This window comes from Sapajus apella, unplaced genomic scaffold, assembly GCF_009761245.1.
Source record: "Sapajus apella isolate SASKATOON/1434 unplaced genomic scaffold, GSC_monkey_1.0 scaffold97, whole genome shotgun sequence".
NCBI classification, from domain to species: Eukaryota; Metazoa; Chordata; class Mammalia; order Primates; family Cebidae; genus Sapajus; species Sapajus apella.
Genome location: NW_022437037.1, coordinates 4,809,216 through 4,952,146, shown reverse-complemented (window position 1 = coordinate 4,952,146; position 142,931 = coordinate 4,809,216). Strand labels below are relative to the sequence as shown.

The 142,931-nt window shown below is 49.6% G+C and overlaps 2 protein-coding genes and 1 non-coding gene across 7 annotated transcripts in view; all 3 read right to left on the bottom strand.

Annotated features, from left to right (window-relative positions):
* The window catches only part of NCS1 (neuronal calcium sensor 1), a 62,690-nt gene extending 34,385 nt beyond the window's left edge, over positions 1-28,305 (bottom strand). Inside the window, exon 1 of the mRNA XM_032257600.1 lies at positions 28,039-28,305. Within this exon, the coding sequence (XP_032113491.1) occupies positions 28,039-28,102 (64 nt within the window). The 5' untranslated portion in view covers positions 28,103-28,305. The remainder of the gene's footprint in view (positions 1-28,038) is intronic.
* A 27,611-nt stretch (positions 28,306-55,916) lies between these two features.
* Positions 55,917-139,162, bottom strand: GPR107 (G protein-coupled receptor 107). 5 transcript variants are annotated; one of them, XM_032257598.1, is made up of 20 exons: positions 138,508-139,162; positions 118,697-118,810; positions 118,290-118,340; positions 117,753-117,832; positions 116,106-116,245; positions 112,196-112,233; positions 108,755-108,811; positions 104,333-104,440; positions 103,048-103,181; positions 98,172-98,247; positions 97,353-97,426; positions 96,867-96,984; positions 92,984-93,114; positions 89,488-89,531; positions 87,094-87,150; positions 82,182-82,274; positions 71,714-71,763; positions 68,408-68,491; positions 66,917-67,038; positions 55,917-60,974 (listed from the first exon to the last, which is right to left on the bottom strand). In XM_032257598.1, the coding sequence occupies exons 1-20, from the start codon at positions 138,646-138,648 to the stop codon at positions 60,878-60,880; spliced, it is 1,809 nt and encodes a 602-aa protein (XP_032113489.1). In that variant the 5' UTR covers positions 138,649-139,162; the 3' UTR covers positions 55,917-60,877. The 5 variants fall into 5 exon arrangements, with proteins under 5 accessions (XP_032113489.1, XP_032113485.1, XP_032113486.1 ...); XM_032257594.1 differs by lacking the exon at positions 82,182-82,274 and having other exon boundaries at positions 87,094-87,153; XM_032257595.1 differs by lacking the exon at positions 82,182-82,274.
* Positions 95,842-95,904, bottom strand: LOC116536052. Its single transcript, XR_004262454.1, has one exon. It is a non-coding gene; the product is annotated as a U7 small nuclear RNA (small nuclear RNA).
* Positions 139,163-142,931: the final 3,769 nt, after the last annotated feature.

Here is a 142,931-nt window from a genome sequence, read left to right as displayed (position 1 = left end):
GGAAGGAAGGAAGGACGGAAGGAAGGACGGACGGACAGACGGAAGGAAGGAAGGAAGGAAGGAGGGAAGGAAGAAAGGAAGGAAGGAAGGACGGAAGGAAGGAGGGAAGGAGGGAAGGAAGGAAGGAAGGAGGGAGGGAAGGAAGGAAGGAAGGACGGAAGGAAGGAGGGAAGGAAGGAAGGAAGGAGGGAAGGAAGGAAGGAAGGAAGGAAGGAAGGAAGGAAGGAGGGAAGGAAGGAGGGAAGGAAGGAGGGAAGGAAGGAAGGAAGGAAGGAGGGAAGGAAGGAAGGAAGGAGGGAAGGAAGGAAGGAAGGAAGGAAGGAGGGAAGGAAGGAAGGAAGGAAGGAAGGAAGGAAGGAAGGAAGGAAGGAAGGAAGGAAGGAAGGAAGGAAGGAGGGAAGGAGGGAAGGAAGGAAGGAAGGAGGGAAGGAGGGAAGGAAGGAAGGAAGGAGGGAAGGAAGGAAGGAAGGAGGGAAGGAAGGAAGGAGGGAAGGAAGGAAGGAAGGAGGGAAGGAAGGAAGGAAGGAAGGAGGGAAGGAGGGAAGGAAGGAAGGAAGGAAGGAAGGAAGGAAGGAAGGAAGGAAGGAAGGAAGGAAAGAGGGAAAGAAGGAGGGAAGGGACGAACAGACTGGAAAGGGATATCATGTACAGGTCAGATGAGTAAAGGAACTGGAATCTATTCCCAGGGAAGTGGGAAGGAAGCCCAAAAAGGTGTCTGTGAATTGTTTGTGCCTGACCAGACTTGAGGAAGCCACTTTTCAAAAACCACTCAAAGCAAGCTCGCAGCGGCTGCCAAACACCAAGAGTCCACTGTAAGCCCGACTCTGCGCCCAGGGCGGCCTCTGTGCTTCGGCGCAGCTGCTCTTAGGACAGCATGGAGGGAGGATGGCGCAACTCTGCCCCGGCTCCGGATGTGGAAACTAAGGCACGAAGAGATCAGGAAGTGGCAAGGCAAGGGTCTGACCTCAGGTCTGCGGCTCAGAGTCCGGCGGCCGGATTCCGGGGCAGGCTAGCAGCCTCCACCCCCGCGCTGGTTAGCGCTCTCCTCCCACAGGCCCAAGTGGGAGCAAGAGACCTGTCTGCAAGCAGGCCTCGGATAAAGACAGCAGGCAGGGCGCGCGGCGGCTCACGCCTGTAATCCCGGCACTTTGGGAGGCCGAGGCGGGTAGATCATGAGGTCAAGAGATTGAGACCAGCCTGGCTAACATGGTGAAACCCCGTCTCTACTAAAAATACAAAAAATTAGCTGGGTGTGGTGGTGCGTGCCTATAGTTCCAGCTACTCAGGAGGCTGAGGCAGGAGAATGGCTTCAACCTGGGAGGCGGAGGTTGCAGTGAGCCGAGACTGCACCGCTGCACTCCAGCCTGGGAGCAAGACTCCGTCTCAAAAAAAAAAAAAAAAAAAAGAGAGAGAGGAGGCAACAGTGGGAGCCGCCAATTACCCAGAAACGCCGGGCCTGGAGTCAAAGAAAGCAATTTTCTGAGATAAAGTTTTGGCAAAGGGTATGGGGCAGGAAGGGGTTCAGGGTTTGGCGTAGGGGTGGAGAAGAAAGGTATCCTTGGTCTGATCCCGCCTGGCTGCCTGGGCCTGCCCCCATGATGGCAGCCGGGGCTATGGGGCGGATGCCAAAAGCCCAAACCTGGAGACGCAGGCGACGCATCATGGTACCAGCAGGAGTTCAGGGCCACAGGTGCTAAAGCCAGACCAGACTGCCTAGGTTCAAATCCAGACCCACAGGGCACTGTGCATCCTTGGGCAAATTGCTTCCCCTGTCTGAGCCTCAATTTTCTCATCTTCGAAATGGGATTGCTGGGAAAATTGAAGTGCTTGCCACCCCTTAGCTTCATAGAAACCCCACAGGGAGATGTGACCCCGTTTTCCCACTGAGGGATTGAGGTTCCGACGGGTCCGCTTATTTGTCTGGTATCACCTGAGGTCCCTTTGCCAGGAAACAGCAGAGCCAGGACTTCGCCCCCGGAGATCAGGACGGGTACACCCCCTTGAGTCTGCATGACCTTGTATGACCTTGGCAAGGTGTTGCAGCATTCAACATAAACAGCAGGAGCTGGTGGCATGGCCACTGCTGACCTTAGGCAGGCCTCACAGTGTCAGAGCGGGGCTTCCCCGGACCGCCAGCTCAGAAGGCCCGCTCTGCCTTGACCCCCGCTCCATGTCTCCCAGCAGCCCTCCCCCAGGGCTCTCTGCCTCTGCCTCAGCCTCCAAGTCCTTCCTCACCCCCACTACACCCCCAGGATGCAGCAGAGCGGCAGGAGGAGACTCCATGACTAGGGTTCTCCCCATTAGAAAGGCCCCCCACAGAGCCCCAGGGGATCAGCAGGGGGCCAAGCCCCAGGGAACTGGAGTTCAGGTGGGGAGATAAGCCCGGCCCATGCTTTAAGCAGTGAATTGACCTTTAGGAAGCAGTTGATGCCAGCAGGTGTCCCCTGGTGCCCAGCCAGGAGCCAGCAATCCTAACTGCTTCACTGCCTGGGACCTTGGACGGTCTTTTTTTTTTTTTTTTTTTTTGGGTCAAAATTTGCCCCTTTTCCCCCAGGCTGGAGTGCAATGGCGCCATCTCAGCTCACTGCAACCTCTGCCTCCCAGGTCCAGGTGATCCTCATGTCTCAGCCTCCCAAGCAACTGGAACTACAGGCATGAACCATCACGCCCAGCTAATTTTTTTTTAGTAGAGATGGGGTTTCACATGTTGGCCAGGCTGATCTCAAACTTCTGACCTCAAGTGATCCACCCGCCTCAGACTCCCACAGTGCTGGGATTACAGGTGTGAGCCAGCGAGCCTGGCCTTGGAAGGTCTTGAAGACAACAGGCAGAGGAAATCTCTGGGGTCCTGGCCACCTGCTCCCAGTCCTCCCGCCAGCCAGGGAGCTCTGGCATGGGTCAGGCTGTCCTTTGTCCCAATTCCAGCCCCCTGCTGAGCAGCTGCCACCCCAACCTGGAGAGGAAGCTGAGCTGGGGGGAGGCGACTGAAGGAACGTGCCACAGTCTCAGCCTCAGCTGGGTTTGCCCATCACCAAGGCCTGTGTTCTCAACCACTCTATCTGGGCCTCCAGAAGCTCAACTCTTCCTAGATCACCTTCGAGACCCTTCTCTGTCCAGCTGTCGTGATTCACTCAGGATTTTTCTTGAAATCATCTCAATTTGCTTTTACTTACCTGCCTAATCAAGCTTCAGCCTAAGCAAAAATATCCATAAGTTACCAGTGACTCTGCTGGTGGTATCTTTTCTACTACACAATAAAAAATATAACAAATAGGCTGGGTGCAGTGGCGCACGCCTATAATCCCAGTTCTTTGGGAGGCCGAAGCAGGCGGATCATGAGGTCAGGAGTTCAAGACCAGCCTGGCCAACATGGTGAAACCCCATCTCTACTAAAAATACAAAAATGAGCTGAGTGTGGTGGCGAGTGCCTATAGTCCCAGTACTCAGGAGGCTGAGGTGGGAGAATGGCTTGAATCCAGGAGGTGGGGGTTGCAGTGAACCGAGATCACACCACTGCATGCCAGCCTGGCGACAGAGCAAGACTCCATCTCAAAATAAATATATATATATAATATATTTTAATATATAATATATTATCTATAATATATATGATATATATCTCTATATATTATATAATTATATATTATAATTATATATTTTTAAATATATATATAATATATATAGTTAATTTAATATAATTAAATATATATATAATTATATATAATATATAATATATAGAGATATATATATTATATATTATAGATAATATATCATACATCAAATAATATATTATAATATATATAATATATACTAATATATATTATATATTAATATATATATTATATATTAATTGTGTGTGTATATATATAATATATATAACTAATTAAAATAAAAGCCACCATCCTTAATCAAACCTGCCCTGCCTTCAACCATGAAACAACTCAACATCATGTACCCGTTAACTGATGCAGTGGAAGGATGCATTATCCATGGAGGTCTCCTGCCCAAAAATAATTAACCTGAGTCTAACCACGAGGACGTAATCAGACAAATCCCAGGCTTCAGGACATTCTACAAGACAACTGACCAGGACACTTCAAGTTGGGGCCAGGAAAGGCAAAGGAAGTGAGAGGATTGTTCCGGAAAAGAGTCTACACAGACGAGAAAACCAAATCTAACTCCAGATGCCCGGATCGGGTCCAGATCAGGGGGGAAAAACAGTTGCCGTGGCTGTCACTAGGCCAGCTGGGAAGCCGCACTGTGGACTGGCAATGAGGTGCTGCCATAGGGATGAGGTAAGGTGGTAACAGCACTGACGCTAATGCCCTTTTTCTTTCTTTCTTTCTTTCTTTGAGAAGGAGTCTTGCTCTGTTGCCCAGGCTGGAGTGCAATGGCATGATCTCGGCTCACTGCACCCTCCACCTCCCAGGTTCAACTGATTCTCCTGCCTCAGCCTTCAAGTAGCTGGGATTATAGGCACCTGCTACCACACTTGGCTAATTTTTGTAGTTTTGGTAGAGATGGAGATTCACCATGTTGGCCAGGCTGGTCTCAAACTCCTGACCTCAAGTGATCCATCTGCCTCAGCCTCCCAAAGTGCTGGGATTACAGGCATGAGACATTGCCCACTGATGTGCCCTGAGCCACTGGAGTGAGGGTCAGGACGCCTGCAGCCTCATGACATGGTTTAGAAATATACACACTCGGCCAGGTATGTATCTCACACCTGAAATCCCAGCACTTTAGGAGGTTGAGGCGGGCAGATCTTGAGATCAGGAGTTTTAGACCAGACTGACCAACATGGTGAAACCCCACCTCTACTAAAAATACAAAAATTAGCTGGGTGTGGTGGCAGGCACCTGTAATCCCAGCTACTCAGGAGGCTGGGGCAGGAGAATCACTTGAACCTGGGAGGCAGAGGTTGCAGTGAGCCGAGATCGTGCCACTACACTCCAGCCTGGGCAACAGAGTGAGACTCCATCTCAAAAAATAGAAAAGAAAAAAAAGAAATATACACACTTACATATGTAGAAAGAGGGGGAGCAGATACAGCAGAGCCAGGGGCTCGAGGACACGCAGGCAGCCCTGCACCGCCACGTCGATGTTCCTCCTGATTCTTCAAAATAAAAAGTTGAGGGAAATGTGTGTCTTCTGCACCCCACAACCCGTGTGCCTGCCTCCTCTTCCCACTGCACAACACCAAGAGGGCTGAAGGGTCCTGCCCCAGGTCCTGTGTCCCCAGCAGTTCTGACCAAGACAGGCACTGGGAGGGAGGGAGACAGGGGACCATTTGGAGGTTCAGCTTCCCTTTGCTTCAGCCTCTACCCAATGCCAGAGCAACCTTCCCAGGCTCCAGCTCCTGGCCTCCTCCCAGAGCCTTCAATCACATGTGAAACTAACAGGGCCTCCACCTCCGCCTCCCTCAGTAGGTCCGGCCTCCAGGCTCTGGGCTCTGGGCTTAGGGCTCAGGGCAGGGTCGGAACAGAGGCCGCCCTTGCACAGCTGATTCCCTGGGTCCCTGGCCTGCATCCTGACCAGTGACCTCAATGGAGGTTCCTCTGACTGCTCTAGACTCCAGGCATTCATACTCTGCCCAGAACATTTCCTCACCTCACCTCTTCTGCCCAGGGAACCCCTACCCATCTTTCAACACCCGGCTGGGGCTGAGCATGGTGGCTCGCACCTGTAATCCCAGCCGCTGGGGAGGCTGAAACATGAGAACCGCTGGAAGCCAAGAGGCAGCTGCAGTGAGCTGAGATCACAGCACTGCACTCCAGCCTGGGTGACAGAGCAAGACTGTTAAAAAAAAAAAAAAAAAAAAAGCACAAAGCTCAAAGCCCAGCCGGGATATCCCGGGGGGCAGTGGTGAGTACAGAGATCCAGAGAGGGCCGTGATCAGCCCAGGGAGTCTGCAGGCCGGGACTCCCTCTGATCTGTGGCCTCACATCTCTGAGCCTTAGTTTGCTCATCTGTGAAATGGGACTCGGGCATCTGGCAGGAACAGGAGGGACTTGAAGTGCTGTTCAGCACTTGGCAAGTGGGAGGCAGAGGCGCTTTCCCCTCACCTTCCCAGCTGGACGCTCAGCCTGCAGTGTCGCTTCTCCTCGCCCCTCCTGGCATCACCCTCAGAGCCCGGCCCAGCACCCTGCACACGGGGGCAAAGAATAGCCCCTGCCGATTCCTCCATCGTCATCCAGACACTGGGCTGGTTTAACCGCACGTCCTCAGATGTGTTTCTCACGTGCTCTTCACAGTTGCGTCTGGCTTTGGCCAATTTTTAAAACGAACTGTCCTTCTCCATCACACTCAGCCTCCAGGCCTGCAGGCCCAGGCTCGTACCAAAACCAAGATTTAAAACTGGCCGTGGGCCACGCTCTGCACGTGACCTGATGGTGGGAAGCCCTGGGGTGTCATCCTGTCGGGGCCACTTGAAGGCTGGGTCATTCCGAACAAGTTACTTAACCTCTCTGAACCTCCAAGTCCTCACCTGTAGGATGGGATATAAACTCCTACCAGGCAGAACCATTGTAAGGGGTGTCGAGGAGTCGGTGGAGAAGTCAGAGCCCACACAGGGCCCGGGGAGGCGGGGGCTGGGTGTCTACTCTACTCACCTTCACTGGCCCCCCAGAGAGCCAGGGCTGCAGAGGGGGAGGGTAGCTACAGGGTCAGAGTAGAGAGGGGACCCTTCACCCCACCCCCTCGCTCACAGACTCCAGGCCCACAGCCAGGAAGCATCCTCAGTGCCCACAGCCTCCTCTCCACCCCCGCAGCGCTCCTGAGGCCCCCAGCTCCCCCACTCCGGCTCCTCCTCCTTCCACACAGCTCTGTCTGCCAGGAACGCACACAGGAGCCAGTCCCAGGAGCCCAGAAAGATGCTGAGTCTGATTTTGATTTCCCTAAAGCAAAACGCCTCTCCTGCTTCAAGCTCAGCTCAAACATGGTAGGAGCAAAAGGCAGGGGCTGGCAGGCCCCTCCCGGTGCCGGCTGCAGCCAGAGGCATGGAGGGCAGACCAGCCAATCCAGCCTCTCCCACCAGCCCTCCTGGGGCAGACCTGGCCCTGGACCCATCTCCAGGGACAAAGCCTGCCCGCGTGTCTCTGTACCAGGCCCCAGACCTCTACTACAGCTGCAGGAAAACCGCATCAGCAAGGGGGCCTCTGGGTTTGAGCAGCACAAAAGAAGAAAGCGGGGCCACGAGTGACCCGTCTTACTAAATCGAACAGTCCCCTCGGTCCTGACACCTTTGATCACTAACTGTCCTCCTTCCAGAAGCGCTGCTGGCCTCGGAAGCTCCTCCCAGGCCCACGCCTCTCCTGTGCTCCGCCTTCCAGCGTCAGGACCCCTACAAGTGCCCAGCTCACACGCTCTCTGGAGGCGGCTCTGCTCCTTGCACCCCTCACTCCCTGTCTCCTCCCCAGCTGGCCCCTCCTTCAGCTCACACCTCCATCCCCTGCCCTGACCAAGCTCCTCGCTGATGGCCCAGGGACCCCTCAGGCCCCATGTGGCCCAAAGGGATCCCCTGGGCCTCCTCCCAGGTTCCCATCCTGAGAACCCCCTCCTCCTGCCCTACAGGCAGTCCTATGCCAACTACAGAAAAGTCCCACCCATCCTGGCTGCCTCAAAAACATGAGAACACCCCTGCTGTCCAGGGCTGACTGGACGTAGCCCCCACACCATCCCAGCCGCTGCGCCAGCCTCTTCTCAGCACCGCCCCATCCCCTTCTCCCATCCAGTCCCCACCCCGAAGCTGCCAACATCCCTGACGTGGTCACATCCCTCCCCACCCAGAACCCTCCTCCAGAGCCTCCAGTGCGTCTCCAGCCTCTTCAGCCTCCCCCTGCTCCTCTTCACAGTGCCCTGCAGCTGTGTTCTCCCCACAGCACCTGAGAAACCCCCTCAGTACCATCTTCAGAGGATGGGGGCTCTCCCCCAAGCCCTCCCTGGGCAGCAACAGCAAAGCTAAGTCAGCGAGCGGAGGGAATGCACCTCTGGCTAGCCAAATGCACCCTCCTGACCCCACGCTGGGCCCGCCCCTGGGGAGGGGCAGTTCCTCATAGCAAAGGCAGTGGTGGTCTCTAGCGGGACCCGAACTCCGGGGATCTGCCACTCTCCTGCTGTGTGACCGGTTCCTTCCCCAGTTTGGCCCTCAGTTTCCCCATCTGTGAAAGGGGACATTACTGGCTGTGCCAACCATGGAGTGCCACACACTGGAAGGTGGAGAGGGCAGAAAAGGGAGTGAAACACCTCCGGGGTTCCCACCCGGCGTCCTGCCACTCTCAAGGGCTGGGGAGCAGCCACCTGCATGCTCTAATCCCCCAGGTGCCCCGATTTTGCCCCGAGCACCCAAGGTCCCAGATCACTCCCCCACCCCCTGCAGCACTGGCCCCGGGGGGTCACAGCACCACCCTGGAGTCACATGGCAGCGCCGGGTGGTTCCTGAAGGCCCCAAGGAAATTCGCTGGTGTTCCTGGGATGGGCAGGGAGCCCCTTTGCTCCTGACACAATGCGTAAACTTGGCCGCACACCCTTCCCTCTCTGTCCCGGGAAAGAGCTCAGCTCCTGAGACCTCCAGGCCCCCCAGCTCCCACGCTCCACAAAGTGACCTTCAGGCAACAAGTAAAAGAGGGGCCGGAATGATGCATGTCCCACGAACAACAGGCCCCGTGTCCCAGGAAGAGCAGCCCCGGAGAGGGCCGGAGTGAGGACAGGAAGATGGGCACGGGCTCCGGGCCAGACAATGTGGCCGGGCCCCAGACCCATTAACCCTCGACCTTGGACAAGGTGCAGCCTCTTCTCTAAAGCAGAGCGCTCGCTGGTGCTGCCTGCAAGCTCAGAGTAACGTGACAGCAGGTGCAGGAGCCGCCTGCACGAGGCAGTCAGCATGATCATCGCTGCCGCTGTACTTAGGATCTGATGCCCCTGCCAGGGTGAGAGCAGAGACCACTCCCCCATCCCACGCGTGTTTGCCACCACTGCCCGGCTAAGGGGCAGCTACGCCCCAGCACCAGGCCTGAGCTGCCCCAGAAAGGGGGGCCTGGCCTGCTGCCCAGAGCTCCCGGGCACTCCCGGCCAAGCAGAACCACTGCAGGAGCCCCTCGCCCTGACCCAGAAGCTGCGCATTCCCCAGACCTTCCGCCCTCCCCTCTGGGCTCCAGCCCCGCACCACATGTTCCCACTGTGGGAGCAGTGACCCAGCCTCCTTGGCAGTCACTGTCTCCACCCTGGTTCGCCAAGTGCCAGCCAGGACTGGTCCAGCACCGGGCTGGGGCACACGGCAGCCGGCAGGAAAGGCGGGCGGGCCCTGTCTGCTCTGCTCACACACTGCCCCTTCCAAGCAGGCCACACACTGCCCCTTCCAAGCAGGCCACCCGCCGGGGCCATCAGACTGCCATGCGCAGCTGTGAGCCACTGTGATGGCCACTGTCGCCATCGGGTGCTTACTGTGGTCTCCCCTGCACCCGCATTTCATTAGAACCTCACACAGGCCACGGGTTGTCACTGTGTCTGTCTCAGGATGAGGCACCTGGGCTCATCAGGGGAGTCCCAGGCCCACGGCCACACAGCTGACCAGGCTCTGACCACCCCCCACCGGCCCCCACCTCCCTTCCTTATACCCCCATGGCAGCCTCACCTCCACGTAAGAGAGGCCAGAGCCTCCAGGTAAGAGAGGCAGGAGGAAGCCTGCGCACTCGAGTTGGGGATGCTTCACCTGTCGGGGGATCATCCGGCCCACAAGGCCTGTCTTCAGGAATGGCAAGTTCATGGTGGGTCCCTGGCCCCGGAGGGCAGACTCTAGCCAGGGCCAGGTGAGCTTCAGCCGCAGCTCCTGGGAGCTGCTCTTCGCCGCTCTGCACCCGGGCCTGGCTGCCCTGCCTGAGGCTCCCTAAAGCCAGGCTCTCGGCTTGGGACACACAGTCCAGCCGGGATGACCCAGAGCCTTCGTACGGATGGGTCTACCTTCTCTCCAGTTGCTATGTGGCCTGGGTGCAGCGTGCTCCCTGTCCCACTGTCAGGGGCCAGCGAGAGGATACAGGTCACAAGCACCGAGCCCAGCACATGGTGAGCACCCTGGAGATGCTGTGCTGATGAGGAGTTGTGGGGCTTGAATAAATAGAGGGCCAGGCCTTGGCGTGGACACCAAAATGGGAAGCTGCTGTCACCACCGCAGGAAGAGGAGCCAGGCGCGAGGCTGCTTAGGGCAGCTCAGATTCAAAACCAAAGCCCTGCTTCCCTCTCAGTCCCTCAGAATCCTCCCCGAGCCCCAGGTGGCTGGGACAGCTGAGCCCTCGTGCTGCACCAGGCCCTGTGCTGAGAGCCAGGGGTCCCCACCAGCCCACTTCAAAGAAACGGAGGTTTCACAGACAGGCAAGGTGCTGGGCCAAGATCACGCAGTCAGGGGTGGAGGAGCGGAGGTGGAGGCCAGGTTCACAGACTCCAGAGCCCGGGCTTAGGAAGGCTTTAGCGAGGAGATGTCATCCCAAGGAGGGGCTGCCCACCGAGGCCCCCAGGCCATGGCAAGCACTTGTTAAGCACCTGCTGTGTGCCTGGCACTGGGGTGGATGAGGCTGGGGCACAGAGTCCAGTGGGAGCACGCAACTCCTGCCCACCAAAGTGCCCCTTCATGGCGACCCCTGGGAGAGCCAAGCCCTGTCTCCATCTTTCTCCTGGGCGCTCTGACACTTTCCACTTTCAGATTTACCAAAATAAAGCCAGAATCTCCGTGATTCACTTTCCCACTGCAAGCCTCAACGTTCTCATCTGATCAATGGGGTAAGAATGTTCACTCCAACTAGATCACAAGTAGGTGAACGTGCTTTGTCCCTGAAACAGGGCCCTGCGCTCAAGAGGGTCCAAGGACTCCCCAAAGGTGCCCTCCACAAAGCCCCCGAGGGGAGAGGGCTGGTACCCCCCCCCAGGAGTGGGGACAGATTCCCAGAAAGCCAGCAAAGGCCAGGTTTAGTTCAAATCCTGCATTCTAGCTCACATATTTCTACAAAGTTGCATTCTGCCTCATCATATGTGAGTGTTTCTTTACTGTAAAGTTGTAAAATACATTGATTTTCATCTCTCTGTAGGGTAAATAACTCCCTTCCCCCACAACAAAACTCTCAAGTAAAATTGCAGGACGATGCGTTTCATCCTGTGACCTCCGGGAATAATGAGAAGAAAAAGCTGCCAATCATTAGCTGCTTGCTATGTGCTGGTCCAGGCTAAGCATTTTGCCTGCATTAATCTCATTGAATGACCAAATGACGCTATGAGGCAAGGACTCTGATGATCACTACCCAGATTAGGAAACAGAGGCTTCCAGAGGCGAAGCCACCTGCCCAGAGCTCCAGAACTAGTTTTTGGGGTTTTTTTCTTTTATTCAAACACAGTCTTACTCTGACTCTGTTGCCCAGGCTGGAGTACAGCGGCGCGATCTCGGTTCACTGCAACCTCCACCTCCCAGGTTGAAGCAATTCTGCTTCAGCCTCCTGAGTAGTTGGGATTACAGGTGTGCGCCATCATACCCAGCTAATTTTTGTATTATTAGTAGAGGTGGGTTTCACCATGTTGGCCAGGCTGATCTCGAAGTGATCCGTCCACTTCAACCTCTCAAAGTGCTGGGATTACAGGCGTGAGCCACCGAGCCCGGCCAAGACCTTGGGGAAATCTGTGTGTGTGGAGTTTTCTCAAGGCTCCTGGTGGAGACCCTCTTAAACGTTTCAGAGCCAAGCCCGGCACTCAGGGATTCAGATCAGTCCCATTCCACAAGAATTTTCCAAACTGCCAAGGTCAGACACTGTGGAAGGCATGGAGGAAGGGTCTTTGTCTAAACTGACTCATTAGCCCCTGTGTGACCTTGGGCAGCTAAATTCACCTCTCTGAGCCTCAGTTTCCTTAGCTGTAAAATGAGAATAGTGGTGGTCACATTACCTTTCTTGCAGGGTGGCTAAAGGAACAAACAGGATTTTCACCCCTTCCTTCATCCGGCAATTAATTCCTGGGCAACCCCAATGGGTCAGAACCTGAGCTGGGCTCCAGGGACACAGCAATGACCCAGACACAGGTTCCCGTCCTCCAAGTCCCTGATATAACACAGGAGACACCCTATTAGCACACACCCACACAGCTGTCTGTCTGTCATAATAAATGAAGGTTCGGCAGGGCCCAGTGGCACACGCCTGTAATCTCAGCACTTTGGGTGACCAAGGAGGGTGGATCACCAGAGGTCAGGAGTTTGAGACCAGTCTGGGCAACATGGCAAAACCCCATGTCTAATTACAAATACAAAAATAAGCTAGGCATGGTGGCAGGTGCCTGCAATCCCTCCATACTTTCTGTGCTATGATTATGCAAATCTGTAAGTTCCTTTTTTTTTCTTTTTGAGACAAAGTCTCCCTCTGTCAACACCCAGGCTGGAGTACAGTGGTGTAATCAAGGCTCACTGCAGGCCAGGCGTGGTGGCTCACATCTGTAATCCCAGTACTTTGGGAGGCCAAAGGAAGCAGGCCACTTGAGGTCAGGAGATTGAGACCTGCCTGGCCAACATGGAGAAACACCGTCTCTACTAAAAATACAAAAAATTAACCAGGTGTGGTGGTGGGCACCTGTAATCTCAGCTACTCAGGAGGCTGAGGCAGGAGAATCGCTTGAATCCAGGAGGTGGGGTTGCAGTGAGCCAAGATCGTACCACTGCACTCCAGCCTGGGTGACAAAGAGAGACCCCGTCTCAAAAAAAAAAGGAAAGTTCAGGGTTAATGAAAATGTGAAGCAGGAACCCTCCCATCCTAGGGGTCAGGCTCGCTCCCTGAGGAAAGGGCTGATGAGCAGGCCTTAGCCAGGCAAAGGGGAAGCAGCAGCCCTTTCCAGGGGAGGCTGCAGGTCCAGAGCTCAGAGGCCATCCAGAACCCAGTGAGTTCAAGGGACCGCAAGCAGCCACACCTCATGAGAACAGAGCCTTTTCCAGAGGCAGTGTGGCATGGTCCAGGCGGAGAGGACACAGCGAGTGTCCCAAAATATTAACAATTGCCACCATTATTAATATAGGAGTCACAGCGCCTAAAGACTAGGCCAGTTGGCCAGGGCCAGTAACAGGGGCATCCAGGAGGAGCAGGGACTGCAAGAAGCCGAACAGGCGTCACCTCCATCCCCCCACTTTGGATCATGGGGCATCTGCCTCCCCCACCCTAGTCCCCACATTCCTGCTTCAGTCCTCACCCTCCAGGGCCCCCCACACCAGCTCCAGGAAAGGGTGGGAGACACACAGCTGGTCTCCATCACAGCTCAGGCAGAAGCCAAATTGGTCACAGAAGGCACACGGTCACACCTAATGTCACGGCCAGCAGAGGAGGGAACGCTTTGAATGGAAGCGCTGAGAGGCTCCCAGGATGGAGCAGAGATGAGAGGTGAAGAGAGACCCCAGTGAAGGTGCAAGGCCCCCCACACAGGGAGAAGCAGAGAGAGCAGTGGCAGGGACGCAGAGACTGAGCAAGGGCGGCACCCGGGGTGGAACCAGTGTCAGCTGCCGCCAGCACGTCCCCTCCCAGAATGCTGCGGATCTGCTCCTAAAGCATGGAGGTCTGGCCCCTGAGCCACACAGGGGCAGAACAGCTCCTGCAGGGACCACGGGAGGTTCCGGGACATGCCTTCTAGGGCAACAGGCAGAGGGTTGGCGAGGGCTGCTGCTGGCACCCAGGCAGCCCTGGCCACCAGCAGGCAGTGGCTCTGGCTCTGGCCCTTTAAGAGCAGAGGGTGGAGGCTCAGCCCTGACCTGCCCTCCTGGAGGAGGCACGGAGTGACTCATCAGGGTCCTTGTCATGGTGTTCAGAGAGCTGGAGGACCCAGGGATGGCGGCGATGGGGCACAGAAAGGCACAGGCACAGACCCCTCAGCCTGGCCGAAGCTCACTGGAGGCCGGACCGTGACCTTGACTAGGATGCCTGCGGGTGCCTCCCTGGGCAAGGCCCGTCTCCCGGGTGTGCCCTGCGGCCTCACATTCACTCTCCTGCTTTCCAAGACGCCCCTCCTAGCGGGGCCTCTGCCCTGCTGGGTCAGCCAACAACTCTGAGGGGCCAACCCACTGCCCCCCCAAGCCACCTCTCCAGGGACCTCCCGAAGCAGGGGCCACCAGCACCCCACTCATAAGGAAGCCACAGCTCAGAGAGGCTGAGGGACTTCCGTGGATCTGCTTCTGGCCACATGAGCTCATCTCTGAGCTGCTCAATTGCTCATCAGTGCCCTGCACGCCTGGAGCCGGGTGGAGGGGGCACAGCACGAGCCCTCCCGCCACCAGTGCCCTCGCGGTCGCAGACCCTCTATGTGCAGTCACTGAGCAATTTCAGGTCCCTGGAGTTGCCAAACCTTAACACCTCCTTGGAAGGCGCTTCCATTCAGATGGTTCCCTGCTCTACTTGCTGTGACACAGGCGTGGCTGTGTGGCTTCTGTGACCAATCTGGCTAGTGCCTGAGCTGTGTGTCTCTCACCCCTTCCTGGGGCTGGGGGTTGGAGGGCCCTGGAAGGTGAGGACTGACCAGGAACAAGTACTCTCACCGTGCCCAACGCAAACCCTCCCCACAAACTTCTTTCTCCCTCAAGTAGCACTGTCAAATTCAACAAACAAAAATGCAGATACCCTGTTAAGTTCAAATATCAGATAAACAGCAAATCATTTTTTAGTACATCTGGTAACCCCAGCCCCGGGTCTCAACTGCAATATTACCTCTTCCAGGAAGCCCTCCCAGATGCACCCCAGACCAGGGAGATTCCCAGTGCATTGTGCAAAGCCCTGTCTTGACGCTTATCCTGGCCCGACATCTGCCTCCCCGCCAAACTGTGAATACCAGCAGGGCCAGAAATCCAGCCAGCCAGCCTGCCCTGTGTCCCCAGCATCCGAAGGGCCTGGCACAGGGCAATTGTTCCATAAACAGTCTGAATCAAGGAGTCAGGGCTGGCAAGGTGGCCCAGGAACCCCTTTGGCCAGACACACACCCCCACAGGTCCCAGGGCCTCCCCTCTGCTCCCTGCTGGCTGGGCCTCCTTCCCTGAGAGGCACCTAGATCCCTCTCAAGGCCATCCCCAACCCCTCGGAGCCTGAGTTGGGGAATCATTTTGACAGCTGCTCTTCATTTTAATTGACATCATGTTCCGCTCGGGCGCAGCAAGGGCCGCATCACAGGAAGCCTGAAGACACTAATGGCCCGGCAAGGCCGAGTGGGCTGCTGGGCACGCAGGGGGCGGAGGGGCCACGGGCCAAGGAGCAGGAACCCGGCCAGCACAGGCTTTGAATGCCCAAGCTCCTCCTCTGCCCAGCACACACACCATATATTTTTGAACAGAAGGAAAGCATTGGCTGTTTCCCCCACAGTGCCAAAAATAGCCCCAGCTCCTGCCTTTGAACAGGAATCTTTTGGTTCCTACAAAGAGGCAGGAGCAGGGCCGGGAGGAGGGGCTTGCTGGCTGGTGGCTTGGACCCATCCTCAGCTCCCCAGCCCCAGAAGGTGAGAGGGGTCTGGGGTCCTCACGAGGTCTGGCCAGCTGGGGCCCAGCCTCCCTACATCCCCACCTCTCAGGATCCCCTCGCCACGGAGGAAACCCCCCTCCCCCAGCCCAGGAGGTAGGAGGGGGCTGGACAGAAACAGAAAGCAAAGCCCAAGATGGATAAGAAGGAACTTCGTTCATTCATTGGCTTGCTCATTTATGTACTTGTTTTCTCATTCATTCCAACAATACGCGCAGGCTCTGTTCTGTTCTGGGAGCCTCGCAATGAGATGCAGTCAGTCCTCATGGCTCCCAGCTGAAGCAGGGGGCAGGGAAGCATGTCGTCACCACCAGGACTGAGGAGGAGGCCAACCCCAGAGACACCTCCCCTGGAAGTAGCCGTTGGGCTCTGGTGCAAGCGTGGATGAAGATGGGTCCCACCCGTGGCCAGTGGGAGGAGGCAGAGGGCTGGGTCTGATGAAGAGGTGCCTCTGGGCCGCCCCAGCACCCTGCATAGCTCCCTCATCCAACCTGGCAAAACGCCTACAAGAGGCATTGTCTTCCTGTTTCGCAGGTGAAGACGCCGGGACCAGGACGCAGCGGAGGAATAAAAAGCCTGGGATGCGCCGTGCCAGGCCCCATCACCAATGTTTTCCCATGAATCCCACTCACAGTCCTGAGAGGCATCTGCCCATTTCACAGATGGAATCTGAGAGCTCGCTGGGAAAGGCCAGGCCAAGGTCCCAGAGCTAACGAGTAGAGAAGCTGGGATTTGAATCCAGGTCTGCAGGTCCTGAGAGGAGCCCCAGACACCAGGCCACCAGGAAAGCCATCTCAGCCCAGCATCCCTTTCCCAATTCTGCACAGATCCAGGGAAGGAAGTGGTCACAGGGCTAGAAGTGGAGATCCGAGGATTAACGCAGCTCTGTTTAGTTCCAAGTCCACGGCTTTTTCTGTTCCCCATAGCAGAAGAAAGAAAGAAAGGAAAGAAGGAAGAGAGGAAGGGAGGGAGGGAGGGAATGGGGGGCAAAAGAAAGAAAGGCCATTTTCCATCCCCAAAGGCCAGGGCTGTGGGGGAGCCAGGGTGCCTGTGGCCCCACAGCTGGGGAGAGGAAAGCACACTGAACCCACTTCCCTGCTGAAAACTCGAGCCTGAAATAAAAAGGCAGAGTGCTATTTCTGCCTTGGGTTAAACATTCCTCAAAGCCACATTCCTCCCGCCCTCCCCCTGCTCCCCTGCCAGGGGATTCAGAGCACCGTGGCCTGGATGCCTCACCAGCTTCCTGGGCCCCCCTCGGTGGCTCAGAAGTGCAGCTACCCTGCACCTCCTCCTGGGCAAGGAGCACCTCCACCCACTGCACGGTCAGGGCACACGGAGCTGAGAAATGGTGACACCACATCTCATAAAGAGTGGAATGGATGGGGAGACAGCAGCCCTAAGAGCGGCAGCCAGAGGCCATAGCAGGCCAGGCTGGAGCCAGGACCCAACTCTGAACTCCCTGGCTGTCCCCCTTCCCCGAAAGATTGCAGGTCAGGAGCACTGGCAGGTCCTGTCCTGGTCACCAGGGAGAGCAGACCACAGCACTGCATGGAAGAACTCTTCAGAAGGATTCCAGCCTTTTGCAGGGGCAAAGATGCCCCGGGCCACGCACCCCACAGACACCAAAGACCACAAGATGTGGCCCCACATCTTGTGCTTAAAGTCACGGGGGTCCCCTCGGCTACCATGCCCCCAAGCCCACACTGCACCTATGAAGACTTGGTCTCTTTCTCCATCAGACAGATACCTCTGAAGGCACCCAGGCTGAGCCAGGCACAGGGCAGGGCAGGATGGCCAGGGGCACTCAGTTCTCACCACTTTGTCCAGGACAGGGCTTCCCAGGAGAAGGGGTGGTACAGCACATAAAATGGGGTACACTGTGCCAGGCACGGTCTCTCATGCCTGTAATCCCAGCACTTTGGGAAGCCAAGGTGGGTGGATCACGAGGTCAGGAGTTCGAGACCATCCTCGCCAACATGGTGAAACCCTGTCTCTACTAAAATACAAAATTTAGCTGGGTGCGGTGGTGGCATGCACCTGTAGTCTCAGCTACTTGGGAGGCTGAGGCAGGAGAATCGTGTGAACCCGGAAGGCAGAGGTTACAGTGAGCCGAAACAGCGCCACTGCACTTCAGCCTGGAGACAGAGCCAGATCTGACTCAAAAAAAAAAAAAGATGGGATACATTGCTCCTGAGTTCCCAGGGCGGGAGGATCACCATTGAGATCAGCCCAGCGCCTAAGCCTCCACTAGGATGGGTGGAGGCTGAAGATGCCGCTGAGGCCAGGGCACAGCTGCGGCCCACACTCTCATCAGCGCTCCTCCTCCTGCTGCCTTTCCACGAGGCCTCAGCTCTGCCTCCTTCCTGGCGGAGGCTGCCCCATATCCCCAGCAGAAGGCAGAGCCTCTGGAACCAGCAAGAAGGATCCTACCCACCACCAACCTCACACCCAGCGCAGGAATCCGGGACACCTGGCCAGTGTCTGAGGCTCCAGCAGTGGCTTGGATGCTCCCTGGGATGGGGAGCTCCCTACCCTTGGCAGGCAGCTCTAAGGTTTTGAGGCTCACAGAGATGGTGGGAGGCGGGTGCCTAGTGGGAAGGGCGTGGCTCTAGCAACACAAAGAGCTGAGCCTGAGCTGCTCAACTTGCCTGGGCCTCCCTTTCTTCATCTGTAAAATGGGTATGAGAGTCCCTACTCCCAGGGCTTTGGGGAGAGGGCAGCACTCAGCATTCCTGGCCCTGAGTGTCCACTGGGTAACAGTGGTCATCATTGCTGTCACCTCCCCGAGACCATGATACTCCCCCACTGTCTCGGGGAGTGGCAGTTTGTCACCCAGTCCCAGAGTGGCAGCTGAGCTCCCAGCCTTTGGCGCGGTTCCCAGCCTGTCTGTGCCTCTCTCCCCAGCATCCCCCACCCCCAGGCACACCGACATTTACAACCTGCACAGCACTGCCCTCACCCACCGCCACACGCGTGCGCACAGGCGTGCCGGCTCACCCACTCCTGACACACGCCGTGACCCCGTCACTCACGCTCGGAGCGTGCCCATGTGAATCGGGACTTGCCCACGTGCCCTGAAGCACCCACCCTGCCTGCAACACCCACGCCAGGCACCCAGGCCTGCTCACGCTCACCTGCACACCGCCGTGGCAGCTCCCTGGCACCTCCACTAACAAGGGCCCCTCACCGTGTCCCAGCAGTTCAGTGTATGGGCTCCAGGCTGAGAGGGGACAGGGGTCAGACCCCAGCGGCACCACTCGCCAGCCGTGGGACCATCAGCCAGCTCTTGTCCACTCTGAGCCTCCATTTCCTCATCTGTAAAACAGGGACCCCGCAGGGCTCCTGGGTGGAGTTGGTGACGAACACACGTGAACACCACGGACAGGCCTGGGCTACACGGAACGTGCCTAATACCAGACTCTCACCACAGCGACAGCCCCTGACCGTCCCGCACTGTGGCCGGCAGATCCTCCACCACCACTGGTGAGCAGAGGGAGTACCGACATGAGGCACCAAGTTCAGCGTCTGTTACTCCAAACCCCACACACAGCTCTGCATTGTAGAAGTCCCTTATCCCCAACTCACAGATACAAAAACTGAGGCGTCAAGAGGCTACAAACCACGCCTGAGGCTGAGAAGATCCAAGGGCCCGGGTCGTGAACACCAGAGCCCAAGCACGCTCCGTCCCTGGGGCCCTGGCATACCTTCCCACCCAGTCTCACTGTCTGGCAATTTGAACATTGCACAGAAAGGGAAACTGAGTCCCAGAGGGAACTAGTGACTCCAAAGCCACTGTCCAGGCCATGATGGTTCTGGGACTGAAGTCCAGGGAGGCTGCTGTCTGCCCTGAGCCCCTGGGCAGCCCGAGCCTAAAACCCGCCTGCCACAGCCACCTCTCCCTCTCCAACACACCAAGCCAGGAGCTGGATACAGAACAATCCGGCCACCAACCCAGCCAGGCCACCACAGAGGCTCTCCACATTTGCCACTCACTCCCAATTCAGCCGAGAGCCTGTGACACCTCACTCTGTGACTGCCCAGGGAGTGGCCAAGAACAGCTATCCCTGACACGGCCGGTCCAGCCGCCTCCTTCCTGGGAGAGCATTTACTGAGCACCTACTATGTGCAGATCCCTGTGCGTCCATCCCTGTCTCATGCACAAGGGACCTGGGAGCTCAGAGACGTAAGGAGCTGGCCAGGATCGCCCAGCCAGAAAACAGCAGAACTGAACTTCAAGGCCTCAGCACCTGCTGTCCTGCCCTCGGTCAAACTATGGCCCCAATCTCAAGTTACCTGGAAATGCTGCAAAGTAAGCCGTGACGCTCCCTGCCCTGGTAAATAGTTCACACACAGAATATGAAAACTGATTCATCTTGTTACGACCGTAATGATGATGTGCTTTTTAACTTACATCGGCTTTTTCCTTACCAGGGTGCTAGAGATATTTGGGGCAAGATGAACCCCAGCAGAAGAACCCCGGGAGCGGGGGCTCACGTCTGTAATCCCAACACTTTGGAAGGCCAAGGTGGGCGGATCACTTGAGGTCAGGCGTTTGAGACCAACCAGGCCAACCTGGCGAAACCTCATCTCTACTGAAAATACAAAAATTAGGCAAGGTACGGTGGCTCACACCTCTAATCCCAGCACTTTGGGAGGCCAAGGTGGGCAGATCACAAGGTCAGGAGTTCAAGACCAGCCTGACCAATATGGTGAAACCCTGCTTCTACTAAAAAATACAAAAATCACCTGAGTGTGGTGGTGCATGCCTATAGTCCTAGCTACTCGGGAGGCTGAGGCAGGAGAACTGCTTGAACCTGGGAGGCGGAGGTTGTAGTGAGCCGAGATTATGCCACTGCACTCCAGCCTAGGCGACAGAGCAAGACTTGGTCTCAAAAAAAAAAAAAAATTAGCCAGGTGTGGTGCTGCACACTTGTAATCCCAGCTACCTGGGAGGCTGAGGCAGAAGAGCAGCTTGAACCTGGGAGGTGGAAGTTGCAGTGAGCTGAGATCCCACCACTGCATTCTAGCCTGGGTGACGCAGTGAGCTGCCATCTCGATCAATCGATCGATAGATGATAGATAGATAGATAGACAGACAGACAGACAGACAGAAAGCAAGACATCCCTATCTGAATCCCAGCAGACAACCCACCTCGGCACAGTGGGTGCTGCCCTGACAGGAAGGAATCGGTTCTTGCCACGAATTTGCTGTGTGACCTTGAGGAAAACCCTTCACCTTTCTGGCACTTAATTTGCCTACTTGTAAAATGAGGGCATTGAACTACTTGGCCCCAAGAGTATCCTCCAGCTGAAAGATTCTAGGATTCTGTTTCACAGTAATCAAAGAAATAAACATTAAGACAGTGAGCCACCTCTTTTCCTCCCCATAAAATTGGCAAGAATGAGGAAAAACAGTAATACCCAGTGCTGGCAAGAATGCAGAGAAACAGGCACTCTCTCATTCACTTTGGCTGAAAATGTAAATTGGAGCATCCTTTCCGGAGAGCAATTCAACAATTTTTAATCAAAAGCCTTTCAAAACGTCCCCAGCCTTTTAACTCCATAACCCCATGTTGGGCTATTTATCTTCAAGAAAAGATAAGTGCAGAGATTTAGTACAGCGACATTCGTGCAACGATTTACTGAAGATGCTCATCACGGCATTTTTAACATGGGAGGAAGCGCCTAACTGTCCAATGACAGGATTAAATATGTTCTGTTCGGACGATGCACCATGAAAAAAAATCATGCTTTAAAAGCGTAGTTTATGACACAGGCAAACACTCAGAACTGTCAGGTTTTTTTAAGTTAGAAAATAAAAAGTAGATAATCCCCAATTTACACAGTAATAAAAACTATGAGGCTGGGCGCGGTGGCTCATACGTGTAATCCCAGCACTTTGAGTGGCCAAGGCGGGTAGATCACCTGAGGTCAGGAGTTCGGGACCAGCCTGACCAATATGGTGAAACCTCATCTCTACTAAAAATACAAAAATAGCCAGGTGTGGTGGCAAGCGCCTCTAATCCCAACTATTTGATAGGCTGAGGCAGGAGAATTGCTTGAACCTGGGAGGTGGAGGTTGCGGTGAGCCGAGATCTCACCTCTATACTCCAGCCTTGGCGACAGAGTGAGACTCTGTCTCAAAAAAAAAGAAAGAAAAGAAAATTACGTATGAAGCCCTACTGAGTCTTCCTCCTAAATATATCTGGAATCTGTCTTTCATGTCATCCCCACCAATACCCCAGTTCATCTCCATGATCATCTCCAGTCCCCATTACCCCCCCTCTTCCCCCCAGTCCATTCTGTGGCCCACAGCCAACAGCAATCTTTCTAAACCCAAATCTAGTGTCTCCACACCTCCCTTTCACGGCTCCCTATGCAGCCCAGACAATGTCCAAATTCCTTCCTGTGACCTCCCAGCAGGTGACACAGACCCGGCCCACTCGACAGGACACCCCCGCCCCACTACCCACGCCTTGCCCCAAAGGGGCTTAAGACAGTCCTTGGGAGCAGGGGGAGCTAGGTCTGATCCCAAGGCCTCTGTCAGGTTCGGAAAGGGCTTTCCCCTGACACACGGAGATGGGAAAACCCTGTGGGATGGCGAAGGGACAGGAGAAGCTGGGTCCCATTTAACCTGGAGCCCGAGGAGGCAGAAAGGGCAGGAAGAGGTTGTGAGGAGGTGGCTGCACTCTAGGGCCCAGGTGAGTCCCTGCCATTCACCAGCCACCCGTTCCCTCTCTGCAGAAGGGGGCAGCCCCAGGCCCCCTTGGCCCTCCTGCCCTGGACACGGAAGACTTGCACCTCTAGGACCAGCTGCTGCCAGGAGAGCTTTGAAAGGTTCCCCTCATAGCCAGGCGCAGTGGCTTATGCCTGTAATACAACACTTTGGGGGACCAAGATGGGAGGAGATCGCTTGAGGCCAGAAGTTCAAGACTAGCCCTGCCAACATAACGAGACCCCATATCTATAAAAATAAAAATATAAGCTGGGCACAGTGCAGGTGGTGGCTGACGCCTGTAATCCCAGCACTTTGGGAAGCTGAGGCAGGAGGATCATGAGGTCAGGGGTTCGAGACCAGCCTGACCAACACGGTGAAACCCTCTCTACTAAAAATATAAAAATTAGCCGGGTGTGGTGGTACACACCTGTAATCCCAGCCACTTGGGAGGCTGAGGCAGGAGAGTCGCTTGAACCTGGGAGGCGGAGGTTACGGTGAGCAGAGAGCGTGCCATTGCACTCCAGTCTGGGTGAGACTCCGCCTCAAAAAAAAATTAATTAATTAAATATAAATAAAGGTTCCCCACAGAACCAGGTATCAGGCTAAACCCTTCCTATTCCCAGAATCCTGCCCAGCGCTGAGGCCTTCCATAAGCACGCATTTTCCAGAGGAGGGAAGTGAAGCCCGTGAGACGGCGCTTGCCCAAGGAAGAGGCCAGAACTGCAGAACTGGCCCCTGAGCCCTCCTTCCCCCACAGGACTCTGCTGCCAAACAGCCCCTTTCCCTTTCTGGCCTGCTCCCCGGACTGCAAAGCTTCTCCTGTTTAGATCCCTGGAGGCGGCATGTCTGATGGATGAGCAAACTGGTGCTCAGAGACGCCGAGGGACTTGCCCAAGGTCCCCAAGCCCGAGCGAGGACCCAGCCCCACACCCCAGGGGATCGAGGCCCCTCCTAATAATGCAGGTGATGTCTCCTGACCAGATGCCCACCCTGATGCTGAGAGTCCGCCTCAGTCCCTCCCGCTGCTGCTCGGCTCGACTCTCAGAGAAAGCAAAGACCTACTGGGTTCACTCCCACGCACACGGGACGCATGGGGACTGCAGGAGCTGCTCCCTTGCATAGGTCCTTTCCTCTCCTTGAGGCTCACCCTGTGCCTGGCTCTGGGGCCCCCGTGTCACCATGCAGCCATCACGCAACCCCCATATTTGTCCCACCAAGATGGGCTCCAGTGACTGCCTCCCAAAGGCAGCGGCTTGCCCCGCCTGGTTGAGCAGAGTCGGGTGGGGAGTGATGATCAGAGCATATTCCTTGCCCTAGAGGAAGGGACCCTCATGGGCCCCAGAATAGTCCACGACCAGAGAGACCCAAGAGCCCAACTGCTGATCCCAACCTGGAGCCCGGGAACCATCCTCTGCTCTGGGTCACAGAGGCGTCAGCCGCGGGCTCCTGCCCTCCACAAGCTCCTGCGTACCAGGCACCATTCTGGGCATCAGGGAAAAGGCAGAAGAGAGTCAAGGTTGGCAGCCAAGGTCAAGGCAGAGCCTGGGCTGAGCAAGAGCGACAAGGAGGAAATGGCCACCCCTGAGTCCTGGACCGAGGGTCCCAGGAAGTGCCTGCAAACATCCAGAGGAGAAGGAGAAGGAGCAGGAAGGAGGGTAGGGGTTCTGCCTCTGGGGCCTGGCTGGCTTGGGCCTGCCGTGGCCTCAGAAGCCTTTACGTGGATGCAGCTCAGACCACCACAAGTGGCTTGCACCCCATGCTCGAGTGTTCAGGCACCCTGACTGGTTTCCTCCTGAGGGCAGGAATTCCGTCTCTCTCGGTCACTCCTCCGTCTCTGTGCCTGGCACAGTGAGCACTTGAGGAACAGGCCAGGGCGGCTTCACGATTCACCAGTGGGGCTGGGGAGGCCGCCGCACATCAGAGCAGCCCCTGCTGGGATTCGGGCACAGCTGTCACAGAGGTCCTCTTCCGTGTGCCAGGCACAGAGACCGGGGTCATAGGAAGATTCCTCTATGGAGAGAAGAAATTCGCCCACAAAACACAGAAAAGCCCAGTTCGAGATGAAGCTGTATTGTATGGTCAAAACTGTATTAAGGCTGCACACGGGGCTCAGGCCTGTGATCCCAGAACTTTAGGAGGCCAAGGCGGGAGGATTGCTTGAGCCAAGAGTTTGAGACCAGCCTAGGCAACAGGACAAGACCCCAACTCTACAAAAAAAAAAAAAAAAAGTTTAATTAGCCAGGTGTGGCATTGCACACCCATGATCCCAGCTACTAGGGAGGCTGGGGCAGGAGGATCGCTTAAGCCCAAGAGGTCAAGGTTTAAGTGAGCCATGGTTGCGCCACTGCACTCCAGCCTGGGTGGCAGGGCCAGTCCCTGTGTCCAAAAATAAAGAACAAATAAACATTACTAACAATCTGTGGCATTTACTGACCACATATCCCACGCCGCACAGCAGGCCCCATGCTGCACGTGAGTTACCCGCTGACTCCTCACGTCCCCTTGGTCAGGTACCATGAGCACACCTATTTTGCAGATGAGGAAACAGAGGCTCAGGTAGGTGAGGGGACTGGCCCGTCCCACAGCCAGGCACACAAGGATGCCAGCAGCCTCACCAGCAGGTTGGAAAAGTGTGGGCCAGACCTCAAAGAAACTGGGCCGCCTGCAACGCTGACCGCCACCGTCTAAGTCTTCGCTGCAGGGCGACCCCATCCACCTCTCCCTAGTCTGTTGCTGGTGGAAGGCTGAGGATCGGGTTAGGGCTGGAGCCAGGCAGAATCCCGGCGTGTCCAGTGAGGACCACACTCCTGGAGCCTTTAGAACATTCCTTCTTCTGCACACACACAGACTACCACAGACAGAGCCAGAGTCACCCACCAAGGACACTGCCCAGTGCAGTGACGTGGACCCGTGGCTCCCCTGTGGGCCTCCAGGGCACTGTGGCCAGCTGTAGGCTAGGACCCCCAGCATACACCAGATCTGTGGTCTTCAATCCGGGTTCCCCAGGACCACAATCTGTACCACGAACACGTGTCAAGGATGCAAATTCCTGGGTCCCAGCCCAGGAATCGGAAATCTGGGCGGGCAGCCCAGGCACCTTTGTGTGTGTTAATCAACCAGGAGATTCTGACATTTGAGAGTCCTTCCCGGCGAGCTCCTCTTGACCCCATACACAGAATCCCCCAGAACAAAGAGCAGATGGCTCTACTGCCCATCAGAAGGAAGCCCATCTGGGGACTGGAGAACAAGCTGGGGGCTTTCTCTGCTTGTCCTGTTGGGAAACTTTTCATTCTGTGGACCTACCAAAGGCCAACACATGGGGGGAACACAGCTGTGAGTGCCACACACAAGGGCCTGCATTGAAGGAGCTGACGTCAGTGTGGGAGGCAGACAGGAGGTCAATGAACCCACCGCCACCTCCGGCGGCCCACCCCTAATAAGGCCTTCTACAGAGGAAAAGTACCCAGGCCAACTCTCTCCCTGCCCAAAACTGTTCCACGTCTCCAAAGGCCTTTAAAAATAGCCCAGCCCAGCACCACAAGGGCCAGCTCCTCACAAAGCTTTGTTGACTCAACTTCTCTCAAAGTTGACAGGTCTGCCTGGAAGAGGGGGCCAGACAGGACGATCACCCCAGGCTCTTCTCATTTAGAATCCACCATCCTGGGTTTCTAGTCAGAAACAGACACGCAAAAGAGCTTTTTTTTTTTTTTTTTAGACAGTTTTGCTCATGTGGCCCAGGCTGGAGAGCAATGGCACAATCTCAGCTCACTGCAACCTCCACCTCCAGGTTCAATCGATTCTCCTGCCTCAGCCTCCCAAGTAGCTGGGATTGCAGGCACCTGCCATCATGCCTGACCAATTTTGTATTTTTAGTAGAGACGGGGGTTTCTCCCTGTTGGTCAGGCTGGTCTCGAACTCCCGACCTCAGGTGATCCTCCTGCCTTGGCCTCCCAAAGTGCTGGGATTACAGGCATGAGCCACCGCTCCTGGCCCTGAAGAGCTCTTGGCATGAGCTCTGAGGTCTCTCACTAGCCTGGAAGCAGGACAGACCAGAATTTGAGTCCTGACACTGCCTAGTCACTAGCTATTGGATCACAGGCATGCCACTTTGTCCCTTTGAGCCTTAGCTTCCCCATCTGTAAATGGAGATTGTAGCAGCATGCAGCCTGGTAGAGCTGTTGTGGTAGAGTCGAGGTGCTAACGATGCCAAGAGCTTGGCACGTGACATGCTCAATGAGCAGGAAACCTAGCTTCACTCCCCTGCCCCAGCATGATGGAGGCATCCCGGGCAGCCCATGCCCACCACTCCCGATGAAGCCCACTGAGTCCTCAGCCTACCCCGGCACAGGGACCCAGGAAGTCCCCCCTGCTGGCAGCTGTGGGCCTCATCTGGACTTAGCTTGAAGGAGGACCCAGCGAATCTCACAAAAACAGCAGCCAGACTGGAATGGGCCACCCACCCACCCACCTTGGAGAGAGGGTGAGTGCAGCCCCTGGGCCGGGGGGCTTCACCCCTTCCAGGAGCATCTCCTGGGATGTGAGCTGCGTGCTGCAGGATTCCGCAGAAGGGCTGGCACCTCGCAGCCGACTGGCACCCGCTCAGGAAAGCCCCCTTTGTTCCCGTCACGTTGGGTGAGGGGCATGGAGCTGAAGCGTGGGCTTGGACAGAGCTGCAAACGTGCCCAGAAGACCGATGGAGTGGGGGAAAGCGGGGAGCAGAGGTTGTGCAATGCACCACCAGGAGCTGCCTCCCCAGCCTCCATCAACACAAGGGGCTGACAGTCAAGCTGCTGCCTCCAGGGGTGGTGCAGAGGGCCTGGGCCCACGCAGCTGCCCGGGGATGGGTTTTGAATTCCAACCCAAGCCCAGAGCCACTGTCCACTTCCGAGTCAAAAACCTTGACGGAGGTCCTTCTGGACCCCGATGCCTTCCCTCTCGCCATCCCCAAAGAAAGACAGGGTGGTCCGGACCCAGTGCCATTAAGTCCTAGCATGCTGGCGCACCTCCGGAGAGGCTGCGGGGAAGGGGAAACCCTGGTATGGAGAAATTGGGGCTGCAAGGGGACTGCAGAGTTGTGAAGTTGAGCAAGTGGAAGGAGACACACTGAGACTGATCTGGAGACGTCCAAAAAGGACAGGCCCACCTCCTCAGGGCTGCCCGGGACAGCTAATGATCACACGCAGCCCACCCACATAGCCCGGGCTGTATAAACCCATTTCCCGGTCTGGCAGACAGAGATGCAGCCAGGCGAGAACCCAGCCTGTAAGTGCTGCAACCCAGAGGTGCCGGGGACCCTTCGCCGCCGTCACTGCGCGACGAGCTCTGTGCCAAGTCTCGCCACCCACCCCTCCACACACGATCGGGCGAGGGAGGGGGCGACAGGCCAATCTCGCAGCGGCGGCGGCGGCGGCATCGTGATGCATGAATCACCAGCCCTGCGCGCGCCTGCCAGTCGGCTCTGCGCAGCCCGGCACCCCTCCCGGGACCACCGCCCCGCCCTCGCACGCCCCCCGCCCGTCGGGACAGCTGAGCGGAGAGGGGGCTGCAGGGGGGCTGGGGCTGCCCCTCCGTACCTAGGGGTGGCGCCGCGAACGCCGACCGGCGCGCACTCACTCCCGGCCTGGGGGTGCCAGAACAATGGGGCCGGGCTGGGGGCAGGGGCGCGGCCGGGGAGCCTCCGAGGGGTCCGCGGCGGAGGCCGGGCGGGGAGGACGGAGCGGAGGCGGCGGCGCGGAGCTGGTAGCGCGCGGGTCCCGGGGCGGGGGCGGCGGAGGTGGGGGCGACCGGGGGGCGCGGGCGGGGGCCGGGCGCACTCACAGTAGGTCTTCCTGGTCAGCTCCTCCACAACTTCGGGCTTCAACTTGCTGTTGGATTTCCCCATCCTCGGCGGCCGCGGCCCCCGCCCCCCGGGCCGGACCCGGTCGGGGCTCCCAGCGGGAGCTGCTGGGCCGGGCGGGCCGGGCTGGGGCCGCGCCTTTGTCTGCGGCGCCCGCGCTGCGCTGCGCGGCTGTCGGCGCCGGGGCGCCCGGGGCGTGGGGCGGCCGCTGGGCAGGCCCGGGCGGTCCGGGCGCCGCGGCGCGGGGCTGCCTGGGCTGGGCGCCGGCGCCGGCGCGGTGTGGCCGCGGTCGTCCCTGGTTACTGGGCTCCGCGGCACATGCTCGCTACTGCCTCCCGCCCGCCGCCGCCGCCCCTGCGCTCCCCGCCTCCCGCCTCCCGCCCGCACCCGCGCGCCAGGGGTGGACCCGGAGCCGCCACTCAGCGCCCGGCGCCACCTCCCGCCCCGCACCCGCTCGGCCGCGGCCTCCGCCCGCGGGACCCCAGCCCCCCCAGCCCGCCAAAGAGGCGTCCCCTCGGCTCATCACGGCCCTGGTGTTGGGGGGCTGCCAACCTCGCTACCCCCTCCCCGAATCCAGCCCGGGCGCTCCGGCCCCCGCCGCGGCGGGGAGGGCCCGGAAGATCGGACGCGATGAGGCGTTCATTCATTCGACACGGCTTCGTGGGGGGCCGGGGACAAGGCGGCCTACGGGACAAGAGCGCCCCGGCCCTTGCAGGGCGGGCAGGGCTGTGCGGGGTGCCGCAGATTGCGGTGGGGACTCTCGGTCTGGGGGAAGGTGACCTCCAAGCCCTACTCTCGGTCTGGGGGAAGGTGACCTCCAAGCCCAGGGTCAGGAAGCAGGGGTGGATGGAGAAGTTCTGGCCTCGGCAAGCTGGAGAGGCGGGGAGGCCTGCACGCCCGAGGGAGAGCTCTCCAGCTTGCCCACGGCTGCAGGCGCAGAGGACCTGGGAGAAGGGCAGGGCTCACGGGGCAGGGCCTGGAGAGGCCCCTCGCCAACGAGCTGGGCCCCTGCCCACCAGGGTGCCTAAAGGGACTTCAGCAGGGAATGATAGGTCAGAGCTGTTCAGAGCTGTTTCTCTGAGCTGAGGCTGGGGTGACAGGCTCCATCCACTTGGATGGACAGAGGCCCGTGGATTGGGGTGGGGGATGGGTCCAGGGGGTAAGTCCAGTTCGGCCTTCCCGGGCCACCTCATCCAGAATGCCAGCACATCTTCAGACCCCTCCCATCCTCCTTTCCAGCTTTAGTTTCTCTCCTTTGCATCCTCCACAAACGTCACCTGTTTTCTGCGTCCTGTCCTGTTCGTCTCTTCCTTGGGAGAACACCCTCCCAGAGGGCAGAGGCATCTCCAGCACCTAGAAGGCCCCCGAGGTGTCCTAATTACCCAGCAAATCTCTGTGAATGAGTGAAGGACTGAGGAGGGAGGGACACCCCGTGCTGGAGCCCTGGGGTGGGGGAGCGAGCAGGGAGGATGAGGCAGCCCTCGGCAGGGGCAGCAGGGACAAGGCAGGAGCCAGGCCTCTTTTCCTCCCACAGTGTTCTACCTCGGAGGGTCTAGAAAGCTCAGAGGAAGCCTGAGGCAGGCCGAGTGCCCGCCAGCTCCCAATCTCTCTCCTGCCCCTAAGCATTCTCCATCCACTCTTGCTTTCCCCTGAAGCCCCTGTCTAGGCTGAGCCCCAGGGCCTCAGGAAGTCTTCAGATGCGGATGGACTTGCTGGCTTGGGAAGCTGACTCTGCAGAGGAGGTGGGCACAGTTGGAGGGATCTGGTGTAGACTTGAGAGCAGAACATCCCAACTTTGAGGACCAGCTCAGATTGTACGGCAGTGAGGGGCCCACAGTACGGGGTTCAGCGTTGACCAGACTATGCTGAGCATCCTGCCTGGGAGGAGGTGGAGCCCGCATGGGGACCAGGGCCTGGTGGGATGACGGTGGTAGTGAAGCCCTATAGAAACCCAGGTGCTCAGGCCGGGTGCAGTGGCTCATGCCTGTAATCCCAGCACTGGGAGAGGCTGAGGCAGGATTACTTGAGCTCGGAGTTCAAGACTAACCTGGACAACACAGGGAGACCTCATCTCTACAAAAAAAAATGTTAAAAGTTAGCTGGGCTTGGTGACACATGCCTAAGCCCCAGCTACTCAGGTGGCTGAGGTGGGCAGATCACTTGAACCCAGCAGGTCGAGGCTGCACTGAGCTGTCATTGTGCCACTGCATTCCAGCCTGGGTGACAGAAAGAGACCCTGACTCTCTCTCTCTCTCTCTCTCTCTCTCTCTCACACACACACACACACACACACACACACAGAGAGAGAGAGAGAGAGAGAGAGAAGAGAAAAAAGAGAAGAGAGAAAGAGGAAGGAAGGAAGGAAGGAAGGGCCAGGCATGGTGGCACATGCCTGTAGTCTCAGCTACTCGAGAGCCTCTCAGCTACTTGAGACAGGAGGATTACTTGAGCCCAGGAAGTGGAGGCCAAAGTCAGCCCTGTTTGCACCACTGTACTCCAGCCTGGGTGATGAGACCCTGTCTCAACATACACACACACACCCACACACATACACACTCTCACACACACACACACAAAAGAAACTCAGGTGCTTATCCTGCCAGTATTTCTTTCTCACTGCTCCTGTGCCAGGCGCCGTGCCGGGCACCGAGACCGACATGGGAGCTCATGGATCTGACGCGATTGCTGCACAGCAAGCACAAAATCACATCGGCAGCAAACAGCACGCGAGGAATGGAGAGGGTGGGAGAACATACATGGGAGCACCTGCCGGGGAACTCAGGGACTTCTCAGATCCATCCCATCCTCCAAGGCATGTTTACTAAGCACCTACTATGTGCAGGGCTCTAGGGACATAGACCAGATCCCTGCCATCATGAACCTTACACTTTAGTGAGGGGAGAGCACCATAAACAATGACCAACACGGGAAAGTGCCGCAGCGTCGAAACCATCAACACGCCTCGTGGAGAATGCATCGCACAGGCAGGGAGGAAATGCGAAGGGCAGGAGGTGTGTGATTTTTGTTGGAGAAGGAGCTTCACTGAGAGCGAAGGGGAAGCATCGCCAGGCCCTGTGGCAGAGCCCAGGTGGAGCCCAGCTGGCCCGTGTGCAGCCTCCTGTGTGGCCTAGCAGGGGTGCAGTGAGGCAGGCTTTAGAGGGCAAGGCACCGAGTGGGGAGGTGAGGTCAGACTCCTGACTCAAGGGATCTGATGTGTTTAGCCGGCCCCCTCCGCGGCGGCTACAGGGAGAACTGACTTCAGACACAGACAGGTAGTAATGGGGACCCATCGGAGGTCACTGTATCATCAGCCAGGAGGTGGTGGTGGCCAGGTGTAATGTGGCTGTGGAGGATACGGAGGGAACTGGCTAGACTCAGTGACATTTTGAGGGTAGTGAGAGCAGGATCCCCTCACTGCCGTCCACTCTGAGTTGGTCCTCAAGATTGGGACATGCTGCTCCTAAGTCTACACCAGATCCCTCCAGCTGGGGCCATCCCACCTTCTCTGCAGAATGAGGTCCTCCAGGCCAGCAAGTCCATCCCCATCTGGAGACTTCCTGGGGCCCGGCGCTCAGGCTGGGCAGGGGCTTCAGGGGAAGGCAGGAGTGGGTGGAGTATGCTTAGAGGCAGAAGTGACACGGGGGTTGGAAGGTGTGAGAGAGAGGGGGGACTCGAGGACAAAGCCGGGGTTTCTGAGTGGGGCATATGGAAGAGTGGGGTTTCTATTTGCTAAGATGGGAAGTGGATTGGTTTGGAGGCAGGAAGAGCTGGAATCTTACTGCAGACAGGTGAAGTGTGAAATGCTAACTAGACGTCCAAGTGGAGACGGGAGGAGGCAGGTGGCACAGGTGTCGGGAGTTCAGGGACAGGTCCAGGCTGCAGGTATACGCTGGGAGCCATCCTGGCAGAGATGGCCTTTAAAGTCGAGACAGCAGGAGGTCACTGAGTGAGAGAGTGTTGGCCGAGAAGTTCAGGTCCGGGAGACAGCAGAGGTGCCGGCGGTGAGGTGGGAAGACCCCCAGGAGGTAGTCCCAGAGGGAGAATGTGTTTTCCGAAGGAGGGAGAAGCCTGGGAGCTGAGTGGGGAAGGGTGGGCAGAGTGTTTTGGGCCCCCATGGTGTGGGGACAGCATGTGAGAAAGTGCTGGGCCTTGGGACCAGCCATCCCTTTTCCTAACCTGGTTTTCAGCTGAAAAGGTCCCTGCTCACATCAGCTGAAAACGCTTGAGCCTGAGACACCGGACGAAGGGCTCAGATCTGCTCCCTGATCCCCTGGTCTCAATCCAAGGAGCAGAGAATCCAGGTCTTTCTGCTACAGGACATTGATGTTTAAGTGAAAAAAAACATGCAGCCCAGGCCAGGCTCAGTGGCTCACACCTGTAATCCCAGCACTTTGGGAGGGCAAGGCAGGCAGATCACCTGAGGTCGGGAGTTCGAGACCAGCCTGGCCAACATGGTCTCTACTAAAAATCCAAAAATTAGCTGGACGTGGTGGTGCACACATGTAATCCCAGCTACTTGGGAGGCTGAGGTAGGAGAATCACTTGCACCTGGGAGGTGGCGGTTGCAGTGAGCCGAGATCACAGCACTGCACTCCAGCCTGGGCAACAAAGCGAAACTCTGTCTCAAAAAAAAAAAAAAAAAAAAACCAAACAAACTAGTGCAGCCTGTCTTCCAGTTGGGGTGTCACAGCCAATTCACAGGTTAAAGGATCCTTCTGGCTGCTGTGCAGATTGGAGCAGGCAGGCTGAAGGCAGAGACACCACTGAGGACCTGGGAAATTGAGTGGCCATTGATTAGATGTGGGTTGGAGGGACAAGAGAGGAAGGCATGACCATGGATCTCCAGGTTGGGGAGAACAGCCCCATGGCGGAGAGAGGGTCAGGGTGGCTCCCTGGTGGTGTCCAGGAGCACCTGAGTGACGGATGCCTTGCTCAACATGGGGTCACCGGAGGAGGACCAGGTTCAAAGAGGGGGTGATGATCTCAGAGATAGATCTGAGATGTCTGTGAAACACCCAAGGGGAGATGTTGAGTTCTATGTTAAAAAAAAAAACAGCTCAGGTGACATGACTCATACCTGTAATCTCAGCACTTTGGGAGGCCAAGGTGGGCAGAGCCCCTGAGGCCAGGAGTTAGACACCAGCCTGGTCAACTTATGAAACCCCATCTCTACTAAAAATATAAAAATTAGCTGGGCGTGGTAGTGCACACTTCTTGTCCCAGCTACTCAGGAGGCTGAGACATGAGAATCGCTTGAACCCAGGAGGCAGAGGTTGCAGTGGGCTGAGATTGCACCACTGCACTCCAGCCTGAGCAACAGAGTGAGACTCCGTCTTGAAAAAAATAAATAAATAAAATTAAATAATTTTTTAAACCCAGGTTATAAACCAGTGTATATAGAATAATGAAAATAAATCTCTGCACCCGTGTAGGAAGCTGTCTGAAGGACAGGCTTCCAGGGAGTCCTATCAGTTTTCAGTGTAGGTAGATTACAAGTCATTTTAGTTTTTTTCTCTCATCTGCATTTTTTTCTTGTGATATAATTCACATAAAATCCATCATTTTAAATTAGCACACAATTCAGCCATTTTAGTATACTTGCTATGTTGTGTAACCATCACCACTAATTTCAGAATCTCATCTTTTATTTTATTTTATTATTATTTTTTTCTTTGAGATGGAGTCTCACTCTGTTGCCCAGGCTGGAGTGTGATGGTCCGATCTTGGCTCACTACAAACTCTGCCTCCTGGGTTCGAGCAATTCTCCTGCCTCAGCCTCCCAAGTAGCTGGCATTACGGGCACCCACCATCATGCCCAGCTAATTTTTTTGTATTTTTTTCTTTTTTTTTTTTTTTTTTTGAGACAGAGTTTTGCTCTTGGCGTCTAGGCTGGAGTACAATGGTGCAATCTCGGCTCACTGCAACCTTCACCTCCCAGGTTCAAGTGATTCTCCTGCCTCAGCCTCCGAAGTAGCTGGGACTACAGGTGCCTACCACCACACACAACTAATTTTTGTATTTTTAGGAGAGACAGGGTTTCACCACGTTGGCCAGGCTGGTCTCGAACTGCCGACCTCAGGTGATCTGCCCATCTCAGCCTCCCAAAGTGCTGGGATTAAAGGTGTGAGTTACTGTGCCCCGCCAATTTTTTGTATTTTTAGTAGACATGAGATTTCACCGCATTGGCCAGGCTGGTCTCAAACTCCTGACCTCAGGAGATTCACCTGCCTCGGCCTCCAAAGTGCTGGGATCACAGGCATGAGCCACCATGCTCGGCCTCTTCTGTATTTTATGCAAATTATTTTCTACAATTAGACACATTGCTTTAGTGTCTTTGTTTTGGGGTTTTTGTCTGTTTTTGAGACAGGGTCTCACTCTGTCACCAAGGCTGGAGTGCAGTGGCACAATCACGGCTCACAGCAGCCTTGACCTCCCAGGCTCAGGCAATCTTCCTGCCTCAACTTCCCTAGTAGCAGGGCTACAGGCACACACCACCACACCCAGCTATTTAGAACATTTTTTATATGGATGGGGTGTCACTATGTTGCCCAGGCTGGTCTTGAACTCCTAGGCTCAAGCATCCTCCCACCTTGGCCTCCCAAAATGATGGGATTATAGATGTGTGCCAACACATCCAGCTCACACATTGCTTTGGAATAAGAACAGTATTTTGTCAAATTCTTTCACTTATCCGTAGATATCCCAAGGCAGAGCCTTCCAGAATCACTGAGACTCCCCCAGGGGTCATGTCCATTACCCAGATCCCCAGCTTCCACTCCAGACATGATGAATGTGAATGAGGGCGTATAGCCTGGCAATCTGCATTTTAACCCAGCCTCTAACCCTCCCTCTTGCCTTTCAGCAAAAAGGGTCCATTCTACGGTTTCATAGGCTCACGTGGAAGAGTGACTCTGAGGGTTAGGTGAGGGTGAGGGTTAGGGAAGCTTGCTCGGTTACTCTTCCAGAAAGTCCGTGGGGAAGACTTAAACACAGCGTTGGGCAAACTGGATCAAATGCTCCGCTTGGTCACTACACTCATAAGCTCCAGTTTCCTCCCCTGAAGATGAACAGCCCTGGTCCATCCCCCTTCCCAGGGCTTAGTCTGTGGACCTAAAAATGGATCCATTACTGGGAGTACCCATTCCCGTGTCACACAGGCACCTCAGACTCAACAGATCCTAAATATCACTCACCACAGTCCGGTCCCCACAAAAAGGATCCTTCTCCCCTTACAAATGGTCCCCCCAACAACCACAGGCTCCAGCCACAGTCTGAAACACCCCGGACCCTTCCTGCTCCACAGAATCCCGTCCTCTGTATGCCATCAACCACACCTTGTCCGTTGGTTTCACTTCTTAAAGAGCCCTCAAGCCTGGACATTTTTCTGCCCCTCCACCACACTCAGTGGAATCCAGCCACCACCCTCTCTCCAAGCCATCGAAGCGATTTCCGCAGCATCTTTCATGCTCCTTCTCAAATCCCCATACCACAGCCAGAGTGAGACTTTCTAGTGCAAATCTTCTGGCCGGGCGTGGTGGCTCACGCCTATAACCCCAGCACTTTGGGAGGCCTAGGTGGGTGGATCACCTGAAGTCAGGAGTTAGAGACCAGCCTGACCAACATGGAGAAACCCTGTCTCTACTAAAAATACAAAAAAATTAGCCAGGCGTGGTGGCATGTGCCTGTAATCCCAGCTACTCGGGAGGCTGAAGCAGGAGAATCGCTTGAACCCGGGAGGAGGTGGAGGTTGCAGTGAGCCGAGATCGCGCCATTGCACTCGAGCCTGGACAACAAGAGTGAAACTCCGCCTCAAAAAAAAAAAAAAAAAGAAAGAAAGAAAAAGAAAAAATCTTCTGCATTGATCCCCACCAGCGGAGCTTCTCTTTGCTCTCAGGGGAAAGTCTCTACGAGGCTTACAAGGTCCTGCCTGCCTTATCTCTGTTCCTCTTACAAACCAAACCATGGCAGCCAAACCCTCACGGACGTCTGCTCCCTTATTGTAGCAAACGCCTAGACCTGTGATGGCCAACAGGGAGGCCCCTCAGCCACACGTGGCCACAAAGTTCCTAAAACGTGGCTGGTCCAAACTGAGATGGCACGGTGAGCGCAAAATACACAGCAACTGCAAAGGTTCCTGTACAAGGAAAATAATAAAAACCACCTAATTCATATATTTTTTGGATTATATATTGAATTGATAAATGTTTTAGGTTAAATGTATAGCATTAAAATTAATTTCACATTTTTAAATTGTTTGCCAATGTGCCAACTAGGAAGTTTAAAATTTCAGATGTGCACTTTGGAAGACTGAGACAGGGTGATCACCTGGGGTCAGGAGTTCAAGACCAGCGTGACCAACATGGAGAAACCCCATCTCTACTAAAAACACAAAAATTAGCCAGTGGTAGCAGCATGTGCCTGTAATCCTAGGTACTTGGGAGGCTGAGGCAGGAGAACGGCTTGAGCCTGGGAGGCAGAGGTTAAAATGAGCCGAGATCTCGTCACTGCACTTCAGTCTGGGCAACAGAGTCAGACCCTGTCTCAAAAAATAAAAATACCAGGCCTGGTGGCTCACGCCTGTAATCCCAGCACTTTGGGATGCCGAGGCGGACAGATCACCTGAGGTCAGGAGTTCGAGACCAGCCTGGCCAACATGGTGAAACCCTTCTCTACTAAAAATACAAAATTATCTGGGTATGGTGACGCACACCCATGATCCCAGCTACTCGGGAGGCTGAGGCCATCTGGGAGGCAGAGGTTGCAAGGAGCCAAGATTGTACCATTTCACTCCAGCCTGGGCAAAAAGAGGAAAACTCTGTCTCAAAAAACAAAAACAATTCAGATGTGCTTAGATTGTATTTTCTCTCTCTTTTTTTTTTTTTTTTTTTTTTGAGACAGGGTCTCACCCTTGTCACCCAGGCTAGAGTGCAATAGCACAGTCTCGGCTCACTGCAACCTCTGCCTCACAAGTTCAAGTGATTCTCCTGCCTCAGTCTCCCCAGTAGCTGGGATTACAGGCACCCACGACCATGCCCAGCTAATTTTTATATTTTTAGTAGACACAGGGTTTCACCATGTTGGCCAGGCTGGCCTTGAACTCCTGACCGCAAGTGATCCCCCACCTCAGCCTCCCAAAGTGCTAGGATTACAGGCACGAGCCACTGCACTTGGCCAAAACTGTATTTTATTAATAAATAAGTAGCTTTAGATCATATTTTGTCCTCCAAATCGAAAAGAAAGATTGTCAAAAGTATATAATCCAGTATCTTTGGAAGCAAAACCAGTTTCTATGGCATACATGTTCTGTGGTAAAACAAATTCCCTTGTCAAGTGTTTTTAGGAATCATCCCATACTGCAAGCACCCTTTTGACCATCACAATGCACATTAGCATAGTAAATGCTCTGAGAAGTCCTGCAGGAAAGAAATCGGTGTTATTTAATGAAGTATTTTTCACACTTACTCAGGTAGGACATTCTTTTAAAACTCCTTTTAGCATGCTGAAGAACCAACATCCTATGGAATAAATAACCATAAGGAGAGCCAGGCACAGTAGCTCATACCTATCATCCCAGTGACGGCTAAGGAGGCTGAGCCAGGAGGATCACTTGAGGCCAGAAGTTTGAGGCTGCAGTGAGCCATGATTGCACCACTGCCCTCCAGTCTGGGCCACAGCACAAAACCCCATCTCTCAATAGTTTTTAAAAATTAACCAGGCGCCGGGCGCAGTGGCTCAAGCCTGTAATCCCAGCACTTTGGGAGGCCGAGGCGGGTGGATCACGAGGTCAAGAGATAGAGACCATCCTGGTCAACATGGTGAAACCCCGTCTCTACTAAAATACAAAAAATTAGCTGGGCATGGTGGTGCGTGCCTGTAATCCCAGCTACTCAGGAGGCTGAGGCAGGAGAATTGCCTGAACCCAGGAGGCGGAGGTTGCGGTGAGCCGAGATCGCGCCATTGCACTCCAGCCTGGGTAACATGAGTGAAACTCGGCTTCGCTAAAAAAAAAAAAAAAAAAAAAATTAACCAGGCTTGGTGGCATGCCTGTAGACCCAGCTATTCAGGAGGCTGAGACGGGAGGATTGCTTGAACTTGGGAGTTCGAGGCTGCTGTGAGCTGTGATCACATTGCTGAACTCTAGCCTGGATGACAGAGAGAGCTCTCAACTCTAAAAAAAAATAAGAAGAAGGACCATGAGCAGCCCATTGCTATATGAGTCCCTACTCCCCCGGGAGAAGAAGCTGGGTAGTAAAGAGCGGATTTCCTGCAGGTGAGCGGAATGACACTAAAGCCTGGCAGGAGGCTCAGATGGAGGCAGTGAAGCAGCAGCCTTCAGTAGCTGCTGTGGAAGGTACCTGATAACAGTTTGGCTGTGTCCCCACCCAAATCTCATCTTGAATTGTAGTTCCCATAATTCCCACATGTTGTGGGAGGGACCTGGTGGGAGGTAATTGAATCATGGGGGTGGTTTCCCCATACTGTTCTCATGGTAGTAAGTCTCACGAGATCTGATGTTTTTATGAGGGGTTTCCCTTTTCCCTTAGCTGTCATTCTCTCTTCCCTGACGCCACGTAAGACGTGACTTTCGCTGTCTACCATGATTCTGAGGCCTCCCCAGCCACGTGAAACTATGAGTTTATTAAACCTCCTTCCTCTATAAATTACCCAGTCTCAGGTACATCTTCATCAGCAGCATGAGAACAGAGTAATACAGTGCTGAGGCCGGGCATGGTGGCTCAAGCCTGGAATCCTAGCACTTTGGGAGGCTGAGACAGGCAGATCACAAGGTCAGGAGTTCGAGACCAGCCTGGCCAATATGATGAAACTCCATCTCTACCAAAAATACCAACTTTGGAGGCTGAGGCGGGAGAATCACTTGAACTCGGGAGGCGGAGGTTGCAGTGAGCCGAGATCGCACCATTGCACTCCAGCATAGGTGACAGAGCGAGACTCTTAAAAAAAAAAGATACAGTGCTCAAATTCACAGGGTGGGCAGTGCTGGAGAGGGCCCACCCAGCAACCAGCTCCTTCAACATCTGATGTCACATCAGTAGGTGGCCAGCCCACAGCGGGAGCTCAGTCACCCCGTACCGGCTCCAGCTGAGCGGTTCTCCCTTGTCACCACCATCCTCTTCAGCAGGCCGCCAACTCCAGCCCGTGGGTAGTTGCTGCTGGACCATTATGTCAGGAGGAATGGGAGGCAAAGCAGACTCAGCTGGAGAGAATGGCCCGACCCCATAAGCCGCCAATCATAGTCACTGGGGAGGCGGAGTCAACCGGGGCACAGCTGTCTCCACGCTCCCTTAGGAAGAATCCTGCAGTCTCTCCCGCCCACCTCGCCCTCCACGCGGCTGGCTGCACTTCACCTGGGCACAGCACTCCCCACTCAGGGCAAATGGCAATTTGCAAGGCTGTGTTCAGACAGGACCAGGAGGTGCTCATCCCTACAAGTCAGAGCTGTCCGCCATGTGGTCACACTCTCACTGGGTCCTCTGGCCAGGCCTTGCCTTTTTATTGTGCAAGAGAAAAACAGGGTGGAACAGTGGTTAGTTAGCACAGGCCCTGGAGCCAGACTGCACTTACTGGTTGTGTGGCCTTAAGTTAGTTGCTTAAACTCTTAAAGCCTCAGTTTTCTCATCTGGAAAGTGGGGATAATAAAAATGCCACCTCCCCTCAGGGCTGTTGTGAGAATTAAGTGGTGTGTGTAGACTGCTTAGCACTATTCAGTGAAACCTGGCTGTTATTATAACTGACAATAACATATTTGGTTTTTCTTTGTTTTTTTTGTTTGTTTTTTTGAGATAGATTCTCACTCTGTCACCCAGGCTGGACTGCAGGATGCAATCTCGGCTCACAGCAACCTCCACCTCCCAGGTTCAAGCAGTTCTCCTGCCTCAGCCTCCCAAGTAGCTGGGACTACAGCCACCTGCCACCACGCCCGGCTAATTTTTTATTTTTAGTAGAGATAAGGTTTCACCGTGTTAGCCAGAATGGTCTCGATCTCCTGACCTCGTGATCCACCCTCCTCAGCCTCCCAAAGTGCTGGGATTACAGGTGTGAGCCACTGCGCCGGGCCAATATATTTGTTTTAGCAATATTATTATTATACGCATTATTGACCAAAAAAAAGTCACTAACCTTCCATTGGCAAGGCCCCAAGCAGTCTGAGTGCTAGTCCTTGCTGTGGGGGCTGGGGCTGGGGCTGGGGCCAGGCGTGTGGCCTCTGAGCCTTGGTTTCCTCCTGGATAAGAGGGGATGGAGGTGCCCTGGGTGCCTGCTACCTCACAGGCTGTTTGTGGGCCTTGAAGCTGGCCTCTCCTGCATGGGAGATGCAGTCATTACATGGAGCCACTAGCCGAGTGCATTTGTGAATGAACACGCAGCCTGCTTGTTGAGAGACAGATGCAAAGCCCATCTGGACTGGGGCAAAGGCCTCCCTCCTCAGTTTTTTTTTTTTTTAGACAGTGTCTTGTTCTGTCACCCAGGCTGGAGTTCAGTGGTGCAACCTTGTGTGGTGTGAGGCTGTGTGATCCCTGATGCCACTGTCCTCCTAGGTCACCGGGGGAGCCAACCCCACACTGGGGAAACCCTGACCTAGGGGGCACCTCCAAGCCCATGAACCAGGGGACGGGGCTCCTTGCAAGGTGAGGACCAGATGGCATTTTTTTCTTTTTTGAGGCTGAGTTTCACTCTTGTTGCCCAGGCTGGACTGCAATGGCATGATCTCGGTTCACTGCACCCTCCGCCTCTCGGGTTCAAGCGATTCTCCTGCCTCATCCTTCCAAGTGGCTGGGATTATAGGCATGCGCCAACATGCCCAGCTCATTTTGTATTTTTAGGTTTCTCCATGTTGGTCAGGCTGGTCTTGAACTCCTGACCTCAGGTGATCCACCCACCTCAGCCTCCCAAAGAGCTGGGATTACAGGTGTGAGCCACCATGCCCAGCTGAACCAGACGGCATTTAACATTGATAGGTGCTATCATGACCTCCAGGGCATGAAACAGGCATCTCCCTGGTCCTTGTTCCAGAAGAGGATGCGGAAGCCCTACTGGATAGGCCTGGCTCACGTCCTCCCGCTGGGGCAAGCTGACCACAGCCTCGGCCCTCTGCTCCCGGCATGGCCTATCTCAAGTAGCTGGGATTACAGGTGTATGCTTCCATGCCCAGCTACTTTTTGTAGTTTTAGTAGAGACAGTGTTTCCCCATGTTGGCCAGGCTGGTCTCGAACTCCTGACCTCAGGTGATCCACCCACCTCAGCCTCCCAAAGTGCTGGGATTACAGGCATGAGCCACTGCGCCCGGCCCCTCCTCAGTTTTCTTAGGTACCTGCATGTGAGAAGGGACCTCTCTGCTGTCTTTCCAGGGAGCCATCAGGCAGTGTGTTCTGGTCCTGGAAGCCTCTTGCTGCCTGGGAAAGACATGCCCTCTCTGAACTTCACCTTCCCCAGTGAGGATCAAGGCATCAAGGAGGGCCCACGCGAGGCCCTTCTCACTCTGGGCAGCTGGCTGTGGCCTCCTGGTATCTCAGCATAGGGCAGTGGTGAGCTGAGCTGTATACCCGGGGGGCTGGCTGGTTTCCCAGCACTTGTCTGTCATTTCCTCACTCACAGTTTTCATCTGTGTCAGAAGGAAGGTCAGAGAATCTTTGTTTGCAAGGCTAGAAGCTCTCAAGCCAGTGAAGCAAAAGAGGCACTTAGTAAAAGGCAGGAGAGCCTGCCAGGGCACCCGCAGTGGGGACAGTCACTGAGAGGGAGCTGGTTCCTCTCTCCAGCCACCCGGGCTCCAGGGCGGCCTGCAACAGAGACCAAAGGTGGCTAAGGGCCGCAGAATTGGCAACGTGCATGTGGAAGCACTCAGGGCAGAGGAGGGGCAGGGCCTGGGAATCTGCAGGATCTGGGGTCGACATGGCAGGAGCAAGGGTACAGGGTCTCCAGGCTGCCAGTTCAGGATACAGCCATCAGCCTTGGCCATTCTCCTCCCTGGGTGCAGTCGTTTGCTCAAAATTCAGTCCTAGGAGGCTGAGCATGGTGCCTCATGCCTGTAATCCCAACGCTTTGGGAGGCCGCAGCAGGTGGATCACTTGAGGTGGGGAGTTTGAGACCAGCCTGGCCAACATGGTGAAACTCCATCTGTACTAAAAATATTTAAAATTTAGCTGGGTGTGATGGTGAGCACCTGTAATCCCAGCTACTTGGGAGGCGGAGGCAGTGGAGTCGCTTGAACCTGGGAGGTAGAGGTTGCAGTGAGCCAAGATTGCACCACTGTACTCCAGCCTGGGCAACAGAGCAGGACTCTGTCTCAAAAAAAAAAAAAAAAAAAGAGTCCCGGGAGAGGCCTTCTGATGGGCTAAGCAGAGGTCCTGGAGCCACACCAGACAGGAGGCAGGAAGGGCAGCTTGCTGGACAGTCCGCTTTGTGTGGACTCCGAGGAACAGAGAGGCAGAATGTTTTAAATTAGGTGGTGCAGTGGCTCACACCTGTAATCCCAGCACTCAGGGAGGCCAAGGTGGGCAGATTGCTTGAGTCCAGGAGTTCGAGACCAGCCTGGACAACAAAACCCCATCTCTACTAACAATACAAAAAAATTAGCCAGGCGTGGTGGCACGCGCCTATAGTCCCAGCTACTCAGGAGGCTGACGTCGGGGGAATCACCCAAGCCCAGGAGGTGGAGGCTGCAGTGAGCCTTGATTGTGCTACTGTACTCCAGCCTGGGCAACCAGAGTGAGACCCTGTCTCAAGGAAAAAAAAAAAAAAAAAGCCAGGCACAGTGGCTCACACCTGTAATCCCAGCGCTTTGGGAGGCAGAGCTGGTCAGATCGTGAGGTCAGGAGATTGAGATCATCCTGGCCAACATGGTGAAACCCTGTCTCTATTAAAATACAAAAAAAAAAAAAAAAAAAAAAAAACCAGCCAGGTGTGATGGCACATGCCTGTAGTCCCAGCTACTCAAGAGGCTGAGGCAGGGGAATTGCTTAAACCTGGGAAGTGGAGGTTGCAGTGAGCCGGGATCACACCACTGCACTCCAGCCTGGTGACAGAGTGAGACTCCATCTCAAAAAAAAAAAAAAAAAAAAATGAGCAGGGCATAGTGGCAGGTGCCTATAATCCCAGCTTCTCAGGAGGCTGAGGCAGAGCTTGAACCCAGGAGGTGGAGGTTGCAGTGAGCCGGGATCACACCACTGCACAACTACAGCCTGGGCAACAAAGTGAGACTCTGGCTCAAAAAAAAAAAAAAGGACGTAGGAAAAGCTCCTCAATTAGGTGGGGGCACAGGGCCCAGAGTTTAGAGGCCTAAGTGAAGTTCTGAAATACTCTCTAGGACAGGAGGTCAAGGATGAGGTCTGGGACAGCAAGGCAGGAAGTCCGGGACAGCCCCCTACCTTCTGGGGCTTCATTTGCAAAACAATAATATCTGCTCCCAGGGCTCTGAAATGCACCCAGCCTAGTGACCTAGCCGCCCTTCCTATTCTCCGACCAGGGGAAATAAGACCAGGGAGTGGAGCAGGTCCTCAGCCCGATTCCTGTCCAGCAGCAACAGCAAGACCCAGTTGCCTTTGCCCAGTGCTGGGTCCCTGGTTGGGGGCAGGAAGTGGAAGAAGAGGTGAAAATGGGGGGCAGTCCATGGAGGTTGGCCTCTCCCCAGCTCCTGGCCACCCAGCTTCTCCCGCTCCTTGTGGTCCTCAGCCCTGCTCCACTGGAAGGAAACAGGCTGTGATGGACTGAACATTTGTGTTCCCCTAAAATTGCTTTATATATATATATATATATATATATATATATATATATTTTTTTTTTTTTTTTTTTTTTTTTTTGAGATGGAGTTTCACTCTTGTTGCCCAGGCTGTAGTGCAATGGCATAATCTTGGCTTACCGCAAACTCCTGGGTTCAAGCGATTCTCCTGCCTCAGCCTCCCAAGTAGCTGGGATTACAGGCATGTGCCACCACGCCTGGCTAATTTTTTGGATTTTTAGTAGAGACAGGGTTTCTCCATGTTAGTCAAACTGGTCTCAAACTCCCAACCTCAGGTGATCTGCCTGCCTCGCCCTCCCAAAGTGCTGGGATTACAGGCATGAGCCACTGTGCCTGGCCTATTATTATGTTTAACTTATAGAGACAGGGTGTCATTATGTTGTCCAGGCTGGTCTTGAGCTCCTGGGCTCAAGTGATCATCTTGCCTCTTCCTCCCAAAGTGTTGGGGTTACAGGCATAAGCCACCACACCGGCCTCCCCTAAACTCCTGTGTTGAAATACTCCCAAGATGATGGTGTGAGGAGGTGGGGCCTTTGGGAAGTGATCAGGTCAAGAGGATCGAGCTGTCATGAATGGGATTTGTGCCCCTAAAAAGAGGCCCCAGCCTGGCGTGGTGGCTCACGCCTGTAATCACACCACTTTAGGAGGCCAAGGCAGGTGGATCACCTGAGGTCAGGAGTTTGAGACCAGCCTGATCAATATGATGAAACCCCGTCTCTACTAAAAATACAAAAATTAGCTGGGTGTGGTAGCACACGCCTCTATTCCCAGCTACTCGGGAGGCTGAGACAAGAGAATTGCTTGAACCCAGGAGGCAGAGCTTGCAGTGAGCTGAGATCATGCCTCTGTACGCCAGCCTGGGTGACAGAGGGGGACTCTGTTTCAATAAATAAATTAATTAATCAAAAATTAAAAAGAGCCCCCAGAGAAATCCTGTCTTGTGAGGCTACAGTGAGAAGATGGTGATGAGGAACCGGTCCCTGCCAGATGTGGAATCTGCAGGCACTTCGGTCTTGGACTTCCCAGCCTCCAGAACCAGGAGCAATAAGTTTCTGGGGACTTTTTTTCTTTTTTTTTTGTTTGTTTTTTTTTTGAAACAGATTCTCACCCTGTAGCCCAGGCTGGAGTGCAGTGATGTGATTTCGGCTCACTGCAACCTCCGCCTCCTGTGTCCTGGTTCAAGCAATTCTCTTGCCTCAGCCTCCTGAGTAGCTGGGATTATGGGAATGTACCACCATACCCAGCTAATTTTTTGTATTTTTAGTACAGATAGGGTTTCACCATGTTGGCCAGGCTGGTCTTGAACTCCTGACATCGTGATCTGCCCACCTCAGCCTCCCAAAGTGCTGGGATTTCAGGCATGAGCCACTGCGCCCAGCCTGTTTCCGTTTTTCATAAGCCACTCAGTCTATGGTATTTTGCTATAGCAGCCCACAGACTAAGATACCTGTCAACACCAAGCTGTTTACAGGGTCTTGCTGGCCACTGGGTGCACTTCAGAGGGCTGGCGGACAGAATGAAAATAGAGAGAAGGGAATGTGTAGGTTTAATCATCTTCCAAATGGCCTGGTGGCTTGCAGGTGATTTAAGCACCCGTCATTACCAACTGTCTCTGATGGTCTACAGGCCGGAGGGCGAGGTTCAGCCCTGAGCCGGAAAGACCCTGCAGCAGTCGGGCCCTTTGCCTCCTGAGTCGCCCTAGGCAGACGCTCCCCTGCTTTGCCGCGTGGCTAAGGTTCCCAGCAGGCCCCTCCGGAGGAGTAAATCCAGCGTTGTTCATAATTCTGTCTGAATCGCCCAGCGCAAGACGCTGTGGATGCGCGATGCTCAGAACAGTTCCAAAGGGTCCAGAGAGACTCATTCCACAGAGGTAAAACGTGATTAAAAACCAATCCGGCCACCCGCTGATGGATTTTACAAGGCCTGGTCAGCAAAAAGGCAGCAAACATAGGCAAACTCACCGAAAAGCAGGGAGGGCAAAGGAGCCCTCTGGAATGGGAACTCTAGATGAGGCAAAGGAGCTTTTTCTCAAAAACAACAAAATCAGCCTTATCTCGGGCTCAGGCCTGGAAGGTTTGCTTCCAGCCAAAGCCCAGCTCGGTGGCTGGAAAGGACTTGGCCCAGGAGACAGCATAGCTCAGCTTCCCAGCCAGGGCTCCTGGGTGATCCCCTGGACCTCACCTTAGAATAAGACGGGAGGGGCTGGGCTGGGTGGCTCACATTTATAATCCCAGCACTTTGGGAGGCCAAGGCAGGCAGATCACCTGAGGTCAGGAGTTGAGACCAGCCTGGCTAACAGGTGAAACCCCGTCTCTACTAAAAGTACAAAAATTAGCTGGGCATGGTGGCATGTGTCTGTAATTCCAGCTACTCAGGAGGCTGAGGCAGGAGAATTGCCTGAACCTTGAACCCAGGAAGAGAAGGTAGCAGTGAGCCGAGATCATGCCACTGCACTACAGCCTGGGTGACAGAGCAAGACTCCATCTCAAAAAAAAAAAACTCCCGAACACTCAGGAGAAACTTGGTTTTTGCTCTTGTGTCAGTTTGCTGAGAATGATGGTTTCCAGGTTCATCCATGTCCCTACAAAGGACACGAACTCATCGTTTTTGATGGCTGCATAATATTCCATGATGTATATGTGCCATATTTTCCCTGTCCAGTCTGTCATCGATGGGGGGGAAATGGGGGAGGGACAGTGGGGGGTGGGGAGTTGGGGAGAGATAGCATGGAAAGAAATGCCAGATACAGGTGAAGGGGAGGAAGGCAGCAAATCACACTGCCCTGCGTGTATCTATGCAACAATCTTGCATGTTCTTCACATGTACCCCAAAACCTAAAATGCAATAAAAAAGAAGAAAAAAAGAAGTTGGGAGGATGAGCTTAACTGGGGGCAGTGCCAACTCAGCCCCCTCTCACGCTTGGATCCTGACTCCAAGGCAACATCGAGAGCATGAGAGTGGGCTCAATTGGCACTGCCCCCAGATCAGCTCATCCTCTAACCTGGCATTAGCGAAGGCCTGACCCACAGGGCACTCTTAGGCCACTACTGATAAATGAATTCCTCCAGAGTCTCAGGAGGGACACTTTGTCTCAATCATCCTCCCTGTGACAGCGCTGCCTAATTACCTGCTACACCTCTTTCAGAATTCTGCCCCAACATTATTGGGGAGCCTTCCCAGATGCTTCAGGGAGACTGTGAAAGCCCCTCAGGCTCTCTGATGCCTTGTGTGTTCCTCTGTCAGGGTGTTTGAACCAGAGCAGGTTACTTTACAGACTAACCTCAAATTCTTCCTCGTGCAAGATCCAAGCACCCTCTCTAGGGGTCTGGATCTGGACCCCTTTACAATGATCTGCAAAAGCACTTTACAGCAACAGAAAACCTGACCCAAACGGGCTAAAGCAAAAAGGGCAAAAAGGGAACTTTTTTTTTTTTTTTTTAAGATGAGGTTTTGCTCTTGTTGCCCAGGCTGGAGTGGAATGGCACAATCTCGGCTCACTGCAACCTCTGCCTTCCAGGTTCAAGTGATTCTTCTGCCTCAGCCTCCTGAGTAGCTGGGATTACAGGCATGTCACCATGCCCAACTAATTTTTGAATTTTTACTAGAGATGGAGTTTCACCATGTTGGTCAGGCTGGTCTCAAACTCCTGACCTCGTGATCTGCCCACCTTGGCCTCCCAAAGTGCTGGGATTACAGGCGTGAGCCACCACACCTGGCCCAGAACTTTTTGACTCATGAAACTTAAGTCCAGCAGCAATGCCTTCAGGCAAAGCTGGATCCAGGGCTCACAGGCTATGAGAGAATCTGGTTTTCCTCTCTCTGTGTCTGGCCCTGCTCCCTTGGTAGTAGAGCTGTTCCCAGGAAGGCACTCCACTTGGCTGAAGGCAGCAGCTTAGGGCTTCTATTCAGTGTTCATTTCTTACTAAAAATGACCCACTTCTTCCCCACCCTTGACCCTGCCAATCAAGTCTTAGGAACTGGGTCTCATTGGCCCAGATTGGCCTGAAGGGGGTCGTTTGTCTATTCTTGAACCAATCAACACAAAAGGCAAGGAGGGGAGAGAAGGGGTGTGTTGATAAACTTCAGCCAATTAAGGCCCAAGCTTAGAGCTAGGAGTGGGGAGTCAGTCCCACCTAAACCACAAGCCTGAAGAATCTGAGGTCCAGTCTAGAATAGAGGAGGGCTGGGCACCATGGCTCATGCCTATAACCCCAGCACTTTGGGAGGCCGAGGTGGGCAGATCACCTGAAGTCGGGAGTTCGGGACCAGCCTGACCAACATGGAGAAACGCTGTCTCTACTAAAAATACAAAAAATTAGTTGGGCGTGGTGGCACATGTCTGTAATCCCAGCTACTCGGGAGGCTGAGGCAGAAGAATCATTTGAACACGGAGGTGGAGGTTGCAGCGAGCTAAGATCACACCATTGCACTCCAGCCTGGACAACAAGAGTCAAACTGTGTCTCAAAAATAAAATAAAATAGACCAAAGCTCTAATAGAAAAGCTAAAAATGAAAACTTTTATAATAAAACATAGAGGAAATCTTCTGATATTGAATTTGGCAATTATTTATTGGATATCATTGGATGCCAAAAGCAAAAAAAAAAAAATTGAAATAGACAAAGAGAACCTGGAGGACATTGTGCTGAGAAAGAAGTCAGTCACAAAAAGATAAACGCTGTATGATTCCAGTTATACGAAGTCTCTAGAGTAATCAGATTCACAAAGAGCAGAACGGAGGTCGGCAATGGGAGGGGTAAGGAGCAGGAAGAAATGGAGAGCTGTGGAATAGGTACAGAGTACTCATTCTTGCAAGATAAAGAGTTCTGGAGATTGGTGAAAGTACTTAACATGACTGGACTGTACGTGTAAAAGACAGTAAATTTTGACCAGGCACGGTGGCTCACGCCTGTAAACCCAACACTTTGGGAGGCCGGAGTGGGCAGATCATGAGGTCAGGAGATTGAGACCATTCTGGCCAACATGGTGAAAACTCTACTAAAAATTCAAAAATTAGCTGGGCGTGGTGGCGCGTGCCTGTAATCCCAGCTACTCAGGAGGCTGAGGCAGCAGAATCGCTTCAACCAGGGAGGTGGAGGTTGCAGTGAGCCGAGATTGCACCACTGCACTCCAGCCTGGCGACAGAGAAAGACGTCATCTCAAAAAAAAAAAAAAGATGGTAAATATTACGTTTTGTATATTTTACCCCAATTGAAACAAAAATGGGCAAAGGACTTAAGTAGACATTTCTCCAGAGAAGAAATACAAATGGCCAGTGAACACTGGAGAAGATGCCCAACACCAGTGATCGTTAGGAAAATGCAAATCATAACCATAACGCAATGCCACTTCATACCCATTTGGATGACTTGATTAAAAACAGAACAGACTGAGCACAGTGGCTCATGCCTGTAATCCCAGCGCTTTGGGAGGCCAAGGCAGGTAGATCACTTGAGGTCAGGAGTTTGAGACCAGCCTGGACAGCATGGTGAAACCCCATGTCTACTGAAAATACAAAAATTAGGCATGGTGGTACACACCTGTAATCCCAGCTACTTGGGAGGCTGAGGCAGGAGAATTGCTTGAACCCAGGAGTCAGAGGTTGCAGTGAGCCAAGATCATGCCACTGCACTCCAGCCTGGGCGTCAGAGCAGGACTCCGTCTCAAAAACCAACAAAAAAGAGAAACATTTGAGGTCAGGAGTTAGAGACCAGCCCGGGCAAGCCTCAACTAAATAAATAAATAAATAAGCTGTGTGTGGTGGCATAAGCGTGTAGTCCTGGCTACTCAGGAAGCAGGAGGCTGGCTTGAACCCAGGAGGGAAAGGTTGCCATGAGCTATGATCGTGCCTGTGAATGGCCACTGCACTCCATCCTGGGCGGCTCCTTTCAGACTCTCAGTTCTGTTTTATTGATCTACATATCTATACTTCTGCCAGTACGACACTTTCCTGATTACTGCAGCTTTGTAGTAAGTTTTAAAACTGAGAAGTGGCCTGGGGTGGTGGCTCACACCTGTAATCCCAGCACTTTGGGCAGATAACCTGAGGTCAGGGGTTTGAGACCAGCCTGACCAACATGGTGAAACCCTGTCTCTACTAAAAATACAAAAATTAGTCAGTTGTGGTGGCAGGCTCCTGTAGTCCCAGCTACTCAGGCGGCTGAGGCAGGAGAACTGCTCGAACCTGGGAGGCGAAAGTTGCAGTGAGCCGAGATTGTGTCACTGCACTCCAGCCTCGGTAGCACAGCAAGACTCCGTCAAAAAAAAAAAAAAAGCAAAACAAAAATTGGGAAGTGTCTTGATCCCTTGTATTTGCATATGAACTTCAGCTTGTGATTCTGTGCAAAGAACCCATCTGGGATTTTGATAGAAATTACATTGAATTTGTAGATCAATTTGGGGAGTATTGCCGTCTTAACAATATTGTCTTCCAATCCACGAATATGAGATGTCTTTCCATTTAGGTTTTCTTTAATTTCTTTCAATGTGTTATAGTTTTCAGAGTATAAGTTTTGTAGTTGTTACATTTATTACTATTTCATTTTGTGATGCTATTGTAAATGAAGTTATTTTCTTTAAACTGTTTATTGCAAATGTATAGAAATACGATTGTTTTTTTATCTTGACCTTGTACCTTCCTGGCTCACTTCTGCAATCTCTATACTTAACACAGAGGACAAGCACTTTTGAGAAGTATAGCACATGGCAAATAGGCTGCTGGCAGGTGGCTGGTGCTGTCATCTAGATGAGGGTGGCTGTCCTGGGCAGTAGCAGTGGGGACAGAAGTGGGTGGACTTCAACCACAGGACGGGGTGGAGGTGGGCAGAGGGAAGCATCCAGGATAAGGGCCGGGTGTGTTTTTTTGTTTTGTTGTTTTTAACGAGGATCAGGGAGGGGTGTGGTCATTTCATTTTGAAAGTATGGCTTTTGATGTGCCTTTAAAACAGCCCAGGAGGGCGCAGTGGCACATGCCTGTAATCCCAGGACCCCAAGGCAGGAGGATCACTTGAGGTCGGAGTCCGAGTCCAGCCTGGCCAACACAGTGAAACCCCGTCTCCAAAAATACAAAAAATTAGGCCAGGCGTGGTGGCTCACGCCTATAATCCCAACATTTTGGGAGGCCAAGGCGGGTGGATCGAGACCATCCTGCCCAACATGGTGAAACCTCATCTTTACTAAAAATACAAAAAAATTAGCCAGGCATGGTGGCAGGCACCTGTAATCCCAGCTACCTCGGAGGCTGAGGCAGAAGAATTGCTTGAACCCATGAGGGGGAGGTTGCAATGAGCCGAGATTGCGCCACTACACTCCAGCCTGGGCGACAAAGTGAGACTCTGTCTCAAACAAACAAGCAAGCAAGCAAAAAACCCCAGCCCAGGAGGCAGCAGAATGAGCCATGAGGATCTCAGGACAGCGTTAGGCTGTAATAAACTCCTAGGTGTCAGAAAGCCAGAGAGTGGGAGAGAGTGGGCAGGGTCAGACCTGGGACAGAGCCCAGGACCTGGCCCTGAAGGGTGGATGCGAGCCTGGAAAACCACAGGAAGCTGAATTTGGTTGCTGGAGAGTCTGAGGGGTGGTGGCGGGCATCGCAAGAGGGGAAGAATGTCCCCCGTGTGACAAGCTGCTAAAGTCAAGGAAGACAATAGCCAGGCCCCCAGAGGTTTTGAGTAACTCTAGCCCGACTGTGGAGGGTGGAAACCGGACCACAGCGCGCCGGGGACGGCTGGAAGATGAATTGGCAGACCCGAGAGGGCTCTGAAGCGGGTGGGAGCTGCCGCTGTCGAGCTTGCTTTTGTTAATGGAAAAACGAACAAGCTTGATTGTTTGATGGCAGGGGCCATGTGACATGGAAAGGGCGAAGATGCGGAGGGGACTGACTGACAGTGAGACCGCGGCAAAGGTGCACCGAAGCAGTGGAGGAAGCCGCTAGCTCAGGCCTGAGCGGGAAGGGAGGAGGTGCGGTGTCGCCGCTCAGCTGTGCCCCATGGCTTCGCCGTGTGGCTTGCTCCCTGCCCCAGTACTGTTCTCCCATGTGGCACAGCCAGGCTTACTCATTTCACCTGAGGCCCTGCCCATGCTGGTGCTTGCTAAATGATGTTCAGCCTGAGGCAGCGGGGGCCGACGGGAACCAGGGCTCTGAATGACAGAGACGCAGTGATGTCTAAGGACATGCACGAATGGCTGATGCGGGGCACGAGCTTGATTCCTGCAGATGTGTGTTAATGAGCAGCTTCCTCATTTTTGCAAAGGTCAGCATTCCTTTGGCAAACTGGGAAGGAGCTGTTTAGGATGCAGCTCCCAAGTGGGTCACAGCAACCCCCCAACATCCAGTTCCCAGCTGCTGACTGTGCTTCCCTTCGTGGGGGTGGGTGGGCCGGTTCCAAGGGGCTCAGGACGGATTCTCAGAAACGTCCTACCATGCAAGTGGCTTATAGGAGGGCAAAGCCAATGCCGGCGTCCAACAAGTCCGTGCTTTCTCTCATTAGGGTAACCGCTTACCTGGCCTCCTTGTTGCTTAGCCTGAGGGCGTCTACAGCTACCAGTCTGCCCACCTGACATTCCTTGTGAAGGGCAGGCTACCCAACGGCAGCTGCGATAATTAAGGAGCCCAGGTAGGGGCAGGGAGGATCTGCCCAGGGTCCTGGGGCCCGGGAACAGTGGGCTGTTCTCAGAAACACACATTGGAGCCAATATCTGCTCTAGACTTAGCCTGCACTGCCTATCAGAACAAGTAGAAAGCCCCCGGCCTCTCAATGATCAGGACCTGTTAGTTATTTCTCTGACTTCAGAAGAGTTTGCCCACCAGACTAGAGTTGTCGACAATTATGTTTTTCCAGCAATGACAGCTGCCAATCACAGTGGACCAGCCGGAGGTGACCAATGACGTGACAAGCCTCCATTACAACGGGAAGAAATCAGATGCTGCAGCTGATGAGGGCGGCCAGCCCAGGAGGCATCTGGCTCCCCTGCCAATGCCTGCCAGTCGCCACGCTACACCCGGGGTGCTGGTGTAGGTTCAGGTGTCCAGTCGGTATTTACTAAGCACCTGCAATGCCCAGGCCGCTACAGTGCTGTACAGAGTAAGTGCTTGTGAGTGCTTATACTGAGGGTAAGTCAATACATGGGCTTGGTACGACCCGTGTCTTTGGGGCCAGCAGGGCAGGATGGTCTCTTCAGCCTCACACTGGAGCTCCTGGCTGGATGGTGTCTATGCAGTCAGGGCCTAGTGATGGAAAGCTCGGCAAACAGAGAAGGCAGAGGGAATGTTCTGAAATGACCTTGAAATGACCCATCACCCTCTGAGGTGATATTGTTGAAGTCCAGCCCACCACAGGCACTGAAGGGCTCTCATTTGCTGATGATACTGATCCAAGAAGGGTGCAAGGCTCAGCTATTGAACCTGGGGTCAGACTCGTAGGCATAGGCTTTTCTGATGCCAAACCCATGGGCACCGAGGCTTCTCAAGCTCATCCTCAGTCAGCGGCTGTTTCTAACTGGGAAAGCTCTATGCTAGCGGTGGGGGAGGAAGCAGCCAGAGAGACCTGGAACAGCAATGGGGCCCCACGTGGGACGGTTCAGGGGAGCAGCAGGACAGCCAGGCCTCTGTCAGCACCGGCCTGCAGTCTCTCACCTGGTCCCCACTGCAGCGCCCCCCTGGCAGGACAGAGCCGCTGACTTCTGTCCCAAAGGAGCTGTGCGCAAGGTGGGCGCTTGTCCCTGTAGCCAGCTGGAGACTGGCCCAAGACTCAGGAAGAGAACTGGGTTGGATCTGTTCTTAGTGTGGTCCAGATCGGCCACGTCAGCACCAGCTGGGTGCGTGTTAGCAATGCTGATTCTCAGGCCCCCCAGGAACTCTACGGGGGACTTGGGTGCTCGCTAAGTTTGAGGACCAGGGGATTAGATGATCGGCGAGATCCTTCCTGTTTTCTCAGCCGTCCCCTTCCTGAGTTGCCTTGACGTCTCTCATCCTGGGTTCTGAATCCTGGGCTTCGAACTCTCAGGACACCCCATGCTCCTGCTTGTTCTTTGTGGCACGGGCAAGGCCTCCGGAAAGTCAGGGACAAGAGCTGTGGGTGGGGCATGACCACTACTAGCTGGGAAACCTTGGCCATGGACGTGGATTGTCTCCTTTTCTTTGAGATGGAGTCTCACCCTGTCGCCCAGGCTGGAGTACAATGACACGATCTCAGCTCACTGCAACCTCCACCTCCCGGGTTCCAGCGATTCTCCTGCCTCATCCTCCTGAGTTGCTGGGATCACAGGCGTCTGCCACCACACCTGGCTAATTTTTTGTATCTTTAGTAGAGACGGGATTTCATCATCTTGGCCAGACCTGTCTCAAACTCCTGACCTTGCGATCCGCCTGCCTCGGCCTCCCAAAGTGCTGAGATTACAGGCATGAGCCACCGCGCCTGGCCCAGGATTCTGTCTCCTTTTCATTCTGAAATTCTATGATCTGGTCAACTGAGGTTCATGCTCGCTTCCCGCCCCACCCCCTTGCCCCGAGATGGAGTCTCGTCCTCGTCGCCCAGACTACACTGCAGTGGTGGAATCTCGTCTCACAGCAACCTCCGCCTTCAGGGTTCAAGCAATTCTCCTGCCTCAGCCGCCCGAGCAGCTGGGACTACAGGTATGTGCCACCACGCCCAGCTAATTTATGTAGTTTTTAGTAGAGACAGGGTTTTGCCATATTGCTCAGGCTGGTCTCGAACTTCTGACCTCAGGCGATCTGCTCACCTTGGCCTCCCAAAGTCCTGGGATTACAGGCATGAGCCACTGCACCTAGCCCATGCTCACATTTTTATAAGCACAACAGCAGTAACCAACAGACCCATTTTTCGGAGGCCTTCCTGTGCGGGGCACTGGGCCAAGCCCTTGGTTCTTGTCTCAGCTCTGACACCAGCTGGGGGAAAAGGGGGAAAAGATGTGGGTGGGCAGTGGCAGAACCTTCTTTAGGCCCCAATTTTTGTAGTTTTGAAGGCAGGGCTTTGGAGGGATGAATCACACATCAGCATGCGCATGCTGCGTGAAAGCAGCCCCACACAAAAAGAGGTACTGGCACGGTTTCATTCATGTGAAGTTCTAGACAAAGCAAACAGGACTATGGGAGAATCAGAGCCGGGGCTATGGTAGTTTCAGAAAGGGGGCAGTTTGGACTGGGAAGGGGCAAAAGGGGGTTGCGTGGGGTAACGGGGATGGATGTTGGATCTCGACTGTGGTGGAGGCCTCAGGACTGTTACATCCATTTGCCAAAATGTAACAAACTGTACATTTAAAAAGGATGGATTCTGGCTGAGTGCAGTGGCTCCTGCCTGTAATCCCAGCACTTTGGGAGGCTGTAGGCGGGTGATCACCTGAGGTCAGGAGTTCGAGACCAGCCTGACCAACACGGAGAAACCGTCTCTACTAAAAATACAAAATTAGCTGGGCATGGTAGAGCACGCCTGTGATCCCAGCTACTTGGGAGGCTGAGGCAGGAGAATCACTTGAACCCTGGAGGTGGCGGTTGTTGTGGGCTGAGATCACGCCATTACATTCCAGCTTGGGCAATAAGAGCGAAACTCTGTCTCCAAAATGTCACTAAAAAAAAGGATGGATTCTACTGTAGGTAAAATATGCCTCAATTTAAAACATTCTTAGTAAAATACGGGCTTTGGGACTGAATGACTTCTAAAAATGCTTTGAGTCTGAAATCCTGGGTTTCTCTCACAATGTAGGGTAACTGAGAGCTACTGATAACGATGCCAGGAGGAGGTTCACATCTGCCTGTCACAGAGCGGGCTCTGCCCCGGGCCCCTGCTGTCACCTCCTGTCAAATGGCAGCAGTGCCCTGACACCGGTTCATGAGGCATCGCCTGCACCTCCAGCATAAGCCGGACATCGGTAACCTACAAATGGTTTTCAGTCACCTCGGTCTTCACTGGGGAAGCCACAGATCTGCTGAGATGCCTGGGACTTCTCTAGTAGGTGTCACTATTGTCAGCAGGAGCTGGTGGGAGGCAGTTAACTAATTTAATGAACCAAAACCACAAAGAAAAAGATTATGAGAGGGATGTGGAGGAGAGAAAAGCACCAGGAGCCGGCGACTCCCCGGATCTCACACGCATGGTTCTGCCAGGTAATCTTTATTTTACACATTTGCAACACGGCAAGAGAATTCACCCTGTACAACACCCTGATCAGATCCCCCACCCGTTATACATTATATGTTTACATAAATACTCAATGATCATTAATGTTAAAAAAAAATACTGAAACTGCTTCTGCGTCCCAACCTCTAACCAGGAAAGCAAATGCTATGTACAGACCTGCGAGCCCTCCCTCACACCAAACTATTTCTGGATTAAATGTGTCTGACTTCTCTGAGGTCACATGACTAGGCAAACGCAATGTACGATCTGCAAAAGCTGTCGGAAGAGTCAAAGCCCCCTGTGTAGACATGATTTCTGGACCCTGTAACAGTATCTTACATGCTCCAAAGGCTGACCTTCTGGAGGTTCCCCATCTCCTTTGGCTGCCCCCTCCCAAATCTAAAACGCTGCCTCACAATAAGCTGTCCTGTGCGTGAGTTAGCTGTTCCGTTTCATTCTGACCTTTCTGACTCTGGCCAGGACGCCGTCCCACATGGCCGACCTGCAGATCACCTGCAGCCAGAACACCAGCAGGTCCCTGAGACGGCTGGGCCAAGCCCTGCCCACTCACCCCCCGCCATCTCAGCGCACTCCTTTACACGGTGCCTGAGATGTGCGGGGCCCCGTCCCGGCAGTGAGCCATCTAAAAGCATTATCTATTTTTCAAGCGTAAACCATGAAGAGAGGCGCAGATGCATTGCCGGGCTGCAGAAGCGGCCTCGGGGGAATCTGGAGTATGTTCAGCCTGCCGACCAATAACTACATTCCAGGTGGTGACAAGTATTAGCGTCAACTCAGGTAGATGCCTTTTAAAGATGCCCTGCCAGAAACACCCTAGGGAGAACTGGAGTGAAGAGCGGGTCTTTCAGAACATTTAGTAAGTTCCAGATGAATACCTTTTTGATACACCAAGAGGTATCAAGTCAAAGTCTAACTTCTGCAGCGGGGGAGCCATTAACTTGCTGAATCCTAAAGGGCAGAATCAAGCCACAGGCCACAGGCATCCTGGACTTGGCTTACGGTCAGTCTCACAAGGCCAGGGGTGGGTCGGAGAAAAGCAGAGGGGTGAGTGTGGCGCGTGGAAGCAGGGGTGGAGGAGTGGGCTAGGATCTGCTTCCTTTGAAATCCAGCAGCTTGGCAGCATAAAGCATGAACTGTTCCGCTGTTTTACTGGGTGTATGGAGCTGGGCCAACAGCCTCAGCAGACTGTCTAATGTTCTAAGAGCCTTCCTCGAAGAAAATGCTTCAGGATGGGGGAGAAGGCCAGAATGCCACCTGCAATTCCAACAGGCATCGTTTCTGCTCCTCCTCGGTCTGCACGGACTGGCTGCCTGGAGTAGACTCTTGTAAGTATCAAAACATGACGCCCGCTTTACTGTGGAGGAAGGCCATCCTATACGGCCCAAAGCAATAATGCATGGCATGAGTATGCACTCCCTTGAGAAAATTCTCCTTGGCTTAGAAAATGCATCTCTCACACAGCGACTGGGAGAAAGCGCCGCAATGCACCAAAGCCTTTCACTTGCGTGCCCAGAACGAGCCTATGTGGGATCAATAGGCACAGGGAGAAAGAGGGCAGAGGAGGGATGGTGGAGGGGGAGGGATCATAGAGGAGAAGCAGGAGGAGCAGCAGGAGGAGGGGGGGGAAGAGGGAGGGAGGGTGTGGAACGAGAGTGCAGAGCTGGATGAGGTCATCCTGCAGGAGGCGCTCTCACCCTAACAGCCATGTGAAGGGGACTTAGGCGGCTGTGTGCTGCCTTGGCAGGCCGGACATGTTCAGGGCGGGGAAGCCCTGGATGTTTTACTCTAAAGTGGTTTCTTGAAAGAAAACTAAACGGACTCAGGCCAGGAGCTACTTTCACACTGAAGCAAGCACCTCCTCACAAGGGCCTCCTACCATTCACCAGAGTCATATTCAACATTATGAAATGCATTGCCACTTAAATTTCAAAGCACCGAGGGACCAAGAAATGGGCCGATGGAGTCCTTGGCCACTGTTAAGAGCCAGGATTAAGAGATCAGTGACTGTTCTTATTGTCCGAGAAATAATTTTCTAGCGAAACATACACACTTTATTAAATTTCACAGCCAGCAGCACTTTCAGTCCACACAGATTTCTCAAAGGAAACGTGGATATTTGGCGTAGGCAGAAACAGTGAGGAGGACAAAGCAAAGCTATAAATACCACCAACGGCTCTGCTCTGTGCATCCGACATTTTTTGCCCAATCCTTGAAATACTGAAGGCCTTAACCATTCAAACACCGCATTGCAATGAAGCCAGCAGACCGTGAAGCTCAGGCTACAGGAGGGTGGCTTGTCAGCTGGTGAAGCCACTTGGCTTTGGACTCCATCCGTCATCTTCACGCAACAGCAGAGATGAACGGTGGGCCACAGCTATGAAGTGAAGGAGAAAGGGAAGATACATTCACAGACAGGAGGGAGAGCTTAAATAATTTTTTAAAAGCTTGGAACCACCACCTGCTTCACCAGTCCTGGCCTGGGGTTTTGACTTTGCTTGATCATCAATCTGACTTGAAGCCTTTTACCAGTTATAATACAGACACGGCCAGGTGACCTGCTTGTCAGGAAGGCTGTGGCCATCTTTGTTTCTGAAACACAGTCTTACCTCATCTGTTCACTGCTGTTCCGGAAGGGTCAGGACTAGCACTGCAGACACTTGCCATGCTGTGAGCGAGCCCAGACATACGCGTGGAATCTGAACACCCAATGCTGGCATTCCCGTGCCAGTCTGATGGCTGAGGCTCCAGCGCTTGTCCACACACCCTCCTGGCTCCCTCTGGCTCCTCCACTCCCTGGCTTCCTTGCTGGCAAAACCCAGCATGTGAAATAAGGACACCTCCACGGAGACCCTTCCGAGCAGGGAGGTTTCATCACACCTTTCGTTCTTGCCAAGGAGTCTATCACCTCATCAACAACTTCTGCTTGTGGGAGAAATAGCAAACGTGTCCCTCTGAGGGAAGGACTGAGGAGGGCTTTGGCAGGCACAGACTGCAACACATTTCTGTAAAAACTGGTATTGTGTTTCTGCACAGGAAAACCAAGTGTTAAAAAGATTCCCATCCTCCAACTGCCTCTGTCACACAGTCCAGTCCCGACTTAACTTTAAAAGGGTCCAGAAGTGAACACTTAGGGCACGTTTACTCTTCTCCTGAAGTTGGGAAGACACGGATGCCTCCCTCAAATACCTGCTGACAGGTGGGCACCCGTGGCCTGGGGAGGGGCGTGCTATTCGTCCATAGCAGCCTCCAGGAGCACCTGCCTCAGAAGGCAGCCCGCACCTCCAGAGCACCCAGATGGAGAACCAAAGTGCAGAAAAAGAACACCCGCTTCCTCGCTAGTCATTCAGGAAGAGAAAATGGCACGGGAGAGGGAAAACAACTGTTTTCTGAAATGGAGACTTTTTCAAGTTCCCAAACCTGTGACCTAAGTGCCACCTCATACCCTGTGGTTTCTCACTGACTCTTTTAAGCCAGAGGTGAGAAAACAACTCCCAGAGACCACGATTATCAACCCGATAGGTCCCAGTTCCCCCTACAGTGTGGCTTTCTGACAAGCCGAGGCAGGGGTAGGCTCCAGCTTCTGGAAACAACCCTACCTAGCCGGCCCCCAGGCAGTAAGAAGCATCCGCGATGGGGCCATGTTTTGGTCTCCTTTTAAGCTCTTAGTCACATAGGACCTTCTGAGCTTGTCCCAATATTCAAATGCTTTTCTCTCTAAACTGCAATACTGCTCACTTTAGGCAGCTCTGTGTTCATTCCCAGGCTCTGAAAATGTGGAAAGGAACTTCACTGCGTTTCTGTGAAATAGTTCACCATCCCCAAATCCCTGAGTGAAACTGTTGAATCGTGCTCCCTTTGTTCACATACATACTCTTGGACTACGGGGACCAAATCTGTTGCATTCATCTATTTAGAAATCCTACTAGCCTACACAAGAAGCTTTTTAATGGGGATGATTTGCTTGGACTTAAGTATCGGCTTAAATACGACCTATTCTGCACCAGCTACTCCTTAAGGAAAACTCCTTTCCATTTCCTCCCAAATTCTGATCACACAAAACAGAGCCACAGGCATGAAGGGAAACGAGACGGGGTGCTCTGGGCAGTCAGGGAGGGGGTGCTCTGGGCAGCTAGGGAGTGGATGTCCAGGGAACTCCAGAGACTATAATGCTTTTTGAGCTTAAAAATGTTTCTTTCCATCCATCAGGCAATATCTCAACCCCCTCCCACCACCTGGACTATGCCACAGGCATGACCTGACAGTGACATCATAGCCTCCTATTCCTGTTGGAAAGAAGGCCACTGGGCCTCAGGAGCGGCCTTCCCAGTCACTCTCAGGGTCTGGGCAATGCTCAGGGCAGGAATCCTGGGGCAGGTGCTACATCCGAAGCTGGGTTTTGACTCTGCTTTCTAAAATCACCTGTTTTCATTCATGTTTGCCTCCTGAAGAGGCGATGGCACCCTCCCCTTCCTCCTTCCTAAGTTCCGGTGTCCTTATAGATATTTCCTAAAGCATCAGACAGACACCTCACACCTTCCTTCCCCCTCCACCTGTCGTCCTCACCACTGCCCCACACCTGGGTTCACAACTGCATACACCTTAGAGCTCCCAAATGAAGAAGAAAAAAAGAAACCTAAATTTAAAATGAGTAATTCCTTTTCTCTTCCTCTCCCCCTCCCTGTGCCCCTCCTCCCACTCCCACCTGAAGGAGGACTCCAGCTGCCTCTAACCAGCCACAGATCCAGTTTCCATAAAAGAAGAGTACAGAGTCAGGTTTCCGCGGCACTGTGCTCCCAGCCACGTGCCCTGGTGTCACTGTCGGAGGTGCCAATAGTTCACTGTAGGAGCTGCTCTCGCTCTCCAACAGGACTGTGAATAAAAGTTTCCTTGGACAGTGCCATCCTCGAGGTCGACTCTGTCACACGGTGCCTTCCCACTCGCCCTGGGGCTCCACAGAGCCGTTGGTCACCTTCTTTACTTTCTTCATATTTTCCATCACCCCAGATGTCGTCACGCTAAACAAGGAAAGAAAAAGAAGATAAGGAACATCTCACAGTCTCTTAGTGTAAAAGGCCGTCTCCACCACAGGGCGGTGGTTAGGACTGATAATGGGTGTTAGTGTTCGAAACACACAAATCTAAGTTTGATTCCTGGCCTGTTCCTTACTAGCTGTATAACCTTGGCCAAGTCCCTTGACCTCTCTATGCTTAAGTATAATAAATAATTCTCACTTTTTAGAACTGTCATGAGGGAAAACAAGATTCTCCAAAGCGCCTAATTAATAAACACCAGCTATCATTATTACAATCGTCATGAATCTTTTTGTCACAGCTTGTGTCATTTTTGTGGTGCATAGATATGTGACGTTATGGTTATGAGACTGAAATCTGAGTCTTAACTGACATTCAGAAAAGAAAGCTCATTAGCCAACCACATATTTTAATAACCAGCCACAATGGATCATTTCTGGGCCAGGGGACAGAATCACAGGTTTAGAGGAGCCTTCTAGGACCACAGATTCTTTGGCCATGTAGACAGAGAACTGGCTGTCTTCTGCAGGCTGGGGCCACGTCACATGGCTGTGCATCGGTGCATGGCCTCGGCCTCCACTCTGTGAGCTCCCAGGGCTCCGTCTGCTGGTGCCTGGCTCTGAGAAGCTCCATGGAGCCATTCACTGAATTCGAGAATTAAGAATGGAAGACCGCTGGTCACAGGGCGTGAGCTATGCAAGGCAGCCCTTCCATCAGAAGCAATCACACGCACAGGCCCCACCTTCTCAAGAGGATGATCTCTTGCCTCACAGAAGGTGGGCTGGTCTGTGCAGGAACTGGGAGGCTCTGTAAGTATCGGGAGAACTAGGGAGACATACGGGGTCCAAAGCCACTGGGCCCACCATCTCCCTGTACTCTAGGAAACAATGAGGACTTATGCTCCCCTACTGTGGACCAAAAGAAATTTCCTCATCAGTAAAATCAATCAACTAACTCAACACTCTCTCTCCAAGGACCCAACCCATCCCCCTGCCAACTACCTCATCCCTTTCCCTACAAATGGTGACAAAGGGGCCTTATATGTGACCCATCTAGAGTGCATGCAGCCGGACCTCATGGTAAGTAAATGTTTGTATGGGGTAAGGGAAGAAAACCTCCCCCTCTTCCTCGTCTCTTCATTCTTGCCATCAAGGTGCTACCGCACCCAAGCTCAAAGAATCCCTCCCTCCGCCCCGGGTTGAGACCTTTCTCAAATGATTCCTTCAGACTCACTGGTTATTTGTACTTACAGCAAAGTTGGGACAAGGCATGTGGCTGGATCCCACAGATGCTGTGAGTCTAAAAGCATACCCCAAGACGAAGGAACATGCCTCAGCTGAAGCTGCCCAGCATCACTTCCTGCCAGCTGGCTCCTGTCTCAGGCTTGGCCTCCTTAGGAAGACACTCCCCCCAGGAGGGATCCATGTGCACAAGGCTGCTCCTGAAGGGACCTTCTCTAGATGAGGACACAGGAGGTGGGGCCTCTGCACAAGCCAGAGAGCCCCCTGCCCTGAGCCCCGCAGTAGCCCCCGTGCCTCTTCACAGCTACTCAGACCACAAAGAAATGCGACCCCACGTCTTCCAGAAACACTCCAGTAATCATGCACTGTCCCATGATCACTGCGTCTTGTTAAAAAGGACAAGCAGTTCAGTGCACACTGACACTAAGCGGTAAAGCACCTTCCCTGCGACCCCAGTACGGCCCGACAGCAGACTTGGGGACAACATATTCTACTTGTCCTTCTCTAAGAAAATACTCCTCTCCACATGGTGGGCCAAGAGAGAAAACAACTTTCATTCTTCAAGACAGGCCTTGTGCTAGGTCACAGAGGGGGAAAAAATGGACTTCTCGCTTTTAGGGGGCCCACAGCGCAGGAGGGGAGAGATGGTCTTCCAGAACGACACTGCAGGGTGGCTTCCAACAGAGACAGGAGTGCTGGGAACCGAGCTGGGTGATGGCTTGGGCTGAGAAGAATCCCCTCTGCTGGGAAACTGGGAAGCCAGGAAGCCTGTCATGAGACACGCGGAGCTAGCCCCAAGATGGATGGGAGGAAGTCAGGAAGAAGAAATATAAAAGCCAGAAAAAAAAGAAGAAATATAACAAGCAAAAAGCATGGAGGAAAAACCCAGGACCTTTTCTAGAAAGTCCAGGAGTGCTAAGTGGTCACAGTGTATATATATTTATATATTTTTTGATTTTTATTTTATTTTATTTTTTGAGATGAAATCTCGCTGTCACCCAGGCTGGAGTACAATGGCACGATCTTGGCTCACTGCGACCTGTGCCTCTGGGGTTCAAGTGATTCTCCTGCCTCAGCCTCTGAGTAGCTGGGATTATAGGCACGTACCATCATGCCCAGCTAATTTTTGTATTGTTGGTAGAGAAGAGATTTCACCATGTTGGCCAGGCTGGTCTCAAACTCCTGACCTCAGGTGATCCGCCCGTCTCAGCCTCCCAAAGTGCGGGGATTACAGGCATGAACCACCACACCCAGCCTACAGTATATATATTTAATACCTCCAGCCAGTCTGGAAAGGAGAGTGGCAGGAAGAGAGGCATGGGTGGACACAGGGCGGCAGGGCTGTCAAGGGCCCGGTCTGCCTCGTCACCCAAGGATGACCCTGATTCTTACTCCAGGGGTTCTCACCCCTGCCTCCTGCTCAGACTGCCTTGGGGAGTGAGAAAAGCACAGATTCTGAAGTGAGAATCAGAGTCTCCGGGAGCGCAGCCAGGAAGCCGGCATTGCAAAAACACTTTACAGGTGATTCTAGAGCTCAGAGGAACAGACAGGAAGGGCCAGCGCACCTGTATTCCCAAGGCAGCTCACACCAGCATTCCCAGCACTTTGGGTGGCTGAGACAGGAGGATCACTTAAGCCCAGAATTTGGGAGCAGCCTGGGAAACACAGCAAAACCCTGTCTCTCCAAAAAAATACAAAAACATTAGCTGGGCATGGTGGCGTGCATCTGTGGTCCCAGCTACTGAGGAGGCTGAGGTGGAAGGGCTGCCTGAGCCCGGGGAGGTCAAGGCTGCAGTGAGCTGTGATAGTGCCACTGCACTCCAGCCTGGGCGACAGAGTGAGACCCTGTCTCCAGGCAATAAAAGGATGGAGGGGAAGGGAAGAGGATCGGGGGTGAAGAGGTCAGCCACTACAAACCCCAGGCATGAGACAAAGAGGTGGGGTGGGGCAGGGGTGAGAAGCACAAAGTGGGGCCTTCAGACGTGGTCAGTGCTCCACACGGGCTGAGCAAGAGGGAGGTGTTTCAGCCATGGCTGCGGAAGACTGGGCAGATGTCAGTGCCGCCAAGGCCTGTGGGAATGCTGGGGCGGGGCCAGCTTGGTGTAAAACAGGAGTGCCGCTTCAAGTCTGAGGTGACAGGGAGCAGGACAGAGGCACCTGGCATTCAGGAGGGGCCAGGGGCAGCGAGGGGCAGAGGCAGCCCTAGGCTGGGTGAGGGTGAGTCCTGGGAGAAGAGAGAGAACAGAAGTTAAGGGCATGCGGGAGCACAGGAGGGTGTCACAGGCAGGGCAGGTGACATGGAGCTTCAGCATGTGGCCAGGACTGGGAGCAGCAGGAATGAACTCAAGGAGAGGAAGAAAGCTGATGGCAGATGCCCAGGGTGGGGTGGGCACTGCAGCCTGTTTGCCCAACAAGCCTCCGGGAAGCTGAAGGAACACCTGGGGCCCCATGCTGTGGGGAAGCCTGGCTAGTCCTCTGCAGATGGGTGCCAGCAATGCTCCCGGGAGCTCAAGCTCTGCTGCAGGGAGAAGAGAAACCTGGGTCAGATGAACACCTGAAAGCCTCCCTGGCAGAGACACGTGGCGGTGGGGCTTCAGCAACTTCACAGGCACCTCACTGGGTGTCCTAGTTTTGGTGCAAGCACTTAAGAGGCAAACAGCTGAAGGGCCAACATCCGATCAGCAACCTACGTTGCAGATAAGCATTCCTTCCTTGACATCGAAACTGTAACACCCTTTCCTCACAAAGCCCCAAGTCTCTGTGCTTGCAACCAAAAGTGCCAAATGGGACACAGGTTTCTTCTGCCACACAAGACTGCAATCACATGTGGCTCGGGCCTAAGTGGCCCATGGATACATCCGTTTCTCTAACTAAAAAGTGTTTTCAGGAAATGTGGGGTGACCTGGTGAAGAGACAACTCTATTAGTCTCCAATCCCCGTTTCCACGTTTGTTCCCCGCCCAGCTGAGAGAATGCAGGAAGCTGTGAAGGGTGAACAACAACCATGCGGACAGCATTCTGGAATGGAACCCCCGGGGAGAAAACCTCCTGGCCAGGAACCCACACACCAAACACTTCTTTCCATTCTCACTCCTCAAGATGACAAGTTATTCAGATCATTGAGGATACACAGAGCCTAGGAGGCAGCTACTAAGCCTGAAAATAGAAATCACATCCAATACTTTTAACTTGCCGATTATTTACCGATAACTTCTGTTGCCAAAATTGGTAGGCCTAAAGAGAGATGGTCAAAGAAACGGACGGGGAAAGAGACAGAAGGTCAGTGTTACTTTGGACTGTGCCCTCATTCCCAGGCCCAGACAGAGAAGCTGTGGCAGGACTGGTGGGGTAATGGCTGCACTGGGGGCAGCCGCGTGGTCCACACTGGCCCATGCTAGGCTCTGCTTGGCTGTCAGCAGGTCTCTCTCCTGTTTGTCAGAGAGAAAACAAGCACCAAAACAAAATTTTAAAAAAATTTTGCCATGAAACAAAAAGATCTTCATAAGTATCCAGGCTCCAAGAGGTGATGGCTGAGGGAAAGGGTGTGGGCAGCGGGCACCCCCGTGACCACTGTGGAGTGCAATGGTGTAAAGGAGAAGATGCTGTGACCCAGCCACTCGGCTTCTAGCTGCCTATCCGAGGAAGCCCGCAGAACGCAGAGGCACCAAGCGAAAGGCTCCCAGCAGGGGAATCACACACACAACATGTTTTAGGTTATTTCCTGATGCTGCTGGTTACCAGACAGACACATGTGTGCCTCTTCAACCAAGAGACACTTGCTGAGATCCTGCTACTTGTGGGAAAGGCAGCTGATGGTCCTCCTGCACTCCTCTCCACTGTCTTCTCTGCATGGGGAGAGGCTGTTTGGGGCCCTTGGCAGGACCTGCCTTCCATGTACTGTTGCCATGGAGCTGAGCACAGAGAGCTGTCCCATGCTGCCTGACCTGCTGACAGCCAACCAGAGCATGGGCCAGTCTCAGCCTCCGAATTGAGAAGAATTCAAAGGCTGCCAGGGCTGGGGGCAGAACACAATACCAATGAAAGAAGAAGAGAACACTCCGCCTTAGGCTAATCATCAAACACAGCAATTGACCTGGCTTCTCACATTTCAGCGTTAACAAGCAAATATGCTTAATCACTATTCATTTTTCTAGACAATGATTGCCCTTTCCCAGAAAATAGGACCCTAGAATCACTCACTCCGTGACTCGGATTAGTGCTCGAATATAGGTCAAAGTCACTGTGCTGTGAAAAGCCACGTAGTTATCTGATGATAGAGGATGTTTGAGGATCATTAGCAGGCTCAGAGATGACTCAGAAGGTTCCATTTTCAGACATAAGCGCCTGACGGCAGCCTGACAGAAAGTGGGCTCCTTCCTCTCCCTTGTGAACGGGCCATGAATATCCCTAAGTCCGTGCCACCGAGTTCTTGGAAGCAGGCTCCAGTGATGCTCAGTAGATGGCGAGTTCCATCATCCCTGACAAGACCCAGCAAGGCCTGGCAGATACTGTACTTCAAACTAAGACAGACAGCCTGGGGCTCCAGCGTCCATTTCCTTCCCTTAAAAACAGAGGAACCACCCCTGGAGCCACGAAATGCTGAGGGCAGCTGGCCTGATTCACACTGCGCTGCTTTTAGTTAGGCAGAGGGGTCAGGGCTAAGGAAGAGTGAAGAAAGATTTCTTACACAGACTCCATTTCCAAGTCATCTTCTTCCTGAGAAAGTTGTAGGTAGGGGTTATCTGAAGCTGGACGGAATTTATACCCCGTTAGAACAAAGAAGACCAGTGTGGCCGTTTCATCCAGGAGCTGCAAGTTTAAAAACCACCCAAAACAAAGAGATTAGCAACACTGTTCTTCAGAAAGCAATGGAACTAAACAAACTGACATACTTCCCCACAACCCACCACTCACTGGTTCTTCACTCAAATACCAGTTCCTGCTACAGGGCATTTTCCTTAGACCTGCTGAAGCCTCAACTAGGAGCATTCTGCCCAGGGATGACATTTCAGAGTCCGTGCTCTGCTTTGCTCTAACGGGTCTTCACTGGTGGCTTTTAAGAGCACATCACATACCCACATCCTCCTACAGTCTCTGTAGCGCGCAAGAAAGTCACTTGGTGGCTTACTCTAGTAGCTAAGCTGGTTCTAGTTTATTGCAAAGATGCTTTATTACTGAAATAATAAAATGGGCAAAGAAGAAGGGAAGCCTGAACTCTAATTACTCTAAGCCCTGTAACTAAAGGAAAAGACCCCATCGCATCTAAGTTCTAATTATTCAGGGTAAATCTTTCTCTGCCTAAAGCTTTTCTCTTCAGACTTCTAAGACTGAAAACTAAAAAAATGCAATTATTTTCAGATTCCGCATGGAATCCAGCAGGATTTCTGGACAAACAGATCATCTCAATTATAGACGAGATAGAAGAGATGGAAGGAGGCCGGGCGAGGTGGCTCACATCTGTAATCCCAGCACTCTGGGAGGCCAAAGTGGGTGGATCACCTGTGGTCAGGAGTTTGAGACCAGCCTGGCCAACATGGCAAAACCCCGTCTCTACTAAAAATACAAAAACTAGACGGGCGTGGTGGCACACGTCTATACTCCCAGCTACTCGGGAGTCCAAGGCAGGAGAATCGCTTGAACCCAGGAGGTGGAGGTTGCAGTGAGCCAAGATCGTGCCACTGCACTCCAGTCTGGGTAACGGAGTGAGGCCCTGTCTCAAAAACTAAAAAATAAATATAAAAAAAAGTTTAGGGCCAGGCGCGGTGGCTCACGCCTGTAATCCCAGTACTTTGGGAGGCCGAGGCGGGTGGATCACGAGGTCAAGAGATCGAGACCATCCTGGTCAACATGGTGAAACCCCATCTCTACTAAAACTACAAAAAATCAGCTGGGCATGGTGGCGCATGCCTGTAATCCCAGCTACTCAGGAGGCTGAGGCAGGAGAATTGCCTGAACCCAGGACACGGAGGTTGCGGTGAACCGAGATCGCGCCATTGCACCCCAGCCTGGGTAACAAGAGTGAAACTCCGTCTCAAAAAAAAAAAAAAAGTTTAAAAAAAGAAGAGATGGAAGGTCTTAGTAGTCATTCCCAGACAAATTAGTAACAACCGTTAAGTTACACTTCAAGACTTTATCCTCAGGCATAAATCCTCTGGCATTATGCCTGTGAGCAGCATACCTGGTAGAGCCACTTCCACTGGAATGGAACAGCAAGCTTGAGGAGAAAGGCAATGATCCTGGTGAAGTATATGTAACACACAATCTGTGTGAAGAGGAAAGAAACAGGAAATCAAATCAACATAAAAGTCAGGACACCACTTTTAACAATTTTCTTTCACAAATGAACTAGGAAACAGAAAACAGATTCATTCAAAGAAAAGCATGTGACACGTACAGTGTGAATTAATACATGCAGTGGAGAGACATGGCTACCCTGCTAGTTACACTTGAAAGAATTTCTCACTTTCTCTACCTGACCAAGTTATTGGTAACAGCCACACCCACGGGGAGCACAAGACACTTCAGTTGGGTTGTTGTTAACCCTTCCTCACCCTCTGCACAGACGTACGCCCTTGATTTCAATCTCCAAAGACTGTATTTCTTATTCTCAGGCTTTGAGGAATATTTACGGTGGTGATAGCGATATATAGCCACAAAGGGAAATTACTGACTTCTGTCCTCTTCACTGGCAGATGCTGTAAGCATCTGTGGTCCACACTCATAGAAATACAAATACTACCAAGTTCTCTAGCAACGAAGGTGATAAGCACTCAATGTGCTGGCCAGTAGAGCATGGCCTGCGCATGGGGGCTGAGCTCAGCTGGCCTGGCCATCAAGGACCACTCATTCTCACCGCATGCAACCAGAGGGGTTCTTTGATGACCTCTGTCTGTCTGGTGGATGACATAAAATCCACAGGAAAGAAAAAAGAAAAGAAAAAAAAGCAACCCCAAGAGGAGTGTCTGCTCTTGCATCGCTCTCTACCACTGAAGTCTGCTGTTTGCTTGAGCAAAGGAACTGTCCGAAGTGACAATGGCTAACTCACAGAGGGGAGACCTGGAAATGTTCTTTTAAGAGGCAGGAAGCAAACTAACTCTGGGAGGCCTGTCCCTTCTACATTCCAAGAAACTATGATCCTAACAATTTCTAGCAAGCTCCGTCTCTTGGTGCCAGCTGATACAACTTTTCATGTCCATCAGAGTCCTGTTTCTGGGTTTTAAAACAGCCGTCTTAATTTTTCTGTTCTTAAGGGAAATTTACTACCACAACATGTAACTGGTTTTCTCAAATGACTAAAACAAAAACGGCTGCAGAAAAACATGATACTGTGATCCCATTTTTCTAAATGGATAAAAATAGTGGCCAGGTGCAGTGGTTCCTGCTTATAATCCCAGCACTTTGGGAGGCCAAGACAGGTGGATATCTTGAGCTCAGCGGTTTGAAACCAGCCTGGGCAACATGGCAAAACCTCATCTCTACTAAAAATACAAAAAGTTGCCGGGCGCGGTGGCTCAAGCCTGTAATCCCAGCACTTTGGGAGGCCGAGGCGGGTGGATCACGAGGTCAAGAGATCAAGACCATCCTGGTCAACATGGTGAAACCCCGTCTCTACTAAAAATACAAAAAATTAGCTGGGCATGGTGGTGCGTGCCTGTAATCCCAGCTACTCAGGAGGCTGAGGCAGGAGAATTGCCTGAACCCAGGAGGCGGAGGTTGCGGTGAGCCGAGATCGCGTCATTGCATTCCAGCCTGGGTAACATGAGTGAAACTCCGTCTCAAAAAAAAAAAAAAAAAAAAAAAAAATACAAAAAGTTAGCCAGGGCCAGGCTTGCTGGCTCACACCTGTAATCCCAGCACTTTGGGAGGCCAAAGCAGGTGAATCACCTGAGGTCAGGAGTTTGAGACCAGCCTGGCCAACATGGTGAAACCCCAGCTCTACTAAAAATACAAAAATTAGCTGGGTGTGGTAGTGAGTGCCTGTAATCCCAGCTACTGGGGAGGCTGAGGCAGGAGAATCACTCGAACCCAGGAGGTAGAGATTGCAGTCAGCCAAGATGGCACCACTGCACTCCAGCATGGGCAACAGAATGAGACTCCAACTCAAAAAAAAAAAAAAAAAATTGGCCAGGTATGGTGGTGTGTGTACACCTATAGTCTCAGCTACTTGGTACTTGGAAGGCTGAGGTGGGAGAATCACCTGAGCCTGGGAAGTCAAGGCTGCAGTGAGCCAAGATCACGCCACTCTAGCCTAGGCAACAGGAGTGAGGCTCTGTCTAAAAAAAAAAAAGTAAAGCAAGTCAAAGGAGCAGGTATTCATGGCAAATGCCTAGTGAAAAAAACCCAGAAATAACTACCAAGCTGTTAAAAGTAATCACCGTGGAGAGGGGAAGACCCGGCTCGTACAGGGCTTGTGCTGTTTCGAAAACCTCTGCAGTTTTTGTTTTTCTTTTCACATCAAGCATGTGTTACTTTTCTGACTACTTAAAGCCAAATTTAAAACTAAAGTTAAAAAGATGCAACTCACCAGCTGGGCACGGCTGTCGCCTCAGCACTTTGGGAGGTCAGGGTGGGTGGATCACCCGAGGTCAGGAGTTCAAGACCAGCATGACCAATATGGTGAAACCCCGTCTCTGCTAAAAATACCAAAAAAAAAAAAAAAATCAGCTGGGCATGGTGGCGTGTGCCTGTAATCGCAGCTACTCAGGAGGCTGAGACAGGAGAATGGCTTGAACCTGGGGTTACAGTGAGCCAAGGCTGCACCACTGCACTCAAGCCTGGGAAATAGAGGGAGACGGTCTCAAAAAAAAAAAAAAAAAAAAAGATGTAACTCAGGTATTTAATTTCCCATTTTAAAAGACATAAGTAGATTTTATAAAATGAAAGCCAGGCATGGTGGTGTGCATAAGCAGTCCAAGCTATTCAGGTGGCCAAGGCGGTAGAATCTTTTGAACCCAGGAGTTGGAGTCCATCCTAAGACAACATAGAGAGACTCAGTCTTTAAAAAAAAAAAAAAAGAAGAAGAAAAGCAAGCCATACTGGCCAGGCACAGTGACTTATGCCTGTAATCCCAGCACTTTGGGAGACAGAGGCAGGAGGATCACTTGAGGTCAGGAGTTTGAGACCAGCCTGGCCAACATGGTGAAACCCTGTCTCTACTGAAAATACAAAAATTAGTCGAGTGTAATGGTAGACGCCTGTAATCCCAATTACTTGGGAAGCTGAGGCAGGGAGAATCACCTGAACCCGAGAGGCAGAGGTTGCGGTGAACTGAAATTATGCCACTGCACTCCAGCCTGGGTGACAGAGCGAGATTTTGTCTCCCCCCCCAAAAAAAAAAAAGAAAAGAAAGAAAAGCCACACCAGTCAGCTCCAGTTGGCACATCTTGTGCTTTCACCAATTCTTTGGAAGTCCATTTGCTCTACTCTTTGAATTGATTTTATTTATAGATAGAGGATTTTTTTTTTTTTTTTTTTTTTTACTTACCAAGACGTAATAATGTCTGAAAAGTTTCAGCTTTGCTAAGTTAATAGCAGCTAGAGAAGAAAGAAAATGAAGCGCTCGTTAACTTCCCATTTTTAAAAGCAGGCCTCATTCAGGCACCCTCTCAGTCAAGAGGCCACCTCTAATGCAGATGAGCACACCACTCAGAGGCACATCACTCTCTGGAATCAAGTCCACTGAGTAGGCTCTCCTCCGATCACCAGGAAAAAACGTGGGAGCAGCATGGCCCCAGACGTGAGCTGGAGCTGGCTTGCTCCAGCGATTCCCAGGGTCAGCAGCTGTAACCTGGCTATGGTGGGAGTATACTGACATCACAGGAATTGGCAGATGCTACAAATCAGGAATGTTTCCCCCCAGAGAGCCAGCATGAAACATTTCAGCTCTGCACAGAGCTGTGACCTCCACTGGGACTAGTCTCAAGTTGGTCCCAGAGAACCAGCTGGGGGAGCCTCCCACTAGCTGAGGGTGTAAATTCAATGAACCCACAGGTGCATTTTGCAAATTTCACTGAAGTTATCATTAAGTGACTTGTAATAAGCCCTTTCAGTATAACCTCCCTAGCCAGATCCTATCTTCATGCATGCTCAAGGTCAGCCAAGCCAGGACAGCTACCTTCCTGACACTGCCTGTGGCTCTGAAATATTGATGAGCAGAGGGAAGCCTGGCTTCCTGCCAGATCAGCAATCCTTTCATTCATCATAAACCTTCCTGCAGGAGGGAAATTAATTTTGCTTAATAGCATTCAATTACTGATTCAGTTTAAGAATGGGACTGTGGGTGGTGAAGGTTCAAATTCCCTTTTCCTCCTCCTTTGGGCTCATGATTAGTTGTGGGGGGTGGGGGGGAATTCAGGCTTAGGATTCCAAAAGAAATTCCTTGAATCCTAAATTATCTTCTTTTTTCTTTCCTTCTTTTTTTTTTTTTAAGACGGGGTTTCACCATGTTGGTCAGGCTGGTCTTGAACTCCCGACCTCAGGTGATCCACCCGTCTTGGCCTCCAAAGTGCTTGAATTACAGGCGTGAGCCACCACGCCCGGCCCTAAATTATCTTCAAGATGAGTATCAACTAACAAAACCTCTGAGAAAACAAATGCATTAATGAGGGGACACTCAAAAAGTCTCACAGTTGAGAAGATAGAACACCTGCCCCTGGGGCTGCAGCGGATCATGCAGGCACACACATAACACCTGAAGATGCAAAATCACAGCAGCTTTCTTCTCTAGCAATGTCTATAGCAGTCTTGTTATTTTGAAAAAATTAAATCTCAGCCGGGCACAAAAATTAAATCTCATAGCTGTCTGTAATCCAACACTTTGGGAAGCCAAGGTAAAGGATCCCTTGGGCCCAGGAATCTGAGAGTAGCCTGGGCAACAGGGTGAGACCCGTCTTTCAAAATAATTAAGGCCAGGCGCAGTGGCTCAGACCTGTAATCCCAGCACTTTGAGAGGCCGAGGCGGGTGGATCACGAGGTCAGGAGTGCAAGACCAGACTGGCCAACATAGTGAAACCCTGTCTCTACTAAAAAATACAAAAATTAGCTGAGCGTGGTGGCTCATGCCTGTAATTCCAGCTGCTTGGGAGGCTGAGGTAGAAGAATTGCTTGAACCAGGACCCGGGAGGTGGAGGTTGCAGTCAGCCGAGACTGCACCATTGCACTCCAGCCTGGGCTACAGAGCGAGACTCCATCTCAAAAAAAAAAAAAGAATTAAAAATGAGCTGGTGTGCTGGCTACTTTAGGGGTATAAGGCAGGAAGATTGCTTGAGTCCAGGAGTTTGAGACCAACCTGGGCAACACAGTAGAACCCCCATCCCTACAAAATACTAAAAAATAGGCCAGGCACAGTGGCTCACACCTGTAATCCCAGTACTTTGGGAGGCCAAGGTGGGCAGATCACCTAAGGTCAGGAGTTTGAGACCAGCCTGACCAACTTGGTGAAACCCCATCTCTATTAAAAATACAAAAATTAGCTAGGCATGACGGTGGGTGCCTGTAATCCCAGCTACTTGAAGGCTGAGGCAGGAGAAGTGCTTGGACCTGGGAGGCAGTGGTTGCAGCGAGCTGAGATCGTACCACTGCACTCTCCAGCCTGAGTGACAGAGTGAGACTCTGTCTCAAAAAAAAAAAATTAGCTGGGTGTGGTGGCATGCACTTGTGGCCCCAGCTACTTGGGAAACAGAGGTGCCTGAGCACTGGAGATTGAGGTTGCAGTACGCTGAAATTATGCCACTGCACTCCAGGCTGGGTGACAGAAGGAACCCAGTTTCAAAAAACAACAGAAAAGGTAAATTAAAAATCAAATCTCTCTGGTTCTCATCTTTTCTTTGTTTTTTGTTTATTTGTTTGTTTTGTTTTTTTGAGAGAGGTCTCACTCTGTCACCCAGGCTGTAGCGCAAGTGGCACAATCACAGCTCACTGCAGCCTTGACCTCCCAGGCTCAAAAGATCCTTTCACTTGAGCCTTCCGAGTAGCTGGGACCATAGGTGTTTGCCACCACGCCCCACTAATTTTTGTATTTTTAGTAGAGATGCGGTTTCACTATGTTGCTAACTCCTGGGCTCAAGTGATCCACCTGCCTCAGCCTCCCAAAGTGCTGGGATTACAGGTGTGAGACACGGTGTCTGGCCTCATCTCTTTTGTATTCAGTCAACACAAGCTTACCAAGCCCCGACTCTGAGCCAGGCCCTGCAATATAGCAGTATACGTGACAGCTGCACCCTCTACCCCCCGGGCAGCTGCCATCCTGTGAGGAGAGAAGGGCATCGAAACACAAATTATGCACTCACTGAGTGACAGGCACACACAGCCACTGCCAATGGGCCTGAGAGCAGATGCTCCTCCTCACTGGGGGATGGGAAGGCCTTCTCAGAGGACACGACATGAGAACTGAGAAGCATCAGATATCGATCATGACGTACTCCCAGGGATTTTAACCTTCACCCTCTGGGATGAACCTTTTGTGTTCCTTTCTGGATGCACACCTGCTGTTCCCACTGGCAGGGGACAATGAAATGACCAGCTCACACTGTACTCTGCCCAGCGGCATGACCGGAACCCTGTCCCTCCCAAACCAGTAAACAGTTCTTCAACAAGAACACTCAATTCTTAACAGCACCAACAGTTAGACTGCTTAAATGATAAAAAATGCTTTAAAAGTCTCCTCTGAATTTTGCTTGCCTAAGTCCTGACAAACAAAACTCCTGCCTTGCTTCAACTGAGAAAATCAGCCAGACAGAGAAGTGTCATGTTTTCATTCCTAGGTTTCAAGGTGCCCTGGCAGGGGTAAGGACGGGCTTCCAGGCCAGACCAGGGGAACGGGGTGAAAGAGAGGGCTTCCCAAAGAGCCTAAACACAGATCGGCAGTGAGCCAGGGTGGAGAAGGCAAGCAGGGAGAGTGCTGGGGAACAGAAGATGTGGAGGCTCAGAGGCGAGAGAGCTGTACATATAAAGAAGGAAAAGCAGCTCAAAGCGGTTGGACTGTGGAGCGCCTAGGAAATGGGGCAGGGCTGAGTAAAGGCATACATTCTGTAAGACACAGAAGACTGAGCTTGCGCTACTGGTTGGTTTTGAGGGTCCCAGAGAGCCTCTAAAGCAAGCTTGTCCAACCTGCAGCCCAGGACAGCTCTGAATGCAGTCCAACACAAATTCGTAAACTTTCTTAAAACATCATGAGATTTTTTGTTTTTGCAACTATTTATTTTTCTTTTTAGCTCATCAGCTATTGTTAGTGTGTTTTATGTGTGGCCCAAGACAATTATTTTCCCAATGTGGCCCAGGGAAGCCGTAAGATTGGACAATCCCGCTCTAAAGGGTTGGGTTTGTTTTCTTTTCTTTTTTTTTTTTTGAGATAGGGTGTCCCTCTGTCTCCCAGGCTGGAGTGCTGTGGCATGATCACAGTTCACTGAAGCCTCGACCTGCTGGACTTAAATGATCTTCCCAACTCAGCGTCTCAAATAGCTGGGACTAAAGGTGCACACCACTGCATCCAGCTAACTTCTTACAGAGAGAGGGTCTCACTATGTTGCCCAGACTGGTCTTCAATTCCTGAGTTCAAGAAGGCCTCCCATCTGTTTCTCAAAGTGCTAGGATTGCAGGCATGAGCAACCCTGCCAGCTGGTTTTTGTTTTTTAAACTAGTCAACAGCAGCAGTGAGAAGGAGGGAAAGAGCAGAAGGAGGAGTTCGATCTGTAACTATGAAAAATTGACAGAAGTCACAACCACATTTGAACTAGCCTCCCAAAGGTTTTAGGCAGGGCAACACCATGATCAGGTCTACACTTAAGAATAATTCCTCTGTGGAGGAAAGATAGAAAAAAAAAATAAGAGCCCAAATTAGTCAAAGACCTAGAGTCTGCGGAGGCCCCTCTAAAAGGCAGTGAGACGTCCGTCCATATGGAGCAATCAAGGTGTGGATGCGGCAGTGAACATCAGGCTGACCCCCCTCAGTGGCTGCAAGGAGAGAAGGAAGAGCAACAAGGCAATGAAGGTGAAGACAGCAGAGAGAATCTTAAGGTAAAGTCTGACGGGTCTGTCCTTTTCACAGGGAAGGAAATGAGGATGGGAGGGGACTGAGAGAAAGCAAAGGGGTTAAGGCACTGCAGGTCTTAACCACTTAAGGACCAGGCTTGGGTGAGAGCAAAGGAGAGGAAGGCGCTACGCCTGGCACCTCCCTGGCATCATGCGTCACCCTGTCACATCCTCCAGGCTCAGGAAGGACACTCTCGGATGGGAGGCGGGCTATGAGCTGTTCCATAAATGAGCCTGTACACCCCACACAGGCGCCAATGAAGAAACATCACCACGCGCAGATGCTAGGCCATCTAGGTGCCAAGACTGACACACGGACCTTGGGAACAAGTGCTGTCCAGCTCACAGTTGTTTCCAAAACTCACCAGGCTGGCTCATGCCTATAATCCCAGGACTCTGGGAAGCTGAGGCAAGAGGATCGCTTGAGCCCAAGAGGGAGACCAGCCTGGGCAACACCTGGGCAACAACCCTGTCTCTACTAAAAATAAACATATATCAGCTGGACATGGTGGCACATGCCTATAGTCCCAGCTACTTAAGAGGCTGAGGTGGCAGGGGAGGCTGAGGCCAAAGTGAGCTGTGATTGTGCCACTGCACTCCAGCCTGGGTGACAGAGTGAGACCCTTTCTCAGTAAAACAAGGAAAAAAAAAATACCAGATTTAAAAAAAAAAGCCCACCAGTCGTGATGACATAATTTCCAGTCACACATAGGACATTCCTTTATCGGACAGCAGTTGGCAGGGTTGAAGCTCCCAAGCCCTACACTGGAGCTCCAGTCGCAGCTGAAGCAGCAGAGGCAGGGACTGAGCTTACTCATGGAGTAAGAAAAAGGAGAGCAGGCCGGGCACGGTGGCTCACGCCTGTAATCCCAGCACTTTGAGAGGCTGAGGCGGGAGGATTATGAGGTCAGGAGATCGAGACCATCCTGGCTAACACGGTAAAACCCCATCTCTACTAAAAATACAGAAAATTAGCTGGGCGTGGTGGTACAGGCCAGTAGCGCTAGCTACTCGGGAGGCTGAGGCAGGAGAGTCGCCTGAAGCCGGGAGGCGGAGGGTGCAGTGAACTGAGATTGCACCACTGCACTCCAGTCTGGGCAACAGAGCGAGACTCTGTCTCAAAAAAGAAAGAAAAAAAAAAAAAAAAAAAGGAGAGCACAGGGGGCTTTAAAGTCCAGGCCCTGCATAATTGAACATCCTGGGTTCAAATTCCAACTCTGCTGCTCACTGGCTGTGTGGCCTCAGATAAGTCAGCTAACCCTCTCCGAGCCTCAGTTTCTTCATCTGTTAAGGCAGGAGTAACGATACCTGCCCTTGGGGTTGCTAGGGGAATTAATGGGACAGTACATAGAAAGCAATCGGCTTGCAGTGAGCAGCTGGCTACTTGCTGTGACAGTGTTAGTGTGATATAGAATTAGCCCAATACCAAACGTGGCATCTACTATGTCACAGTGGCCGCCACCTCTGGCAGGAATCCAGTGAGTAAAACTGGAACAAATTCGGACCTGGGGACTGCTAGAGCACCTGGGCTCTCCTGCAAGCAGTGCTACCATATGCACAGGATGAGTCAGGACGCCGAGCAGGGCTGAGCCCGCTCTGAACAGGGTGAAAGCAGCACGACGCAGTGAGCAGCGAGGCAGCAGGTCGCAGCCTAGGGTCCCGTGCCTCCCTCCACTGTTCTTCCAAAGATTTTCCTAGACTTAGGAACGCGGACAGCCTGCTGCTCACAGGCTATGGCGGGCTGCGTGCTGGGCTTCTGTGGGAGTGAAGGCTCACCAAGGCTGGGTGGGCTATTTCTGACCTCACCACGAGGGGCAGCAAATACGGTAAAAGAATGAGCATGGGGAGAGGAAAGAGGCTCCGGGCAGGATCCAGGAGGCCTGCCTTCCAGCCCTGCCCCATCCCAGCTCGGTGGGCCTGCCCTTGGCCTGCCCCCTCTGCTTCCAGTCATTGATCTCCTCATGTGGAGAATTCCTGTACAGCAATGGTTCTTAATGGGGGTGAGCACCAGAATCACCCGGAGAACTTTACGTATAGATGCCCAGGCCGCCTCTGCCCCCTCCCATGTTATGGAATCGGGTCCAGCTATGAAGACTCTGAAACCTCTCCAGGGGAGAGGGGAAGAAGGAGATAGGGGTGGGGAGGGACGTCATGTCCACCTGCTCTAGGGGCTTCTGTAAGACTGACCTCTTGTGGATTCTTCTCCCTCCAACTCACTCTCAGGAAAATGACCATGCCCCTCAATTCTGGCAAATACTTCTTACTGATTAGAAAAGGACCAGTGCCCACTGAGGCAGGAAATGCCACAGCCCATGCAAATGCCCCACAAGTCAATGCTCTCCCTGATTTAGCAGCAAAAGAGCCAACGCCCCCATGGGGCACAGGAGGTGCTGCCCCTGCCCTAGATGGTACTCCTTCCTCTTTGAGTGAAAGAGGAACTAGGAAGGCCAGCAAGGAGACAGATTATCCCCTCATTCCCAGCTGACTTCCCAGGAGGATCCTGGAACTTCGAAAAGGACAAAAACAGCGGCACTGGTCGTTGCCATAAATTGTGTGAACACCATGTGCCAGGGGCCGAGCAGGGCGCCTCTCATGCTTCATCTCATGATGACCTCTGTGAGGGAAGCAGGCCTATGACGCACTCAGGCCTGGAGAAGTTTAGCAAATTACCAAAGTTCCCCAGCTTGTAAGTGGCGAGGCCAATTGGCAAACCCAAGTCCACCTCCCTCCAAGGATCAGCTTAACACCTATACTTCATGCTAAGTGAAAGGCGGTCCAGAACCTTCAAGTCCACTGGCGGTTCAGGATGATACAGTCATGACTCAAAATGCTGGGCAATGCCCAAGAGCAGGCAGTAATCCTTTCTAAGGAGTTTATACCATATGATTCATGGGACACACGGAAGCAAAGGTCCACAACAGCCACTTAAAAGGTGAAAAATTTCCAAAACAATCCTTCCCTGGGTGTCAGGTCAGCCACAGAGCCTCAAACACCCCCACCTACTCTTCATCCTTGTCGTCTGCTTCCTCTCTGCTGTGCTTCAGAGGGAACTTTGAGTCAAACACAAAAATTAAAGAAATAAAGACAACAGACAGCCTGGCTGGCGTTAAGAGTACCTCTGACTCACTCTGAGTCTTGGCATTTCCACAATCTGCTTAAGCCCCGGGCTCCAGCTCACTCAGCATGGGGGACAGAGGAGCTTCCCCAGTTTGTGGTCAGGCACGGGCCTGAAAGTCTGGTTTCTCTCAATCACCAGAAAAGACACCAAAGGATGCAGGCCATGTGCTGACCTGGGACCACACCAGCCTGAAATGTCCCTTCTGGGAAGGGTTTAGTTCACGAGCTGCCCTCTGGCCTCCATGAAAAAAAGATCCCGCTAATCCCACTCAAAGACCATTATCAGGAGCAAGTATGGGAAAGGCTTCGAGTAGTCAGGAACAACTACACGGAGCATGAAATTCTCTGATCTTCAAAACGTTGAGCCATGTGAAGAATTAAAAATACATTTCTGGCCAGGCATGGTGGCTCACGCCTGTAATCTCAACATTATGGGAGGCCGAGGTGGGCAGATCACCTGAGGTCAGGAATTTGAGACCAGCCTGGCCAACACAGTGAAACCCTGTCTCTACTAAAAATACAAAAATTAGCCGCAAGTGGTGGCACTTGCCTGTAATCCCAGCTACTCGGGAGGCTGCGGCAGGAGAATCACTTGCACCTGGGAGGCGGAGAGTGCAGCGAGCCAAGATTGCACCATCGTACTCCAGCCTGGGCAACAAGAGTAAAACTCTTGTCTCAAAAAAAAAGTAATAATACATTTCCAATTTCCAATATACATTTGAAGCAATGACCCAGGAGATATCAAAAGTCATCAAACTGAACAGTTAAGGACTGTGCATCTTAAACAAACTATATCTTAAATGATAAAGAGCATCAAAGAAAAGCAGCAGAAACAGCTCCTGAAAGTAGAACTCAAGACCCCACAATACCAGGAAAGGCTAGCTCTGAAAAGGACTTCTGCTGTCAAGCCTGTTAGGTTTCTAGCTCCTCTTTACCTTCAATTCTAGAACCACAATGCACTAAAGGCATTGCGAGAGGGTGGTGTGCAAAGGGCCACGCCGGTCTCAGACCTGGCTCTCAGCAGTCTCTCCTGTTTCTCTGCCAGCCGCAGGCTGCAGCTGCAATGCTGTGAGCTCCGCCAGGGAGACTTGGGATGCGACACTGCAGCTGGGCTGAGGTGCACAGCACCCCCCACCCCTCCCATCCACTGCACACAGTCCGTCAGCAGTGAGCTAGGTGAAGATGAAGGTCAGACTTCCCAAAGCTTGGTGACAAAGGCTGGTTAATAGCAGGCAAAACCTTCTCAGCAAGAGAATCTGACCTTCCCTAAATACTGCAGTCATCAATTGAGAAGAGTTGGTTCTCAATGATGTCCCAAGACACATGGAAACCACATGCATGTTAACACCTGTAGGGAGAAGAACCACGACCAGACAGATCGAGGGAGGGTATGCCACCATGGACCACTAACCAGGCTCTCTTGGTGGCTGTGGGCCCCAAAAAGTACTAGATTCCCAACACTTTAAAGGCCTAAAAAAACCTGGCAATGTGTCCAAGACAAGGCTGCTCCTCAGCCAGATGATATGATAGGCCTCTGCTTTTGGGGGTAGCTTATATGAACTCAAGAGTGGTATCCCTGGTTAATGAATTATTTCATAATGTTGATCAAAAGCTGTGATTCAGTTGATGGCATTACAAGAATATAGTGCAATCTGCTAAGGAAAAGTAGCAACAAGAGGGTTTTGGTGATGAAAAAAATTTTAAATCACTGTATTAAACCAGCTTAATAAAAAACACATATTGGCCAGGCGTAGCGGCTCATGCCTGTAATCCCAGCACTTTGAGAGGCCGAAGCGGGCAGATCGCCTGAGCCCCCCTAGTAGCTGGGATTATAGGCATGCGCCACCATGCCCGGCTAATTTTTGTATATTTAGTAGAGACAGTTTCACCATCTTGGCCAGGCTGGTGTTGAACTCCTGACCTTGTGATCTGCCCGCCTCAGTCTCCCAAAGTGCTGGCATTACAGGTGAGACCCACTGGGCCTGGCCTATTTTTTTTTTTAAAGAAAAGAAAAAACACCAGAGCAGAACTGCTCTTTGAGGTCCTTTCCAGTGGAAATGGCAGAAAAGAGAAAGCAAGAAAAAAAATGAGAGGAAAAAAGGGAGAGGATCTCTCCTGGGAATGAGTCCTTCCAGGGCAGTCTCACATCATAAAGAGGCTGGTGCGTTCCTATCCAAATCACGTAGAATAGTAATACGATGATTTAAATTAATCTAAAGAAGAGGTCATTAAATCTGGGGTCTGTAAATTCCATGATACTTCATGGAAAACTCTCCATAGACATGGGGAAGTCCACACCTCTCACTAGATTCTCAAATAGGTCTATTATTCCCCAAAGGGATAAAAACCACCAATCAAGGAAGGCCAGGATGAAAAATAAGAATATATAAACATAAGTTGCAGCCATGATGCATGCAATGATTATTTCTCTTCTTGCCTTCCCTACTAAGTTTCTTGTTAGGTCTGTTTACATGAGCACACCCAAATACAGCAGAGTTCTTTGGCATAAGCTGCCCTGAGCTAACGGACATCTTAAATAACCACAAGCATCTGGCCAACTAAGCCTGAAATAAGCTCAACAGGCAAAGGAGGAAAAGAACCAGAGAGACTTTCACTCGTCCTCACATCCCCATGGCTATGAGAGACTCAACAAGCCTCATCTCTAACACAACAGTTCCCCACCTTTTGGTCTGAAGACCTCTTCACACTTTTAAAAGTTCTTGAAGATCCCAAGTTTTTTTGTTAATATGATTACATCTATAAATATGCATCAGAAAGTAAAACAGGATGGGTCCAGTGGCTCACACCTGTAATCCCAGCCCTGTGAGAGACTGAGGCAGGAGGACAGTTAGAGGCCAGGGGTTCAAGGTCAGCCTGGGCAATATGGTGAGACTCCACCTCTACAAAAAAAGTTAAAAGATTAGTGCACACCTGTAATTCTAGCTACTTGGAAGACTGAAATGAGAAGATCACATGAGCCTAGAAGTTTGAGGTTACAATGAACTATGATCACACCACTGCTCTCCACCCTGTATGACACAGTAGGACCCGTCTCTAAAATTAATTAACTAATTATTATTATTTTTTTTAGATGGATTCTCACTCTGCTGCTCAGGCTGGCGTGCAATGGCATGATCCCAGCTCACTGCAACCTCCACCTCCCAGGTTCAAGCAATTCTCTGTCTCAGCCTCCCAAGTAGCTGGGATTACAGGCACCTGCCACCACGCCTGGCTAATCCGCATCAGGCTAATTTTTTTTTTTTTTTTAGTAAGAGATGGGGTTTTACCATGTTGGCCAGGCTGGTCTTGAACTCCTGACCCCATGATTCACCTGCCTCGGCCTCCCAAAGTGTTGGGCCTATGGGCATGAGCCACCATGCCCGGACTAATTAATCATTTGAAAAAAAAAAAGAAAGAAATTTCAGGAATATTTAATTCATTCAAAAGTAATAAAAAAAAAACTCATTACATGTTAACCTAAGCAACATTTTCTGTTAAAAATTTTTTTTAAAAATTTTTCTTTTTTTTTTTTTTTTTTTTTTTGAGATGGAGTCTTACTCTGTTGCCCAGGCTGGAATGCAGTGGCATGATCTTGGCTCACTGCAACCTCCATCTCACATGTTCAAGCAACCCTTCTGTCTCAGACTCCTAACTGGGATTACAGGTGTGCAACACCATGCACAGCTGATTTTTGTATTGTTAGTAGAGACAGGGTTCCACCACGTTGGCCAGGCTGGTCTTGAACTCCTGACCTCAGGTGATCGGTCTGCCTTGACCTCCCAAAGTGCTGAGATTACAGACATAAGCTGCTACACCCGGCCCCAAAATAAAAAACCTCTTTTCTAAAAAAAAAAAAAAAAAAAAAAAAAAAAATGAATGAGAAGAGTGAAATTATTTTCCATTTTTGTAATTCTCTTTAATGTCTAGCTTAATAAGATGCAGCTGGGTCCTCATCTTTGATTCAATCAGCATTCAACTTGCTGTAAGGGAGCATTTGGTTGAAATATATGAAGAAAATCTGGCCCCATACAGACAGATGTAGGCCTTTTCGGATTACTGTGAATAGTCTGTGATTCTGTACTAAAACCCGACAAGTGGTAGCTTCTGAATATGAGGGGAGGTGGGGACTCTGAACTGTATCAATGAACTTTCCACACTCTTACATTAAACTCCACTGGTCCATCGTGCTCTTCCCGAACGCTTTTGCCCCTGAGCATGATTATGGAGCATCCTGCACTGGCTGCATGGAGCTCACTGTTTCAGAGCATTATATATAGAGCTCCCAGATACAGAAACATTATAGAATTTAAAAAAAATTACATTTTTGGTATCACCTCTGCTTATATCAGAAGTCTTATTTTTTTAAATTATTATTTCCTTATCCACTTGACATCCGAAGAAGTCTTATAAGAAGTGGGGCCGGGCGTGGTGGCTCAAGCCTGTAATCCCAGCACTTTGGGAGGCCGAGGCGGGTGGATCACGAGGTCAAGAGATCGAGACCATCCTGGTCAACACGGTGAAACCCTGTCTCTACTAAAAATACAAAAAATTAGCTGGGCATGGTGGCGTGTGCCTGTAATCCCAGCGACTCAGGAGGCTGAGGCAGGAGAATTGCCTGAACCCAGGAGACGGAGGTTGCGGTGAGCCGAGATCGCGCCATTGCACTCCATCCTGGGTAACAAGAGCGAAACTCCGTCTCAAAAAAAAAAAAAAAAAAAAAAAAGAAGTGGGAAACTGGCCAGCCATGGTGGCTCATGCCTATAATCCCAGCACTGTGGGAGGCCGAGGTGGGCAGATCCCTTGAGGTCAGAGTTTGAGACCAGCTTGGGCAACAAAGTAAGACCCCATCTCCACAAAGAATACAAGAATTAGCCAGGCGTGGTGGCAAAGACCTGTAGTCACACCTACTCAGGAGGCTGCACTGGGAGGCTAACTTGAGCCTAGGAGGTCGAGGCTGCAGGGAGCTGAGATCGTGCCACTGCACTTCAGCCTGACAGCCAGGCCCTGTCTCATAAAAAAAAAAAAAAAAAAAGGAACTGGGGAACTGTCAGAAAACTGTCAGGCTTACAAGGATAAATACAAGTTTTCCTTTATCACTGGCAACAAATACCGTTAATTATTTTTCTTGAAGTAATATGTTCACTTCGTTCATTTTCAAGAAAATGCCCACCAAAAACCCAAGCCTGTGTAACCTTAACAGTCAGTCATTCTTTCAGATAAAAGCAGCGTGGCCAGGCACAGTGGCTCACGCCTGTAATCCCAGTACTCTGGGAGGCCTAGGCAAGTGGATCACTTGAGCTCAGGAGTTCAAGACAAGCCTGGGCAATATGGCAAAATCCTACCTCTACAGAAAATACAAAAATTAGCCGGGCATGGTAGCTCACGCCTGTAGTCCCAGCTATTTTGAGGGCTGAGGTGAGAGGATCGCTTGAGCCCAGAAGGTTGAGGCTGCGGTACGCCAGGACTACACCACTGGACTCCAGCCTGGGCCACAGCACAAGACCCTGTCTCAAAAAAATAAATAATAAAAAAATAAAAGCAGCTAGTTCAGCTTGCAATTCAAGCAACTGCACAGGTACGTCCCTCAAGGCCGCAGCCATCACACTCCAGGCCCACAGCGTGCTTACGCACACCGCCCGTGTTGTCTCACAGAACATTAAACGGCACGGGTTGAGATGTCATCGCATGAACAGTTTTATTATTTCAAGGCCATTCTTAAGTGATGTGAGCCTTTTTCACCCCCTGTGAGGAGGTGACAGTAAAGAATGTGGTGGCTGCTGGGAGAGTCTGGTGCCACAGCCTTGAATCACGTGAGGGTGCTGGCAATTTTACCCACCGCTACTTTTCGCCATCAGGCAAACGTCAACAGTGCAAGAGACTAATACCATATGATTATGAAAATAGTTTTGACCCTGAGGACCCCCTTGAGAACCACTACCCTAAAAAATGCCTTGCACAGCCGCGGCTACTTTCAGAGCATGGCGGCACCTTGGAATGAAGCCGTTCCTCCATCACCTCGGCAGCAGCCAACTGGGACAGTTTAAATACTTCTGAAGCTCACATAAAAGCTCAGGCTCTTCAGAACACATCTTTCCTCAGAAACACAAGGCCAAAAAAAGGATGGTCAGCAGCAGAGACTGTTAATTAAATTTATGGTGTGTATCTCCAAGCCAGTCCTATTAGGTAATGACACTGGAGAAAGAGAAGGGAACGGGGATGCGAGCTCAAGGGCAGTCAGAGCCAGTAAATCTCGGCAGGGGAGACGGAATGGAGCCAGCACTAGGTGTGTCTGCGCGAGACTCAATTAAGCTCCCTCTCAGAGGATGTGGTGCAGCTGAGTCTCAGTGACCAAGGACCTGAGAGAAGCCACAGTGTTGTGTGACAGGAGAGACAAAGACGCGGCTTAAGGACAGTGGGCAGATCCGGCCTCAATGTTTCCCTTTAGATTTCCATCAGGTTTGGTCAAAAGGAATCCAGACACAAATAAATTAACAAAAGCCAGACACACTCTGAAAGATACATTCACCCCAAATGCGGGAAGGAAAACTACAAAGAGCATTTCTCTCACTTGCAATTACTGGGTCGGGACTGCGTCTAAACTTAAAATGAGATTCTTTGCCATAGTGGTTTTTTGTTGTCGTTGTCGTTTTCAGACAGGGTCTGGCTCTGCTGCCCAAGCTGGAGCACAGTGGTGTAATCTCAGCTCACTGTAGCCTTGACCTCCTGGGCCCAAGTGATCTCACCTCACCCTCCCAAATAGCTGGGACTACAGGTGTGTACCATCAAGCCTGGCTAATTTTTTTTTTTTGTAGGCTGGTCTGCCATAGTTCTTTGATTTTTGGTAGAGATGGAATATCTCTATGTTGCCCAAGCTGGTCTCAAACTCCTGGTCTCAAGCAATCCTCCTGCCTCAGCCTCCCAAAGTGCCAGGGTTACAGGAATGAGCCACCATGGTTGGTGTAAAAATGAGATTCTTAAGCCCAAAATGCCAGATGCAGTGGCTCACGCCTGTATCCCAGTAATTTGGGAGGCCTTGTGAGGCAGGAGGATGGCTTGAGGTTAGGAGATTAAGACAAGCCTGGGCAACACAGTGAGACCCCATCACTACAAAAATTTTAAATTAAAAAAAAGCCAAGCCCAAGTCACTGTCAAGGCCATGTAATGAGTCACTGGAATGATGAGCCTGAGAACAGGAAACAGAATGTCAGGCTCCATCCAGCAAAGCTTCCAAATCTAATAGGAGACATGATTGCTCATGGCCTGTGTGCTCCCAGTTGCCTCCACATCTCAGGAGGAGTGAATCGAGGGGAGCACAGAGGGTGGATGGGGCCGTGGGTCCCAGAACCAGTGACTAGCTGCAGCGTGCTCACTACCACTGTCCTGCAAGCTTCACAGCACACAGCCGCCCCGCAGTCACACCCAAGGGTGGCTCCAGCACAGAGGGCCATTCCTGCGACCTCTCTGCAGGCGAAGCTTCAGCTGGGAACACGGCTGCTCTGGGTCTGGGAATGTTGTAAGCATAACCATTTTTCAGGGTACAGAGTGACGCCAAAAGCATCTCACAGCCTCAATCCAGGGAAAAGCACATGAATCAAAACGATATCCCCGTTCTAATCTGCTCTATCCTTCTTTCAGAGGGCCTGTGATATCTGCTGATGGAAATGGGTGCTTCCCTAGCAGATGTCTTCCTAAGAAAGGGGAATGTGAACCCTGGTTTACCTATGTGACTTCCTGCTCTTAGATTCGCTCTCTGCTGAAGAGGTCCCATGCTGCCACCTGCTGGAAAAAAATGAAAAACTGCCTTGTGTGCCCAGGCCATGACAAACGCATTCCTGTTGAAGAAAGTTACCCTTTACTACAGATGCTGGGGGACAATGCTAACCCCGTGCTGCCTCACCTGCTGTGCCATCTACTCCAGACAGGGCACCTTACTAAGATCCTCAGCTACCAACCAACCTCAGGTGGAATAAATGGTCCCAGTGGCAGACACCACAGTCACCCCAAGCTCACGAGATGGAAGAGTGAAGAGGCAGGCGAGTCAGGAGGCGGAAGCAGGGATCGGGGAGGAGGTGAAGAAGGCAGGAATTCACCAAGGGGCAGGATGGAGCAAGGAGAAACACACAGGTAAGCTTCGCCAATGGAAAACACTGCCCTTGGGATTTTTTTATACACTTTTAGCCAAACAGCTGGAAGAACCAATGAGAAATATAGAAGCGTATAAGATGAAAAAGTTAAAACAGTCTCATCATGACTTAATAAAATAAGAAAAATCCTACCTGTTCACCAAGTTACAAATATAATAGAATTACCTTCTTATATAACAGGAATAGAAGAAAAATAAGGATAAGAATATCCCCAGACAGGGTGGGCACAGCAGCTCACACCTGTACTCCCAGCACTTTGGGAGGCCAAGGCAGGCAGACCACTTGAGGTCAGGAGTTTGAGACCAGCCTGGCCAATGTGGTGAAACCCCATCTCTACTAAAAACACAAAACAGCCGAGCGTGGTAGCAGGCACCTGTAATCCCAGCGACTCAGGAGACTGAGGAAGGAGAAATGCTTGAACCCAGAAGGCAGAGGCTAGGGTGAGCAGAGATTGCGCCACTGCACTCCAGCAGCGTGGGTGACAGAGAGAAACTCTGCCTCAAAAAAAAGAACATTTGCTTATAGCCATTACTGGAAATATTGGGGGGGGGAAAGAACATGCCCAAACAATTATCCCCGGAGGCGGATTTGTACTTGCTGACTTGAGTTTTTCTACTGATGGCAGGAGGCTTTACCGGGCACCAAGAAAGGCTATACAGCCAGGCTAGAAGCAAAGTTCTGCGACTCCTGCTAAAATCCACTGAAGAGAACCTATCACAAGACACGCCAGAGGGAAAAGAAGGGAACCTAGTGCCTTTGAGAAATAAAATGGGAAAACGAGAGAAGGGCTATTCCCAGAACTAGAAATAAAACAAAAGCTGGTGCAGGTCACGGAAGCCGAGTGGGCCTTGGGAGACCGCTCTCCGGGCACTGACCAAAGCTCCGGGCCTGGGCGAGACTCGCACACAGGCTGCCCAGAAGCAAGAGTGACGTGCGCCTGGACAGCGGGATGCCATACTATCTGTTCCAGGCCCAAACTGGCGAGATCCTCCGGAATACTGTGCCCTAAATAACAACCTAGGGCTGACCCTGGCGTGAAACTCAAAGTCATGTTTAATTCAGCTTAAGGAAATAATGTGTTATTACTTGCATACCAGGTTTATGAAATAAGATTTACAGCCACTACACATTTTCCAGATTTTCGAAATTGAATCCGCAATGGCTTTATAATCAGAAATAAGGTCAGCAACAAAACTTTATTAACAACGAAAACCTGTTTATTATTCATAACCTGCCTTAAAGAATGTTAATATCCACACTGGGCGTATAATACCATGGATGGAGGCAGTTCTGGGCTTTCGGAGAGAGAGCACTGCCCCTTACACCCTTGGGGTCTGAAATTCTCACTGGTGCCATGGCAGCCTGTGGTCATGAACATTATTCAAATAAGCCCAGAACCACACACAACATTTTCTTTTCAGCTTCTCTTCTGACTTAGGAGGCATGACTGGAAAATCAAAGAGATGCAAAGGGGCTATAAAGGGCACAACCGTTTCATATCAGGTAGTTTTCAAGGTTCCTTCTGTCATCAGAGTCTCCCTTTAACACCAACACATCTATTTTGAAAGTGTGTGAAATCAGCAGCCGGAGCTCCTTATACGTGGCCATCTCCTATCCATTATCCCTCCTGTTCTCACAGTGAAGTGCTACCTGGCCCTTCCAAGGCAAGATTTTCTCTTTCTGACTCAGTTCTGAGAAGGTGACAATCACAATCACGAGTGGAAATGAAATGAATCATCTTAATAAGCAGCAGTCACCCCCCAGCCTCCTCCTCATACAACTGGTGCTGCACCTCCTTCTCCAAACCATCCCTGGCTGCTCTCAGGAAGTGGGCCGCAGGCCTCCCCCTAGCTCACCTCCCAGGAAGACAGCATCTTGAGACCACAGGCTGCCCCTACTCCTCCACAGTTCCCCAGCATGGGGGTTCAGAGCAAGCCGAACAACACAAAATGAGCACGAGGGAACTTACCCTTTCCATCTGTTGCTGATGCTTCTTGTAAATGTCTGATTGACCTAAAAATAAACATTTAGAGAGCAAAAAGTTAGCTGACAAATCTGTACTCCTCTCTCTTTCCAGCTGTAGTAACTTGGGGCCGTGAATTCCTCCATTATATGCTGAAAGGTTGGACTAGATCACTTTAGAGCACTCTCCCTAAAACGGAGGATGGTGGATAATCAACACGTCTGAGAGGTAAAGTCGCCCTCTGCTGGCCAAATCTGTGGCAGTAAGTCTAGCAGAAACCAGAGCGTGAGGAGAAAAGCAAACTCCACTCCCACAATCAACCCCCTACCCAACCCTCCCACAATGGAGCCTCACTGAGCCCACCTGCCACAAGGAGAGAATAAACCCAGAGGAAAGTCACCAGCTGACTTCTAGAGTCTAAGTCCAGGAGCTGTGAATATGCAGCTCCATGCAAACTCATTTCATTGAGTGGAGATTTTTAATATTGCTGAAAAATGCCAGCCTGCAGGGGCAGTTTTAGGCTGTGATGTGCTGGTAACTAATGACCATCATTACAGTTCACGCAGGGGAACATTAACATTATTACAGAAGCAGCAGGTGAGAAGTGGAGGTACCATGCAAAGCCACCAATGGAGAGACTGGCCTGAGGGATGAGCAGGGCACAGGCAGACAGGGCTGCGTGAGGGAAGGCAGCACGGGTCTGACGCCGTCACTCACTCTAGTCAGCAAATCGATTACTTTTCCTAAATACTCCGTAATTTGCCCACCCGTGAGAGGGGCTATCTGCTTGAGAACTGAAAGCAACACCACATGCAAGTTACCCAGTACGCTGCTGGCCCTGAACCAATGCTGGCTGAATAGGAATACTTAAAGGCATTATTAATCTTGAATTGCCTCTCCAGTACTTACTTTTCATTTCACAGTAATTTTCAGGATATTTATCTTCAGGAATTTTTTGCATTTGGCTTCTGCTCATTAGTGTTGAAATTAACAGGCCGGGCGCGGTGGCTCACCCTTGTAATCCCAGCACTTTGGGAGGCCGAGGTGGGTGGATCACGAGGTCAAGAGATCGAGACCATCCTGGTCAACATGGTGAAACCCCGTCTCTACTAAAACTACAAAAAATTAGCTGGGCATGGTGGCGTGTGCCTGTAATCCCAGCTACTCAGGAGGCTGAGGCAGGAGAATTGCCTGAACCCAGGAGGCGGAGGTTGCGGTGAGCCGAGTTCGCGCCATTGCACTCCAGCCTGGGTAACAAGAGCGAAACTCCGTCTCAAAAAAAAAAAAAGAAATTAACAAGGGGCAGGAAATGGCTGCTTACAGCTCGACAGCCTGTTGGGATTCCTTATATTTTACTGTTCTGATAGTGGCATGTGTAAAAGTAGGGCATGAACCTCTGTTCCCTAGTAAGATGCTCTTTCTATCTGGAAACAATGCTGGACATCCCATGTTACAGATGCCCGAGTAACTAATTCCTGTGCAGGGCAGCAGGAGACTGCAGTGAATACGAAGAGTCATTCATATTCCAGCAGGTACAGGGGATCCCAGCACTTTGAGAGGCTGAGGTGGGAAGACCATTTGAACCCCGGAGTTTGAGACTAGCCTGGGTAAAATGGCAAAACTCTATGTCTACAAAAAATTAGCTGGGTATGGTAGTGTGAGCTACCCAGGAGGCTGAGGAGGGAGCATCATTCATACTCTCTCTTCTATGCTGGTAGCTGTTGGCTGAACTGATACTGGATCATGTGTGATGTTATGATGGAATTAGTGTGAAGAGTGACTCTAACTGGCTGGAATGAGAAGTACTGTTCACTGATACCACTAACTGACATACCCCAGGATCCTCAAAAATATTAATTTACTGGATGGGGCATTGCAAGAAGAAGCACCTCGGCAGAGCGCAGTGGCTCATGCCTGTAATTCCAGCACTTTGGGAGGCCAAGGCAGGCAGATCACCTGAGGTCAGCAGTTCAAGACCAGCTTGGCCAACATGGCAAAACCCTGTCTCTACTAAAAATACAAAAAAAAATCAGCCAGGAGTGATGGCACGTGCCTGTATAATCCCAGCTACTCAGGAGGCTGAGGCAAGAGAATCACTTGAACTTGGGAGGCAGAAGTTACAGTGAGCCGAGATCACGCCACTGCACTCCGGCCTGGGCAACAAGAGCAAAACTATGTCTTGAGGGGGAGAAAAAAAAAGAAGCACCTCGCTTCAAGTGGAAGAACGCAGGTAAATCTATTTTCTTTAAACTTTATTTCAAAAGAACTGCATTCCAAAAGTCATGGAATTCGATCACTAACGGTGAAGTTAAGTGTTCTACTGCTGCTAACCTCAATTTCTGCCACTCTGCATGTGATTTAAGAAGGATATTCTTTCTTTTTTTTTTTTTTTTTTTTTTTTTGAGATGGAGTTTCACCCATGTTACCCAGGCTGGAGTGCAATGGCGCGATCTCGGCTCACCGCAACCTCCGCCTCCTGGGTTCAGGCAATTCTTCTGCCTCAGCCTCCTGAGTAGCTGGGATTACAGGCACACGCCACCATGCCCAGCTAATTTTTTGCAGTTTTAGTAGAGACAAGGTTTCACCATGTTGACCAGGATGGTCTCGATCTCTTGACCTCGTGATCCACCCGCCTCGGCCTCCCAAAGTGCTGGGATTCCAGGCTTGAGCCACCGCGCCCGGCATGAAGGATATTCTTTCTCATCAACCACTGACTTGACACTAACACTTCTTTACACAGAACCAAAGCACAATCTATGCATCTAAACTCTGCCATTTCCAGGAATAGAGCAAACCATTCTGAAGATATCAAAAATGTTTGTGTGCTAAGAACTATCACTAGTTTTATGTTAATGAACTTCCACATTTTCCACCTAAGTTGGCAGGAACTGGCTGCCTATGGAATTTCCCCAACTCCAAATTCAGGCTGCTACTTTCAATTGCTACCAAGTTCTCATTTGCCAATTCTCTATTGTCTTAGAACTCTGTTAAATGTCAGCTCATGGTGACTGATTAACTCTACCAAAATCCCCTGGGTAACTTGATAAAGACACAGGGTTCTGCTCCTGGAGACTGATTCAGGTCAATCTGGGACTCAGCAAGCTGTACTTTTTTTTTTTTTTTTTTTTTTTTTGAGACCAAGTCTTGCACTGTTGCCCAGGCTGGAGTGCGATCTTGGCTCACTGCAACCTCCGCCTCAGCCTCCAGAGTAGCTGGGATTACAGGCATCTGCCACCACGCCCAGCTGATTTTTTGTTATTTTTAGTGGAGACGGGGTTTCATTACGTTGGCCAAGCTGGTCTTGAACTCTTAACCGCATGATCCACCCACCTAGGCCTCCCAAAGTGCTGGGATTACAGGCGTGAGCCACCGCACCCGGCCGGAAAGCTGTACTTTTAAACACACATCCCATGCGATTGAGATCAATGTGGGAATGGCCAGTTCAGCTGGCAGGCTTCACAGCCAAGCTGTCACGTGGCCTCCCTTCCTGTGGACTACTCACCACACCACTGGGAAGAGGATGGCACCACAACACAGCAGGTCAACCAGAAACAGAGAGTCCTTCCATAAGCCATATTCAGTCGTGCCCTCCTCGGTGGACTCTATGATGATGTAGGCTACGTTTGCCAGGACCTACAGACGTGAGAATTTGCTGAGGCCCCAAAGCCTGGGTGGAGTGTTACAATGCTAGCAGCCCCAGGGTGGGGTATACACCTTGGCCTCTAGACCCCAATCTGCGACCACAGCATTCTTTCCAGTCCCACATGCTCTTCCAGAACTCTGCCATTCTGCTATCGAGTAGGAGAGTCTCTATGCCATCCCTCTGAACCTGAGCAGGCCTGTAATTGCTCTAACACGGCAAGATGGAAGGGATGCTGTGTGATTTCCAAGGTAGATAAAGCTTCCGCCCAGCTCTCTTGGGACCTTTGAACCCTAAGCCTTCTTGTAAGAAGTCTGGCAACCCTGAAACTGCCATGCTGTAGAGACCATGCAGAGATGGAAAGACCCCCCAGGAGCCCCAGATGTCCCAATCCCCACCTGAGCAAGCTTCTCAGCCCAGAAGACAGATGCGAGTGGAGACTTCAAGACGCTCCCAGCAGGGTGTGATAATGACAAGACCCAAGTCAGACCTACCTAGCTAGCCACTCTTAAATTCCTAACCCACAGAAGCTGAGAGCATGAAGGGTTATTGGGTTATTGCTGTTTTAAGTCACTGAGTTTTGGGGTGATTTGTTATGCAGCAATAGATAACAAGGACACTTTGCTTTTTAGACACCCCAAACCTAGTGGAGTTGCTCAGGTGCTGGATAGGTGGCACTTAACACCCTATTTAGCCACAATGCCCACACTTTTCAGGCTCTGGTGCTCAGTGACAATAACTCTTCTAAGCGCCAGACAATGGAACTGCGTTTTCAGAGACCAGAGCAGTGATAATGACTGACTCCAGCCCCACAGCTGAGTGGCCACACTGCTCCTCACGGGATCCTTTAAGTCCAGCTCCCCCAACAGAGGACACAGCCCAGCTCTTCCTCTGAGATTCACCAGTGTCCACGCACTGCTTCTCCTTCCAAAGCTAAGGGCTTTGCCTCATGTACTCAGGCCCATAATTAGGCTCTTAGCATAATAAAAGTATTTATAAAAAGTCTTTCTGGGCCGGGCATGCTGGCTCATGCCTGTAATCCCAGCACTTTGGGAGGCCAAGGTGAAGGATCATGAGGTCAAGAGATGGAGACCATCCTGGCCAACGTGGTGAAACTCCATCTCTACTAAAAATACAAAAATTAGCCGGGCATGGTGTTACGAGTCTATAGTCCCAGCAACTCAGGAGGCTGAGGCAGGAGAATTGCTTGAGGCAGGGAGGCAGAGGGTGCAGTGAGCCTAGATCGCCCTACTGCACTCCAGCCCGGCGACAGAGCCAGACTCTGTCTCCAAAAAAAAAAAAAAAAAGTCTTTCCGCTGGCTAGATGGTGCAGAGCATAAAGGAAATTTACCACTTATAATACATCCTTTTGAAGATTACCACTGGGAAGGGATGCAGAGAATATCACTCCACCTATACACCCCATGAGAAGTCCATGGTCCCCAACACTCTGCCTGACTTGCTGTAAAGGTAACCCTCCACAATTTCGCATGGAATGTAAAATCTGTAGTGCTCTTATTTGGGAAGTCTCTAAGTGTAATTTCTCTTTCTATACAGGACTTAGAAATCAAATTATCACTGAGGCTTCATTTAATACTAATGCAAAAATTATCTGAAATTTCAGTCTCCCACTGCCACCCAGCTTCTGTGTTCCTCCCTGTCCCGAGGTCCTCATGAAGCCCTGTCTATCCAAAACATTTGCATCTACGGCTCTGTCGAAAAAGACAAAGTAGGGCTAGGTGCGGTGGCTCATACCTGTCATCCCAGCACTTTGGGGGGCCAAGGCAGAAGGATCGCTTGAGCCCAGGAGTTCGACACCAGCCTGGGCAAAATAGTGAGACCCTGTCTCTACTAAAAAAAAAAAAAAAAAAATTTAAATTAGTCAGGTGTGATGGTGTGCACCTGTGGTCCCAGTTACTTGGGAGACTGAGGCAGGAGGATCGCCTGAGCCCAGGAGTACAAGGATGCAGTGAACCATGATCACCACTGCACTCCAGCCTGGGCAACAGAGTGTCACAGTCTAAAAATAAAAAGATAAAGTAGAAAACAAAGGCTTTCGCGTCTTAAATTCAAAATTCCATTTTGTCCTTAATTCACACACTACATGAGAGAAAGAATGTTTTCAGAGGTGCCTGTGTTGAATGGCATGCCGAGAGTGTTCCTAAAACACCATGTGCACGGACGCGATTTACTCCCTACCTAGACACTTTTAGTCACTGCCCGTGGCCAAAAGGAAGTCATTCTAACTTTCCAGGCTGACATTCAAGGCCCTCTCAGACTAGTTCCATTGTCTAAATAGTCATAACTTTCTTAATTTGTTAAATGTCCTTATTTTCTCAGAGTGATATTCTGGGGGTGGGTGGGTGTGTTTGTGTGTGTGTGTGTGTCTGTCTGTCCGTCTGTCTGCCTGCCTGCCTGCCTTTCACGGAAGCTCAGGACGGGGAAGCTGGAAGGCTATGGCCCATGATGGCACAGTTCAGGCTGCTGGGGAGAGACTCTAAAGGACGAGGGAATCTGCTAAAGAGAAGGGGCACAGGCAGCCGTGTGGCAACCCAGGCTCCATCATTCACAACTCTGAGACCTCACAGGCGTAGGCCTGTCTGGCTGAAGTGGCCCTGGTGCTTCGACAGCCGGGGACCAGCAGAGTCCCTCAGCACGTGTGCTCAGCAGGCAGCAGGGTTACGTGTATCTTTTTTTTTTTTTTTTTTTTTCTTTTTGAGAGGGGCTTTCTGGCAAAACCCAGAAAGCCTGCTAAACAAATTCAAAAAACAGCTGTAACATGAGAGTCACACCCCTGCCTCTGTCACTCTCCTCTCCTTAAACACCCAGACCAGCCCCATCTCTGTCCCAAAGCCCTCCTTGACCCTTCCACCTTGAGTGCTTAGTCTCTCCCCGGAAACCCAGAGCAACTGGCCTGTCCCATTCATTTGATGTCAACACACGTTCCTCATCATTGAACGTGAGGGTGGACCAGGTCTGTTAGAACTCAGAGAGGAGCTTTGCTGCAAACTCTGCCAGAGTCAGGAGGGCTGATGTGGGAGTTGTCCCCTCCCACCCGCCACCTTCCACATTTACGTCACATTCCAATACGTGAGAAGAGCTGACGGGGACAACGTCATCAAACAAATGCAGTCTGGTCAAACAGAGCAGAACAGTTGTGCATCCCTGCTAAAACCTCTCCGTTTACTGGAAGTTCTTTACATCCAAGTTCAGCCGCCACTAAGACAAGGCTCCGCCCCCGAGAAACTCACGGCCTTATAAGGCTGGCCTTGGCCCTCGGCCCCAAACATGGTAAGGATTTAGGAAACGTTTGCCCCTCAGGTCTACTACATATTCTATCTGTGGAAACTCACTGATGTCATTCACAGTTTTAAAATACTTTGTTCATAAAATCACTACATCTCTGAGCTTCCTCACCAACAGCACCATTTTGTTATGAAGGAAACATAGAAGCAAACATGAAGAAAACAAGAAAAAACAGTACTGTGTGTCTCCTACATTGTCAACAGCTCTCCATGCAAAATCTAGGTGCCCAAAGGCCAGTGGCTGGCTGATGGCCAAGCATCTCCCAGTGCAATGACCTGAAGTCTATTCAGAATTCAGGAAGATAATCCCAGTCTTTAACCTCCACTAGCAGAAGCTGGGGTTTCAGATTAAGCTGATTCCCTCTTCCCTTACAGGCTTAGCGTGGAGCCCTGCTAAGTGCCAAGAGAGGAAGTGACAAACAGGACGAGGGTTCCTTTACCTGGAGTGGGATGACAATCATGAAGATCTTTTTGTCTTTATCGGAAAGGATGTGCTTGATGAAGGCCCAGCCAGTGCCAATGAGAGCAATGGTGATGAAGAGTAGTGCCCCTTTCAAACTGGAAGAGAAAACAAGGAACAGACACCAGCCGGTCTCTTTAGACCCTCACTGCCAGTTAGATTGCACAGCTCATTCTATGAGTTCACAAGCTTCTTACAAAAGACAGACAGCCAAATTCAGGAAATCCATCATACATGAGCCACAAAGTTAGCTCTGCACCCCACAGCCTGAACAGCCAATGGCCACAGAGAGGCAGGAGCATGCCACTAAGCCCGAGTTCTCAAGTTTAGACGGCCACCCATGAGCTCCACTCCTCCCGTATGGCCGGGTCCCAGACAGGCTGCCACAGGAGGGCAGGTTGTTGTCCACCCCCACTTCTCTCGTGTGTCATTTCCTGGTGTATTTCATGTGTGCCTGCATACTTACAGGTGAGTGATGTAGTACACAACAGCCCAGCCTTCAATAGGGAAGCCCTGGGAGGAGATGTAGTGGTAGTCGATCTGAAATCAAACAACTGCAGTTCAGAATCACTCATTAGCTACATGGCTCCAAAAAGAATCTTAGAACTTGGACCCAGAAGGGAAATTATCCAAATAACTGTCATTCTGGGGCACTGTCATTGGATATATGATTGCCTTTTCCAAGGAGGATATTTTCGAGTGCAGCGAAGAGTACACGTCTAGAGACTGTCACCCCTGCAAGTGTAGTCCACAGGTACTTGGAGGCCCACAGATGGGGGAAGTCGTGATCTTACCCCCATGGGCAAGTTCATTTTAATTTGCCTAAGTTCTAAATGCTCAAAGCTGAAGCTCAATTCTCACGCCTCCAGCTTTATTGCACCAATTTTCTCCCAGCTAAATCTGCCAATACTGAATTGAACTTCAAATCACATAGGAACATGAGGGAATATTTAGAAACATAAAAAAGTCGTGGAAACAATTTAGCAGGTGGCACTCTCGTCTCTAGAAATGCTAAGAAATAAATTAATAAATAAAAACAGTAAGTGTTCTAGAAAAATTGTAGGTCTATAAGCAGTATCAGAAGATGCCTGAAGTCTGGTATGAGGGGAGGTGGTAATCATCTACCCGCATGGCCAGGCCCTCCCGGACAAGAGGAGGCTTTATGAGAAATGTATTCGTCGTCTTTATTTCCCAGCAATCTATCCCCTTTCTTCCAATTTCTTTTGCTGCTCAAATAGGCATTACATGTAATTTCATGAATGGTCCCCAAAATGCGAATACATACTGCATGGAACACCAAGGAAAGAGACTTGGTGAAAGGAAGGGCCGCCATCAGCCAGTGGATTTTAAATACATCATTCCTATAAAAACAGAGTGAAAAAAAATGAAATGAAGGTTCCATTCTCCCAAAGCACAGCCAAAGCTCCAGATATCAGCTATATTTACAGGAAGACAGGAAATACAATCTGTGCAAACCAAAAACATGAAACTTTTTCTTTTTTTTTTTTGAGACAGTCTCATTCTATTGCCTAGGCTGGAGTATAGTGGTGACATCACGGCTCACTACAGCCTTGAACTCCTCAGCTGAAGTGATCAAGCAGCTCTCAGGAAGCTGAGGTTGGAGGATGGCTTCAGGTGTACACTGCCATGCCCAACTAATTTTATTTTGTATTTTTTATACAGAATGAGTTTTGCTAAGTTGCCCAGACTGGTTTTGAACTCCTGGCTTCAAGCAATTCACCCACCTTGGCCTCCCAGTGTTGATACTAGAGGCATGAGCCACTCACTACGCCCAGATAAAACTTGTTTCTTTTTTTTGAGATGGAGTCTTGCTCTGTCACCCAGGCTGAAGTACAGTGGCACAAACTTGGCTCAGTGAAAACTCCACCTCCTGGGATCAAGAGATGCCCTTGCCTCAGCCTCCTGAGTATCTGGGATTACAGGCGTGTGCCACAATCTCCAGCTAATTTTTGTATGTTTAGTAGAGACGAGGTTTCACCATGTTGGCCAGGCTGGTCTTGAACGTCTGACCTCAAGTAATCCACCTGCCTCAGCCTCCTAAAGTGCTAGAATTACAGGTGTGAGCCACCACGCGCCGGCCGCTTTTTTAACAAAGTACTTTTTCCTGGTCAAAAAGGTCTTGAATAGAGTCCTAAAGTAATCTCTATAACAATTTAATGTTGTGAATGAACCTGAGAGTTATGCACTGAAGCCACACATGATGGGTTCCAACTCTTGAGTAAATGGAAATCTAACACAGCCTGCCAGCTTGCTCCCAGAAACCACCCTGGGAAAGCCGGAGGCAAGAATGAGGTAGATGGACCTTAGAAAACAGCACAGAACACCCAGGAAAGCCGAAAGTGATTACAAACAGCTGTAGGGGAAGCCTGCAGCCCAGAGTAGCAGGGCTGGGAGCCAGCAGCAGGGATGTGTGAAGGGAAAGTGCTGGGGTCATGATCCTTTCTCTCTCCTTCATGGCTGGTATCTGCAAATACCCCATGCCAGTGAGATAAAGCACCCATTCCCCTGCCCACCCCATAACAGATACTAGTCCACCTTTGGGCTGATGGACATTAAATGCCTCTACTCTTTCCTGCCTCCCCTTAAGAATTAACCTAATAGAACATATAAGACTATTATGAGGCTGGGTGCAGTGGCTCATGCCTGTAATCCCAGTACTTAGGGAGGCTGAGTTGGGAGGATTACTTGAGACCAAGAGTTTGAGATCAGCTTGGACAAGATGGCGAAACTATCTCTACCAAAAATACAGAAAGTTAGCTGGGTATGGTGGTGCGCACCTGTAGTTCCAACTTCTTGGGAGGCTGAGGTGGGATAATCACTCGAGCCCAGGAGGCAGGGACTGCAGTGAGCCGTGACTGTGTCACTGTACTACAGCCTGGGAGACACAGCGAGCCCTTATCTCGAAACAAACAGTCTCAAAACAAAAGCTTAGCCAAGAGTGGTGGTGTGTGCCTATAGTTTCAGCTATTCAGGAGTCTGAGGTGGGAGAATCACTTGAGCTCAGGAGTTTGAGGCTGCAGTAAGCCTTGATCACGCCACCGCTCCAGCCTGGGCAACACAGTGAGACCCTGTCTCAAAAAAAAGCAAAGAATACAGGCAGCCACAAGAAGGGAAACTGATATGGTTAACGAGTCCCTAAAATGACAATCCACATCACTAATATTCAGAGAAATGCAAAATAAAAGAGGCTACCAGTTTACAACCATCACACTAGCAAAAATTAAGACATCAGTATTGGTGAGAATGTGGAGAAACAGCAAACCTTAGGTATGCACCACTGGTAGACGTATAAACCTCTATGCCAGGCTGGAAGGCAATCTGGCCCTTAATGAAATTAACCGATGGCCAGGTGTTGTGGCTTACGCCTGTAATCCCAGCACTTTGGGAGGCCAAGGCAGGAGGATCACTTGAGGCCAGGAGTTCAAGACCAGCCTAGCCAACATGGTTAAACCCCATCTCTACTAAAGTACAAAAATTAGTTGGGTATGGTGCCACTGCACTCAAGCTTAGGTGACAGAGACCCTGTCTCAAAAAAGGAAAGAAATTAACTACGCATGGCACAGTGTGCTTCCTTCCGGAACTGCAGCTCGGAGGCTGTACAGATCCATACGGGGCCTTAGGAGGTTCATGCCAGCATTGGCTGGGGTATCAGGGAGATGTACGTGGCCCAGGCTGTGTCCATCACTGAAGGACCAAAGCAGTCAAATGTGAGGACACAGAGCATGGGATGCTGTGGAGTAGGTAAAAATCAATGAATGAGACGCACACTCAGCCACATGGCTAGATCATAGAAAGGATATTACTGAGTGAAAAATGTACAAGAACAATGTCTACATATTACTGAGTGAAAAATGTACAACAATATTTTATGTAAACTTAAAATACATGCAACACCAATAAACAGTACTTATTTATAAGAATATAGAAAGATCCAAAAATGAGGCTGGGTGTGTGGCACTTTGGGAGGCCGAGGTGGGCAGATCACCTGAGGTCAGGAGTTCGAGACCATCCTGGGCAACATGGTGAAACCCCGTCTCTACTAAAAATACAAAAATTAGCTGGGTATGGTGGTGCATGCCCATAATCCCAGCTACTCGGGAGACTGAGGCAGGAGAACTGTTTGAACCCGGGAGGCGGAGGTTGCAGTGAGCCGAGATTGTACCACTGCACTCCAGCCTGGGTGACAGAGACTCTGTCTCAAAAAAAAAAAAAAAAAAAAAAAAAAAAGAAATATCTAAAAATGCATACAAAACACATTTGAGCAGTTCTCCATGGTTGGGAAGGAGTGGGAGAGGGAACAGGAAATGAAAGGGACCAATAGAGAGGGCCTGGCACCGGGTGATAATGAGAGTGTGCCAAAATGTGATGTCAGTTTCCGGGCTCATTTCTTCCCCGGTACTTTCCTATTCCAGTGCTCACCTCCTTGAAGGTCAAAAAGGAAGTCAAGGCCAGAATCGTCTGTAACTACTGAATGGCAATGAGATTTACCCAGAGTATAAAACCACCCACCGCAAAGAGCTGTGCTCATTCACACACTCTGGTGACCTTGACTTGCAGTCAAGGTTAGAACAGCGACGCTGGGGCAGAGACGTGATGGAAAGAACAAGCCTCACTGACCTTGGCGCAAATACTAGTTCTACCTACACTGGAAGCTGGGAGGGGCCTGATACATACCAGCAAGCAGACCCGGGTTCCAGTCCTAGCTCTGTCGGGTGACAGTGGCTCTCGTTTCCCCTCTCTGGGTCTCTATAAATGAGGCAAAGGTCTCTCCGTTGCCTCCAGCTTTCAGGGGCCTGTGAAATGTGCCTCGTGGCCTTGGTCACATGCCTTTCTATCATGTGGGTTTCCAACCTACCAAACTGACTCTAAGACTCCTGGGAAAACACTGGCAGGGCTTAAGTGAGAGACTTTCCTCCATGCACCCTATACTCCAACAAAAATTAAAGATGAGATTTGTACACAATCGGTCAGCCTCCTTTAACCACAGATTGAAAACTGTTATCACAAGTTGACAGAGTGAGACTCCATCTCAAAAAAAAAAGAAAAGTAAAAAAAGGAAATGGGGTCTTGCTATGTTGCCCAAGATGGTCTCAAACTCATGGACTCAAGTGCTCCTCCTGCCTTGGCTTCCGAAAGCACTGGGATTACAGGCGTAAGCCACCACACACGGCCCACAGGATTCTTTCTTAGTAACTGCTGCTTGATAATCTAGTCCAAATTTGATTACGTAGGTCCTTCCCAAGTAAACAAGAAAACCTTTCCATCTGGTGGGTATACAGGATATCACAACAAGTAGATAACAGCAACTGAACCCACCCAGAGTCTAATATACCAGAGTCTGAGCATGTCCATTAAAACACAATCAAGCTAGCAGGGATTAAAGAAGTCTCCATTTCCACCCCAACGCTCCAGTGAAAGAGGTATTTCAGGGTACTTAATTATTTTATGAATTTAAATCAATCTATATTATAATAGCATATTTGCATACCATCACTTATTCAGTTTATGGGTCTTACAATAGTTTACAAGATTATCTAACTGAATGTTAACATTTTGTTTTCAATTTTCTTGGAGGGAGAAGGAATTCCCACATATGCAGCTGCTCCCCTCAAGAATCAAGTACAGGAAGTTAAAGCCTCAGGGGTTTCAGGAAAAGACTAAAAGCCAGGCAGATGGGCTTTGAAGAGGGTTTGTCCAGTGACAAGCATCTGGAAGTCAATGCAGAGAATCTATCCCAGCACAGCTTTGAGCCAAGGCCTTCAGTGCTCTCGCCAGGCAGTCATCATCACTAACTTCCTCTCCAGAATAAACAGCCCCTGTGTGTTTACTCCTAGTCCTGGACTGTGGGATCTCCACTATGGAAACACTTATACAGTCTATTTTGCTTGCATATTATAAAAAATATTTAGATGTGCTTTTTAAACAAACAACGGGAAGTGAACAGACACCAAGACATGCAAAGGCCTCCCACACCATAAAGCTCCCGCACAGTCTTCCTAGTGTTTCCGGGAAGACGCCCTTCGAAAGGAACAAGACTGCTTAGTGCCAACTGCCTCCAAGTTCAGAAGCCCGTAAAAGCTGAAATTATCCCAATCCCAACTCACTCTTAAGTTGAAGGGCTCAAGGAAGTAATAGTTTACCGTCGTTTTCGAAGGATATGAATCCAGATGGTCCCCGAAAGAAAGAAAAAAAAGGCCATTGAGATGTATAATTTGGGGAGAGGAATTTCTCCTGCTGAGAGGTAGCTGTCCGGATTCTTCTCTGTGATGTCAATCTGAAATGAGCATGAAATTCATTTTTACTTTTCAGGAACGTATCATCCTTTATTCAGCAATTTGGAATCTCAGCTATCTCACTTAGGCTTAGAGAGTGAGTACCAGCGGCTGGGCGTGGTAGCTCATGCCTGTAATCCCAGCACTTTGGGAGGCTAAAGCGGGTGGATCATCTGAGGTCAGGAGTTCCATACCAGCCTGGCCAACATGATGAAACCCCGTCTCTACTAAAAATACAAAAAAAAATTAGCCAGGCATTGTGGCAGGTACCTGTAATCCCAGCTACTCGGGAGGCTGAGGCAGAATTGCTTCAACCTGGGAAGCAGAGGTTGCAGTGAGCTGAGATCATGCCACTGCACTCCAGCCTGGACAAGAGTGAAACTCAGTCTTGGGGGGAAAAAAGTGAATACCAGCAAATAACAACCACATTCCTTTTTTTCTTTTTTTTTTCCTAATTTAAGACAGCGTCTCACCCTTTTGCCTAGGCTGGAGTATAGTGGTGCATCTCGGTTCACTGCAACCTCTGCCTCCTGGGCTCAAGAAATCCTCCCACTTCAGCCTCCTGAGTAGCTGGGACTACTGGTGCACACCACTATGCCTGGCTAATTTTTCATATTTTTTATAGAGGGGGGTTTTGCCACGTTGCCCATGCTGGTCTCAAACTCTTGGATTCAGGTGATCTGCCCACCTCAGCCTCCCAAAGTGCTGGGGTTACAGGAGTGAGTCACTGCAAATGGCCTTCTGTTTGTTTGTTTTTTAACCCAAGTCACCCACTTGAAACCACCACATTCTTTTTTTTTTTTTTTTTTTTTAAGATGGAGTTTTACTCTTCTCCCCCAGGCTGGAGTGCTATGGCACGATCTCGGCTCACTGCAACCTCCACCTCCCAGGTTCAAGTGATTCTCCTGCCTCAGCCTCCCGCACCCGGCCAAAACCACCACATTCATCTTAATGTACAGGTTCAAGTGCAGACACATCCTAAATTGCTTTGCATTTTCTCATGACTCCTCTGCTGAAGTATCGCCCGGTGGCAGGGATGTATCCTGCCCAGTGGCAGGTCTGAAATGTTCTTAAAACCTAACCTTACACAGAAGTAAATCTTGCATTTTATGCTGACAAAATCCACGTAGAACAATCTCCAGACAGTACTCACATCAAGGCTGAATGAAAACTTGTCACTCGGCAATTCATTTCTGAGACATTTATGAAAATAAAGGCTGTAAAGGCCTTCTTGGTCATCAGTGCTGATGTTAAAGAAAAACTGAAAGTGAAGAAGAAAACATTTAAAGGTACCCAAACCCTCAGCTATATATATATATGTATATTTTTTCTTTCATTTTTAAACTGTTGTTTACTTTTTTCTTTAAATTCTACTCAGCTGTATTTTTAAACCTTATAAATAAATTACGAATATTAATGGACTGAAGGAAATACAGACAGACTGCTTAAATTATTGACTCTCTCATGGCAGAGCTTAAACTGATGTTTTGTTATCCTATGACTCCCCTCTGATATTTTATTACAATTTTCAAGTATACAGAACAGCTGCCAATTGCACAGTGAAAGCTACATAGCTACAACCTCGCTTCTACAATGAACATTTTTCTATGCCTGCTGTATCACAGATCTATCCATTTGTGATAGAAGTCTGTGCAGAAGTCTTCAAAGACAACCTAAGACGTATTTATCTAGTCTTCAAGCTAACGTATTATTTTGCTCTTTATAGGCATAAAATACTCCTTAAAAAAGAGGCTCACCTCATACTTGAAAACAACCAATATTTCATCAACATTTACAACTATGGTTTTAGAGAACAACGAAAGCTATATTTTCTATATTTAGACAGTTTTCTGTTTTTCATATATTTCATGAGTTTTAGATAAAGTTTAATGTAAACCAAAAGACAGACAGACTCAGAGAATATGACTTCTTGGTCAAGCCCAAGAAAATTTTACTTCAGCCATAAGTTCTACCAATAAAAAGAAATCTGCCTGAAATATCTTTTTAGGGCTACATATACATACCTATTAAACTACAAAGAAAAGCTAGGAAATGACTACAGTAGGATTTTTCATGATGGGGTTACTCTAGAGTTGGGAAGGAATGCGAGGGAGACACGAGGTTTTTCAGGTGCTCACATAAAGGTGACTGTTCAGAGTAACTTGGTAAACTAAATGTAAGTACTTTACAGTCTTCTGCATGTATACTGTATCTCACAACTTAGAAGAATGGGAGGAAAAAAGACATCTGGCAAAAATAAAAGACCAAGAACAGGTGAGCTGGAATTATCCCAACAGTTAGACCATGTCCCAAACTCAGCTGTGGTTGTGAATGTGTATGTGTATTTTAGTCCCCTGAGCTAGCCAGAATAAGGAAACTTTCCTAAATACATTGACAACTTCTATTCTAAAAGCAAGATTCAGGGGAAGTCTAAAAAAGATATATAAGTTTAAAAGATACAATATTTTTAAAAAATCAATAGAATCACCATGGTTGATCAGAGGAGGCACCTGATCCTTAGAGACAAAAACGAAGAAAACTGTGAACTCTAAGAGTTGGAATAAGGCCTGACAGTCCCCTTGCTGCATTTAGGTAGATAAACCACTATCCCCATGCCATGAATGAAGCAGAAGAGCTCAGAATGGACTGCACTGGCCAAGACCGGGAGACTGGGTAGAACAGCGAGAAATCACGACGACTTCTTTCCAAGGTGGGGGAAAGCCAGAGAAAAGCAAACCACCCATCCATGGCCTGCTCCTCGCATCCCAAGAACCGTGCGGATGGGCTGTCTTGGCATGTGTTCCTCATCACCACGCAGACTGCTGTGCCTGGATGCTCACCCAACACAAAGGACTAGCCTGACATGTGTGCATCCTATCACACTTTCCTTTGTGATTAAAGGGGGGAGCATTTTTTTTTTTTTTGAGACGGAGTTTCGCTCTTGTTACCCAGGCTGGAGTGCAATGGCGCGATCTCGGCTCACCGCAACCTCCGCCTCCTGGGTTCAGGCAATTCTCCTGCCTCAGCCTCCTGAGTAGCTGGGATTACAGGCACGCACCACCATGCCCAGCTAATTTTTTTTTGTAGCTTTTTTTTAGTAGAGACGGGGTTTCACCATGTTGACCAGGATGGTCTCGATCTCTTGACCTTGTGATCCACCCGCCTCGGCCTCCCAAAGTGCTGGGATTACAGGCTTGAGCCACCGCGCCCGGCCTAAAGGGGGGAGCATTTTAAAAACTCATTTTATTAACAAGCATTTTAAGGTGAGAGAAGGACGAGAGAAAAGGACCTTTTGTATTTTCTCAAGGAGGCAGTAAAAGGTAAAGTGGTTAAACACATGGGCCTTGGAGTCAAACAAATGTGGACCTGAATCCCCCGCATGGGGCAAGTTACATTACCTCTCTGAGCCTCAGTTCCTCATCAGTAAAAGAGAAAAAGTAACAGTACCGACTTCACAGAGTTGTTGAAAGGGTGATCTGAGATAATGACATATAAGTACTTAGCACAATGCCTAGCATTGGTTCATCAGTCTCTGTAAATATAGGCCAAGATAGGAGTTTCAGACACAACAATGAGAGAAAACCCCACCCCTAAGGTACTTTCTGTAGAGGGGGAGACAGACAATAAATGTAAGTCAGTACAGCAAATGGCATGTTGGAAGGGATAACGCTAAGGAAAACCAGAGCACAATGAGGGAAACAGGAGTGAGCTGCAATCAAGAGAAGCTTTGTTGAGAAGGTGACATTTCAGCAAAGACTTGTGGAATTCTGAGAGACAGCATTCCTGCCTGTAGGAACAGCTAGAGCAGAGCCTAAAGGTTGATCTGTCTGAGAAAGAGCAAAGCGGCCTGTGTGGGACAGCAGAGTGTGAATAACAGGAGCTGAGGTCAGACAGACAACAGGGGCTGGACCACATGGGCCTTGCAGACCAGTGGGAAGACTTGGGCTTTGCTCCAAGACAGATGGAAGGCTGTTGGAGGGTTCTGAGCAAATGAGCACTCTGCATGTTCTCAGTAACTGTTAGCTTTTAACATGGATAGTGATGAAATGATGGTTACTAAGCTTAAAGAACATACAAAAATTGTTGAAGAGGCAAAATGATCTACGGTAAAAGAAATCAGAATAGTGTTTGTGGGGACGGAGGGGCTTTCTCAGTAGTTGGAAACAGAAATCTTGATAGAGAGTGAATTACATGGGTACATGCATTTGTCAGAATTGAACAAACTGTACACTTAAGACAAGACCTGTGCATTTCACTGCAGGCATTTTTTTTTCTTTATTTTTGAGACAGGGTCTCACTGTCACCCAAGCTGCAGTGCAGTGGCATGTTCAGGGTTCACTGTGTGAATCTTGACTTCCCAGGCTCAAGTAATCCTCCTGCCTCAGCCTCCCTAGTGGCTGGGACTACAGGCATGCAGCACCACACCTGGCTAATTTTTTTTTCTTTTTTTGTAGAGACAAAGTTCCACCATATTTTCCAAGCTAGTCTTGAACTCCTGAGCTCAAGTGAACCTCCCTCCTCAGCCTTCCTTGTAGCTGGGACTATAAGCATGTACCACCATTCCTGGCTCCTTTTTGTATTTTTTGTAGAGACAGAGTTTCACCATGTTGCCCAGGCTGGTCTCAAACACCTACCTCAGCCTCCCAAAGTGCTAGGATTATAGGCGTGAGACACCATGCCCTGTCATTTTTCAGATGATTAAACAGAGAGGTTCAGAAAGTGAGACTAGGCAGGGTGGCTCCCATCTGTCATCCCAGCATCTTGACTGAGGCCCAGTCAAGAGGACTGCTTGATCCCAGGAGTTCGAGACCAGCCTGGGCAACAGAGCAAGTCCTCATCTCTACAAAAATTTAAAAATTAGCCAGGCATGCTGGTCTACGCCTGTAGTCTCAGCTACTTGGGAGGCTGAGGATCACCTGAGCCTGGAAGGTTGAGACTGCAGTGAGCCATAATTGTATCACTGCACTCCAGCCTGGGCAACAGAGTGAGACCTTGTCTCAAAACGAAAACCAAAAGAAATCAGGTGAGTTATCCAACATCACCCAGCTAGTGTGTTCGGAGACCCAGTCCAGTATCTTGTTCCCATACATATGCTATTATGCTGCCACTGAACACTCATGGGCAATTAATAACTGTGACAGCTGAGCAGGTCACTCAAAGCCTCCAAGTCTCAGTGAAATCATCTCTAAAATTACAACATCACCCGAAATTATAACCAACGGTCCTTTCAGGCATGGAGCACTATGCTTCTGGCACACTTTGAATGGGAGGTGGCACTGGGTCAGGACATAGGGGTCACAGGAACAGCCAGGCAGGACTGGGCTGGAAACTGACCTTGTCACCTACACTACATAGTCACAAAGTTATTTATTCTCAAGACTTATTATTTGATAAGTAGACAGGTAACCATATCCACCTTTGTGAGCTTGTTATAGACAGAGCTATTGCATTTAAGTGACTGATACAGGGTATACCTAAGTTGTTATTCCTAAATTCAAAATTCCTCTAAAAAAAAATTACCCTTTTATATGGTAGAGAGAAATTCCATGAGGCTTTACACAAAGAACATACATACCTGAAATGACACTGCCCCATCATTATTATGAACAGAAAAGGATTTCTCTCCCATGGCCTAAAAAGACATAACAATATGTTTTAGGATGACACTGGCATAGAAAGTATGCTAATTAAAACTAATTTATTAAATGAAACAAAACACGTTTCTTAAACTCTGAATTTGCTGACCTTCAAGAGCTCTCTGAAAATAAAACTGACTATACTTTCAAGATGTCTGAAATCTGCTTTCACAGAAAATGGTGGTTGTTCTTCAGCTGTCTCTTCTGCCTCTGCACTAACCCCTACCTCCACTCCCTGCCTTGAATCTTTCTGCTAGACAGCCTGTCTACCCTTGAAGCTTCAGCCAGACTAAGGGTGCTGACCCAGGCCATGCCCTGTCACATCCCCTGAATTCCACTCCTGACATCAAATGATCAAAATATTGGCCAGGTGCAGTGGCTCACACCTGTAATCCCAACACAATGGGAGGCCGAGGTGGGCAGTCACTTGAGGTCAGGAGTTCGAGACCAGCCTGGCCAACCAAGTGAAACAACATCTCTACTAAAAATACAAAAATAGCCAGGAGTGGTGGAGTGCACCTGTAATCCCAGGTACTCAGGAGGCTGAGGCAGTAGAATTGCTTGAACCTGGGAGGCAGAGGTTGAGATCGTGCCACTGCACTCCACCCTGGGTGACAGAGTGAGACGCCATTCCCTCCAGCAAAAAGAAAAATCATCAAAATATGTCATCTGTACAATAAAACTAAGCAATGAAAAAAAATGATACATGCAACAATGTGGATAAACTCAAAGTAATTATGCTGAATACAAGACAAAAAAGTACTGCATAATTCAGTTGTGTAAAGTTCAATAAAACTATACTATAGTGACAGATCAGTGACTGTTTGGGGATGGGGGCTTACGAAAAGGCAGAAGAAATTTTGGGGGTGATGGATAGTTCATTCTCTTGATTGATAGTCAAAGTTATCAAATTGCTGCTCTACCTATGTGCAGTTTGTCAATTATACTTTAAGAAAGCTGTAAGACAAACATCACCATTCAGATGTCCCCTTCACTGAGAAATCAAGACATCGCAAACCCAAACTTTCCCAATTTTTCCACATCTGCTATTTCTACCACCCACTCCTCTGCTCTTCTCTCTCTCTCCCATCACCCTCACTGGCTTCCCAGTCATTTACCGTCCAGGGCTCTGCTCTAGTCCAGATCCTCATCACCCTAAACCTGTGTTATCACAACAGCGCCCTTCCTGGTCCTTCTAACATCACTATCTTCTTCTCCAAGAATACCTTGCACATTACTTTCAGAATCATCCTCTTTAATAAACAGTCTTTCCCAATGAGGAACTCAGGATGACTTCCCATTGCCTGTGCATCTACTCCCTCTATTGCCTGGTCCTACATTATCTAAGATGTGTCTCTGCTCCCATATACGTGCCTTTCACTTCACACAAGCCAGTGCCCAGCATCTGTCTCATCCAGTCTTTGCGTATGGCATTCTTCCTCCCCTTCCTTCTCTTCTCCCTCGCTGAACGAACTGCAAACTAAGCCCCAGCGACAGCTTCTTCCAGAGGGCTTTTCTGATGGCCTGGCATCTTCCTTCCCTAACTACCTGACCCAATATCATGTAAGTGTCATACAACTTACAAATCAATTATCAACTTTGTCGTACTTTTTTTTTTTTTTCTGGAGACAGGGTCTCACTCTGTTACCCAGGCTAAAGGGAAGTGGCACAATCATGGCTCACTTGTAGCCTTAGCCTCCCAGGCTCAGGTGATCCTTCCACCTCAGTCTCCAGAGTAGCTGGTACCATAGGCACGTATCACCATACCCGCTAATTTTCCTACTTTTTGTAAAGAGGGGGTTTCACCATGTCGCCCAGGCTGGTCTTGAACTCCTGGGCTCAACCAATCCACCCATGTCAGCCTCTTAAAGCACTGGGATTACAGGTGTGAGCCACCATGCCCAGCAGGGAATCAATTTTTCTCTGAAATTGTTTCAGTATGTCAATGTTCTCCCCCAAAATAGGAGAAAATTCCCTGTAGATAAATTTTTTAAACTTCTCTTTGAGACAAAGTTGTCTTGCTCTGTCACTCAGGCTAGAGTGCAGTGGCGCAATCTCTGAAGATTGCTCACTGAAGCCTCTGCCTCCCAGGTTCAAACAATTCTCCTGCCTCAGCCTCTAGAGTAGCTGGGATTACAGGCATGCACCACCATGTCCAGCTAATTTTTATATTTTTAATAGAGACAGGGTTTCACCATGTTGGCCAGGCTGGTCTTGAACTCCTGACCTCCAGTGGTCCCCCTGCCTCAGCCTTCCAAAGTGCTGGGATTACAGGCATGAACCACTGCACCTGGCCCCCTGCAGATATGTGTGTGTGTGTATATATATATATATGGTTACCTCTCTGTATTGCAGGTTCCACATCTGCAGATTAAACAAACTGCCAACAAAAATTATTTTTTTAAAAAAGATTAAAAAGTAACAGTAATAAATAATACAAATAAAAAAATCAGCCAGGCATGGTGGCTCATACTTATAATCCCAGTATTTTGGGAGGCCGAGGTGGGCAGATCACCTGAGGTCAGGAGTTCAAGACCAGCCTCGCCAACGTGGTGAAACCCCGCTCTACTAAAAATACAAAAAAATTAGCTAGGCGTGGTGATGCATGCCTATAGTCCTAGCTACTCAGGAGGCTGAGGCAGGAAAATCGCTTGAACTTAGAAGGCAGGGGTTGCAGTGAGCTGAGACCACGTCATTGCACTCCAGCCTAGATGACAGAGAGACTCTGTCTCAAAAAAACAAAAAACCTCAACACAGTGTAACAACTATTTACGGCTGGGCGCGGTGGCTCAAGCCTGTAATCCCAGCACTGTGGGAGGCCGAGGCGGGTGGATCACGAGGTCAAGAGATCGAGACCATCCTGGTCAACATGGTGAAACCCCGTCTCTACTAAAATTACAAAAAATTAGCTGGGCATGGTGGCACATGCCTGTAATCCCAGCGACTCACGAGGCTGAGGCAGGAGAATTGCCTGAACCCGGGAGGCGGAGGTTGCGGTGAGCCGAGATTGCGCCATTGCACTCCAGCCTGGGTAACAAGAGCGAAACTCCGTCTCAAAAAAACAAACAAACAAAAAAAAAAAAAACAACAACTATTTACACAGCATTTACATTGTGTTAGGTATCATAAGTAATCCAGAGATGTTTTAAAGTACACAGGAGGATGTGTGTTTGTGTAAATACTATGCCATTTTCTGTAAGAGACATGAGCATGTACTGATTTTGATATTCACTAGGGTCCCTGTGGATACCGAGGGACAACTGTATATGTATTTGTGTGTGAATGCATGTATGGATATACATCAATACACACACACGTATACAACACACACGTACATAATATCCAGGAAAGCTGAGCACAAAAGGGTGATTAGTTCTTACCTTTGAATCCACTGTACTTCTTTTAGACTTTCCACTGTCTAGAAGCAGAAACATTTAAAAGATAGCACTGCATTACTCCACTTACAGAGACGCATATACATAACTATCATTTTATGTGGCTGCAGCTTATCTAATATCAAATAATTAAAACAAAATAATCTTGGGGACTGCCATTTTCTCAGGTCCCAAAACATAATATGTGTATTGTTGAAGCAGCAAATCAGACCTTGTTATATTATAAATGGTATGGAGTAACTGGTGATATTAACAACAGAATTCAGTTCGGGATATTCTAGTGTATGTTACTGCCAGAGAAGCCACATGGAATGACTTTCCTAATTGTCTAAGTAATCACATTGGAAAACATAATTTTTAAGAAAAAGGCCGGATGCAGTGGCTCACCCCTGTAATCCCAGCACTTTGGGAGGCCGAGACAGGTGGATCACCTGAGGTCAGGAGTTCGAGACCAGCCTGGCCAACACAGCAAACCCCCGTCTCTACTAAAAATACAAAAATTAGTCGGGCGTGGTGGCGTGCACCTGTAATCTCAGCTACGTGGGAGGCTGACACAGGAGAATCCCTTGAACCCAGAAGGCAGAGGTTGCAGTGAGCCAAGACTGCGCTACTGCATTCCAGCCCAGGTGACAGAAAAAAAGAAAAAAAAGAAAAGCTATGAAAGACATTCACACACTTGGAAAAGTTAATAGCAAGTAATCCTAGCATAATAACACTTTCTTCCCTACAGCAAGAAGTATGATTGCTAATGGCTCCTTTCATGGAACAGAAATTCTTGTTTTCACTTAAGATGTTCTTTGTGGAAAGACTGGTCTTCAAGCTCCCTGCAGGAAGGGAGAAAATAAAAAGAAACAAAATAATATTTTCTTCCCAGGAGTGGTGATATGAACACAAAGAACCTAGACAAGAAGGAGATGGTTCACAGGCATTAACCTACACCATCGCACAAACGCAGTCTTTTTTTTTTTTTTTTTTTTTTTTTCTTTTGAGATGGAGTCTCACTCTGTCACCAGGCTGGAGTGCAGTGGTATGATCTCGGCTCACTGCAACCTCTGCCTCCTGGGTTCAAGTGATTCTCCTGCCTCAGGTTCCCGAGTAGCTGGGACTACAGGTGTACACCACCACGTCCAGCTAATTTTTCTGTATTTTGGTAGAGACAGGGTTTCACCATGTTGGGCAGGATGGTCTCTATCTCTTCACCTCACGATCCACCCGACTCGGCCTCCCAAATGCTGGGATTACAGGCATGCGCCACCACACCCAGCCAAATGGAGTCTTTCTGTATGGCTTTTAACCGTGGTCAAGTTGGACAGACTGAGTGATACACAGTTTGGATGTCTGTCCCCTCCAGATCTCATGTTGAACTGTAATCCTCAATGTTGGAAGTGAGGCCTAGCATGAAGTATCTGGGTCATGAGGGCATATCCCTCATGAATGGCTTGGTGCCCTCCTTGTGGTAAGAAGTGAGTTCTTTTTTTTTTTTTTTTTTTTTTTTTTCTGAGACGGAGTTTCACTCTTGTTACCCAGGCTGGAGTGCAATGGCGCGATCTCGGCTCACTGCAACCTCCGCCTCCTGGGTTCAGGCAATTCTCCTGCCTCAGCCTCCTGAGTCGCTGGGATTACAGGCACGCGCCACCATGCCCAGCTAATTTTTTGTATTTTTAGTAGAGACGGGGTTTCATCATGTTGACCAGGATGGTCTCGATCTCTTGACCTCATGATCCACCCGCCTCGGCCTCCCACAGTGCTGGGATTACAGGCTTGAGCCACCGCGCCTGGCCTAGGAGTGAGTTCTTGCTCTGAGTTCATGTAAGATGTGGTTGTTTAAGAGTGTGGCACCTCCCCACTCCTACTCCTGCTCTTGCCATGTGATCTGCCTGCTCCCCCTTCACCTTCTGCCATAATTAGAAGCTTCCTGAGGCCCTCACCGGAAGTAGATGTTTGCACCATGCTTTGTACAGCCTGTAGAACTGTGAGCCAATTAAACCTCTTCTTTTGTTTTTGTTTGTTTGTTTTTTGCTGGTGGTGGTGGTTGTTTTTGAGACTGGCTCTTACTGTGTCACCCAGGCTGGAGTACAGTGGTACAATCTCAGCTCACTGCAGCCTCCACCTCCCTGGGTTGAAGACATTCTCCTGCCTCAGTCTCCCCAGTAGTTCGGACTACAGGTACGTGCCACCACATCTGGCTTTTGTATTTACAGTATAGACGGGTTATACCATGTTGGCCAGGTTGGTCTTGAACTCTTGACCTCAAGTAATCTGCCTGCCTTAGCCTGCCAAAGTGCTGGGATTACAGACATGAGCCACCAAGCCCAGCCTCTTTTCTTTATAAATGACCCAGTCTCAGGTATTCCTTTACAGCAATGCAATGGACTAACAAATTGAGAAAAAAATTGTCTAAGTAGTAAGAATGTATGTATTTATTACAGAGACAGGGTCTTGTTCTGTCACACAGCCTGCAGTGCATCATGGCTCAACGTAGCCTAGAACAGTCACGCTTGAGCCATCCTCCTGCCTCAGTCTCCTGAGGAGTTGTGACTATAGACACATGCCACCACTCATGGCTAATTTTTTTATTTTTATTTTTGCAGAGACAAGGCCTCACTATGTTGCTCAGCCTGGTACCAAGCTCCTAGCCTCAAACGATCCTCCCACTTTGGCCTCCCAAAGTGCTAGGATTACAAGTGTGAGTCACTGCACCTGGCCATAAATTATCTTACGAACTCACATGAATCATCAGATGAACTTGACAGTTAATAAAAAAAAAAAGTGATAAAAATAAATTGGTTAATCAACACATGGAGAAAAAGTGCAGCGTCGATAATAAGAGAAAATAAAAAAACAGTGGCCAGGCACAGTGACTAGCGCCTATAATCCCGGCATTTTGGGAGGCTGAGGCGGGTGGATCACGAGGTCAGGCGTTCAAGACCAGCCTGACCAATATGGTGAAATCTCGTCTCTACTGAAAATACGAAAATTAGCCAGGCATGGTGGCTCATGCCTGTAGTGCCAGCTACTAGGGAGGCTGAGGCAGGAGAATCGCTTGAACCCCAGAGGCGGAGGTTGAAGTGAGCCAAGATTGAGCTACTGCACTCCAGCCTGGGTGACAGAATGAGACTCCACTTCAAAAAAAAAAAGAAAAGTGTACATGTGTGTATATATATACATACACTCATGCGCGCACACACACACACACATACATATAGGAATATCTTTTTTGCCTGTCATTTTAGGATTTTTTTTTTTTAAAAGAAAATACCCCATATTGACTAGGATATAATAATGTGCACACTATTCCTACATATATCCAGTAGGAATATAAATCCACACAACTCACTTGGAAAGGAATTTAAAAATATACATATCAATATTTTCGAAAGCATTCATATCCTTTGAACCAGAAATTCCAATTCTGAAAACCATCATAAAGAACGTTCTATACATGAAAAGAGTTCTATTCATAAAGAAGTCCACTACAACAACATTCATAATCACACAAAAATGGAAATGTGTCTCCTTAAGAGGAAAGATTGAGCAAATTACAGTATCCACTTAGCAGGATAGATGATAGGTATGAAATAGCTAAAAAGTCATCAGGCATGCATATAAATTGTAAGCATGACTGAATTTCAAAAATCAAATCTTCTAGACTTATGAAACAAGCTTATATGAAAACATAAATTACTAAAACTCTTAACACTGGGAATAAGGAAAAATGACTGCTGTTTTTCCATCTGCTTCACATTTTCCACATTTTTCTTTAACGTTTATATATTTTTGTATGACTTCCAAAATATAATGCTAGGACAACAGATCATGTTTTGCTTAGGAACAAAAAAAGCTTCTATGAAGCAGGTAGTGAAAATTAAAAGCCAGTTTCCACCTTACGGTTTACCTTGTGTCTTCTGGGTCTGGCTGCCTGCTGAAACAGGGTTCACATTAGGCTCCTGGCTCTGACCAAGGACCTTCTCATCCCTGCTGAAGATGATTTTTGGTAACTGCGTACCAGCTTCTGGTGGAGACTTTATTGTTACCCTACATTCAAACGAGAACGAGACAGAAGGAAAAAGGGTCAAAGCAGTGCTCCTGGCCACTGTACATGCTGGATGCAGGCCCTCTGCCAAGCTCATGCAGTCCTTATGATGTTCTACAACACAGATTCTATCATCCACATTCTGCAGTACTGAAACCGAGGCTCAGAAAAGTTAAATAACTTGGCCAAGAGCACCTATAGGAAGTAGCTGGGCGAGGATCCAGGTAGTCTCTCTTAGGCCTAAGATCTTAGCAACCACATAAATCTGAGGTACACCTTTTCCCTCAAGTATCCTTAAAATGCTCAGCAAATTGGTGCACGAGAGAAACAGAACGAAACATAAGACACCAGTAAGACCTTAAAGTGAAATCCAGGCCGGGCACTGTGGCTCACACCTGTAATCCCAGCACTTTGGGAGGCTAAGGCGGGTGGACCACTGGAGGTCAGGAGTTTGAGATCAACCTGGTCAACATGGTGAAACCCTGTTTCTATTAAAATTACAAAAAAATTGTTCGGGCATGTTAGCATGTGCCTATAGTTCCAGCTACTCGGGAGCCTAAGGCAGGAGAATCGCTTGAACACGGGAGGTGAAGTTGCAGTAAGCCAAGACCACACCACTGTACTCCAGCCTGGGCCACAGAGCAAGAGAGACTCTGTCTCAAAAAATAAAAATAAAAATAAAAATAAATAAAGTGAAATCCCAGGAAGCAAGAGAGGGCAGTGGCACCGTTAGTTGCTGCCTAATATCCATTTCCACCCTTCCGGCTTCTCATGAGACCCGATTTTGTTTACTCCACTCCACCCAACCCCAGAAGGGCCAGTGACAGTTCCCATGCCTGAGTGGATGCCCAATCTAAGCTGGCACATTCAAGCACTTCTCATTCTAACTACGAGAGGAGCCTGCTCTCAGTCCCTTGGCTGGATATGGATGACAGAACAGAGCCACCTGGTGATGGCTGGGAAACCTGCCTGAGGAAGAAGCTAACACCCAGGATGGCAGAGCAGAGAGATGAAACGCACCAGAGTCCTTAACCAGAGTCAGCAAGCCACTGCAGCCTGTCTCTCGCCTGCCCCACTGAAGACAGGTGAGGTTATCAATGTCTTCAATACATATGCCAGAGTCTAAGTCAAGTCTTTTGTTGCTTGCTGCCAAAAGCAGCCTAACTAATACGGGAAACTACCAGATCAATTTTTTTAAATGAAAACAGAGGTTATCATGGAGAATATTTTAAAAGTTCAGGGCCAACACTTATCTGCAGCCTTTCCTTCCTTTCTACAATTCATGAGTTCTTCTTCCCTTCTGCTCCTTTATTTGGCTGTAATTGTGTGTAGTGCCATTCTGTCTCCCCCATCAAGGACAGGACCTCTGTCTCCCTAGCCTTGTCTTTAATCTCCAGCACTCAGCATGGTTTTTGGCACCTGGCAGACACCCAAGGAATGTTAGCGTACTACTACATTCTCCCCAACTCTACTGTGGAACTGAACTGAAGGAACTTTGGAATTACTTACTCACTTCTGGAGATGTCTAGGATTAGAAGGGTGACAGAGACAGACTCTTTCTTTAAAATACAGTAATTTACATCTTCATCCTGAGAAAGGAAGAGCCAATTTTACATCATCTTATTCATTCACGCTAGAACAAGAACAAAGTTTTCAGGAACATAGCAAATGAGTGGCTCAAACTCCATAAAAAAGGGGATGCGGCCGGGCACGATGCCTCACGCCTGCAATCCTAGCACTTTGGTAAGCCGAGGTGGGCTGATCACTTGAGTCCAGGAGTTTGAGACATAGCCAAGAAAGTGTGAAACCCTGTCTCTACTGAAAATATAAAAATTAGGCAGGTGTGGTGGCGCATGCCTGTAGTCCTAGGTACTCAGGGGACTGAGGCGGGAGGATCGCTTGGGTGAGAGGTCAAGGTTGCAGTAAGGTGATCGTGCTACTGTACTTCAAAAAACCAAAAATGGCACTACAGAAAGTTCGGGTGTTCCCATTCAATGGCCTGAGTTCAAATAAAGACCCAGACCAGGTCACACGTTTAATACTCACCAGGTAAGACGAAAAGCCATCATTCTTTGTACGGTCTAGGCTAAATCCAATCTAATAGGGAGTAAAAAGAGAAGAAGTAAATATCCACGCAATTGTCCATACTTTTCTTACTCAAAAAGTGGAAAAGGCGGTACTTCTGACGCGGTTTCCTCTCAGTTTTCTTAGCATTCATTTTGTAAGAAGGCAAACTAAAATCACTCAAGTCAAGTCAGTAATTACTGGAATTATTACAGCATTACATCTTAAGTGATAAATGTGAAATTATTTGATGCCTGACATATAATTTGCTACTCACAAGCTTCATTATCTCCATATTCTGACACTTTATATTTAAGCACTGGGGTTGGAAGGTGGCTCTCACCCAGGCTAAAAGAGTAAACCCGTGGATCTCATTAAAAGGTACTTACAGTCACACCCTTGTCTTCAGGCTCATTCACTGAGAGGCTACTGACGTTAACCACCATATAGCCATGCTTGAAGAATCCAAAGGTGTTCAGATGAACCTTATGCCTCACATCGTCCTAAAGAGATGTGAAGTGGTGGAATCAGTAATATGGAAAACTGCTTTTCATAACTTAACCTATTCGTTTTCTTGAAAAACTGTGATATGTCATTTCCTGCTAGCCAGCCAACGTTTCCATATGCTCAGTAACATACACAGCTGTGGTAACATGCCTTTCTCCAAAAGCTGAAGACAACTCCTCGGAAATCCACAAGATATTAACAGTTTCTGCAGAAGGAAGTACTGAATGGATTCAAATTCACTCCAATGCACTGGTATGTGTTCTAGGAGCAAACTCGGAGGTTGGCTAGAATGTGACTTCCAGGGCAGGAGGAACCATGTTTTCGTCATTCCCATATCCTTCCTGATAGTACAAAGCCTGGCATCTAGTAGGCACTCAAAACATGCTGAGGGGTGGGGAGGAAGAAAGGGAGTGGCTGAAGCTGCTCCAAGGATACACTCATTTATATAAATCCTCTTATCAATCTGTGTGTACCTGGCTCCTCCCTGCAGGGTGAAGAATGGGATCTGCACATTGACATACTAAGCTATAATTCAATTATTTAAAAAGGTGAATTTATACCTAAAAATGATACAGTGTATGATGGGTTTTCAGGGAACAAAGCCTTATGCAAGAGGAATCACAGGAATAGGAAACAGCGACATGGAGACAGAGTCTTTTGGATACAGGAAAATCCTAAGGTTTGGTGAGACTGCATCACACAGGCAGATGCCTATCCCATCTGCCTGATGCTGTCTCAATATCATGACTCCAATCTCAACTAACTCAGTACACTGCAGGACCGATAGAATAGTGGGGTCAGTGAACACTTCTAAAACTGGGCTTCCACAAACACACTTTATGTTGTGTAAAAATTGAGTTTCGGGCCGGGCATGGTGGCTCACACCTGTAATCCAAGCATTTTGGAGGCCAAGGCAGGCAGATCACCTGAGGTCGGGAGTTCAAGACCAGCCTGACCAAAATGGTGAAACCTCGTCTTAAAAAAAAAAAAAGTTTAAAAAAATTGAGTTTTGGCCGGGCGCGGTGGCTCAAGCCTGTAATCCCAGCACTTTGGGAGGCCGAGGCGGGTGGATCATGAGGTCAAGAGATCGAGGCCATCCTGGTCAACATGGTGAAACCCCGTCTCTACTAAAAATACAAAAAATTAGCTGGGCATGGTGGTGCGTGCCTGTAATCCCAGCTACTCAGGAGGCTGAGGCAGGAGAATTGCCTGAACCCAGGAGGCGGAGGTTGCGGTGAGCCGAGATCGCACCATTGCACTCCAGCCTGGGTAACATGAGTGAAACTCTGTCTCAAAAAAAAAATTGAGTTTCATTTTGAGATTTGGCTAAACTGCAACACCTTCCTTAAGTTTGCAGTTTGATTCTTTGTGTCAAGGGTAACTTTTCATTTCTAGATTTGGGGTTTCCTGGACATCACTGGTAGTCTAATAGCAAACACCAAAGGCCTGTGAGGAGGGGCTGTGAAGCAGATCTTCGGCAGAAACAGTATAAACCAAATCCTCTCCCCTCCCACACAGAGCTCTACCACACTGCACTATGACTAGCAGGATTTTCTTTCCTGCCCACTCCTGCATTCCAGGAATATAGCTTTTTGACAGTCCTAGATGATGGGCTGAGACACAGAGGGACACAGTTCCAAGTTGCCTCCCTGCTCAGGCCTAAGGCTACGGTCCGTGTTTCCCCTCAACATCTGTTAAAACCCAGGACTCTGGGCTTAAAGTCTCTGCAGCGACACAGGGCAGCCCTGGCTTCCCTGTTCTTTTGCCCACTGGAGTTTCAGCTCCTTCTTCCCTTTTTTGGGCCCCTGGGAATTTCCCTCATTTTCTTAGGACCTCAGCTATGTGGTGAAAACATGTTTGAAAACTTCCACTCCCTGGTGGGCTGGAGTGGCTTGCAGCAAACCAACATTCTCAGAGAGAACAATTGGAAAAGCCAGATAGGATAACAGAGGTCATCTCCTGGAATCCACAAGAGTGGGTCAATGGTAAAAGGCAGAAAAGCTAAGTCTCCCAGCCTTTCTTGGAATTATCTGAGAGAATTAAATCCACTGAAAATGTCTTAAGTATCTATTTTCTCAGTTCTCTCAAGGACAATACATGACGACCACCATCCTAGAGGCACAGGAGAAATTTATTCAACTACATACAATGGACGCCTTAGCACACTGGTCTTAATTCTCCGGCAGAATCTTCAGTGGAGCAGGACCCGGAAGGGAGAGGATGAGGGAAAATGAACACACAATTCCTGCCACATAAAATAATGAATGTGAATCACAGCCATATTCATGTAAAACAAACTTGAATGCGGTGGAATCATCTGTGGTGACAGAAGGGAAGACAGTGGCTACTCTCAGGAGAAAGGAGCTTTCCTGTCACTTGAGGGAAGGTGAGGCTTAGGGTGCTTCTGGAGGGGCTTGGTAATGGTTCTGCCTCATTTCCTGCCGGCTGCATGAGTGTGTCTACATTCTGGAAATGTACTGAGTTGTTTGATTATAATGAGTAATTTTTAGCATGTATATTATACTTCAATAAAGTTTAAATTTTAAAGTATGCTTTTTCTAATTGATCCAGCATGAAGCTCACTGCTAAGTGTTTCATTTATACTCACTCAGTCCAACACAATACCAGTTTTCTAGGTTGGTTTTTTTTTTTAGAAAATGTTTCAATTGCAACCTGATGGCACTTTTTCCCCATATAAACAGTACACATTCCTTTACTCTTTTTTTTAACCTTTGCATCATCATTTCACTTGATGATACAATGCCATGAAAAACAGGTTTTTGAACACTCTTTTAAACAATAACAACAGCATCTTTTCAGGGACACTGAACCAATAATAAAAATAAAAGAAGGAAAAAAAAAAACAGCATCAGTTGAGCATGGTGGCTCACATGAGTAATTCCAGCACTTGGGGAGACCAAGACGGGTGGATCGGCTGAGGTTAACAGTTTGAGACCAGCCTGGCCAACACGGCAAAACCTCATCTCTACTGAAAACACAAAAAGTAGCTGAGAGTGGTGACCCATGCCTGTAATTCTAGCTATTTGGGAGGCTGAGGCAGAATTACTTGAACCTGGGAGGCGGAGCTTGTAATGAGTCGAGATCATGCCACGGCACTCCAGTCTGGACGACAGAGTGAGACTCTGTCTCAAGACAGACAGATGGATAGATAGATAGCCAGAAGCAACAGCAGGTGCCTGTGATGCTGGCTACTCAGGAGGCTAATGCAGAAGGATCACTTGAGCCCTGTAGTTTGAGACCAGCCTGGACAACATGGTGAAACCTCAACTCTATCAAAAAAAAAATTAGCTGAGCATGCTGGCATAAGCATGATGGCACAAGCCACTGATCCCAGCCACTCAAGAGGCTGAGGTGGGAGGACAGTTTGGGCCCAGGAGGCCAAGGCTGCAGTGAGCCGAGATCATGCCATTGCACTCCGTCCTAGGCAACAGAGCAAGACCTTATCTAAAAAAAAAAAAAAAAAAAAAAGAGGGCGGTCGTGGTGGCTCATGCCTTTAATCCCAGCACTCCAGCACTTTGGGAGGCTAAGGTAGGTGGATCCCCTGAGGTCAGGAGTTCAAGAACAGCCCGGCCAGCATGGTTAAACCCCATCTCTACTAAAAATACAAAAATGAGCCAGGCGTGGTGGCAGGTGCCTATAATCCCAGCTACTTGGGAGGCTGTGGCAAGAAAATCACTTGAACCCGGGAGGCAGAGGTTGCAGTGAGCCAAGATCGTGCTGCTGCACTCCAGCCTGGGTGACAGTGTGAGACTCTGTCTCAAAAAATAAATAAAAGAAAATAAAAAGAAAATATTGCTGCCAGTAATATCTGCAGGACCTTCACCCAACCTGTTCCCCACCTCCATTTTAAGCTATCATGTCATGTCAAACACGATATGTATGGAAGTGACTTTGTTATACCTCACTATAAAAATCACAGAGACAGAGAAATCTTGAGACTGGAAGAAAACACAAGCGAGGATATGCCGAAGCAGCATGAGCATGCCACTACCAGATGCAAGCAATGGAGATTCCACTACATTCTCAACCTCCATCCTATCTCAAGAGCATGACAATACCAGATGCAGGCAATGGAGATTCAGCTACAATCTCAGCCTCCACCCTACCATTTCCATGAGCACTGACACAGCAGTAAAGGCCGCGTGTTTCACCAAGGATTTCAGAGACTGCAAGCACTTCAACTTGTCTCTAGTACTGCACTAAGAGTTGCACATCTCACCTCAACTTCTTACAACTCTATGAGGCAAGAGTTATTATGTTCATTTGCTAGATGAGGAAACAGAGGCTCAGAGAGTTAAAACTTGCTTAAAATCATAAGGCCAGTAGGTGGCTAACTTAGGATTCATTAAACCCCAAATCTATTCTTTTAACTACCACATACTTTTTACAACCAAATAAAAAGTATATCCTAGGGGTGGGCGTGGTGGCTCAGGCCTGTAATCCCAGCACTTTAGGAAGCTGAGGCAGGCAGATCACTTGAGCTCAGGAGTTTGAGACCAGCCTGGGCAACATGGTGAAACCCCATCTCTGCCAAAAATACAAAAAAGTAGCTGGGTGTGGCAGCATGCATCTGTGGTCCCAGCTACTCAGGAGGCTGAGGATCACTTGAACCCGCCCAAGAGGCAGAGGTTGCAGTGAGCCGAGATTGCGCCACAGCACTCCAGCCTGGGTGACAAAGCAAAACCTCATCTCAAAAAAAAAAAGTGTACACTATTTTGATGTTTTTGCTCTTTTCCTTCCTCACTTTAAAAACCGTTGTTTTATACGGACAATGCTATTTTAACTAAATGTCAGAACTTCCGCAACACCTTCATATTAAACTGCTTTCAGTCATTAAAAAAAGGCAATGATACTTCAATTTAGTTTTTCTTATAAACTGAATCTTAGAAAATAATAAATACAGTAACGCTTCACTGAGCTAGCTGCAGCTCACCCACTGGTGGTCTACAGAGTGTACTGACCCACACGTGTTATATATGGCCAACACAGTGTTTTGTTTTACTTTTGCTTTTAATTTTGAATTAGTTGCCAATGAATGCTGCAAAAATAACATGAATTTCCAGCTCCTCTTATTTAAAAAAAAGGAAAAAAAAAAAAAAAAAAAAAAAAAGAGCCACAAGATCCAGAGCTTGTAGGCCACGTTCCAGTACAATAAGAGCCCATTCTCCGGAGCAAGGAGCAGCGGCCACTATGAAGAAGCCTGTGCTCTTCTGCTGTCCCCTCCCCTACAGTCTCACTGAGTCAGCTGACTTACAAAACCGAGCTGGCTTCTAACCGCATCCGAGTTTGCGACCACCGATTAAGACAAAAATCAGATCTGAAAAGTAAGCAAAAAGTACCTTCAGGCACCATCAGCAGTTTCTCCACTAATACAGAAAAAAAAAAAATAATGATAATAGTAAGACTACCAATCACTGCCGGGCTCAGTGGCTCACACCTGTAACCCCAGCACTCTGGGGGGCTAATGTGGGAGGATCACTTAAGTTCAGGCACTTGAGTCTGGCCAATATGGTGAAACCCCATCTCTACTAAAAATACAAAAATTAGCCAGGAGTGGTGGTGCCTGCTTGTAATCCCAGTTACTTGGGAGGCTGGGGCAGGAGGATCACTTGAGCTTGGGAGACAGGGGTTGCAGTAAGCCGAGATCAGGCCACTGTACTCCAGCCTGGGTGACAGAGAGAGAGTGTCTCAAAAAAAAAAAAAAAGGGTCGGGGGGACTACCAGTTATTAGCTGTCGTCTATTAGTGGAGGGAGTAACTAACCTAAGAAGTTTAATATTAAAAATTCTTGGCTCGGGCCGGGCGCGGTGGCTCACGCCTATAATCCCAGCACTTTGGGAGGCCGAGGCAGGTGGATCACAAGGTCAAGAGATCAAGACCATCCTGGTCAACACGGTGAAACCCCGTCTCTACTAAAAATACAAAAAAATCAGCTGGGCATGGTGGCACGTGCCTGTAATCCCAGCTACTCAGGAGGCTGAGGCAGGAGAATTGCCTGAACCCGGGAGGCAGAGGCTGCGGTGAGCCGAGATCGCGCCATTGCACTCCAGCCTGGGTAACGAGAGCGAAACTCCGTCTCAAAAAAAAAAAAAGAAAAATTCTTGGCTCATTGCACATACATAGCAATTCACAAAGGAAAAGGAGTCAAATTCACTCATATTCACTCAAAAATCCAACAGCTAAGCACGTGAAGTGAGAGAACTACACAGAAGACTGAGATGCTAGCAAACGGACTATCCTCTTAGACAGTTACTGAGGGCTTTAGGCACCAGAAGCTTACCCACTGCAGATAAAATGGAAGGTGCACCAACCTAGGTTGAAATTTTGGCTCCTCCACCTTTTTAGCCAGAGCTCCATTTTCTAAAATTCATAAAGCAGGGATAATAACAAAAAAATTCTATGAATTGTCAGCATGCTTAAGAGGGGAGAAAGATGTAAAAGAACACTAAATGTGTCAACAGCATCCCCTCAGTGTCACTCTCTCCCAGCTCTCTTCCTATTGCCCTTCCATCCAAGTCCACCTGAGTAAGCTGTTGGCTGCCACAACCAAGCTCTTTTCCACACTTACAACAAAGGTGCTGGGCTTGAGCTCACATTGCCACAGCAGTACACTGTCTCCTTTTCCACACCACTGGGTCCACATGGTCCACTCAAAATTCTGGACAGACATGGCTAACCTACGGATGGACATGCATCCAGTTTTTAATTTTTCATAGTGATCACAGTTTTGGAGGCATGCCTAGGAAAGGTTAGAGCTTTATCAGAATGGAGCTGCTAACAAACGAGCCCGAGATGAGGCACGATCATCATCATTATCATCATCAATAGGCAATAACAGTCAACGCGAATGAGATGAAGAAAATCCTCTTTTATTCTTTGTAAATTTATTTTTATTTTTCTTGAGACAGAGTTTCCCCCTTGTTGCCCAGGCTGGAGTGCGGTGGCACAATTTCAGCTCACTGCAACTTCCACCTCCGGGGTTCAAGTGATTCTCCTGCCTCAGCCTCCGGAGTAGCTGGAATTGTAGGAACCTACCACCATGCCTGGCTAACTTTGTAGTTTAATTATTAGAGACGGGATTTCACCATGTTGCCCAGGCTGGTCTCGAACTCCTGACCTCAGGTGATGCACCTGCTTCGGTCTAAAGTACAGGGATTACAGGCGTATGCCACCGAGCCAGGCCAGGAAAATCCTCTTTTAATTTCCCCAAACTTTCCAGATACTTTTGGAAGGGAGTGAATAAATGCATCCCTCCCTACTGGGAATTCACAAAGCAGTATGTGAAATGAGGCTGCAGCCAATGGAGTAAGAAGGATCCACTGCATAAAGCTGCAGTGATCAGGTGGGTCCTGATTGCACCAATTCTGGAGCATTTGTGCAAAGACGGATTTGATTTACTTACTTACAAACATCACTGTGGGTTTTTTGCTTTGTTTTTTGCGACTGGCCTCTTTCTGTCACCCAGGCTAGAATGCAATAGTGCAGTCTCGGCTCACTGCAACCACCACCTCCTGGGTTCAAGTGATTCTCCTGCCTCAGCCTCCCAAGTAGCCAGGACTACAGGCACGTGCCACAACGCCCAGCTACTTTTTGTATTTTTTGGTAGAAACAGGGTTTCAACATTCTGGCCAGGCCGGTCTCAAACTTCTGACCTCAAGTGATCTGCCTGCCTTGGCCTCCCTAAGTGCTGGGATTACAGGCCTGAACTGCCACGCCCAGGCCTACAAACATCACATGATGTTTTCTGGGGTTTTTTTGGAGACAGAGTTTCGCTCTTGTTGTCCAGGCTGGAGTGTAACAGCACAATCACAGCTCACTGCAACCTCCGCCTCCTGGGTTCCAGCAATTCTTCTGCATCAGTCTCCTGAGTAGGTGGGATCCACGCCCGGCTAATCTTTTGTATTTTTAGTAGAGATGGGGTTTCACCATGTTGGGCAGGCTGGTCTCACACTCCTGACCTCAAGTGATCCACTCACTTTGGCCTCCCAAAGTGCTGGAATTATAGGCATGAGTCACCGCGCCAGCTACAAACATCACTTAATGGCTAAATATGTTTTCTGAAAGTTATTACTCAAAAACCAAAGTAATAACACATTGCTATGAAGGAAGAGCTTCCTAAGCCTGCCGTAACAAACAGCCACACACTGGGTGGCTTAAAACCACAGAAGTTTGTTATCTCACAGTTCTGGAGGCTGCAAGTCCAAAATCAAGGCGTCAGCAGGGCCTTGGTCCCTCAAAGGCCCTGGGGAAGAATCCTTCCTTCTCCTTCAAGCTCCCGGTGATTGCCAGCATTCTTAACATTCTCGCTGTGTAGCTGCCTCACTCCAGGCTCTGCCTCCAGCATCACATGGCCTTCTTCCCTCTGCATATGTCTCTGCACCCTCTCCTCTTCTCATAAAGGCACCTGGCGCACTGAAAATTGGGCATACCCTAACCCCGGCATGATCCAATGTTAACTGCAAAGACCCTATTCCAGATAAGGTTACATTCTGAGGTTCCAAGTAGACATGAACTCAGGGGACGCCAGTCAACTCAACACATACAGATCCATCCTCTTACTCATTTACACTGAAATCTTCTGGTGCTTAATTACCTGACCCATATTTTTGTTACTCTGCAACTAAACAGATGTAGAAAGGGATAAAGAAAAGCTATCTTATAGTCCAGATACCATTTCTTGACCCCTAGTTTTTTTCTATTAGACACAAAAACAATAAACCCGGCTAGGCACAGTGGCTCATGCTGGTAATCCCAGCACTTTGGGAGGCCGAGGAAGGTGGATTGCCTGAGGTCAGGAGTTCGAGACCAGTCTGGCCAAAATGGTGAAACCCTGTCTCTACTAAAAATACAAAAAATTAGCTGGGTATGGTGGCACAAGTCTTAGCCAGTTGGGAGGCTGAGGCAAGAGATTCACTCGAACCCGGGGGATGGAGGTTGCCGTGAGCCGAGATTGTACCACTGCACTCCAACCTGAGCAACAGAGCAAGACTCCATCTCCAAAAACAAAAAAAAAAACTCCATGAAGAAAAAATCTACACAGCAGTAGCAGAGGGAGGCAATAAAAAGGAGAAAGAAAAAAAAGACAAAGCAATCGCTGGAATTCTCCAAGGTTGTTTTATTAAGAAACCCCAGCAATCAAATATTTTATTATCCTACACTGGCATTTTCAGAAGGAAGCACACTGGCATACATGCCACCAAACAGCAGTCACTAAAATAGGCATGTTCAATGCGGACTGTGGAAACTTGAAAAAAGAAGAAAAACTAATAATAGGAAAAAATAATTAAAAATTGAAAAATTTAAATTAAAAAGCATGTTATATTTTTATATATACACGCAGGCTGAAAAGCAGCTACTTAATAGATATTAATACTCATACTTAAAAAAGAAGAAACCCTGAAATGTCTATTAAAAAAAAGATAATTGACAGTGTACACTGAGGTTAGGAGTATTTTTAGTTCAAATATGCTAGACGTTGGTATTAAAACAACTAAATCTTCCCTGTCTCATTCTGTCATAAAGAGTTCAGGGCCAAGGTGGGAGGATTGCTTGAGACCAGCAGTTCAAAATCCCAGTCTAGACAAAATAGCAAGACCCCCATCTCTACAAAAAAACCAAATTGGCCGGGCGTAGTGGCTCATGCCTGTAATCCAAGCACTTTGGAGGCCAAGGCAGGCAGATCACCTGAGGTCGGGAGTTCAAGACCAGCCTGACCAACATGGTAAAACCCCGTCTTAAAAAAAAAAAAAAAAAAAAAAAAAAAAAAAAAAATTTAAATTAAATTAAATTAAATTAAATTAAAAAAAAAAAAAACTCAAATTAAAAAATTAGTTGGACGTGGTGATGTGTACCTGTAGTCCTACCTACTACACAGGCTGAGGTGGGGGGCTCCCTCGAGCCCAAAAGTTTGAAGCTGCAATGAGCTATGATTGCACCACTGAGTTATAGGCTGGGCGACAGAAAGAGACTCTATCTCTTACTTAAAAAAAGAAATAAGTCGGGCCGGGCATAGTGGCTCACACCTGTAATCCAAGCACTTTGGAGGCCAAGGCGGGCGGATCACCTGAGGTCGGGAGTTCACGGCCAGCCTGACCAACATGGTGAAACCCTGTCTTTAAAAAAATAAAGAAAGAAATAAAGAAAGAAATAAAGAAGAAGGAAGGAAGGAAGGAAGGAAGGAAGGAAGGAAGGAAGGAAGGAAGGAAGGAAGGAAGGAGGGAAGGAGGGAAGGAAGGAGGGAAGGCGGGAAGGCAGGCAGGCAGACAGGCAGGCAGGCAGGCAAGAGCCACCATGCTGTACCATAACTACCTGTTTATGGGCCTGTCTCATTTTTGTCTCTCTAGTGTCTAGCACATAGTAGGCATTTAATAAATGTTGAATGAGTGAACTACTACTTAGACCAGTCTACTATTCAGTGCTATTATTATTACCATTTTTTTTTTGAGACAGAGTCTCGCTCTTGTCACCCCAGCAATGGGGCAACCTTGGCTCACTGCACCCTCCATCTCCTGGGTTCAAGCGATTCTCCTGCCTCAGCCTCCTGAGTAGCTGGGATTACAAGTGCCTGCCACCATGCCCGGCTAATTTTTTGTATTTTTAGTAGAGATGGGATTTCACCATGTTGGCCACGCTGATCTTAAACCCCTGACCTCAGGTGATCCACCCACCTCAGCCTCCCAAAGTGCTGAGATTACAGGTGTGAACCACCTCACCCAGCCTCAGTGCTATTATTTTACATAATTTTGTCTAATCCTCATAACCACTCTGTGGGAAAGCTATCCTCCTCCCTATTTTACAAAATAGGAAACTAAGAATCCAATCCCTTGCACTTCCTCTTCCACACACAAGTTCTCACCTCATTTTGCCCTAGCTAATGCTTTTTTTTTGAAATGGAGTCTTGCTCTGTCACCCAGGCTGGAGCACAGAGGAGCAATCTTGACTCACTGGGCTCACTATGACCTCCGTCTCCCAAGTTCAAGTGATTCTCCGGCCTCTGCCTCCTGGGTAGCTACGATTATGGGCACCCACCACTCCACCCGTCTAATTTTTGTATTTTTTGTAGGGACAGTGTTTCACCATGTTGGTCAAGAGGGTCTTGAACACCTGACCTCAGAGGATCCGCCTGCCTCCGCCTCCCAAAGTGCTGGGGACACAGGCGTGAGTCACCACGCCTGGCCTACACTGGCTGATTCTTACTCCTCCAGTCTCAGCTTTAATGTCACTTCTTCAGGAAACTGCTTCCTTGTGCCAAAAACCAGGGCAGGCTCCTCATCACTCACAATAAAATCCACGCATCCTACCATGGCCTCCAGGTTCATGTGTACCTCTCCCCTAGATCACTTTGCTCCAGCCATATGGGCCTCCACAGACAAGGAAACACGAAGACGGTCACACTCTGGGAGTTTGCGCTTCCTGTTCCTCTGCCTGGGATACTCTTCCCTAGACCCTTGAATGCCTGGCTCATCCATTAAGTCTGTTCAAATATTAACTCTTCAGAGGCTCTCTCCAGAATAGCTTCCAACTCCATTACTCTTGGTTCCAATACTGTTCTATTTTCTTACCAATTTGCCCCCAATTTGAAATTATTTGTGCATCCATGTGCTTGCTGTCCAGGCCGGGCACAGGGTGGCCCACGCCTGTAATCCCAACACTTTGACAGGCTGAGACAGGTGGATCACAAGATGAGGAGTTCAAGACCAGCCTGACCAACATAGTGAAACTCCGTTTCTACCGAAAATACAAAAATTAGCTGGGCGTGGTGGCATGTACCTATAATCCCAGCTACTCAGGAGGCTGAGACAGGAGAATCCCTTGAACCCGGGATGCAAAAGTTGCAGTGAGCTGAGATCACGCCATTATACTACAGTCTGGGCGACGAAGTGAGACTCCATCTCAAAAAAAAAAGCTTGCTGTCCATTACCACTAGAATGAAAACTCCATGTAGGTAGGGGCTTAGTCCTGCTCACTGACTCAGCCTGTGTCTAGAGTATTTGTTGAATGAGTAAGACAGACGGAACGCATGTGTTGCAGAGTCATCCAGTAAGCTTAATAAGTCATTCATTCAAGTCAATGAATGTATATTGGCAGATTTTAAGTCGAAATAAAGTTTCAGGTACATATTCCTTTTGTGTGATGTTCTGCTTTAACTTATCTTTCACCCAACATCTTCTAGTATAGATCCCATGAGCGAGGAAGGCTTCTAATGTGACTAGCCAGAAGTTACACAGCACTCAACAGCAGTGAGGACTGCTGATCTGGCTATTCCCAAGTTCTGTTCTTTACTACATGGCTTGCTAAGCTGCTGCATAAAGTCTAAAGCATTTGAGTTATGATTTGCGGATAAACTGTCATGAAAGTATCCAACCCAAGAAATGCCCAAATTTCTGAGACTTTAGCAAAGCAACTCCTGTCCCTTTGCTCATCCGCATCACCTACCTGAAAGCTAGAATGATCAGTCATCAAAACATTTGGTTTTTAAACACAATATAAAAACTATATTCAGACAGTTTTTGGCATAAAACTCAGACTAGCTGAGTACAGTGGCAAGCATCTCTAGTCTCAGCTACTCTGGAGGCTGAAGCAGGAAGACAGCTTGAGCCCAGGAGCTGGAGGCTACAGTGTGCTATGTTGGCACTGGTGAACAGCCACTGTACTCCAGCCTGGGCAACACTGTGAGACCCCCATCTCTAAAATGAAAAACCCGAATTATCGTTTTTATTCTATTAAGAAGAAATGGATTAGAAAATGACCATTAGAACAACATCAATGACCATGTAAATATTCCCATGTTAAAAGTTATGAGTAAGAATATGTTAATCACCTGTCATCCAGAAATGGCTAAATTACATTCTATATCTTAAATCTAAGAAGTCAAGAAGAGTAAGATACTTAAGAAAAATCCCCATCAACAGAGGAGATTCTAGACTGTACTCAGAATGTGGAAGAGCTTATCTGTTTTCATTGCTGCCTTAGGCTGCTTATATTACGCAGTTCACCTCTGTGGGAGTGAAATGTGCCTAATGTAAGCAACCCATAAATGTTACCTGAGTATGTGAATGCCTAAGGAGTGACACTTGTTTGTACTTTATACACTTCTTTTGTCTTGCGTGCCACCTGAGAGAAATATAACAAGATCTACTGTACACTAAAAAATATAACTCGGCCAGGCGCTATCGCTCATGCCTGTAATTCCAGCACCTTGGGAGGCCATGCAGGAGGATAATGTGAAGTCAGGAGTTTGAGACCAGCCTGAACAACATGGTGAGACTCTGTCTCTACAAAAAATTTAAAAATTAGCCAGGCCTGGTGGCGGGTGGTCCCAACCACTCAGGAGACTAAGGCAAGAAGATTGCTTAAGCCCAGAAAGTTGAGGCTGCAGTGATCCGTGTTCACATCACTACATTCCGGCCTGGGCAACAGAATGAGACCCTGTCTCAAAAAATAAAATAAAAATAAAATATATACTTTAACAGTCTTATCCCTTGACACCAAATAGCATCACTAAATCACAATGAATCTAATGAACAAAGGAATGTAAGCACTGTCAACAGGGGCAAAAGAAACAATCAGACACTGTGCCTCCCAAGGAGGAACACAGCACTACTATGAAGTAGTCTTGCTAAAATAATAATGCCTGGCCGGGTGCGGCGCGTCAGGCCTGTCATCTCAGCACTCTGGGAGGCTGAGGCAGGCAGATCACGAGGTCAGGCTTTCGAGATCAGCCTGGCCAACATGGCAAAACTATGTCTCTACAAAAAAATACAAAAATTAGCTAGGCATGGTGGTGGGTGCCTGTAATCCCAGCTACTCCAGAGGCTGAGGCAAGAGAATCGCTTAAACCCGAGAGGCAGTGGTTGCAGTGAGCCGAGATCGCGCCACTGCGCTCCAGCCTGGGTGGCACAGCAAGACTCCGTCTCAAAAAAAAAAAAAAAGAAAAGAAAAGCCTACCTATCCTGTGATTCCACTCACATGAAACATCCAGAAAGGGCAAGTTTATAGAGACAGAAAGTAGATTAGTGGCTGCCTGGGACTAGTGATGGAAATGGGAATTGATTCTAAAACCAAACAAAGGATCCTATGGAGTGGCAGAAATGTTCTACGGCTAGATTGTGGTCATAGTTGTACAACTCAGTAAACTTCCTAACAATCATTACATTATACAGTTAAAATAGGTGATTTTACAGTATGTAAATTATACATCAACAAAGTTGTTTTTAAAAGGCAAGGATTACTTCCTGCTGACAAGTCTTTTAAAAAATAAACAAAAATAAATAGCTGGGCATGGTGACTCACGCCTATAATCCCAGCACTTGGGGAAGAGGAGGCAGGTGCATCACCTGAGGTCAGGAGTTCAAAACTAGCCTGACCAACATGGCAAAATCCTGCCTCTACTAAAAATACAAAAATTAGCCAGGCATGGTGGCACATGCCTATAATCCCAACTACTTGGGAGGTTGAGGCAGGAGAATTGCTTGAACCTAGGAGGTGGAGACGGCTGTGAGCTGAGTTCGTGCCATTGCACTCCAGCCTGGGTGACAAGAACAAAAATCAATCTTAAAAAGAAGAAAATAATAATATTAAATAAAAGGGCCAGGAATATAGAGACAGGTCAAAGAGATGGAATGTAAGAAGATTGGGAAAGCCAGAAGAACGGTGGAAAATGTTAGCATGGCATAAGAAAAGGGAATAAAAATATAAGAGGACTCATTTCTAATTTTAAAAATAATGAAAAATAAGAACAAGAAATTGATTGATGTGGGGATGAGGCAGAATTAGCCATGGGTTGATGGTTACTGAGGGTGACAAGCACATGGAGTTCCTTATACTATTCTAGCTACTTTAGTATATTTGAAATTCTCCACAATAAGGCCGGGCGCGGTGGCTCAAGCCTGTAATCCCACCACTTTGGGAGGCCGAGGCGGGTGGATCACGAGGTCAAGAGATCGAGACCATCCTGGTCAACAAGGTGAAACCTCGTCTCTACTAAAAATACAAAAATGAGCTGGGCATGATGGTGCATGCCTGTAGTCCCAGCTACTCGGGAGGCTGAGGCCGGAGAATTGCTTGAACCCAGGAGGTGGAGGTTGCGGTGAGCCGAGATCGTGCCATTGCACTCCAGCCTGGGCAACAACAGCAAAACTCCGTCTCAAAAAACAAAAAAAAAAAAAAAGAAAGAAATTCTCCACAATAAAAAGCTTGTTTTCTTTTGTCTTTGTGAATAGCCACTGCACTCCAGCCTGGGCAACAGTGAGACCCCGTCTCATAAAAAATAAATAAATAAATAAATAAAAATAATAATAAAAAAGAAATAGTCTCATGCTGTCCCCCAGGATGGAATACAGTGGCGCCATTATAGCTCACTACAGCTTCTGACTCCTGGGCTCAAGGGATCCTCCCACCTCAGCCTCCCTAGTAGCTGGGACTATAGGTATGTGCCACCATGTAAGGCTAATTTTGTTGCTGTTGTTGAGATGGGATCTTGCTCTGTTGCCCAGGCTGCAGTGTAGTGGCGCCATAATAGCTTACGGCAGTCTCCAACCCTTGGCCTCAAATGAGCCTCCCTAAGTGCTGGGATTACAGGCGTGAGCTACCAGGCCTAGCCAAGTTTTAAGAGATCAATGCATATTCCTGGTACTCAGTGACCTCTTCATGTTATCCTTCCCAGTATGGGTTTCTAATCTGATCAGGTCTCCTAGCTCTCTCAGTTGAGAGAGCTAGCCAAGTTTTAAGAGATCAATGCATATTCCTGGTACTCAGTGACCTCTTCATGTTATCCTTCCCAGTATGGGTCTCTAATCTGATCAGGTCTCCTAGCTCTCTCAGTTGAGAGACAGGCAATCTAAAGTTGTTGCTCTGACAGGCTCTCTTCAGATGATTTCCATTTCCTTGGGCAAGAACTCAGAACAAGCTTGTCCAGGCTGCGTGTGACCCAGGACAGCTGTGAATGCAGCCCAACACAAATTTGTAAACTTTCTTAAAACATTATGAGATTTTTTTTTTTGCAATTTTTTTAAGCTCATCAGCTATGATTAGTGTTAATCTATTTTATGTGTGACCAAAAACATTTTTTCATCTTCCAGTGTGGCCCAGGGAACCCAAAAGATTGGACATCCCTGACTTACGATGTTTATTTTAAAAGAAACAATTGGCCAGGTGCAGTGACTCATGCCTGTAATCCCAGCACTTTGGGAGGCCAAGGTGGACGGATCACGAGGTCAGGAGTTCGAGACTAGCCTGGCCAATATGGTGAAACCCCGTCTCTACTAAAATACACAAAAATTAGCCAGGCATGGTAGTGGGCACCTACAGTCCCAGCTACTCAGGAAGCTGAGGCAGGAGAATTGCTTGAACAGGAGGCAGAGGTTTCAGTGAGCCGAGATAGAAATCATACCACTGCACTCCAGCCTGGAGAGACTCTGTCTCAAAAAAAAAAAAAAAAGAAAGAAACAATAAAGAAACAATTATACTCAGAGGGATAACCTGATGGAAAAAGAAAAAAAAAGAAACAATTAACAGTGTTAATTATGGACTGAGTACCACATCATTTATGAAACATCTCATAAAGATAAGAGCCATTAAGTAATTTAGAAAAACAGGGAGAACTCACTCAATCACCAGAATTATACCAATTCAATTTGCTTTCACCCCTAAAGTTAGGATTTACTTTTACATCTATACCAATATTGTCGGCATTTACCTAATGAGGGTAACCACCTAACATTTTAATTCTATAAATGTACAAAAAGCATTGCACTGGGAGCCATGAGACATAGTCTTAGCTTTGTCTCTCATTTATAAGCTTACTAACTCCTTAATCTAAGACATAAGATCCTAATGTAAAAATTTTTTTTTTTTTCTTGAGACGGAGTCTCGCACTGTTGCCCAGGCTGTAGTGCAGTGGTATGATCTCGGCTCACTGCAATCTCCACCTCCTGGATTCAAGCAATTCTCCTGCCTCAGCCTCCTGAGTAGCTGGGACTACAGGCATGCACCACCACGCCCAGCTAATTTTTTTGTATTTTTAGTAGAGACAGGGTTTCATCATGTTAGCTAGGATGGTCTTGACCTCGTGAACTCGTGATCCGCCCGCCTCAGCCTCCCAAAGTACTGGGATTACAGGCGTGAGCCACCTCACCCGGCCAGATCAGGTGTTCTTAACCTGGAGTCATAAACCTGGCACTGGGACCGATGCATAAGCTTTTGCAAGATTACGAAGACTCAGAAATTCCAAGACAGTCTTGCTCTATCACCCAGGCTGGAGTGCAGTGGCGTTATCTCGGCTCACTGCAACCTCTGCTTCCTGAGTTCCAGCGATTCTCTTGCCTCAGCCTCCCTTGTAGCTGGGATTATAAGCACAAGCCGCCATGCCTGGCTAATTTTTTGTATTTTAGTAGAGACGGGGTTTCACTATGTTACCCAGGCTGGTCTCAAACTCCTGAGCTCAGGCAATCCTCCTGCCTCCACCTCCCAAAGTGTTGGGATTACAGGTGTGAGTCACTGCACCCACCCTTTATTTTATTTATTTATTTATTTTTCTGAGATGGAGTCTCACTCTGTCGCCCAGGTGGCTGGAGTGCAGTGGCATGATCTCATCTCACTGCAACCTCTGTCTCCTGGGTTCTTTAAGCAATTCTACTGCCTCAGCCTCCTGAGTAGGTGTGATTACAGGCACCAGCCACCACGCACACCTAATTTTTGTGTTTTTAGTAGAGACGTGGTTTCACCATGTTGGCCAAGATGGTCTTGAACTCCTGACCTCAAGTGATCCACCCACCTCGGCCTCCTAAAGTGTTGGGATTACAGGCATGAGCCACCGCGCCCAGCCAAGTTGTGTCTACGTTTCTACATGCACTGTTCCGGAGAGAGGTTCTAGAGCTCTCAAAAGATTCTCAAAAAGAGCCAAAATTCACCTGCCCCACCCCCATGATTGAACCATTTTAATCAGGATAATTTTTACTTACAAAAACAAAAGTTGATGTCAAATAGTACAGTTGTGGCCGGGCGTGGTGGCTCACACCTGTAATCCAAGCACTTTGGAGGCCAAGGTGGGCGGATCACCTGAGGTTGGGAGTTCAAGACCAGCCTGACCTATATGGTGAAACCCTGTCTTTAAAAAAAAAAAAAAGTATGGTTGTATGGATCTAGTCAGGCTAGTATTTATTTTTTATTTTTTACTTTTCTTGAGACAGAGTATTATTTTCACCCAGGCTGGAATGCAGTGGCATGATCTCGGCTCACTGCAACCTCAGCCTCCCAGGTTGAAGCAATTCTCCTGTCTCAGCCTCCCAAGTAGCTGGGACTACAGGTGTGTGCCACCACACTTGGCTAATACTTGTATTTTTAGCAGAGAGGTGGTTTCGCCATGTTGGTGAGGCTGGTCTCAAACTCCTGACCTCAGGTGATTCGCCTGCCTCAGCCTCCCAAAGTGCTGGGATTACAGGCTTAGGCTTGAGCTACCATGCCTGGCCAAGCCAGGCTTTAAAATTCATTCTGTATTCTTTAAATTCTACATTAAATTTTACTATTAATGTTGAATTTAATAGTATGAAGCTAATTAAATTATTCAGCTTCATAGTTTGCTATAACAATGTGTTTTTACAAGACAAACTACAGTTCCACTTCTTAGAAGACTGTATGGTACAAAAACAATGTACAAGAGTTTGGGTCATAACAATTTACTTTTCTATTTCTCTAATTTTCTGTTTATATATTTTGAGACAGAGTCTTGCTCTGTCACTCAGGCTGGAGTGCAATGAGTGATTACAGCTTACTGCAGTCTCAACCTCCTGGGCTCAAGTGATCCTCCTGCCTCAGTTAATTTTTAATTTTTGTAGATTAGGGGTTGGGGAGGGGGTCCTTACCATGTTGACTAGGCTGGTCTTGAACCCCTGAGCTCAAACAATCCTCCTGCCTAGGGTTCCCAGTGTTGGCATTACAGGCATGAGACACAGTACCTGGCGAATTTCCCCGATTGAACCACTTTAGGGCGCATTTCAGGCTTATAGGTCTTTCCTCTGCTAGTTATAAAGCAAGATCCAGGGGGTCATTCTAGGTTTATCGAAAATCTCTCCTCCCTAAACAATGACGGGATAGAGGAAGAAAAAGCAGGCCCCTTAATTAGAGGCACATTTTTAATGCTGGCTTTAAATTCCCAGTCACGTGTTTTAAGCAAGATTTGAAATTCCTTCTGAAGATTTTCACTCCAGAGAGCGCTCTAAACCAAAATGGGAAACTGAGGCTAAGATTCCAAGTACCTTCAAACCGCAGATACAGTACAAGGACACGGAAGAGCGGAGACCGCGGACAATGAAAGCCGGAATAAAAGTTGGAGGGGAGAAGGCAGAACGAGCAGGCTGCCTTGGGAGACGGACTCAGGGAAGCTAGCAGGGCTTGAAGAGCAGCTTCCCGAGTCCGTGGGAGTTAAGCCGCCGTTCAGCCCCCCGACCCTCCCTCAGCTCGAGTCTTCCCGCCCCTGCTAGTTAGCCCGAGGACCCCAGCGCCGCCCAGGCCCGCCTTCCCCACAGCCCCCGCCACTTCTCAGAGAAAGGCTGTGATCGGGGCAAAGATATAGTCCAATGGCTCATAGGTCCCCAATGGGCAAAGTTGCCCTAAAACCCGGGGGAGTGGCCTCGGCCTCCGCCCCCCGGCCCGACCCGGCCGTGCCAGGCTTTACCTTGAGTGCCAGGTGATGGACGCGGCCCAGGCCAGGCTCGGCCAGCAACTGCAGCAACCCCAACATCGGGAGCAGCCGGAGGCCCGCGGCCAGCCGAGGACGGCGGGAGCCGGAGGAGCCGACGGGCGCCAGAGCAGCCATGTTTGTTCCAACATCACCAGCCTCTTCCTCTCCCGCCCACTTCCGGGGTTAAAGGGCGCAGCCGCCGGAAAAGCCTGGGGAGTGGGGCGCGGCGGCTGGTTCGGCTTACCCTGTGGTGGTTTTTCTGGATAGTGAGACCTGGGAAGTCGCCGAGGGGCCTGTGCTGGCCACCTCGGGGCCCTTCGATTGGCCCCTGCTGTGCAAACTTTCGGTTTAGCCCGAAGACATGAAGTTCCCCTTTCTTGGCGGTTGCCATAACAACGGTGGCCGAGCTGGACCAGCCCGGGCCTCACCTCCGCCTCGCAGAGCTTTGGAAACGCCCTTGGGCTCCGGGGACCCCTGACCTCAGGATCAGGGGATACGCTGTGTCAGCCGCACGGTGTCCGGCCACTGACTAACTGATTTCACCGAGCATTGACTCGGAGGAAAATAATCAGAAAATTCCCGGCTCGTCGTAGGGGTCCTTTGGTTTTTTCCAGGCTCTTCACACTTAAGTATCAGGCGAAATGTTTGCAGTAATAATGATTTATTGAGCCCTTATGAGGAAATTCGTTAGGCCTTTTGTTGCATTTAATTCTTGGAACAATTTGGTGAGCTAGGAGGTAGGTATTATCATTATCCCTACTTTACAGGTAAGCAAACTGAGGCTCTGAGAAGTCAGTCATTTGCTCCAGGTTAAGCTGGAGTCACTCGGAAGCTCTTAACTCCTGTGTTCTGTTCCCTCATGCTGTTTCATCCAAGCCTAGAGTCTGGGCCTTAACATTTTAATCTTAATTCTGTATGGAAACTTTCTTTGCTTCTTTTACAATCTATAGGAACTTCTTTAATGGACGGATTCAGTAGTGAGCCCCCTCCTACTCACCATTCTTTATCAAGGAGTTATAGAAGAACACGCTTATTAAAATTGCTGGTAGTCTAGCCAGGTTTATTTCGTTTTTAGATTCTTGTTTAGCTTGCCAGGCAAGCAATGCATGCTTTTTTTGTGTAATCACTTGAAGGAAGGGAAAATAAAAGCCACGAGGAATCCCACTACCAAGTAACTGCCAGAGGGCCTTAAAGTTTTTAACTGAAACTAGGAACCGAAACGAACGATATATTTTAATGGTGCTAAGGTTCTATACACTCCGGGTGAAATAATGAATCGGGAAAGTACAGAATGGTGGAGGATGGAGAGGAGACAAGGGAGGGTCCTTTATTTTTTTCAGTTGTGTTGAATCTTAGTGAAAGGCATGAATCTGTGGATTCTTCTCTTGTTTTTCGTTTTTGTTTTGTTTTGTTTTGTTTTCAGAGTAAGTCTTGTTCTGTTGCCCAGGCTGGAGTGTAGTGGGTATCTTGGCTCACTGCAACCTCTGCCTGCTGGATTCAAGCAATTCTCCTGTCTCAGCCTCCGGAGTAGCTGGGATTCAGGCACTGGCCACCACGCCCGACTAATTTGAATTTTTCCCTTGATTCAAAAACCAATACAAGTTCTGTCACACTCTCTGCAAGACAAAAGTAAGGCACCACGATGGAGCCAGGAAGATTGTAGTTTATCGTAAAATACCTGTGATCTTCAAGAGAAGGGTAATGATTACTTGGTGGAGAGTATCCCCTTTCTTCCCCAACCTCTGATCTTTGGCTATATGTTACAAATATGGACTCTTAAATGTTTGAACAGAATTTCCATCTGATTCTACTACCTCCCTTTTACAGATAAACTGAGAATAAGAAACTAATTATTGTTTTGTGAATACGCACAGGAAGATAATAGATTTATTTACTAAGTAATTAAATATGCTAAGTATTCTGTTAGTATTTTATATGTACATTAACTCAGTTAACATCACAAAAATCTTATTAGGTATATTTTTATTCCCTTTTTTTTCTTTTTCCAGATGAAGCTTAGTTAGGTTATGTAATTTATTCAAGGATGGTCTGCTTATTTGCAAATGACCTACCTGGAACCTTCATCCAGACCCTGCCCAGCTTATAATCTCTGTTCTGAATTGTTGTAAGGAAAAAACATTTGCATATTAGGCTGGAAGGGTCCTTAGAAAATCAACACACCCATCCAACTTATTTAACAGATGTGAAAACAAATCCAGGAAACGTAAATAACTTACTCAAGATCACACAACTGATTGATTGGGTAATGTTCAGCAAGCACCTTTAAAACCAGGACTGGAACCTCAGCTGCATCAGAGTTGGATCTGTACTTCTTGAACTTTACCACACATGGTTAATTTTTACCATTTAAATTTTCTAAAGAGATAAAACCTAGAGACTGAGTAACCAATATGTTATCTAATGAAATGCTGGAGAAACTTTTAGAAAGCATTTTATTTATTTATTTATTTAGGGATGGAATTTCGCTCTCGTTACCCAGGCTGGAGTGCAATGGCGCGATCTCGGCTCACCGCAACCTCCGCCTCCTGGGTTCAGGCAATTCTCCTGCCTCAGCTTCCTGAGTAGCTGGGATTACAGGCACGCACCACCATGCCCAGCTAATTTTTTGTAGTTTTAGTAGAGACGGGGTTTCACCGTGTTGACCAGGATGGTCTCGATCTCTTGACCTCGTGATCCACCCGCCTCAGCCTCCCAAAGTGCTGGGATTACAGGCTTGAGCCACCGCGCCCGGCTGAAAACAGTTTTATAAGAGCTTAAAACTGGGTTCTTAAGATTCCTTACTTTTTTATATTTGGGTATTATGATGTGACCTACATAGGGTCATACCAGTGCTATATGCCCAGGAGTTGAAGAGAAATATCTTCTCTCACATATTTGAAAGCTGTATTGTGCCAGCCGTTATTTTGGAATTGAAAGGAATAAGAATGAGAGAAAACTGACTACAAATACTATGGAGGATTTTCTCTACAGTTGCTTCTTAAATTCTGAGAAACTGCTACCTTGACAATTATATTTGGCATGTGATTTCATGGTTTCAAGAAAAGATTATTTGCATAATCATGATGCTGTAACTGGGAACAGACATGTTGAGTAACAGAACAAGTTATGCCTGCTTCTCCTGGCAACATTTTCAAAGGGATGTTAAACTTTAAGGTATGGACTGAAAAAGCCTGCAGGGGCTAGAAAGATTGATCTCCTAAGTTTGGCTTTTAGTGTTACTCTCTTAGTCAAGTACATTTTATTTTTCTTTTTTTTTTTTGAGACAGAGTTTCGCTCTTGTTACCCAGGCTGGAGTGCAATGGCACGATCTCGGCTCACCGCAACCTCCGCCTCCTGGGTTCAGGCAATTCTCCTGCCTCAACCTCCTGAGTAGCTGGGATTACAGGCACGCGCCACCATGCCCAGCTAATTTTTTGTATTTTTAGTAGAGACAGGGTTTCACCATGTTGACTAGGGTGGTCTCGATCTCGTGACCTTGTGATCCGCCCGCCTTGGCCTCCCAAAGTGCTGGGATTACAGGTTTCAGCCACCGTGCCCGGCTATTTTTCTATTTTATCTCTCTCTCTTATTTTTCTGAGACCGAGACACTCTGTTGCCCAGGCTGGAATGCAGTGGTGTGATACCTGTTCACTGCAGTCTTCACCTCCCAGGTTCAAGGGATACTCATGCCTCAGCTTCCTGAGTAGCTGGGACCACAGGTGTGTGCCACTATGCGCAGCTGATTTTCATATTTTTGCTAGAGACAGGGTTTCACTATGTTGGCCAGGCTGGTCTTCAACTCCTGGCTTCGAGTGATCTGCTCACCTCAGCTTCTCAAAGTGCTAGGATTACAGGTGGAAACCACCCTGCCCAGCCTATTTTCTCTAACTTTTCAGGATCAACTAAAGGTTACTACTAGCATGCGTAGAGTTGAATCTAGTGCTATTAATATATATATTTTTCCCCTCAGCCTCCTGAGTAGCTGGGATTACAGGCGCTTGCCACCATACCTGACTAATATTTTGCATTTTCACTAGAGACAGGGTTTCACCATGTTGGTCAAGCTGGTCTGGAACTCCTGACCTTGTGATCCACCTGCCTTGGCCTCCCAAAGTGCTGGGATTACAGGTGTGAGCCACCACACCTGGACTTTTTTTTTTTTTTTTTTTTTTTTTAAATAGGATCTTGCTCTGTCACCCAAACTGGATAAAAGTGTCATGGCGGCCGGGCGCGGTGGCTCAAGCCTGTAATACCAGCACTTTGGGAGGCCGAGGCGGGTGGATCACGAGGTCAAGAGATCGAGACCATCCTGGTCAACATGGTGAAACCCCGTCTCTACTAAAAATACAAAAAAAAAAATTAGCTGGGATTACAGGCACGCACCACCATGCCCAGCTAATTTTTTTTTTTGTATTTTT

What these genes read in the sequence shown, in the direction of transcription:
- GPR107 (XM_032257598.1), bottom strand. Translation starts at nt 138,648, where the DNA reads ATGGCTGCTCTGGCGCCCGTCGGCTCCTCCGGCTCCCGCCGTCCTCGG. An exon ending in GAAGTACAGTGGATTCAAAG is followed by an intron (nt 108,812 to 112,195) that starts GTAAGAACTAAT and finishes ATGTCTTTTTAG; the next exon opens with GCCATGGGAGAGAAATCCTT. An exon ending in GTGTACTACATCACTCACCT is followed by an intron (nt 96,985 to 97,352) that starts GTAAGTATGCAG and finishes TTTCTCTTCCAG; the next exon opens with TTTGAAAGGGGCACTACTCT.